This window comes from Colias eurytheme, chromosome 31, assembly GCF_061535395.1.
Source record: "Colias eurytheme isolate Ceu_HAF_F1 chromosome 31, ilColEury1 Martin Lab GWU primary, whole genome shotgun sequence".
Taxonomy (NCBI): Eukaryota; Metazoa; Arthropoda; class Insecta; order Lepidoptera; family Pieridae; genus Colias; species Colias eurytheme.
The window spans coordinates 3,807,503-3,912,031 of NC_143010.1; the positions used below are offsets into that span (position 1 = coordinate 3,807,503).

Here is a 104,529-nt window from a genome sequence, read left to right on the forward strand (position 1 = left end):
CAAAAGTACCATGTATGCCGCCATCTTGTTTTGCAAAATCGATGTATTTTTTTTCTCGAAACGCAAATTTGCGCGGGAATTCCTTGTAGTTCATTATATTGTCCAAAGATAATGGTTTTAATCCTCTATTTGTGTAAATATATTGGTTTATTGGATTTAAATTATTTACTATTAATGGTATTTGGATGATTAAGTCTGTTGATTCAATTATGGTAAAAATTAAAATATTATACAGTACAGAAATCAGAATTCTAGTGAGCATAAGCGACATTTTGTTTCTGTAAGCGTATTTTATTGCTGCAAAAGTTATTGCATTGTAATATTTATTTATACTACTACGATATCATGAATTCGTTTACACATAATACTGTTTTAGAAAAAAGTCACATTGTACAATCAATACTTACTAATATTATTAATATATAAATCTGTTTATCTGTTTATGTGCTACGCATTCACAACTAAAAGCATAGATTTGTATGACATTTTTAATGAAAATTATTTAAGACTCAGTCAATGACTCTATTATACCTACTAGTAGTCGCGGCATACGCCAACATCATTGCTCTAAAAGACGTAATTAATACATACCTACTTACTAACGCATTATCACCAATACAGTTGTTCTCTCTTTCACTCTCACGCACGAGACATAATACATGTCTCACTCATGTACTTCGTAATAACAACTGCCGATTAAAATATAAAAAGAACGTCCAGCCACGACGCTGATTGGTGCGTGACTAAGTGAAACTCGGGCACTTAGCTGAGTTTTTTCTTGCCAAAATAGAGAGCGGGTAACGTATCTAGCTTTTTTATATATCATAGGACCCAGTGGCATATGCTACTATTAACTAAGAGATCCCCTAAGGACGCTTTTCCATCAATAATATGTAGTTAGGAATGTGTTTGTAAATAACCAATCATATCGCTTCATTTAGTTTGAAGTTTGAAGCATTTAGCGTTTGAAGCGATACTATTGGTTCTTTACAAACACATCCTCGCACATTATTTTGACTGACCGGTTGGCTGGGTTGGTAGTGGCCCTGCCTTCCAAGCCAGAGCCAGAGGTCGTGGTTCGATTCCCACCCGGGGCAAATATTTGTGTGATGAACATAGATGTTTGCTCTGTGTCTGGGTGTTAATTATCTATATAAGTATTTATTTAAAAATTATATATGTATGTTTATCAGCCATCTGGTTTCCATAACACAAGCGAAAGCTTAGTATGGGATCAGATCGTGCCGTGTGTGAAAATTGTCCTGAATATTTATTTATTTATTTATTATTGGTGGAAAAGCAGCCTATAGATATAGATATAGTTATAAAATCACTACGTATGTGTTTGATTTTAGGCGCACGGATAAGCAGAGGGACTAACAGCATTTTTAATAATAAGTACTTTTATTTATTTATTTATTTGAAAACTTCACAGCTTACAGTTTTGACTTAATCTACTTATATCTATGATACAATACGCCAATTACGAGTTTTACAATTATTATCAATTATATATTTTAAACATTGTTTTAAACAGTAACTTATTTAACAGTGGTGAGTTGTGTGTGTGGGTAAGTGCGTGCGTGCGTATGGGCACATTATAAATATTTTATTGTAAGTTTGGGTATGTTTGTGTGTGTGTGTATGTGTGCGTGTGCATGATTAAAATCTGTTAGGTACGTTTGATAATATTTTAATTACATTGATTTAAAAACGATTGCAAGGACTGTTAAATATGTCAAGAGTAGAACATTTTTCATTGTATATCGAAGGTAGGCGATTAAAGAGAGAGTATAGATACTACTTTGCATGCCAACTAAGAATAGGACCGCGCTTGCTGCCAACTTCACACGAAAACTGTCAAATTAGTACTGCCAGCAAAAAATGTGCGAAAAAGAATTTTCATATAATTATTTTTTAATGTTCATGATTATATTTAATTATTGTATAATCGTTATATTCATTAAAAATACTATTTATTGAATTTCACTGATGGATTATGGATAAATTAATTATACAGGTATGGAAACAGTATTCATAAAAAGTTAACATTTTCATAGTTAATGCGGAGATAGCAGTGACAGCGACAGCAATGAAGATTCAGAATACGACGACGATGACGCTGTGTTAAGTGGTGTAGAGGAAATATTATCCGATTGATAAAAACTGAAATAATATATATGTTTTTTTATATACGTGCTTTTATTTTCAAATCCTACTCATTCATAATAAATTTGGCGTGAAATGTATTAGAAACTAGCGGTCCGCCCCGGCTTCGCCCGTGGTACATAATATTTACGTTTTCTCTACATAAGAACCATCCTCGTACTTCAAGGAATATAATAAAAAAAGAATTACCGAAATCGGTTAAGCCGTTCTCGAGTTATGCGCTTACCAACACATTTTGCGATTCATTTTTATATATAAGAGAAGATACCAACAAAGCGTACATTAAATATTTAAACTGAATATAATTTCTTTATTGATTTTTTTGCACACCATACGCTTTGGTAATGAAGTTAGCACGTATTACTGAACAATATGGCGTCTTGACAGTCCTATTCTTATTTGGCACGCATAGTATGTATGTATATTTTTAGAAGTATAATAAACGTAAGTAATCCACTACAATAGTATTTACTATTTAATTTTTATAAATCTTTATCAAGAATCACTCTATAAAAAAACTGCTTCAAAATCCGTGCGTAGTTTTAAAGATGTAAGCTTACATAGGGATATAGGGACAGAGAAAGCCACTTTGTTTTATACTATGTAGTGATAATACACACCGTGTAGGCATACTTTAAGAAGTAGTTCGCTATTGTATTTTTATAGTGTCTGTTTCATACAATAAGAAGTAGATACATAAATTTTATAGAACAATTAGCAGCGCTCCGCGGTTTCACCCGCGTGGCTCCGCTTCTGTTTGTCTTACCGTGATGATATATTATAGCCTATAGCGTAGTATATTATTATTAGTCTGTGCCTATAGCCTTCCTCGATAAATGGGCTATCCAGCACCGAAAGAATTTTTCAAATCGGACCAGTAGTTCTTGAGATTAGCGCGTTCAAACAAACAAACAAATTCATCAGTTTTATAATATTATCATAATATGTTAATCTTCTATTTTTTAAGACTTCGTTTATAAACAGGACAATAAAAAACAAAGTATTATAACCTAATCTTTTTATTTATCCTTGCTGGTGGGTTGCCAATATATTTAACGTTTTCTCTCTCTCTATCCCTTTCTGGCAAGGGCTCATTGAAATCATACCTTTCGGCTATAGTAGGTAAGCTAGCGTAATAATTAGGAGTTACAATTTTATATGTTTGTCTTGTTGGTACTCCTGTACCTTTAAATCTTTCATCGGATACTATTCTTGTGTCTTCATTATCATCATACCATAGTTTTTCTGTCCTTGCTTTGATTTCCTGCGAACCAACAGTGACGTCATCTACGTAGTCGTTCGATTCCGTTTGTGTTTTATAATCTGGGGATATTTTTAATCTGTTTCGTATTTTGTATCTATTATGAGCTGTAGTTTCTTTGCTAGCGTATATGTTTCTTTCTTTAGGAGGTGTAATGTAATCATAACTATCCTCTTTCATTGTAATCTTTTTAAAGGGTAAATCGTCTTGTTGATTATTTGTATGTTCTGTTTCATAATCGTATATGTTATCATAGTAAACCTTAGTTTTATTGTGTAGTAATTCATATTTGATGTTTATTTTTGGAGATTTAGTATCAGCTTCGTATAGCATTGCTTCTCCGTACATTGGTTCCCTTTTATTGTTCTTAGCTTCAATATTGACTTCAGTTCTTTCATGGCTTTCATCGTTTTGGGGCATTGCATCCTCATAATCATAATTATTGTCATCTATTACTGGTGAAGTTGCCGTAGTCCTTATAGTACTTTTAATATAAACATTATGTTTATACATTTTCTTTTTAGGTCGCATTTGGATATGTCCTTCTTTATATTCCTTTATTTTATTTGTTTTTACTATTTCTGTATTTTGCGCATTTTCTCGAACGACCTGACCCTTATATTTATTTTTAAATTCACTTTCCAATCTCTGTTTGACTCTTTCAACTAATTCTTCAAAATCAATTTTAGTTCCGTCTTCTTTTAAATTTAGACTGGATTTAGGTTCTCTCTGTCTTGCAATAGGTTTCTTGATATGTTTATCTCTTTCTTCTATATTATATTTACTATTATCTATCCTTTCTTTTCTTGCATTAACTTGTTTAAAGTTTTTGAAAGTTGAGTCAGGTGGTATCTGGAGTAATTGGTTTATTAGTTTTTCTGAGCCTAGTTTTTCAGCTATTCTTTTAAAATCTGCTACATTGGCGGCGAATAGAACGTAACATTTTATGTATGTGACACTACAACATAATATACCTGAAATGAATGAGTTCAAAAAGTTATTATGTAACTATTTAAATATTAAAACAGCAAAATTGTACCCTACTAATATTATAAATGCGAAAGTTTGTGAGGATGGATGTATGTGTATGTATGTTTGTTTGTTACTTTCACGCAAATACTACTGAACCGATTACAATAAAATTTAGCACACATATAGAGGGTAACTTGGATTAACACATAGGATAGGTTTTATCCAGGCTAAAAATGCAGGCGAAGCCGCGGGCGGAAAGTACTCACTTTGGTAATTATAATACGAGTATACAAGTGTAAGAGTCATTTTTAGTTTTTCTGGAATCTCTTTAATCAAAGATCATTATTATGAATATTAATTTAATAATATATTAGTACATAAGATATATCCATACTATTATATCCATACTAATATTATAAATGCGAAAGTAACTCTGTCTGTCTGTCTGTTACTCAATCACGCCTAAACTACTGAACCAATTTGCATGAAATTTGGTATTGCGATATTTTGATACCCGAGAAAGGACATAGGCTACCTTTTAATGCGAAATATGTACCACGGGCGAAGCCGGGGCGGACCTCTATTAATATTATAAATGCGAAAGTAACTCTGTCTGTCTGCCTGTTACTCAATCACGCCTTAACTAGTAACTACTGAACCAATTTGCATGAAATTTGGTATATAGATATTTTGATACCCGAGAAAGGACATAGGATAGATTTTATCCCGGAAATCCTACGGGAACGGGTTTTTCTTTGAAAACGCGGGCAGAGCCGCGGGCGGAAAGCTAGTTATTTATAAATTTACTAGCTTTCCACCCGCGGCATCGCCCGCGCAGTCAAAGAAAATCCGGCATAGTTCCCGTTCCCGTGGGATTTCCGGGATAAAACCTATCCTATGTCCTTTCTCGGGTATCAAAATATCTATATACCAAATTTCATGCAAATTGGTTCTGTAGTTAAGGCGTGATTGAGTAACACACAGACAGAATTACTTTCGCATTTATAATATTAGTATGGATATAAAAAGATCGATCACGACTCGAACCCGCATCCTTTCGCGCCAAACCGGTAAGGAAGCCTGACCAATTCAGCCAGTAGTAGTACATAGTATTGCAAATTAAATAAACGTTTTATATAAAATACGAGAAACACTCACAGATTTGTAATATGTACAATAAAAAATCCATTTTTGTTACAACTATAAAATCATTGTTTTGAAATCATAAAGATGTTGATATTGCAGTTTTAAAGTGTTTACATTTCAAATTGTTTTGTGAGGCTTTAATTCATTTTCTACGTGCTTTTTGAAGTGAAACTTCTATATCGGGGTTGGAAAAAAATTTAGTGTAACATTTTTTCGTTACGCTTGACATTTTTCCGTTACGCGCCATCTTTTTCTTAACCCTACCACTCGTGATTACGTATATCTGTGAAGTTGCATATAGTAAATTATTTTTTAAAAAATAAGGTCATGAAGAAGTATCACTTCTTACGTGTGAACACTAGTACAGTACGCACACATTTTTTGACATAAGGTTCTTTCATTTCGATTTAGAAAGAAAGAAAGACACATTTATTTGATTCCACCAGACACAATAAACACAATTCAATTAAAATCAATGAAATAAACACAGAAAACAAACAATTGAAAACAAATTAAATTGTAATCTTATATATAAAAATGATTCGCAAAATGTGTTGGTAAGCGCATAACTCGAGAACGGCTGAACCGATTTCGTTAATTCTTTTTTTATTATATTCCTTGAAGTACGAGGATGGTTCTTATGTAGAGAAAACGTAAACATGTACCACGGGCGAAGCCGGGGTGGACCGCTAGTTAGTAATTAAAATTTAAAATAAATTATTAATTTACTTGACGTGTTAGCTTTTTTCATAATAAATGTAGAAATTAAGACAAGGTATATGAATGGACACGAATATAATCTTAGTCTATCAATGTCGAGAACTGCATTCAATTCGATGCAGCAGTTTTCGGGAGATTCCTCTAAAATACTGACAAACAAACAGAAATAAATAATTTGCAAAGACAAGAAAAATTTATTCACAAAAGAAATAAAACACTTTATAATACTTCAATATAATTTTATTAATACTTAAACATATTTGTCCAAAACCTTACAAAAGAGGGTAGTTGTTAACAATTATTTATTTATTTTATTTTATTTAATTTGACTTTGTGTCGTTCGTGCTCCGTGCCACCCTGACGCTTGGATATAGATCTGAAAATAAAATAATGTTATTATAAGAAAATATGAAAAATCTTAGCCATTTCAGAGGTATATATACAAATAGACAGATATAAATTAAAGATTTTAACGGATTTTAAACGCAATTTATTCATTATATTATATTCCCGACGTTTCCAAATAATAAATCGCGTTTAAAATCCGTTAAAATCATTAATTTCCAAATGTATAATACTCGCGTAAAATTAAACACTAGAAATTACTAAATAAACAGATATTTTAGTACGAATTTTAAACCTATCAACTTTATTATAACTGCATGAAAACTATAGTTTAAAGTCCCTTTTTAATTAATATTAAAATATTAAACTTAACAAAATCAACAATACATACAAGATTATATATTAATACTAGCGGTCCGCCCCGGCTTCGCCCGTAAATAGATGTTGGCCGATTCTCAGACTTACCCGATATGCACAGAAAATTTCATGAGAATCGGTCCACCCGTTTTGGAGGAGTATGCAGACTAACATTGTGACACGAGAATTTTATATATAAGATTCATACTGTTTCGTTTAGTTAACAAAAAAAAATATAAGTAGGAATGTGACAGTCTTAAAATTAAGAAGGAATTTTTGAAATCAGTCCTGAGGCCGTATTATGACCTCTTATTCCCAGTAATCTGTCTGGAAATAAGAGGTCATACTGCGGCCCCTGTAGTTCCTGAGGTTAGCACGACCAAACAAACAAACTCTTCAACTTTATAGTACTTATTAGTTATGATATCAATAAATCTCACCATATGATAATTCTCGACCTAATCGTGGGGAGAAATTGTAATTTCTCCCGAGTCGTGGGGAAAAATGATTACTTCGCGGATCCGTCATCATAGGCTCCTGTCTGTACCTGCAACAATTATTTAATATTATTTTTTTAATTTATAGATTATTTAATAAATAGTAGTACTTTAATACTTCAATCTGAATAAAAAAACGTCTCGGTCTGGCAGGACACAGAAGGCTGGTCACCTACTTGTCCCTAAAGAAAATCGATCAGTGAAACAGATGTATAATGCATCTGCCCCTTACACGGACATGGGACTTCACTTTTAAAAACCTAAGATAATAAAGAAAATTAGGACGTTTGTTTATTTAAAAAAAAAATACTTTTATAAATAAACTAAGATGACTGTTATCATCCTTGGACGAACCAGCGGGCAAAAGTAATAATTCTTGCTTTGTGTTACTGATAAATGAACTACATAATTGCGAAGTATTATTAAAATCCGTTCAGTTGTTTTCGCTTGAGAGTAACAAACATACTTACAAAAATCAATCGCCAAATGTGTTGCTAAGTGTAAAGACTCGAGATCGACTCGATTGATTCGGTTAAATTTTTTAACGTTTTTGTTAAGGCACAAGGAAAATTCTTATGGAAGGAAAACACGAAAAAGTGGCAATAGGGCAGAACAGCGCCTTCCAGGTAAGATAAAAGTACTTACATATCATAATCGCTATTTGTTGATGGCATCTCTTGTTCATTTTGCCGTCTACCGAGACGAGGGGTAAATTCCACGTTGTCCTTTGTAGAACGGCCTAATTTTGGTGTGAATATTGTGTTATCTGTAAAATAAACAGTTTTACCTATTACTAGATCTAAAAAGATCGTATTTTATTTCACTTATAGAGCAACTATATGGAGTTTCTTGCCGGTTCTTCTCCATAGATACTGCTTTCGGAATCGGTGGTTAATGTAAAAAAATGTAACGACGGTTCAAAAGTAAAATAAGAAGTCTAATTGAATAAATAAATGTATGAGTTCGAGTTAGAAAAAAATATGCTAATGCTACACTATTACATACCGTCATTTTGTAATTCATATGGCAGTTGATCATAGTAGTACCTCAAAAGGTCAGCTGCTTCAATCAAACGCAGGAGAGAAACTCTGAAAATTAATGATTTAGTTACTCTTTCAAATGTGTGAATTCGGCATATCTAATATGTAGTTATGCCGAATTCACACATTTGAATGGCGAAGCGAATAACGAAAGCGATTCTGTAAAATATGGTAAAGTTTATACATATTAGGTATACTAGAGGTCCGCCCCGGCTTCGCCCGTGGAACATATTTCGCAATAAAAGGTAGCCTATGTCCTTTCTCGGGTATCAAAATATCTCTATAATATCTCTATAAATATACCAAATTTCATGCAAATTGGTTCAGTAGTTAAGGCGTGATTGAGTAACAGAGAGACAGACAGAATTACTTTCGCATTTATAATATTAGTATGGATATAAAGAATCGTTATTCGGCTCGCTATTCACATAAGTGTGTAATTGCGGCATTAGATTTATATACATAATACATGTATAGCATTTTTGATCGGGAATAATATATTATTACCAAATTCATATTAAACTAGCGGTCCACCCCGGCTTCGCCCGTGGTACATAATATTGACGTTTTCTCTACATAAGAACCATCTTCGTACTTCAAGGAATATAATAAAAAAAGAATTATCGAAATCGGTTCAGCCGTTCTCGAGTTATGCGCTTACCAACACATTTTGCGATTCATTTTTATATATAAGAAGAAGATAATTCTTTATAGCAAAGAAAAGAATATAGCTTTGAAATGATGAAAGTATTTTAAATATTGGTAATTAGTACACAGGGTGTCCCACCGTTGGTAGAGATAAACTACGATAACATGGCGCGCCCCTCCAAATTACTGTTTCAATGTGTGTAGTGAAATACAAATATTTAAATATTATATTATTATTATTTATAATAATATAATAATTAAATTATTAATTTTTATTATTATATTATTTATTATGAATTTCACAAATACTTTCAAACGTTTTGAATTTTGGAGGGGCGCGCCATGTTATCGTAGTTTATCTCTATACTAAGCTCACAGGAGGTTATAGTTTTGCATACGTTAAAATACTTAAAAAATTCCAGACGCATTTTTTTTTCAAATATATGAATTCTTAAAACTCTATGTGTACACTCCTAACAAGCAACCCGCCTAACTTTGCCATACGCAGGTGAACTTTCTTGGAAAATTATGTTTTCATAGACAAAATGCCCACATTAGCCAAGCGGTATATGCCGGCTGCGCGAAGCTAGAGAAGAATACATGGATTTTAAGGAAAAATTTAGCAATAAATTCTTGACGTAATTTTGTTGTTTAAGTATTATTTACGTGATCAGTGTATACAAAACTAAGTCCCTTCGCGCTTAGTATACCAATAGTGGGACACCCTGTATAACTGTATCCAATCCATACTAATATTATAAATGCGAAAGTAACTCATCTGTCTGTCTGTCTGTGACTCAATCACGCCTCAACTACTGAACCAATTTGCATGAAATTTGGTATAGAGATATTTTGATACCCGAGAAAGGACATAGGATAGGTTTTATCCCGGAAATCCCACGGGAACGGGAACTATGCGGGTATTTCTTTGACTGCGCGGGCGGAAAGCTAGTACAAAATATAGCTTGATCTAACAAAATTACAAACAGTAATTTTCTTTTAACATTAAAATAGTCAATACAATAATTTCATTTCTCTATAGAATATTTGTGTGTGTAGAATGTCTCTGTAGACATCTCGCAGAAACCACTGAACCGATTTTGATGATACTTGGCAGAGCTTATGGACCAGAATAACATATAACTTACTAGCGGTCCGTCCCGGCTTCATCCGTGGTACCTACATGTTTAAACTATCCTATCTCTCAAGTTGGATCGAACTACACATGGTGTGCGAATTTTATTATAATCGGTTAAGTGGCTTAGGAGTCCATTGAGGACAAACATTGTGACACGAGATTTATATATATTGAGATGAGACAGAACTAGCTTTTGCTTTCGCGGATTCATCTGCAGATAAAGCCGCACAGATAGTAAGAAAATAATTACCTTGAGTCACCATTCCGTTGTGATCTCTTACCAAGACGTGGTCCGAACCACACACCGGCGCGCGCACCATGTGCTCCCCTGTCTTGACCTTCATCCTGTGAAGAATCATCATCACTATTACAATCCATACCTATAATAAACCGGCCAAGTGCGTTCAATCATAAGGCTAAGACTTTCTTTTCAAAAATGGAGTGGATACACAGGTATTTTTCAAATCGGACCAGTAGTTCTTGAGATTAGCGCGTTCAAACAAATAAACTCTTCAGCTTTATAAGTATAGATAGATTATTCTAGTCTAGTTGTGCCTCGCGGTTTTACCCAAATTGCTCCGCTCCTGTTGGTCTTAGCGTGATGATATATAGCCTATAGCCTTCCTCTATAAATGGACTATCTAACAGTGAAATAATATTTCAACTCGGACCTGTGGTTCCTGAGATAAGCGCGTTCAAACAAACACACTCTTCAGCTTTATAATATTTTGGTATAGAGTATATATAGATATATATTTAATAATTACAATTGAATTATATTTACCTTAGTATCATCAGCATGTACCATAAAACTATATGCAATTACAAGTAATAAAGAAAAAAGGATTCTACGAAGAACAGCGGCCATCTTGGATGTATGGATGGATGGTTACTGATGTTTTCTTCCACTGGAGATGTCTTATATACCAGCAGTGATTGAAAATCTATGGTAATAGATAGGGGAGGTTGGGCAAAGTAGGGTAAGCTTAGTACAGAAAAGAACCTTTTTTTGAATTATAATTTGGCTAATGTTGAATTACAAACGCTAAATTGTAGAGGATGAAGCTTGGTTCACATAAAGAGAATGTTTTGTTTATTTGTACTCGTTACAAACAAAAAATGCCCTTACGTATCAAAATCAAAAACAACTTAGCTGGTTTTGAAAATATTCTATCAGTATAGTAAGGATATTCAAAAGCTGTTGGTTTTGGAAAAATATTTTATATAAATATGGATAGAGGTTAATTCAATTCAATTCAATTCAAATGGCAGTGCTGCGTTGCCACAATTTTGCCAATGTCACGTTGTGGATAGTTTTACATCTCATAGATTTATAAGAAACTGAAATGTATCAGTCAAGCGCAGATATCTACAACAAAAAAATGACACACACAATATATAGAAATTCCCAACACCAGGTTAATTTAATTGTTATAAAGGACGAACATTAAACTATGTACAAAGTATAAGATAGAGGTTATATTTAAGTTTTTATTCCGTTTAAACGGGGTGACAGGATGACGAGCGGAGATAATGGGTAAGTATACATTTTCTTTAGATTATTATTTACCTACTTTACAAAACAAAACTTATGACAACTAAACGAGATAATGCCTTATTAAATTTGTACTTATAAACAACTAGAGGTCCGCCCCGGCTTCGCCCGTGGTACATATTTCGCAATAAAAGGTAGCCTATGTCCTTTCTCGGGTATCAAAATATCTCCATACCAAATTTCATGCAAATTGGTTCAGTAGTTTAGGCGTGATTGAGTAACAGACAGACAGACAGAGTTACTTTCGCATTTATAATATTAGTATGGATTGTTGGTATGTGAAATGAAGAGAGAGCTTTTCAAATATGTATTAGATAAATAAACTTAACAAGCTTTGCTTTTTAATGATAGTAGTCATAACTTCTTATAGATTAGAAAATAAAACAACATAAAGGTAACCTTCATACGCTACGTTATATTGTGAAAGAATAAATAAATATTTCAGGGCAAATTCCCACACGGTACGATCGGATCCCATACTAAGTTTTCGATTGTGTTATGGAAACCAGATGGCTGATAATCATGCATATATAATTTTTAATAAATACTTATATAGATAATTAACACCCAGACCTAGAGCAAACATATATATTCATTACACAAATATTATATCTGATATCGGAATCGAACCCACGACCACTGGCTTGAAAGGCAGGGTCACTACCATACAAGTCAACCGTCAAGAAAAAAAGAAAACCTGATTTTTATACTCTAAATAAAATTGTACGAAAAAGTTCCATTCCACCCCAACCTCCCCTAAAGCTTAAACCGTCTCCCAAATTGATATAAATGCTACCAGGGGACGATTATACGACTTGTATTGACATTCCTAATAATAGTATTTGTAAATAAAGAAAAAACAATTTAATTAATAGAATTAATCCGCCATTTTGTAAATGTTTAGATTTTTATGGCCAAAATGTTTGTTTTATACAAACACAAACTCAATTATTTATTTATTCAATTAGAATTCTTCTAGAAGCACTTTTGAATCGTCATTACATATTTTTAACATTTACCACCGATTCGGAAAGCAGTATCTACGGAGAAGAACAGACAAGAAACTCCATAGTTGCTCTTTTAAATCATGCCAGTATTACAATTTACAAAATATGTAACTGCATATTATATCATCATAATATGCCAAAGAACTGTAGGTATATAAAATAATGAAATTATTAATTACTAGAGGTCCGCCCCGGCTTCGCCCGTGGTACATATTTCGCAATAAAAGGTAGCCTATGTCCTTTCTCGGGTATCAAAATATCTCCATACCAAATTTCATGCAAATTGGTTCAATAGTTTAGGCGTGATTGAGTAACAGACAGACAGACAGAGTTACTTTCGCATTTATAATATTATTAGTATGGATTCAATAACGCATCAAAAAAAAAATAATATTGATTTTTTTATTTCATTTTATTCTTAAAAGGTTTACGGCTGCTTACAAGACACACCTATAACACAGTATATTACCATATTTCCTAGGAAATAATATTGTAATTTAGTGTATAAATTATTTATTAGATTATTATTTTAAAACGTTTTTCGTAAACGTATAAAACGTCAACAAAGGTCCATTTGTTAGTTACAATATTCTTAAATAACTGGGCTATATAACGCCGAAATAATTTTTCTAATCGAACCAGTAGTTTTCGAGATTAGCGCTCTCTTGATTATAGAATAGATTTATTTTTATTATTTCCATAATTTACATATAACAAAGATCCATTTGTTACTACATAATATATAATAACTACCTACTACTATATAATAATGTTAGTAAATTAGGTTAACACCATCAAAAGACACTACGCGTACACGTTTTGACGCAACAAGTGTTCCATGATGGGTGCACTGATATAATAATGTATCTACGTGATGACCACATGATAAAATTATTTGGCCATCACGAAGACGGTAAAGACAGATGAAGACACAGACAACAGATGAAGGAAACTTTAGAGCCCTTTTAAATTCCGTATATATTCTGGCGATACAGCATTGCAAGTTGCAACAACTGTTGTCATGTGTCTCTGAAAATCAGCGTTATGCCGACACGACCATGTCGGCATGACATAATATGTCTTGCATTTATGCTGCAAGCATATTATGCTGAGGGCCTCGCCGTTTAGGTTTTATTTTGGTTTAGGTTAGGTTTTTTTATATATTATAGATATAAGTAGATTAAGTCGAAAAACTGTTAGCTGTGAAGTTTCGTACACAGTTTGTTAGTATAAATAAAGCTTTGGATTGGTTCTTTAAAACCACAACCCTCGATATGCATCATCGCATATTCCTGGTGGAAAGGCTATGTATTTCATATCTCTTGTCAGTCAATTGACAACATTTCATTTTTTATAAGGCCATGAAAGAAAAAAACCGTTTCTTTATTTCGCTCTTGCGATTACAGAAAAAAAATTATTTCATTTTTTTATCGCATATTTTAAGAGAAATTAAATAAAAACGATAAATGTGATGATGACGTCATACATACGGAGGAATAAAAATGCGCCTTAGCCTAATTTAAAAAAAAGCTAAAAAAAAACTATCACTGACATTTACAGGGTATGGCATGTGTCAAATTTCATATTAATGTCATTTTTGTGAATTATTCATGTAAACAAACTTTTAAATCCTGTTATTGTGTTTTGGTTTTATAATTTAATCTCATGAGCGTGATGTTTGTTTGATTGGAGTTGGACCAATTCATTTATATTATACAAATAGTGCCTATAATGTTCATAATTTTCTTGAAATAAAAGACTTTGTTTACTTACTAAAAGTTGTATTTATTTAACACTTTCCAACGTTTTTGGGATAGTATATTTGTTTCCCAGAAATTTTCAGTACCCCTTAACAAATCCTGCATAAAGTCATCATCATCAGTACTTGTGAATAAGTTTCTTTTGTTTAAAATTTGGATCAGCAAATAATAAATAACAATATTTACAAAGCTTGACGAATCAAAGTGACAAATGTGCCAAAATGTCAACTGCCAAGATTTTTTTTAAATTTAAACTAGGTATGTGGCAAAGGAAAAAATGTATTCCTCCGTATGTATGACGTCATTTGGCGCTTACGACATTTTAGAATGAGATGATTTTAAAACTCAAAAAGATGAATGAAAACTTCCATATTTAGAAAAAGCAAAAAATACATGTATCATAATTTTTGATCTAGTTTTCATTAAAATAAAAAAATAAGTAGCTTAAAATTTTGAAATGTTGTCAATTTTATTGCATAGGTTCCTTAAGAGATGGTTTCTAATTAGCGGTTTTAGAGTCTTGCCATGTTGAAATGATCTCTTTTTTTTTTCTTAAAATACACCTGCAATCATACAGGTCTTGTGGGTGATTATGGGTGTCGCCAATCATCGCATTAGTCCGGTGACGCGCTCGTTTGCCCGATTTTACATAAAAAAGCGCTACAAATCTTAACTAAGTTATCTCCTTGAAATTGCAGATGTCCATCGCATGACTCTCCACCCAACGTTTCTCACAGAAACGTAAGGCAACACCAAGTTCTTTTTTAAAAATATCATGCCTCTTAAGATGCATGTGCGAATGCCACAACTTTTTTCATTGTGCCAGATGTATTACGAGACATCTTTGGATGATCTAGCCAAGGAGTTATTAGGAACATGGTTGATGCATGGACATAATTTGGCGCGAATAATAAATAAATAATAATAATAATAAACTCTTAGCAATTTACAATTAAAAATTTATCTACTTACAATCTACTTAACCTACATGCTATAACCTCCTCCTTTTTTTGAAGTTGGTTAAAAAGGATTGCCGCTCAGCATTTTACAATAAAAAGCAGAGGCTTATACTGCAGAGCAGATTTTCAGTGACACTTATGAATGGCTATTTTCTTTCTTTCACGGCACCTTTCGTATCTGATGCCATAACCGAGCTGTAATTTCCAATACCCACACAATAATTCAAATCTATAATATTAAATTTGGCACAAAGATTTTCAACAATTTTCGCCAAAGCTAAGGTCTATCTAGGTTGCGTAGTTTTAAAGATTTAAGCATACAAACTACAAAGGGACATAGGGACAGTTTTATACTATGTAGTGATAGGTAATTTTGATTATTATAATAACTGTATTTATATGTTAACGGTACAAATAAATGTATTTTCTTTCTTTATAACTTGCATCATGTGAAACCGCGCGGCACAGCTAGTTATAGAAAAACATTATATAGGTTTTTCATTTTCACCAATTATTCCATTAAGTAGTTTACACAAGTGGCTACTAACGTAATCCGAAGTACACATGAACAATTATTTTGCGCATTCTTATGTCAATATTTGTGTTAAATACTATGTAATAAGTATCTTTTTACGTATTTCTAGAATCTATATAACTAAGTTGATTAATTAAAAAAAACATAAATGTAAGAAAACACGATTAATTTGCAAAGATAAAATACTAAGCAGCTAATGTTTTTTTCCCTTCCAAGCCAGAGTGTGGGTTCGATTCCCACCCAGGGCATACATTTGTGTGATGAACATAGATGTTTGATCTGTGTCTGGGTGTTAATAATCTATGTTGTATAATGTTATAAGTATTAATTTAAAAATTATATATGTATGTCTATCAGCCATCTGATTTCCATAACACAAGCGAAAGCTTAGTAGGTCAGATCGTGCCGTGTTTGAAAATTGTCCAGAAATATCTATTCATTTTTATTTTATATTTAAAACTATTCATCGTGTGATACTCTATTTGGTAGAATTTTTAAGCAATTACACATCAAATATCTCTTAGGGCCGATTTTTCAATGCTTGGATAAAACTTATCCGTCCAATAAAGTATTACGCGATAATATTAAAATGTCACGTAAACTGTCAAATACGGGCAATTAGAATACGTTTTTAAAATGGTAGTTTTATACATTATTCGACGAATAAGTTTTATCCAAGCATTGAAAAATCATCCCTAAATATAATAATCACGAAAATTTGTAATAAGCTATTGATGTGTCTATGTATGTATGATGGAATGGATGTAAGTATGCTTGTTCTTTTATGGAAGAAACATGATGTCTTTTTTTTTTCTTTTAACCAGAATTTAACAATGTATCTCTTATTTTAACCCCTCTTAAATACAGATTTAAATAATTATTTGTTACTAGAGGTCCGCCCCGGCTTCGCCCGTGGTACATATTTCGCAATAAAAGGTAGCCTATGTCCTTTCTCGGGTATCAAAATATCTCCATACCAAATTTCATGCAAATTGGTTCAGTAGTTTAGGCGTGATTGAGTAACAGACAGACAGACAGAGTTACTTTCGCATTTATAATATTAGTATGGATTACGCTGCATTTACATCAAACGACAGAATGCTCTTCTAAACCCAATGTCAAATTATTTTAGTGTAAAGTTTCGTTGTTCTTAGTGCGTTCGAAAAGATTCTATGCAATGTTCTAATCAGTATTAGAACATTGCATAATGCAACTAAAACTATTGTGATTATATTTTATGTTTAATAAATATTGATTTAACCGATAATTAATGTTGATTTAAAAAAAAATCCCTTTTTATTAATACGTTTCACCAGAAATCAAAGTTCAAATTTTATAATTAAAAAAAGTCTCGAAGTCCCGGGAAGTCCCGGGACTTTGATCGTAGCCTGTCTCGTGTCCCGGGACGTTGAAATTGTGGAGAATTCCCAAACCCTAATTGCATTGTTCAGTAACAACACTGTATACGATGTTTCGTTTACACTAAGATCACAAAAGATTGCTCTTGCTCTAGCTATATGTTCGTTTGATGTAAATGCACAGGTACTCGTATAATTTAAATAAAATAAAATAAAAAAATAAAAAAGCCTTTTATTTACACACACTTTGGATAGTTTTACAATATTAATTTGTGTTAGTTACAATTTGCAAAAAAAAATTTAAAAATTTAAATTTAAATTAGACAGTTATACACAAATTGTGTTAGTAATGTGTTAGTATTAATTGTTGTGTTGGATCCCACATTGGGTGAAGGCCTCCTCCATCTTCCTCCACTTGTGCCGGTCTTTACCGCAGGAAGCCCAGCCCTTCCCAGCTATATCGATAATGTCATCAGACCACCGTCTGATTGGTCTACCTACATTCCTCAATTCTTCTGGTCCTTTCCACAATGAATAAATAAGAGAACAGAATTAATAAATACAAAGAATTAGGACAAAGCTATGAAGAGGCAACTCGTATAATTTATTCGTAAGTATTTAATAACTGCTTCTATTGTAAATTTCTTAAATCCTTTGAGCATTTAGATAAAGTCAATATATTGTAGTTGAATAGTTTTTAAGTACACAATTTGTTAAAATGTATTGTTGCCTACAAGTTAATAAATATTTTTATTGATATTATTGTTTCTTGTTATCTTCCTGTTCCTTCCTGGTTCTAAATACTGTAAATTACATTTATCCTAATCTTACTAATATTATAAATGCGAAAGTTTGCATTAATCGCATCGAGGATGGATGTGTATGTGTTTGTTTGTTACTCTTTCACGCAAATACTATCGAACCGATTACAATGAAATTTAGCACACATATAGATGGTAACTTGAATTAACACATAAGATAAATTTTATCCCGGAAATCCCATGGGAAAGGGAACTATGCGGGTTTTTCTTTGAAAACGGGGGCCAAGACGCGAGCGGAAAGCTAGTAATATCTATACTATATATATTATAAAGAGGAAAGGTTTGTAATTATGTATGTAAGTATGTATGATTTTCACGCATAAACTACTGGACCGATTTCAAAAATTCTTTCACCATTAGAAAGCTGCATCTTTACTGAGCAACATAGGCTATATTGCATTTTCAAAAAAAATTGAGATCCTTACCAAAAATGCAATAATGTAACCCAAGGTGTAAAAAATTCCTCAATAAAACTTCTGTCATCGCGTGCGCTGCGGAATCTATTGAAGATAGAACAAAAAATGTTCTACGGTATTATAGAATGGATCAATATCTACAAGAAAGTCCGCGATACCATAATAATTATGTCCATCTTCAGTAGTTATGTTACTACAACAACTTTTTTACGTTTTCAAAGTAAATAGAAGTGCCGACAGTAATCAAACCATGTTATCCATGCACATATATTAATCCTTATCCCATTAAATGATGTTTTATTATAGACTGTTTCAATACCAGCAAAATACTTTTTAAATGAAAAAATTGGATATTCCATTCAAAAGATATAACGAATTTTTAAAAGTGTCAATCTACAGAAAATAGTAGGTAGGTATACTGTTTAATACAATGAGCAGGCGTCGGGGTAAAGGTGATTTTCATGTGATTAAAAATTAAACCTATAGTCAGACCTATAGTAGACTTTTCATTGTCACGATTAACGATATCGATATCTATGCGGGTGAAACCGCAGTGCATTGCTAGTCTAATATAAATACAAAAGTTTGCGAAGATGGATGGATGTTTGTTACTCTTTCACACAAAAGCTACTGAACCGATTACAATTAAATTTGGTGTGTAGGTAACTGTAGACCCAGAATAAGACATAAGCTACTTTTTATCCCGGAAATCCCACAGGAACGGAAACTATGCGAGGTTTTCTTTGAAAACGCGGGCGGAAATATACTAAAGCATACTTTTTGAACGCAATCCTACTAATAATTGCGAAACTTTGTGAGGATGGATGTGTATGTGTTTGTTACTCTTTCACGCAAATACTACTGAAGCGATTACAGTCAAATTTAGCACCCATATAGATGATAACTTGGATTAACACATAGGATAGGTTTTATCCCGGAAATCCAACGGGAACGGGAACTATGGTCTATGCGAGTTTTCCTTTGAAAGCGCGGGCAAAGCCGCGGGCGGAAAGCTAGTAAATAATATTATTAATTTTATAGCAATAAATGCAATTCGTAAATATTTGAAAAATTTAAAGACATCTTATTCGCTCAGGTCAATTGAAAGACGCGGTATATTTCCATTCTTTCCAAAAATTGTCACATAAATATTTTCTTCTTATCTTAATATTATATATATAAATCTCGTGTCACAATGTTTGTCCTCAATGGACTCCTAAACCACTTAACCGATTATAATAAAATACGCACACCATGTGCAGTTCGATCCAACTTGAGAGATAGGATAGTTCAAACATGTAGGTACCACGGGCGAAGCCGGGGCGGACCGCTAGTTTTATTATATACAAGAATGTTAGTGAGAATGGAAGGAAGTATTTTTCGATTACGCAAAAACGACTGGTTCGATCTATATGAAATTTAACACAAAGATAGATTATATTCGGAATTAGCATATAGGCTACTAGCTTTCCACCCGCGGCATCGCCCGCGCAGTCAAAGAAAAACCCGCATAGTTCCCGTTCCCGTGGGATTTCCGGGATAAAACCTATCCTATGTCCTTTCTCGGGTATCAAAATATCTCTATACCAAATTTCATGAAAATTGGTTCAGTAGTTTAGGCGTGATTGAGTAACAGACAGACAGACAGAGTTACTTTCACATTTATCATCTTCTCTTATATATAAAAATGAATCGCAAAATGTTTTGGTAAGCGCATAACTCGAGAACGGCTGAACCGATTTCGATAATTATTTTTTTATTATATTTCTTGAAGTACGAGGACGGTTCCTATGTAGAGAAAACATAAACATGTACCACGTGCGAAGCCGGGGCGGACCGCTAGTATATATTATAAAGGCGAAAGTTTGTAAGGATGTATGGATGTATGGATGTTTGTTACTCTTTCACGTAAAAACTACTGAACCGATTACAATGAAATTTAGCACACATATAGAAGGTAACTTGGATTAACACATAGGATAGTTTTTATCCCGGAAATCCCACGGGAACGGGAACTATGCGGGTTTTCCTTTGCAAACGCGGGCGAAGCCGCGGGCGGAAATCTAGTTTGATATACTTTTGGTTTTATGACATTCAAATGCTTTGTAAATGTTGATGAGCTGGTCAAGCATCCGCCCCGGAATGGCGTGAAAGGATGCGGGTTCGAGTCCCGCCTCGTGGTCGAATTTATTCTATTCCTACTAATATTATAAATGCGAAAGTAGCTCTGTCTGTCTGTCTGTTACGCTTTCCCGCTTAAACCTCTCAACCGATTTTGATGAAATTTGGCACAGACAATCTTGAGACCCTGAGAAAGAACATAGGCTACCTTTTATCAAAACACGCAGGCAAGCAGCGAGAGGAAGCTAGTTCTTTATAAAATATGATCTGTATATTTCAAATTATTTTTTCTTCCTTTATTTTTAGTACTAAAGTAAATACCTATTTAAAACTCGGTAAATTAAAGGAAAATACAATAAATTAAATAAACAATTATTTAAACAGGTGTAATTGATAATTTATTACCCATTATTGTAAATTAAATTTATTATGTTTGTTCAGTCGCTCTTGTAAGTATATGTATAAAAGGTGAGCCGAAAATGATGCGGTTATAGTTTGAGTTAGGTCTTCGAAGGATCCTAAGGTCCTAAGGCCAAAATGTTAACTTTTACTATAGTTGTGTTAAGCGTAAGTATTTTTTTAATTTTTTTTTAGTTAGTAGGTAATAATTTTAGTATGTAAGATTATAAGTTTTAATTTTACACTGCTCTTAGCATATAACACTTTTAGTTCCAGTTTATATAAAAAGTTCCATTTCTTAGAAAACTACTTAATATTATACAATTGAAAAATATGTATTTTATTTGTATCTTGAGATTTAACTCAAAAACTACTAGACCGATTTTTATAATAATTTTACCACTTACCTATCAGTTACTTTATCACGTCCTTATCGACTAACATATTATGCTGTTTTTATTTTTTATCCCAATCAACCTGAACAAAGTCGGAGCAAGGGCCTTGTATCTCGTATCCCCTAGTGGGGTAAGGGGCAGATGCATAATGCATCTGTTTCACTGATCGATTTTCTTTAGGGACAAGTAGGTGATCAGCCTTCTGTGTCCTGCCAGACAGAGGCATTTTTTTTTATTATTTTTATGATGATATAGTAGCTGCCCGAGCAGAGGATTTTCTGCCCTATTGCCCCTTTTTCTATTTTTATCTCCTTAAAAACCTTCGTAGAGCATTTACAAAAACGATAAAAAGTTTTAACTTTAAATAAAAAAATAAATAAAATAAAATATCCTTTATTGAATTATTATGTACATTAATGGACGACTAAGATCCGTTAGGCAAAAAAAACTTAAAAGCGCGTCACACACGGTGAAGATACTATAATATTTTATCTTAAGATACTGTAATATTTTATATTACAGTATAAAACGCGACAGACGCGAAATTTTGTGGGTCATTTGTAACAGGATGGGGGTTCTACAGGAGTCTTAGTACGCAATGACAAAAAGAAAAATGATGGTCCGAACGCTGATACCGGATGCGTTAAGATACTGTAATATAAAATATAACAGTATCTTAAGATAAAATATTATAGTATCTTCACCGTGTGTGACGCGCTTAACGGTCGTCACTGAAAACTGTTGAAACTTTCCCTGTAACTTTTGCTTACAGTGCATTTACATCAAACGAACATAGAGCTAGAGCAAGAGCACTCTTTCGTGATCTTTTATTGTAAACATAAACTCGTATTCAGTGTCGAAGTTGTCCATTTATTATTACAGAAAAATCCATACTAATATTATAAATGCGAAAGTAACTCTGTCTGTCTGTCTGTTACTCAATCACGCCTTAACTACTGAACCAATTTCCATGAAATTTGGTATAGAGATATTTTGATACCCGAGAAAGGACATAGGATAGGTTTTATCCTACGGGAACGGGTTTTTCTTTGAAAACGCGGGCGAAGCTGCGGGCGGAAAGCTAGTTAAAAAATAAATTTGACATGATTAAAAAGCAACAGAGTTTCTTGCCGCCTCTTCTTTGTAGAAAAATATATATGAAGAAAGTCTAATTGAATAAATAAATTGTAAAAAAGGGAATCGAACCCAAGTTCACTTGGTACTCAGGATCTACTCTACAAAGGGGATTAGAAAAATTAAATATTTTTTTTAACTATATTAGGAGCCTGGGTCTTTATCATATGTATACTTACTTACTAGAGTGAGTCTTGGAATCTGACAATAACAGCCTCCATTTGACTCTATCCTGCGCCATCTCTTACCAGTTTTCAATCTGGCAAGAGATGGTGCAGATCGATTGATTGAAATTAATTGAAATGTAACAGATTATGGTTAACGATTTATTTATTGAAGTGAAACTTCTTTATCGGGGTTGGAAAAAAATTTAGTGTAACATTTTTCCGTTACGCGCCATCTTTTTCTTATCCCTACCACGCGCGATTCGACACATTTCTGTAAAGTTGCATATAGTAAATTATTTTTTGAAAAATAAGGTCATAAAGAAGTTTACTTCTTACGTGTGTACACAAGTACTTACACGCAAACATTTTTTGAAGTGAAACTTCTTTATTGGGGTCGGACAATAATTTAGTGTAACATTTTTGCGTTACGCCGTACGCGTGACATTTTTGCGTTACGCCATACTCGTGACATTTTTAAGGTCATAAAGAAGTTTCACTTCTTACGTGTGTACACTAGTAGGTACTTACACGCACACATTTTTTTTATTATAAGTAATTATGTATTAATCAAGTTTAACTTTCTTACAGATCCTTCATGCCCATGCGGCACCGCAAGGTATTATTGATATTTTGGACACAATAATAATGCTATAAAAATGAAATTAATATAAATTTCTTATTAAGAGAATAATTTTCAAAATTGTAGCATTTACTTTAATGTTTTTCTTTTTCAATTTGATATTTTATTCCTGGCTGAATGGTAGTTTTCCAAAGCCTTCAAAATTTATAATTTTCTATCTGTAATTTTGATTTTGACCTAATATTCTAAATAAATAATAATTATTATGTTCTAATACTATATATAAATGTCGATTTATTCAAAACTGTATGTTAACGACACCATTTTTTTACAGAACCTGTTAATTTAGGCTATCAATTGCCTGGTAAGTTTACAATTTTATTAATTTCGTATTAAGAACAAAGGTTTTGGTAGCACTTCTACTCGTAATAAAAAAAAAAAGGTTGTCTATAGATAAAAAACGAAACAAAACAAATGACAGAAAAATAGGCGGGAAAACTGTTTTGACATCAAATGACATGCCCATAATTGCAGATGATGACGTAAAATACGAAGTGGTCTCCTCTAAGTCGGTGGATAGATTCGGTCGACCAATTTATACTGTGAACATGATCCCCATAGGTAAGTAATGGGTCGGGAGGTCAGCGTATGATGGTAGCCATAGATGACGTCAATGCTTTTTTAATTTTGGGGAGCACAGATAAAAAAGTATTGACGTTTTTTATTTTGATATGGCAACATGGAACTTATACTATCGAAATAGAGATTTTTATATCTATTTCGGAAAATGGTACCCTTTTAAATAAAACTACCTTGACATTTTTAAAAGAATTAATTTTATTGGTAGAGAAAAAAGCAAAACAATACAGGAACATTCAGTTGTTTTGTTTTTTATTAAAACCACATGCGCTGATATCTCGCTGGCAAAAAAAAGGTTTATAGGGATTATATTATGATTATTTCACTGTTGATAATAATGATGTTGATGGGAACGTAGAAAATTTTTCAATATCATGCGATTTATTCTCGATGAAATGGTATTAGTTATATCAAGGATAACCCTATAGGTCATTATTTATTTAGTGGCAGCTCGAAAACATAAATCTAATATTATTTATGATGGTCTTTTTTGTTGTTTAACTTCCAAAAAGCGTCGTATACACTCCAATCTTCTAAAACAGAAATGTGACAATAAAAACAGATTAAATATAAGTTTTAAAACTGCTTCTTTGTTCAACATACCCTTAAATACTAAATAAATACGTTCAATACCATTGAAACGGATTTTTTTCTTTGTTTCTTACTATACTTATAAGAATTTTATCTATACTATGGTTTTACTTTCTCCCAGTTTGTGTGTGACGTGATATTTTCTTCTCCTCTTCGTGTATTACCTAACCAATCATTCTATAACTTCTTTACAGATTATCCAGTCTCTCAAGGATTCTCGCAAGCGAATTCTCAAGCCCAAGCATCGAACTACAACAACAATCAAGCTGCTAGTTACCGAAATGGTAATTCTGGCTACGACGCGTATGACCAGAACCAAGGCCAGAATGCTAATGCCCAAGCCAGTCAGAAACAGTACTTGACAAACTATGGAGCGGGAGGCAGTTACGTGAATTCGTATGATGCCAATTCCAAGGCGAATAGTGATGCCAAGTCGAGTCAGAATGGCTTCCGAAGTTTTAACGGTGGTAAGTTAAATGAATTCATGTCCATGAATTTCCATCACTTTGTAAAATATGATGTTATGATAAGGAGTACCTTAGTACGTCAGAAGTTTCTTGTCCATATATAGATAGATAAGAAATAGATAGATAGAAATCCATACTAATATTATAAATGCGAAAGTAACTCTGTCTGTCTGTCTGTTACTCAATCACGCCTAAACTACTGAACCAATTTGCATGAAATTTGGTATGGATATATTTTGATACCCGAGAAAGGACATAGGCTACCTTTTATTGCGAAATATGTATCACGGGCGAAGCCGGGGCGGACCTCTAGTATAATATAAATATATATAGATAGAAAAAATAACTGGATAAGAAAATGCGTATAGCTTTTTCACCTAAAATTTTTCCTTACCTCGATGATATGCTATATTGACAAATAAATGAACAAATATGAACTTTGTTACAAAATTTGATATCACCAAATACAAAAGAATACCTCTGAATCTATCCTTTTATTATTTACAGGATCGCCAGTAGTCCCACTATCTCCAAATTATTACAATCCATCTATGTTCCTTCCCCCTGGTTATATTGGCCAAGGTTATCCACCAGCACCAGCTTACCCTCAAACTTACCCACTTCTTTATCCTAACCATCCTGTATACCCTGGATATAAGAATTACCCAACGTATGCGGTTCCCCTTGCTAATTCTCAAAGTCAGTCGAGTGGTCAGGCTCCAGGAGCTCCGAATGCAGCTAATCCTCTCGCTAATTATTTAGCCAATTACGGTGTGAACAGCATTGTGAAGTCTAACTCGCATGCCGATTCGAAGGGTACGGCGTCATCCAATCAAAATGCTTTCCAATCGTACAATGGTGGTAAGTTATGTGTTATTTGCTAGTGTTTATGTTAGGGTTGAATGGAAGTGATTGGTTTTAAGCAATGAAAGTGCGTTCGTGTTTAATCTAACCTAACCTAACCTAAACCTAACTCAAACTCAAACATTTATTTATTCAATTAGTCTTCTTCAAGAAGAACTTTTGAAACGTCATTAGGTACATATTTTTAACATTTACCACCGATTCGGAAAGCAGTATCTACGGAGAAGAATCGGCAAGAAACTCCATAGTTGCTCTTTCTAACCTAACCTAACCTAACCTAACCTAACCTAATGTTTGTAACACACATTTTTAACGTTAATTAATGAGAAAGTAAATAGTAAAGTAAATCCGGAAAATAGTAAGATGAAATGGTGATTCAATCCACAGAAAAAAAATGTTATAAATATTTTTTTTTTTCTTTTACAGGTTCGCCGATCATTCCTGTCGCTCCAGTCCCCCCAACATACTACAATCAACCACCGTATTACCCAGGATTTGTAGGTCCAGTGTTTCCAGGTGCTCCGGCCCCTGGATATCCTCCATCTGTAATTCCAATTGCCACCAACCCTAATAGTCAGAACCCTTCAGGCCAAAGTCCTAGCACCCCTACTCCTATCTCTAAGCCTGACTTTGAACCTATTAGACCCTACACCTTCTCTGACTACAACCAATACAGTTCTAACAATGAAGAAAGCGCCTCATCTGAAGAAAGTCAGAGCGAATATTTTGCCAATTATAACAAAGATACTACCAGTGTGGAGGCTTCCGAATCAAACTCGAGCTCGAACAGTGATTCAAAATTATCACAAAACGGTGTCTATATATATAATGGTGCTGGCGGTAAGCATTTTGAGATATTTCTGTATTATTATTGTGTTTGTTTGGTTAAATGCACTAATATGAAGAAATAGCAATAAATTATTTCTGTGCTGGTTAAAACATGCACCGAAATAAGTTATTCTCATACGACACGACAGTAAATCTTTCCATAATTCTTGCATAAGGCAGCTATAATTGAATAATAGATCTGTACCTTTGTTGATTCCATAGCAACCCGTTTTACTTAATAGAACTTACAGATTTAGATTTTTGAAAAATTAATGAAATTAGATTATGGCCAAAAACAGAAATAATATTTACCTACTTTACAGACCTTAGCCAGTTTTGCAACATTTTTATTTGTTGTGTTAATCTTATCTGTCACTTATGGCACATAATGCATGAAACTATATGGTATTAGGTGTTAAAGAGAATAAATCGGGTATAAACAACTAGCGCAAAAACTGCCTTTAATATTATGAAGATATAACTGTAACCTGTATAACTGTGAATAGTACCAAACGCTAAAATCTAATTTGAAATATTTGCAACATATTTCAGGCTATCCACAAAGTATATCAGGTGGTTCAAACCCAAGCGGACAATCACCTTCTAACCCAGATGGTTCAAGCCCTAACGGACAAAAACCATCAACTCCAGGAGGTTCTAATCCCAATGAACAATCACCTTCTAACCCAGATGGTTCAAGCCCTAACGGACAAGAACCACCAACTCCAGGAGGTTCTAATCCCAAAGGACAATCACCTTCTAACCCAGATGGTTCAAGCCCTAACGGACAAAAACCATTAACTACAGGAGGATCTAATCCCAACGGACAATCAACTTCTAACCCAGATGGTTCAAGCCCTAACGGACAAAAACCATCAACTACAGGAGGTTCTAATTCCAACGGACAATCACCTTCTAACCCAGATGGTTCAAGCCCTAACGGACAAAAACCATCAACTACAGGAGGTTCTAATCCCAAAGGACAATCACCTTCTAACCCAGATGGTTCAAGCCCTAACGGACAAAAACCATTAACTACAGGAGGTTCTAATCCCAACGGACAATCAACTTCTAACCCAGATGGTTCAAGCCCTAACGGACAAAAACCATCAACTACAGGAGGTTCTAATCCCAACGGGCAATCACCTACTTACCCAGATGGTTCAAGCCCTAACGGACAAAAACCATCAACTCCAGAAGGTTCTAAACCCAACGGACAGTCACCTTCTAGCCCTGATGGTACGCAAATACCCTACTCCATCTATGAGTATGATCAATACAGTTCTAACGATCAAAAGAACAGTCAATCCCAATCAAGTCAAAGCGAATATCTGGCAAAATTGGAGAAAGAGAGGAGCATTGTGAAGGCGACCAACTCAAATTCAAACTCAAAGAATGATTCATCAACATCACAAAACAATGTTCATGTATATCACGGTGTTGGTAAGTTTGTCTTTTATTATTTATCTCTATTCTATATTTGAGAAAAAGAAGAGAAAAAGTAGGTTCAAGGCAACAGTTTTTTTTTTTTTTTTATTTTATTAATTTACCATTTAGTAACACTATATAACCTTTACAAATTTTCGCCAAACTGTAAAACAGTTTGTTGGCGTTGCGCTCCTACTTATTATAGATTAACCTAGGTTATACATTGCCAAATTAGTTAGTTGATAAACAAACACTTAAATACCGCTATAAATGACATACATAGTATAAAACAAAGTTTACATAGTATAAAACAAAGTCACATTTCTCTGTACCTATGTATGCTTAAATCTACAAAACTAAGTAACTGATTTTGATGCAGTTTTTTAAATAATCTATATTATGTTAAGTTTCAGCCAACGACGCGGGCGAAGCCGCGGGCGGAAAGCTAATACTAGATATTTGACAAAATGTATTTTTTTAATTTACTCTTTACAGATCCTATTTTTAATTTATTATCGTCTAGTAAAATCGGGTACATGTTACAAATTTTTGGTATATAATATTTTCTAGATCGCTGGTCATAACAATTTTTTGTTATTGGTACATAAAATTTTCTTACTTTTGACGCTCTTGTATTAAATCTAAACTGTTTAACAATCTTAAATTCATTACTATAGTACGTGTCTATTGCATTTAAATATATAGCCTTATAATTTACAGGTAAGATGTTACAATGGGGAAATAATTTGTCATAATTATTTTTAAATTTCTTTCGAACTTTCTTATGAACTAAATACTTAAGTAATCTTACTTGTAGGTTCTTTATTTGATCTAAGTATGTTTTAAAAGTTAGGCCATAACAACTCAGTCCATAACTTATTATTGAGTCAGCAAGTGCATAGTAAACAACGTACAGAGTATGTTTATTTAAAATCCGACTTAGGTAGTAAAACTGTCCCAAGACTGATCTCAAACGATTACACACATAATTTACATGTAATTTCCAATTAAAGTGTTTATCAATTGTCAACCCCAAATATTTAATATTGTCAACGACATCCAACTTACTACATACACAGTTAGTTTTATTATTATGAAAACATTCATATGTGTGGCCTATTAAATTAATTTGAAAAGCTGAATTTTTAGCATTTTTATTGTGTGGTGAATAAATATATAGACATTTTGTTTTTTGTATATTGAGAATTATACCATTGTCATATGCCCACTTACACACGTTCTCGAAATCCCTCTGTACTCTGTCCACCATGACTGCTGTGTCGTTGCCGGCGAGCAGCAGGCACATGTCATCTGCATACATACAAACCCTACAGTTCTTGACCACATTCGACACGCTGTTCACGTGCATAATATAACCAACCGGGCCGAAAACGGAGCCGGTCGGGACTCCTAACTCCACAGGTATCTCAGCTCCAGTCGTTCCATTGATGACGGTACGTAAAGTTCTATTCGCCAAATATTCTCGGAACCATTGGTTAATTGGTCCCCTTACCCCACATTCGTCCATAGCCTGTAAAAGCTGCTCGTGGCCCAGCGTGTCGAATGCTTTTTTATAATCTATAAACAGTGCCAGGACCCGCTGCCCACCGCCAAGCCCTGTGTTTACATAATCTGAAAAGTCAGTTAAAGCCGACGCAGTACTACGACCCTTCCGGAAACCATGCTGTGTTTGAGACAATACATTATTACTTTCCAAAAAAGAACTTATTTGTTGAATAATTATTTTTTCTACAATTTTATTAATTACGCACAAGATGGCTATAGGTCTGTAATTAGAATAATCCAAATGACTACCATGTTTATATATTGGCCTAATTAGAGATTTCTTTAATTCTGTTGGGTATTTTCCATTTGATATACACATATTTATAAAATTTGCCAAAACGGGACTGACTTTTTCTTTAACATATTTTAAATCTTGAACCCTAATTTTGTGAACCCTATGCCTGGGGCTTTATCACAGCTTAATTTGTCAATAACCTTCTCAACCTTCTCTTTGCTCACTTTTAAAAATCTAAAAGAAACATTACTCGTTTTAACATATTCATTACGATCTAAAAATTTTTGATTACATTTATGTTTTATACTTACAATTTCTTGTGTAAATGTTTTTGAAAAATTATTACATATACTCTCAATGTTCTCATTCTCGCCCAAATATTTCATTATTGTCGCATCTACATTATTTTTGCTACGTCCCAGCCATTCATTAATTTTACACCATATTTTTCTAAAATCCCCTTCACATTTTTGTAGTTCCCCCTGCTTATATTTATTTGTGGAGTGGATCACTTTTTTCACTAAAATAGAAGCAGTAGTCAGAAATTTTAATAATATCAGTTATAGTGTAACTAATGTGTGTAGTTTCATTATTTAAATCGGTTTAGGTAAATAAAAATAAAATAATATTTTAAGACAGAAATAAATATTTTACAAGACAACTTATATGAGACACTGTGTACTGGGGGTAGGAAAAATAAATAGGACCTTAGGATACAAGGAATATTTCACTTATTTGCTTTAAATTTAACTTTATTGATTAACAAATCAGCGCTGATAGTTTTTATAATAATATGCTTTGTACTGAAGTAGTCATTTTGTAAATAATCAACAAAATGACTACTTCAGTGTTTATAAACAAAATTTCATACTTTAATTAAAAAAAATTAAACAGTGATGGTTTAAACTTAACTGTGTCAACATTTCTTTTAATTATTATTAAATAAATAAGTTTTCCTTTGGTCCGGTCTTAGCCACTGACCACTGTGGACTCGTGATTTGAGCCGCTGTGTTCTACACCACCATTAAATAAATTATTTATTGCATTTCGAATTTAAGCTTTACCACACACAGTGGCTGTGCATTAACTAATGATGTCTCAACTGAGACACGAAATTGCACAAAATAACCTCAACGGAACATATTTAAGAAAGAAAGAAATAAATTTATTGTCATTTAAAACAAACACACGATATACCACACATAAATTATAACAATAAAAAAGTACTTTAGAACTAATTGGAAAAAAAAAAGAACATGAAAAAACGTATGAGCATACTCCGCGGCTCATTGCTTGTTGCATATTTCCACCTCACTGATATGATAAAAGGTTAGTCAACAAATAAATGTTGATTGAAACATGCATTTTCAGTTGTAAAAACAAAAAACTACTTATAACTAATAACTTTTTCAGTAAATACCGCCGACGCAAGTGAATTAGTTGTAAAACGAACCTAACTCAGGATCGTCTGAGGAGTAAAATAAATCCATACTAATATTATAAATGCGAAAGTAACTCTGTCTGTCTGTCTGTTACTCAATCACGCCTAAACTACTGAACCAATTTGCATGAAATTTGGTATGGAGATATTTTGATACCCGAGAAAGGACATATGCTACCTTTTAATGCGAAATATGTACCACGGGCGAAGCCGGGGCGGACCTCTAGTCTTTAATATTTTCTGAAAAACGATCACTGCGTCACAGATCGTTGTCGCTACAGCCACTGTTGTCGCCTTTATCATACTTCAAATATTGAAGATAGTAAATTTTGCTGTAAAGAAACATTTCTTCTTCATTTTTAAAATAAATTATAATTGCATTTAAAGATTTTCAAAAATTCAATTTTTACGACCGGCAATGGAAATAATTTCAATCACGCGATACTTATTTTTTTGTTTCTCACCTTAAAACCTTTTCTGGACTACCAAAAACATTACTAAACCAAAATCAGGCTAGTCGTACGCGAGTCGAAGCATACTAACGAACAGTGATTATAAACTATGAATTAACCCACTTGTTAAAACATTAGGGGTTTATTATTAAATAATAATGGTTTTATATTATTTGTAACGAATAATTATTTAATTTCAGGCTATCCACAAAATAAACCTGGAAATTCAAACCCTAACGGCCAATCACCGTCATCTACAGGAGGTTCAAATCCCAACGGACAATCATCTTCTAACCCAGATGGTTCAAGCCCTAACGGACAAAAACCATCAACTACAGGAGGTTCTAATCCCAAAGGACAATCACCTTCTAACCCAGATGGTTCAAGCCCTAACGGACAAAAACCATCAACTACAGGAGGTTCTAATTCCAACGGACAATCACCTTCTAACCCAGATGGTTCAAGCCCTAACGGACAAAAACCATCAACTACAGGAGGTTCTAATCCCAAAGGACAATCACCTTCTAACCCAGATGGTTCAAGCCCTAACGGACAAAAACCATTAACTACAGGAGGTTCTAATCCCAACGGACAATCAACTTCTAACCCAGATGGTTCAAGCCCTAACGGACAAAAACCATCAACTACAGGAGGTTCTAATCCCAACGGACAATCAACTTCTAACCCAGATGGTTCAAGCCCTAACGGACAAAAACCATCAACTACAGGAGGTTCTAATCCCAAAGGACAATCACCTTCTAACCCAGATGGTTCAAGCCCTAACGGACAAAAACCATTAACTACAGGAGGTTCTAATCCCAACGGACAATCAACTTCTAACCCAGATGGTTCAAGCCCTAACGGACAAAAACCATTAACTACAGGAGGTTCTAATCCCAACGGACAATCAACTTCTAACCCAGATGGTTCAAGCCCTAACGGACAAAAACCATCAACTACAGGAGGTTCTAATTCCAACGGACAATCACCTTCTAACCCAGATGGTTCAAGCCCTAACGGACAAAAACCATCAACTACAGGAGGTTCTAATCCCAAAGGACAATCACCTTCTAACCCAGATGGTTCAAGCCCTAACGGACAAAAACCATTAACTACAGGAGGTTCTAATCCCAACGGACAATCAACTTCTAACCCAGATGGTTCAAGCCCTAACGGACAAAAACCATCAACTACAGGAGGTTCTAATCCCAACGGGCAATCACCTACTTACCCAGATGGTTCAAGCCCTAACGGACAAAAACCATCAACTCCAGAAGGTTCTAAACCCAACGGACAGTCACCTTCTAGCCCTGATGGTACGCAAATACCCTACTCCATCTATGAGTATGATCAATACAGTTCTAACGATCAAAAGAACAGTCAATCCCAATCAAGTCAAAGCGAATATCTGGCAAAATTGGAGAAAGAGAGGAGCATTGTGAAGGCGACCAACTCAAATTCAAACTCAAAGAATGATTCATCAACATCACAAAACAATGTTCATATATATCACGGTGTTGGTAAGTTTGTCTTTTATTATTTATCTCTATTCTATATTTGAGAAAAAGAAGAGAAAAAGTAGGTTCAAGGCAACAGTGGATCACTTTTTTCACTAAAATAGAAGCAGTAGTCAGAAATTTTAATAATATCAGTTATAGTGTAACTAATGTGTGTAGTTTCATTATTTAAATCGGTTTAGGTAAATAAAAATAAAATAATATTTTAAGATAGAAATAAATATTTTACAAGACAACTTTTATGAGACACTGTGTACTGGGGGTAGGGACCTTAGGATACAAGGAATATTTCACTTATTTGCTTTAAATTCAACTTTATTGAGTAATAAATCAATGCTGATATTATTTGTAACGAATAATTATTTAATTTCAGGCTATCCACAAAATAAACCTGGAAATTCAAACCCTAACGGCCAATCACCGTCATCTACAGGAGGTTCAAATCCCAACGGACAATCATCTTCTAACCCAGATGGTTCAAGCCCTAACGGACAAAAACCATCAACTACAGGAGGTTCTAATCCCAAAGGACAATCACCTTCTAACCCAGATGGTTCAAGCCCTAACGGACAAAAACCATCAACTACAGGAGGTTCTAATTCCAACGGACAATCACCTTCTAACCCAGATGGTTCAAGCCCTACCGGACAAAAACCATCAACTACAGGAGGTTCTAATCCCAAAGGACAATCACCTTCTAACCCAGATGGTTCAAGCCCTAACGGACCAAAACCTTCAACTACAGGAGGTTCTAATCCCAACGGACAATCAACTTCTAACCCAGATGGTTCAAGCCCTAACGGACCAAAACCTTCAACTACAGGAGGTTCTAATCCCAACGGACAATCAACTTCTAACCCAGATGGTTCAAGCCCTAACGGACCAAAACCTTCAACTACAGGAGGTTCTAATCCCAACGGACAATCAACTTCTAACCCAGATGGTTCAAGCCCTAACGGACAAAAACCATCAACTACAGGAGGTTCTAATCCCAAAGGACAATCACCTTCTAACCCAGATGGTTCAAGCCCTAACGGACAAAAACCATTAACTACAGGAGGTTCTAATCCCAACGGACAATCAACTTCTAACCCAGATGGTTCAAGCCCTAACGGACAAAAACCATTAACTACAGGAGGTTCTAATCCCAACGGACAATCAACTTCTAACCCAGATGGTTCAAGCCCTAACGGACAAAAACCATCAACTACAGGAGGTTCTAATTCCAACGGACAATCACCTTCTAACCCAGATGGTTCAAGCCCTAACGGACAAAAACCATCAACTACAGGAGGTTCTAATCCCAAAGGACAATCACCTTCTAACCCAGATGGTTCAAGCCCTAACGGACAAAAACCATTAACTACAGGAGGTTCTAATCCCAACGGACAATCAACTTCTAACCCAGATGGTTCAAGCCCTAACGGACAAAAACCATCAACTACAGGAGGTTCTAATCCCAACGGGCAATCACCTACTTACCCAGATGGTTCAAGCCCTAACGGACAAAAACCATCAACTCCAGAAGGTTCTAAACCCAACGGACAGTCACCTTCTAGCCCTGATGGTACGCAAATACCCTACTCCATCTATGAGTATGATCAATACAGTTCTAACGATCAAAAGAACAGTCAATCCCAATCAAGTCAAAGCGAATATCTGGCAAAATTGGAGAAAGAGAGGAGCATTGTGAAGGCGACCAACTCAAATTCAAACTCAAAGAATGATTCATCAACATCACAAAACAATGTTCATATATATCACGGTGTTGGTAAGTTTGTCTTTTATTATTTATCTCTATTCTATATTTGAGAAAAAGAAGAGAAAAAGTAGGTTCAAGGCAACAGTGGATCACTTTTTTCACTAAAATAGAAGCAGTAGTCAGAAATTTTAATAATATCAGTTATAGTGTAACTAATGTGTGTAGTTTCATTATTTAAATCGGTTTAGGTAAATAAAAATAAAATAATATTTTAAGATAGAAATAAATATTTTACAAGACAACTTTTATGAGACACTGTGTACTGGGGGTAGGGACCTTAGGATACAAGGAATATTTCACTTATTTGCTTTAAATTAAACTTTATTGAGTAATAAATCAATGCTGATATTATTTGTAACGAATAATTATTTAATTTCAGGCTATCCACAAAATAAACCTGGAAATTCAAACCCTAACGGCCAATCACCGTCATCTACAGGAGGTTCAAATCCCAACGGACAATCATCTTCTAACCCAGATGGTTCAAGCCCTAACGGACAAAAACCATCAACTACAGGAGGTTCTAATCCCAAAGGACAATCACCTTCTAACCCAGATGGTTCAAGCCCTAACGGACAAAAACCATCAACTACAGGAGGTTCTAATCCCAAAGGACAATCACCTTCTAACCCAGATGGTTCAAGCCCTAACGGACAAAAACCATCAACTACAGGAGGTTCTAATTCCAACGGACAATCACCTTCTAACCCAGATGGTTCAAGCCCTACCGGACAAAAACCATCAACTACAGGAGGTTCTAATCCCAAAGGACAATCACCTTCTAACCCAGATGGTTCAAGCCCTAACGGACCAAAACCTTCAACTACAGGAGGTTCTAATCCCAACGGACAATCAACTTCTAACCCAGATGGTTCAAGCCCTAACGGACCAAAACCTTCAACTACAGGAGGTTCTAATCCCAACGGACAATCAACTTCTAACCCAGATGGTTCAAGCCCTAACGGACCAAAACCTTCAACTACAGGAGGTTCTAATCCCAACGGACAATCAACTTCTAACCCAGATGGTTCAAGCCCTAACGGACAAAAACCATCAACTACAGGAGGTTCTAATCCCAAAGGACAATCACCTTCTAACCCAGATGGTTCAAGCCCTAACGGACAAAAACCATTAACTACAGGAGGTTCTAATCCCAACGGACAATCAACTTCTAACCCAGATGGTTCAAGCCCTAACGGACAAAAACCATTAACTACAGGAGGTTCTAATCCCAACGGACAATCAACTTCTAACCCAGATGGTTCAAGCCCTAACGGACAAAAACCATCAACTACAGGAGGTTCTAATTCCAACGGACAATCACCTTCTAGCCCAGATGGTTCAAGCCCTAACGGACAAAAACCATCAACTACAGGAGGTTCTAATCCCAAAGGACAATCACCTTCTAACCCAGATGGTTCAAGCCCTAACGGACAAAAACCATTAACTACAGGAGGTTCTAATCCCAACGGACAATCAACTTCTAACCCAGATGGTTCAAGCCCTAACGGACAAAAACCATCAACTACAGGAGGTTCTAATCCCAACGGGCAATCACCTACTTACCCAGATGGTTCAAGCCCTAACGGACAAAAACCATCAACTCCAGAAGGTTCTAAACCCAACGGACAGTCACCTTCTAGCCCTGATGGTACGCAAATACCCTACTCCATCTATGAGTATGATCAATACAGTTCTAACGATCAAAAGAACAGTCAATCCCAATCAAGTCAAAGCGAATATCTGGCAAAATTGGAGAAAGAGAGGAGCATTGTGAAGGCGACCAACTCAAATTCAAACTCAAAGAATGATTCATCAACATCACAAAACAATGTTCATATATATCACGGTGTTGGTAAGTTTGTCTTTTATTATTTATCTCTATTCTATATTTGAGAAAAAGAAGAGAAAAAGTAGGTTCAAGGCAACAGTGGATCACTTTTTTCACTAAAATAGAAGCAGTAGTCAGAAATTTTAATAATATCAGTTATAGTGTAACTAATGTGTGTAGTTTCATTATTTAAATCGGTTTAGGTAAATAAAAATAAAATAATATTTTAAGATAGAAATAAATATTTTACAAGACAACTTTTATGAGACACTGTGTACTGGGGGTAGGGACCTTAGGATACAAGGAATATTTCACTTATTTGCTTTAAATTAAACTTTATTGAGTAATAAATCAATGCTGATATTATTTGTAACGAATAATTATTTAATTTCAGGCTATCCACAAAATAAACCTGGAAATTCAAACCCTAACGGCCAATCACCGTCATCTACAGGAGGTTCAAATCCCAACGGACAATCATCTTCTAACCCAGATGGTTCAAGCCCTAACGGACAAAAACCATCAACTACAGGAGGTTCTAATCCCAACGGACAATCAACTTCTAACCCAGATGGTTCAAGCCCTAACGGACAAAAACCATCAACTACAGGAGGTTCTAATCCCAAAGGACAATCACCTTCTAACCCAGATGGTTCAAGCCCTAACGGACAAAAACCATCAACTACAGGAGGTTCTAATCCCAACGGACAATCAACTTCTAACCCAGATGGTTCAAGCCCTAACGGACAAAAACCATTAACTACAGGAGGTTCTAATCCCAACGGACAATCAACTTCTAACCCAGATGGTTCAAGCCCTAACGGACAAAAACCATCAACTACAGGAGGTTCTAATCCCAAAGGACAATCACCTTCTCACCCAGATGGTTCAAGCCCTAACGGACAAAAACCATTAACTACAGGAGGTTCTAATCCCAACGGACAATCAACTTCTAACCCAGATGGTTCAAGCCCTAACGGACAAAAACCATTAACTACAGGAGGTTCTAATCCCAACGGACAATCAACTTCTAACCCAGATGGTTCAAGCCCTAACGGACAAAAACCATTAACTACAGGAGGTTCTAATCCCAACGGACAATCAACTTCTAACCCAGATGGTTCAAGCCCTAACGGACAAAAACCCTCAACTACAGGAGGTTCTAATCCCAACGGACAATCAACTTCTAACCCAGATGGTTCAAGCCCTAACGGACAAAAACCATCAACTACAGGAGGTTCTAATTCCAACGGACAATCACCTTCTAACCCAGATGGTTCAAGCCCTAACGGACAAAAACCATCAACTACAGGAGGTTCTAATCCCAAAGGACAATCAACTTCTAACCCAGATGGTTCAAGCCCTAACGGACAAAAACCATCAACTACAGGAGGTTCTAATTCCAACGGACAATCACCTTCTAACCCAGATGGTTCAAGTCCTAACGGACAAAAACCATCAACTACAGGAGGTTCTAATCCCAAAGGACAATCACCTTCTAACCCAGATGGTTCAAGCCCTAACGGACAAAAACCATCAACTACAGGAGGTTCTAATCCCAACGGGCAATCACCTACTTACCCAGATGGTTCAAGCCCTAACGGACAAAAACCATCAACTCCAGAAGGTTCTAAACCCAACGGACAGTCACCTTCTAGCCCTGATGGTACGCAAATACCCTACTCCATCTATGAGTATGATCAATACAGTTCTAACGATCAAAAGAACAGTCAATCCCAATCAAGTCAAAGCGAATATCTGGCAAAATTGGAGAAAGAGAGGAGCATTGTGAAGGCGACCAACTCAAATTCAAACTCAAAGAATGATTCATCAACATCACAAAACAATGTTCATATATATCACGGTGTTGGTAAGTTTGTCTTTTATTATTTATCTCTATTCTATATTTGAGAAAAAGAAGAGAAAAAGTAGGTTCAAGGCAACAGTGGATCACTTTTTTCACTAAAATAGAAGCAGTAGTCAGAAATTTTAATAATATCAGTTATAGTGTAACTAATGTGTGTAGTTTCATTATTTAAATCGGTTTAGGTAAATAAAAATAAAATAATATTTTAAGATAGAAATAAATATTTTACAAGACAACTTTTATGAGACACTGTGTACTGGGGGTAGGGACCTTAGGATACAAGGAATATTTCACTTATTTGCTTTAAATTAAACTTTATTGAGTAATAAATCAATGCTGATATTATTTATAACGAATAATTATTTAATTTCAGGCTATCCACAAAATAAACCTGGAAATTCAAACCCTAACGGCCAATCACCGTCATCTACAGGAGGTTCAAATCCCAACGGACAATCATCTTCTAACCCAGATGGTTCAAGCCCTAACGGACAAAAACCATCAACTACAGGAGGTTCTAATTCCAACGGACAATCACCTTCTAACCCAGATGGTTCAAGCCCTAACGGACAAAAACCATCAACTACAGGAGGTTCTAATCCCAAAGGACAATCACCTTCTAACCCAGATGGTTCAAGCCCTAACGGACAAAAACCATCAACTACAGGAGGTTCTAATTCCAACGGACAATCACCTTCTAACCCAGATGGTTCAAGCCCTACCGGACAAAAACCATCAACTACAGGAGGTTCTAATCCCAAAGGACAATCACCTTCTCACCCAGATGGTTCAAGCCCTAACGGACAAAAACCATTAACTACAGGAGGTTCTAATCCCAACGGACAATCAACTTCTAACCCAGATGGTTCAATCCCTAACGGACAAAAACCATTAACTACAGGAGGTTCTAATCCCAACGGACAATCAACTTCTAACCCAGATGGTTCAAGCCCTAACGGACAAAAACCATCAACTACAGGAGGTTCTAATCCCAAAGGACAATCACCTTCTCACCCAGATGGTTCAAGCCCTAACGGACAAAAACCATCAACTACAGGAGGTTCTAATCCCAAAGGACAATCACCTTCTAACCCAGATGGTTCAAGCCCTAACGGACAAAAACCATCAACTACAGGAGGTTCTAATTCCAACGGACAATCACCTTCTAACCCAGATGGTTCAAGCCCTAACGGACAAACACCATCAACTCCAGGAGGTTCAAATCCCAACGGACAGTCACCATCAACTCCAGGAGGTTCTTATCCCAACGGACAAACGAGTTCATGCCCCGAAAACCCTGATGACACTGACGCTACGGATACTTCAGGTAGGTCTTTAAAAAATTGAATTGACAGAAAAGTAAGTAGATTAATCAAATAGAAAATTTCATAATGGTTATCAAGCATCGCCCTGGAATGGCGGAAAGACGCGGGTTCGAATCCCGCCTGGTGATCGAATTTTTTCTTTTCTTAAAAATTTATAATACATTTTAATTTATTAATGTTTTTTACTTTTTGCAGTTGACTACGCGCTTCCCAGTAGTGGAAAAATCTGCATCTGCTTTAGCAGCCATCTTGAAATCCCATCAGGCATACGAGACCAATTTAGATTTTACTAGATCATCTCATTTCCGAAAATATTGTAGTACTAGTGTAGTTGTAAGCGAGCATTGTAAAAATCAATCTTTGTATTGAACCAAAAATATTAATAAATAAATTGTGCATATTTGTGTTTATTTTATTTTTCCGTAATTGAACCCAATCTGGAGAAAATGTTATAAATAAATAAATCCTTTATTTGCATTTAAAATCATAGTATTATAACTTGCAATACATAACAGCATGTGTAGCTGTTATTAAACAGCATGCAAATTATTTTATTACATATCAGCAAATAAGTTGCACTTGTGATTTGTTATATTTACTAAGTATTTACTATATCATTTACATATAATACAAAACCAATGGGACCAAGGACACTGCCTTGCGGTACACCATATTTTATTATTTCGTAGTTATAAAAGTAATGCATATTTATTTACTTTAGAAACTACTACACACTGCTGCCTATTTTGAAGATAAGATGTTATCCAGTGTAGCGTTTGCCCTTTTATACCGTACGATTCTATTTTTTTAACAGTTTAAAGTGTGACACGAAGTCGAAGGCTTTGGAAAGATCAAGGAAAAAAGATGTAGGTAGTTTGTTTTGATTTATGCTACTTATAACTTTATCCATCAGGGAGTATATAGCTAAAGTATTTGTTTTTTTTTTCTGAAACGCATACTGATCCTTAACAATAATACTGAATTTATTGCAAAAATTAACCGATATTTAATGCATACACTTTTCAAAGATTTTTGATAGAATGGGTATCAAAGTAATAGGTGGATAGTTATTTACGTCACGTTTGTTGCCTTTTTTAAAAAACGGCTTTACTATCGACTTTTTTAATGCTTCTGGAAAAATCTCCAAAGAAAAGGAGGCGTTTATAAGATAGGTGAAAACATCTACAGCGATACTACTACTACTTTATCACTTTCGTATTCAATCCATCGTAACCCACAGAGCCAATCAATTTCAACGAATTTCAATTTCTTTACTTGACAGCCGTCATGGGATTAAGAAACATAGTATTCGTATTTAAACTAATATTACTTTTAACTACACTTATATTATAAAGAGGAAAACTTTGTTTGTTTGTTTGATTGTAATGAATAGGCTCATAAACTACGGGACCGATTTTAAAAATCCTTTCACCATTCGAAAGCTACATTATCCACGAGTGATATAGGCTATATCATCATGCGACCAACAGAAGCGGAGTAATGCGGGTGAAACCGCGCGGCACAGCTAGTACCTCATACAATTACCATTTGTAATAGTTGTATCTGAATTTATATAATGTCTATTAAAAGTATATATTGTTAAATGATTATAATGAGGTTAAAGTGGTTCTTTTATTTATTTCTTTAGTTTGTTTCACTTAGCTTACATTCATATAAAACGATTCTATAAATTATAAATAAATAGTTAAAAAGAAAACTACAAAACAACAACAAAATATTGTAATTACATAAAAATTTTGGTTTTGGAATACTCAAAATTTTAAGTGACTTTTTACTATCAAAGGAAAAGATTGACCCAGGATATAGGTAGTTAATAAAACACGCTTATACCCTTATACTCATAAAATTATTGTATTGTCACCGATCCTTGATTAAAGTGACAAAGTTTGAATTAAATCTGTCCACTTAAAGTGGGTCAATATAGAGTACAAAGAAGTCGGATACATACATACAGGCGAAGCTAATATAAGCGTGTAAAGTTAGGTTTTTCAAATATAATATTGAATATGTCATAGTTATAAATGAGATTGCGTTTATCTATTCCTATATTTAACTTAAAATACAGACAACAATGCAACGCGTTTTCTAAGAAAAACCCGTATAGTTCCCGTTTCTGTGGGATTTCAGGGATAAAAAGCCTATCTTTTCATTCTGGGTCTTCAGCTATTACTTTTCATTATAATCAGTTCAATAGTATTTGCGTGAAAGAGTAACAAATATCCATCCTCACAAACTTTCGCATTTATAATATTGAAATTGATAGGAAATTGTTGTCATTAGGTCCTTTTACAATCTGAGTCATTTCAATGTGGACGCAAAGGCGCGTTTCATACGTTTGATATTTCGCGCCCGCCGTCGCAACCGCGCTAGGCTCGCAGTGTGGACCTGCACTAATAAGAACAGGATAATCGATTAACACTTTTGTATATAAAAATTATCGTATGTCCAAATTATCAGTATTTATTATCCAATACATAAAAATTCTCTTGCCACGGTGTTTGGCTGTTAGCGGGTAGGTCAGACCATCGCATCGGACATCTTTTCATACCCCTAAGTGATAAGAGTAAGGCAGAACAACGTTTGCCGGGACAGACCTATAATATTTCCCCTTCAGGTTTAAGTATTAACAGTTACAAATAATCCGATCCAGCTTCTTGCGTGTGCTGTACAAATTCTTCCTCAACTTATAAACTATCTGGTCTGCTATTTCATCACTTGCGTCAGATAGTTCAGTTTTAATCCCTCGCTTAATTTCATCAAACGTCGCATCAGGAATACCATCTTCTATGACTTCTTTCTCTTCTATATTCTTATTAACCAATATATCGTGAAGGTCTTTAGCAAAGTCTTGTAAGAACACTTCTAAAGTTGCTTTGACAGTTTCCATGTCGTCTGATGTAAGGTTATTATGTTGTAGTTTCACATATTCTGCCATCATGTTTTTGAAGTTAGTCGTGTAAGTTAGGACGTTGGCATCTCTGTCGTTGTCTTCAACACTGGGTGTTATCTCTGTTGTTCCTTCATCTTGATCTGTGACTGGGAGCCCTGTTGTAGTTAATAGTGTTGCTAGTAGGATTATTAGCCCTGTAATAAAATATATTTGTATTTAATTACTAGCGGTCCGCCCCGGCTTCGCCCGTGGTACATATTAAGTTTTCTCTACATAAAAACCATCCTCGTACTTCAAGGAATATAATAAAAAAAGAATTATCGAAATCGGTTCAGCCGTTCTCGAGTTATGCGCTTACCAACACATTTTGCGATTCATTTTTATATATAAGACTAGCGGTCCGCCCCGGCTTCGCCCGTGGTACATATTTACGTTTTCTCTACATAAGCACCATCCTCGTACTTCAAGGAATATAATAAAAAAAGAATTATCGAAATCGGTCCACCAGTTCTCGAGTTATGCGCTTACCAACACATTTTGCGATTCATTTTTATATATAAGAAGATTATTATCGTAAGAGACTGCGAATTTTTATTTGTTTTTACATTAAAAAAAGAACAATGTACTAAAAACGAAATCGAACTACATATTACTTAAATGCTTTATTTGTTTTATAGACTGTCAATAATGAGCTTTTACTAAATGTTTGTCGAACTGAAATGTTTTTACCGAAATCATTTTGTTTTTGAATACACTGCAAAATTTTGCTCTTATATCGTTACTTTGGACAGATACATTTTCTGAGAACATTTACTATGGTAATGTATATTTTTTTACACCAAAGTAGAGACTTCAACGAACAAAAGGCCCCCGACTTTTTGCAAAAAGCTGATACTTTGATGATTGAAAATTAGGTGATTTTTTATATTAATTTAACGAAAATTTAAGTTTTAGATTTTAATTGTGATAGTAAATTCAAGAACTTCTGCACCGATTTTCATTCTGTTTTCACTTATGAATAGCGTGGTTTAAAAGATTTAGTATCTATAAGGTAAAGGCTCCTAATACGGCGGTAGTCAAAATCGCTTCCTAATACGGTGGTATTTCTATTTTCGACTTTTATTCCTGTTTTATTAATTTTAAATACACCAAAACGTAAACTATTCATTCCAAATTTATTACTCCATGACTTAACTAACGTTTGCAAGTATAGCACATAGACAACACAACAAGATCAATCAATCTGTGTAACGGCATCGACATGAGAGGTGTTTCCATACAAACGCGAAACAACAAAAGTAAGTACACTAATATTTATAAACTAAGTTTTTCGTATTAAGAAGCCGTTCAAGTTTGTATATGTATTGTTTATTGCATTTTCCTACTATTACACTCACTATTTAAATAGCTTGTTTCATATTTGTAAGTCATTTTCTACCCAAAAAATAAGAAATAAAATACCGCCGTAATACGATCCAAATTTTATAGATTAATCCTAATACGGTGGCATAACTCCGAAATAGGAAAAATACTGGGCATGTTTAATCTATACAAATATTATAAAGAGGAAAGGTTTGATTTTTTGTTTGTTTGTTTGTTTGTATGAATTGAATAGGCTCCGAAACTACTTTGCAGATTTGAAAAATTCTTTCACTGTTGGAAAGCTACATCATTTCTGAGTGACATAGGCTAGGTTTTATCCCGGAAATCCCGCGGGAACGGGAACTATGCGGGTTTTTTTTTGAAAACGCGGGCGAAGCCGCAGGCGGAAAGCTAGTTGTTTATAACTTTCATTTTATTTACTTATTGAATTAATTCCAAGATTAGTTGAAATAATTATTAATCTGATAAATTAGAAACCATATTCTGCGGTATGTGTTCTTAATTAGAAATCCAGTTAAATATGAAAACGGTTGAGTACAAAATGTTTGTTTCTTAGAAGGGGTAAAAATAGGAAGGTGTATTTTAATGTATCACAAATCATTTATTTTGTATAACTGTTGATTTGAGTTTTACACATCTGAGCCAAAAAACTGTTATCATTTGATTAAGCATTTACATTCTCTTGTTTATCGAATTTTTGATGGGTCAGAATTAGGATTATTAAAAACACGAGTAGTTTTCCTATTACGGTGGTAGATATTTCCAGGTAACTCTGTATTAGGTTATATGATCTCCTATTACGGCCCTAATATAATAATAGAACTTAAAATTACCAGATTTAGGGTTGCGTAAATAAATAAGAAGTTTTGTGTCTTTTTTTGTGGATTCTTATTTGATATGCGTGGTTTTTTTTTTCGATAAAACTAAAAGCATAAATGAAACACATTAAAAGTGAATCAACGTAATCAAACCAATGGTCAATGAATAAAAAACTTACAATTTACTTTACTAACACATTCCTATTATTTAACAAATATTATTTGTACGGAACTTCAATGAATATAATTTCTGACCCTCCGTATTAGGAGCCGCCTACCGCAGTATTAGGCTCTGACCAAAATCATACCTCCGTATTAGGGAAAATCGACCTGACTATTTAAATATTTTTTTAAAATAAGAAATATCATGAAAATAAACATAGACTCAACAGCAATACAAAATTTAAGTTCCACTTTTAACGATAAAGTGGTTTGGCACCTTTAGAAAGACTTACAAATGCTTATTTTTGATACTTACTTTCAAATGTTGCGAAATACCTCCGTATTAGGTGCTTTTACCTTATCATTTGTTTAGTTTTAGAAAACATGGGCTGAAAGTATTAATAATTTAGGAACAGCTGATATTAAATACAAATAACTTACACATTGTAACCACACAACGTGATGAAGAGACGCTTCAAGGAGCCACAATGAGGCAATTTTATAATTCAGACACTTTGCTAAAGAATCGCGGTATGCAAGAGTGAGATATTTTTGTTTATAGCTGGACAGTAAAATAGTGAACTCTATGCAATAAAAACATCTACCTACATTTATGAATTTTTCAAAAAATAAAATGTAAAACATATGTCTAATCATAGACAAAAGAATAGAAATTTTTTATAATTAATATAAATAGTGCATTTTTTTAAAAAGACGTAGGTACTAAACATTTTTGAAAATTTTTTTTTTTCAATTTTTTTTTCTTTATTGTCAATTCTAGCCTATTATTTATATCAATATACAAAAGAAAAAGATAAATAAAGCTGTTTCATTTTCATGTTATACTATTTTATTGCTTCAAAAATTAAAGTGTCACATTATTGCATAATACGATCCTTTCAATTTGTGTTCTTAAGCAACTAACAACTAACTGCGCATTGCGACTAAATATGTTATATTTATAATACCGGAAATGTATAATGTCTATACCTTAATAGGTCTACACAGAACAAGCAGCCTCGCCGCTCGCGAAGCAATTGCTCAATGCTTGCAGCCTCGCGAAGAATCTACCCTAGATTCTACCAATAGATTTTACCAATAATGCGCGAGGATGTCTAGCGAGGATCGTTTTTGTAAATCTTATACATATATATAAAAATGAATCGCAAAATGTGTTGGTAAGCGCATAACATGAGAACGGCTGAACCGATTTCGATAATTCTTTTTTTATTATATTCCTTGAAGTACGAGGATGGTTTTTATGTAGAGAAAACGTAAATATGTACCACGGGCGAAGCCGGGGCGGACCGCTAGTAACCAATAGTATTGTTACTGCAAACTTCAAATTATATGAAGGGATATGATTGGCGGTAAAGCATCCTTATAGGGGTGCAAAAATTTGTAATTTTTCGATTAGAATCGACACTCGACACATCGATATCAATAATTATTGTGGAAATAAAACCCAAACCAATGTTCTTATAAATCTTATCCTACTTTATACTCACTACCTATTATTATAAACGTCAAATTGAGCAAAAAAATTCATCTTAGTTTCCAGGCACTTCGAGGCCGAGATTCATAGATCGCATTTTAACTTTACTTTGATGGAAAGATCTACTTTCACACAAAAATATATTTCTTAGTCGTGTCAAGCTCATCTTTACTTTCCAGAAACTATACTTTACTTAGTAAAGGCTAAGGAGTCGATAATCATGACTTTGGTCTCAAAGTAAACTTTACATGACTATGCGTATAAATCATGTAGGCCTTCATTTTAAACCAATTTCCTAGAACAGAAACACATTTTATTATGGTTGGGTTATAGATCGAAACGTCTTGTCGATTTGAGTGACATTTTTTTTTTGTTGATGTGTTGATCGTTGCATCGTTTCGTTTGTCTTATAACATTATTATTTATTATATTTTTCTGACGAATTTTGCTGTGTCTACCGGTTTTTGATATTTCTACTATAATCTTCCTACATAATGTTTTTTTTTTCTAAACATTTAATTTTTGATATAAAATAATAATGTTATTATTATACATATATTTTTATGGAAATATAACTTAATTTAATAATATTATGTTCTCAAAAACATAAATTATACGTATAACGTAACAGTTACACGTCTTACCCTGTACCTACTTTACTTTGGGGCCGTACTTTTCTAAGGAAAGTCAAGCAATTGTCTCTGAAATTAAATATGTTGAAAGTAAACTTCGTTCATACAAAGTTTACTTTGTGAAGACTCTTTTGCTCTAAAGTAAAGTCACGATTGTGAATCTGGGCCTCGGAAAGCTAGTACAGAATATAACAGACGAAGCTAGGTGGATCACTAGTATATACCCTAATAGTTAATTCTACATCATACTAATAAATAAGCGTGAAAGTAAGAATGTATGAATGTTAATTTGTTAATCTGTCTATTTAATTGTTACACGAAAACTACTGAAAGGGTTTTGATGATGCTTGTCTGTGATAATATAGCTTATGTACCTTAATAACACATAAGTTATAGAAATACTTGCAAGCCCGCGAGTGAAACCGCGCGGCACAGCTAGCTAGCTGCTATTATAACTTTTACCAAAGACATTGAAGAAACAATACATTTCATTACACTTTTATTTTAATGTTTGAACCCGGGTCGCCTAACTAGTTATATATCATTAGGTACCTACGTCCTACCTACATAGACCTATATGGCCCTGAATCTATTTGCTAGGAATTTAGTCCTAGCAAATAGATTCAGAGCCATACTTATTAACTCCATAAAGTAAACCATTGTTAGAATATCAATCATTCTATTAGCATATAATTGCTGTTATATGAAAAACATAAAATATCTACAAGTTCGTATTTTTACCGTTTCTAAGAATTTTTATTACGCATGGCAATAGAATATTGCGACGGTGTTATTTTCGATAGCAATCCTTGAAAAGCTGTTTACATAATACGATTTTGTAAACAATTACGTTAAAATTTACCAAAAAGGAAAAAAAACATATTGAAAGGGAGTAGATACGGCTAGATTTTTACATCGTGCTCCCAGAATTTCGTTGTTTTAAGGTGTTGACAGCTGGTAGACTATTCAGGCTGCTTTTTTTTCGCTTCGAAATGCGTAATTTTTGTGAAAACGGCCAATTTTTATTGTCCGTGTTACAAGCTTTGACTGCAACATAGAAAATTAAAAAAAATGGCTTAAAATTTTGATGCGCATTACGCTTCTCTAGTGAGTGGTCTGTTTTCTGTTTTTCTTAGTTTTCCTACGACGACCGTGGCTATTCTTTTGAACTTTTGATACTTTCTTACGATCGGCCTTTGCTTTTATTTTGGACCCTTTGGACGCTTTGCGATAATTTTTTACTGGTGCACTATGACCACGAACTACAAGTGCTGGATCTGGTAGGATCCTCATGATTTTAGTTCGGATGAGAAGCAATATATAAAACGGTCACTACATTCCTGCGAAGTGGCTCACATGTGGAATTTACCAAGACTTGTGCGTGAGTTTGGCACGCGAGAGTAGGTAATATGTGGCATTTGCTGTGAAGCAAGGGCTCATTCAAAAGGAAAAACTTTGCGGAATCCACCATGAAAATTGAATACACACCAAACTTAACTGTTGGCTCTTTTGTTCATTACAAGGGAAAGTGTAAGGATTCTCGATAGATTAGATAGATTATAGATTTTTGCATAGGTCAAGTCAATTGAGATTTGTTTGAAAATACAAAAATAGGATTGCCCACAATCTTACGCAATGTTACGCGAATAAATGGCCTGTTGAGAAAGTTATTTGGGAAGATGGGACAAGATATGGAAACCAATGCTTGTCCGGAGTTAGCGTCGTTGACTGGTACAGAGACTGCCGAGATGTGGTGCTCTATTTGTTATCTAAACAAGAGAAGAAAGGTGGCCCAGGCAAGATAATGCAGATAGACCAACGCAAATTTGGAAAGATAAAGCACACTGAAGCTAAAATGTGGTTTAGATTACGCTTTTTTACAAGTAAATAAAGTTGACTAAGTACGTTTTAAAATCATTGAATTCCTCATCCATTAAGACAAAACGTTTGGTACAAGAGTCCACAAACAAAACAAAATTTATATCAAATATCAACGGTTCCCTTAACATTAATTGCACGAAATCCTGTAACTCCGCATATATAGCCCTCCTTGCTGCGTCCGCGAAAACTGTCTCTATTCGAGCCACTAACACTTGTAACCCTTTAATCATTGCTATCACTTCGATTGTGGCGAATTTCTCTTCAGAACTATAGTTGTAACGAGTCGCCTGGAGAAAAACAAATATTTTTAAAGTGAAACTTTTATTACATCGTCTCAAACTTTTTGGTCTGTGTAACGCATGTCGCATGACGGTCGAACCATACGATAATTATCGTACAAATACGATAATTTTGTGCCTAAGTTTCACTTTTACCGTGGTTTCATAAAACCACACAACATTTTTTTATTTTGAATTTCAGTAGCATAATTTTGAATAATTTCATCACAAATTCTATTAAAATCCAATAATTTAAATTTTGAAGTTTTAGATTTTCGAACTTTGGGGTGAAAAGACTTTGAAGTGATAAAAGAAGCCAGTTTTATAACTTTGTGAATTTATTTGTGTGCTACACTAGTAGTATCTGCCACTCCCCATCCTCCCCACTTCCATCCTCCCCTCTCCCCACCCATCCTCCCCTCTACAAGCCCATCCTCCGCTCAACCCGCCCATCCTCCGCTCAACCCGCCCATCCTCCCCGCACCCCACTCATCCTCCCCTCTCCCCACCCATCCTCCCACATCCTCCCCATCCTCCCCTCTCCCCACTCATCCTCCCCTCTCCCCACCCATCCTCCCCTCTACAAGCCCATCCTCCGCTCTACCCGCCCATCCTCCCCGCACCCCACTCATCCTCCCCTCTCCCCACCCATCCTCCCACATCCTCCCCTCTCCCCAACCATCCTCCCTCTCCCCACCTCATCCTCCCCTCTCCCCACCCATCCTCCCCTCTACAAGCCCCGCACCCCACTCATCCTCCCCTCTCCCCACCCATCCTCCCACATCCTCCCCTCTCCCCAACCATCCTCCCTCTCCCCACCTCATCCTCCCCTCTCCCCACCTCATCCTCCCCTCTCCCCACCCATCCTCCCCGTCCTCCCCTCCCCCACTCATCCTCCCCTCTACCCACCCATCCTCCCCTCTTCCCACCCATCCTCCCCTATCCCCACTCATCCTCTCATACTCCTCAGCGTCAGGCGGACACCTCGGGTTAGTAGCATGATCTGTAGGATGCAATAACTTCCAAGAACAAAGTTCAGTTAATACTGAACACCAAGATGAGAGGAGTTGTAAGCCGCGCAAGCACAAATCGGCGACTGCACGGTTTTCCGTGTCCGAACCGGCCTCTTTGAATGTTGTTGTCACCTGGAGGAGAAAAATATATAATTAACTAGCGGTCCGCCCCGGCTTCACCCTACCTACATGTTTAAACTATCCTATCTCTCAAGTTGGATCTAACTGCACATGGTGTGCGAATTTTATTATAATCGGTTAAGTGGTATAGGAGTCCATTGAGGACAAACATTGTGACACGAGATTTATATATATTAATTAAGATAGTAGAGCCATTTTAATAGGCAACATTTGACAGTTCAACAAAATTCAACAACGTAACCTAGTAACGACGACATAGAATAATATTTTATTTCGTTTTGTTAGAACTGCACATTTGCTTAGCTTTTTTCAATTACGATTACATATTTATAATAATAATGACGATACAAGTAATTTTAAGATATTTTGATTGTATTGATAAAACCATTCTAAACATAATAAACAATTTCTGATTGGAAGAAATGACGTCGCTACAATCCAACTACAATCTGTGCTACAATTTTGTATCAATAAACCTTTTTTTCTTTTTAACTAACAGAGACGTTACTCTAAAAATCGAAATCTGACATCTAGAATCGAATACATTAATTTCTTGTGAATAAAAATCATCATAAATTAATAAATGCGTTGTGTTTTTTTTTAATTATGTAGATACTAATAATTGTCTTAATTTGATCCTTAAATTTACGAAAGAAAGTATATTACTGGGACAGGGGTTCGCCTGATGAATTTTAAAATTGACATGTGTTTCAAGTTCGATTGACAAATGTTTCTAGTCCGTATCGATTAATTCACTTTAATCGATGTTTTTAAGCAGGTTACCTCTCTTCGAAGATAAAATTGATAGACGTCAAATGTTGTCTATTGTGCGCGAGACATACTGAAGGCCACTGGGCCTTACAGAAGATGGCAGTGAAGATTTACGTCTGGAAATGAGTCCCGATAACATAAGGTCTACAGAAGTCTTGGTGCCCCTGATAAAAAACATTTTGAAGAATATACATACAGACTTTTGTAGGGTATATTATGATTGTTTGGGTGACCATGGATTTATCCATAAAAAGGTAAACCATAGCGACCCAGACAATCCCTTCATAGCTCCAGATGGGACACACAACCAGAGAATAGAAGCCCAGCGGCCTCGGCGTCTCGTTTAAAGATTTTGCAGAGACCATTTACATAACAAAGATTTTAGTGGCACAAGTGTGATGCCGGCTGTACACACTCGCCGAGACACACCGAGACAGGCCGAGAACGAGTATGTACATGGTGCATTCGTCTTGTCTCGCTCTCTCGTGTCTCGCCTCGGTTGTCTCGGTTACTGGTCGGTTTTTTGCGCCCGAGTCAAAGGGTCTCGTTGAGTCTCGCGAGGAAAACGAGAGCGAGCATGTACACACTTGTTCAGTTAGTTGCTCGCTGACGTTATTTATGAACGCACGTGTTTCACTATGTGGTCTAATGAACGAGAATTACAGTTTTTGGAGTGTTATCAAACAGAACCTTTTTTATGGAACTTATTTTTTATGGATTTATTTTAAATTGGCCAGAAGGTTCTGCCACCAACTCAGCCAATTGATTTTCCATTGTACTTCTGAAACAAAGAAGCGTTTCTATTGATTCCTTAAAAATACAATAAAATACATTAACTATTCAGGAAGTTTTTATATTTATTTCCCTGTTTCTACTGCGGTGCATGGTAATCATCCACCATCTTCTTTTTCTAAGAATAATCGAGAATTTTTTTTTACAGTAAATGTTTAAAAAATTATAATAGCTCACGGCACAAAGACAAATAGCAGCAGCTATTTCTACGTCCATTCTCGTGTAAGTCTTCAGTTCAAATGTTAGAACGAGTGTGTACAGGCATGCTCTCGACGAGAGTCTTTTCGGCCGAGGCTCTCGACGAGAGGCTCTCGACGAGTGTGTACAGCCGCGGTCAAATATTTGTGGCGCAGATCTGTAATTAAAAATATAGAAGATCCGTTTTTTGAAATGATAAAATGTATTAAATATACATATAAAATTTTAAATAAATGATTTAATGATAATTTATTTATTTATATATTATAATCAAAACCACAAATTGTGTGAGTTGTACCTAAATGTTTTTCTTTTTCAAAAACTAGTTTTCCTCACAAAAAAAGGTACTTACCTCCCCACTTCGCGCACGGCGCTTCATTCAGGGCGCACGATTCAAATATTTCTCTTCATTTTTCATTGTTAAGAATTACAAAAACAATTATTCATGTCCGCAGAGAAACAAAAGCAGTTATGAAAAGTCACTACCCGCTAACTATTCGACACCTCATAACACTTGAAATTCCGGAATCACGTCATTGAGTTACTATATTATAGTAGGTACTATCTTCCGCCCGCGGCTTCGCCCGCGTTTTCAAAGAAAAACCCGCATAGTTCCCGTTCCCGTGGGATTTCCGGGATAAAACCTATCCTATGTGTTAATCCAAGTTACCCTCTTTATGTGTGCTAAATTTCATTGTAATCGGTTCAGTAGTATTTGCGTGAAAGAGTAACAAACATTCATACATCCATACATCCATACTTACAAACTTTCGCCTTTTAGTACCTAATAATAGGATTACATAGTAACTCAATGGATCACGTTATAAAATTTAACCAAACCTACTGTATACATATTATTATGTAGTTAAAAGGTATCATTAAATAAACTAATCAAAACAACGTCATCCTTCGAAAATAAAATAATGTACAAAGAAAGCTTGTATAATTTTACTTTGGAATTTTCATTCAAAGGATATAATATACAAACAACAAATTGCAGTACGAATAAAGAATAAATTAGTAAAAGAAATCAAATACCTGAATACAGTCAATGCGTTTTACATTTTGGTTCTTATTAAATGCAACAATGGCAAAAAAATTTCATTGTTCAAGACCTCCAAAGGACGACAAAACAAATTCCAATTTGTGTTCAGCGTAAAAAGCGAAATCTCAGAGATAAGACTTATCGTTGTTGTTTTTGTTACGAACAGCCTAATTTAGACATATTTTATAGACTTGTATTCTCACTATATCACAATACGTTAATTCATAACTAGACATCGGATTATATGCATTTGCATATTTGCATATGCAAATGCATAAAACTCTCTATTTACGGCGTTAGTGCATATTTTAGCCTTTTTCCCCCAATCGTGCATATTTCGTTAAGTAGCGGGAGTTTTGATTGGTTGACTAACCTTTATTAGCCAATCAGAACGCTCAGCGAGTAAACAAACCCTATTCTGGCATGGTAAAATGGCAAAAAATTACAAATTGGGCTCCATTTTAAGTAAATTTTTAGCCTTTCAAAATAGGGCTAGATTACCCTTTTGGGGCTAAAAACTTAAAACACGGGTTGAATTCCAGAAAAGGGCTAGATTTAGCCCGAAAAGGTCTAAGGTGGCAAAACTGGTCTCGCGGGTGACAAATGTCACAAATTTGCGCTCGAAAATTGTATATTGCCACAAAAACTATATATTAATTTTAAGAAAATTTCACTTTTTTTGTACAATCAATGATTAAAATAATTATACTTATAAAAATAAAAAATAATAAAGGTTTTTGATTATGTATTGTGCATATTTTAGGCATATCAGTCGTTTTTAGTGCATATTTCGGCATTTTTTAGTGCATATTTGCATGCATATTTTGGCATTTTGTTAGTGCATATAATCCGATGTCTATTCATAACTAATCATTTGCCATCACAGTTTACCATTTTCTATAATTTTATTTAACTTTTTTTACACTTCCTTTTTATTCTTTTTAATTTTTATCTTACCAGCCAGCTTACCTAATAAGGTATTCGATGAACTTTAAAAATAATTCATTTAAAAACGCTTTAATTAATTTTTTATAAAACCAAAAATATTTTCTAAATAAATATTTAAAAATAGGTATAACGAATTATATGCTTGCTAAAAGAATTAAAACTAAAATTATGTAACATAATAATTTTATATCGCATAGTAAAACGTCGTATAACGTAAAAATCTTGTCGTATCAACTGTCACTGTCAAACTGTAGGCCATTTTGTTTTGTTGATGGATCGTAGTTCGTACATGAGACAATTACTTGTCGAGATCGTGTGATGGTGGATGTTGTGCTTGCGCAGCATATCATGAGCCCATAGTTTAGCGATAAAAGTTTTTAAAGTATTTGTACTTTTACATGTAAATAACTCGCACGTGAACAGTGTAGTGTACAAGTGAAAGTGCAAAACTTGGTGTGGTGTGTTTGCAAAAAATATCTGCATAATCCGACGTCAGGCGGCCCATATTATTTGTACTTGGTAAATATTTTCCTTGTGTTTTATTCATGTATAGTATGAGTATAATATATGATATCTGTGTTCCATAAAACCGTACTGTACCGTAAATTGTACTGGTTCGAAATTAAAAAAATAATAAAGGCGCTAATTTCGCATGAATCGGAATGTTACTGACATACGTAAGCGATAAAATTAGTACATACATAGAACATGTGAGAATTGTTATTTAATGTACACATAAATGCTAATTGCATATATAATAACTGTTTATTTGTTTGTCTCAGCAAATTATGTCAAACTATGCCACAATAACATAATTTCCATATTTAAAAAACACCAAATTAATGTATTTTAAAAATAGAACGTCAATTTGTTTTTAATTAAAGAAGTGCAACTCTTTTGGACAGTTTTTTTAGTAAAATTATATTGCAATAGACTAGTAATTGTCTACAATTTCGTCTAAAATATTTGTGGAATATTGTTAAGAACTAAATAACTATATTATAAGCCTCTTACACTTTTAAAATATTACCAGGACAAGTTTTATAAGAATTTAATGAACAATATGGAAAGATATGATGCAAAAATCAAGAACCAACCACTTCATGATAGAGAAGGTACCATTCATATTTTTATATACCTACTTCATATTATATAAGATAATGAACTGTACTCTGACATTCTTTTCTGTAGAGCATTATGGTTACATCAATAAAAAAACATACAATCTATGAAGCATGATTGAGCTGTTAAGGTTTCAACACTCAATCAAAAAAATTGCGCCCACATTTTCAAAGAAAAACCTGCATAGTTCCCGTTCCCGTGGGATTTCTGGGATAAAACCTACATTTTATTCCTAGTTACCATCTATATTTGTGCTAAATTTCATTGTAATCGGTTCAGTTGTATTTGTGTGAAAGAGTAACAAACATAAACAACATAACTACATCCATATTCACAAACTTTTGCATTTATGATATTAGTAGGATAATATGGTATTTTATGTATTACTTGCAAACCAGTTAACAGCTTCCTAATATAATAATAATCTTTTAAATATATCTTTTATCTACATATTAAATATCAACAAAAATGACTTGCAAAATATATGTAGACTAGCTTTCCGCTCGCGGCTTCGCCCGCGTTTTCAAAGAAAAACCCGTTCCCGTAGGATTTCCGGGATAAAACCTACCCTATGCCCTTTCTCGGGTATCAAAATATCTCCATACCAAATTTCATGCAAATTGGTGCAGTAGTTAAGGCGTGATTGAGTAACAGACAGACAGACAGAGTTACTTTCGCATTTATAATATTAGTATGGATAACTTTAGATAGATGGTTAATAAATTTTTTAATGTATGTTTTATCTGAATTTCTATATCTTATGTGATACTCTGGTACATAAGCTACAAGTATCATTAGGAACTGCTCAGTAGTTTTCACATGACAGAGTGGCGAACACACATCCTATATGTATTTTCCTCCCTTTAAATTGTATCATTGCTATCGACAATAGCGGTACATAGAAAGGAGCCTGTATGCTACCCAGTAAGCTATTTGCTTAACAGATTTGAGTTAAATCGAACAAGGATTTTCATTTACATGAGGACAACACACTTTACGCTACCTTTAAACATTTTTCGATTTTCGAATAATTTCTAGCTATTTTGTTCAAAATAAAATCCTCCAGTGTCGAATATAATACTTAATCTTCTCCATAGATACTGCTTTCCGAATCGGTGGTAAATGTTAAATATATGTATTGACGTTTCAAAAGTGCTTCTCGAAGAAGTCTAATTGAATAAATAAATGTTTGAGTTTGAATAGCATGAAAACAATTATTTCCCTAAGTTATAGGTGTGGTTCTTATAATGTAGTATTTTTTGTATTTATGTGTTAAAAACATTGACATAAATAAAATCCTCCAGTGTCGAATATAATACTTAATCTTCTCCATAGATACTGCTTTCCGAATCGGTGGTAAATGTTAAATATATGTATTGACGTTTCAAAAGTGCTTCTCGAAGAAGTCTAATTGAATAAATAAATGTTTGAGTTTGAATAGCATGAAAACAATTATTTCCCTAAGTTATAGGTGTGGTTCTTATAATGTAGTATTTTTTGTATTTATGTGTTAAAAACATTGACATACTACTGCTCATAATCGCCTATTAAAAGGTCATCAAAAATATATTCAGAGCAGCCTTAATACTTAAAATATTAAACTTCAAATAAGCACCTTATTTCATGGCAGTAATGTTAAAAGTCCATTGTATTGCTTATTAGAAAACTCTGCTTTCTAGATTGAGTGAAGGCAGAGTTTTGCTTCGGACAATTATCGAGTGTCAGTCTTAGTTGGTAATTGTACTTATAATAAAAAATATTGAAATCTTTTCCTCTTTCAGTATGTATATTTATATAATTTAAAGCCCAAATAACAAAAACAGGAAGCTCTATGATGATAAAAGTATGACACATTTTAAAACTACATATATATATGTACATATGTGTATTTTTAAATACATACTGTATGAATTAACTTACAAATTAATCCTACTTATACTATAAATGCCAAAGTTTGTGAGGATGTGTGCCGATTCTAAGACCTACCCGATATGCACACAATTTCATGAGAATCGGTCCAGCCGTTTTGGAAGAGTATGGTAACTAACATTGTGACAGAGGAATTTTATATATTAGAAAAAGAAGATTTTTTATCATCATTGTCTTTGTTTTCCTTGATATTTTTTTGTAATTATAATTATTATATATATATAGTAATGATGTAATTAATATGAGCAGACAATAATAACTCGTTCCAGTTTTCTTATCTATACAATGTCACAGATTTACATAATTTTTATTTCAAAACAGGACAAAATCTGTTTAACAACAGCTATTTTTGTAACTGATAAGTGATATAACCATTTTTGAAGTGAAACTTCTTTAGGCGCGTTGGGAGTAAAATTTCACGGTCGCGTCATGGCAACACCGTCACGTTATGGAGTAAGGCGACGATTTTGGTATCTTGTGCCAAAGAAGTTTTACTTCTGACACGTGTGCTCGACACGCTCTTTTTTTTAAATCAACCCTTTTAAGTTTGAAATAGGGGATGGAATTTTATCTCCAGCTGTCATAAATAAATTTGGAAATAATTCGTTTATTATAATACTTTTATTTATTAAAATAATTAAATTAGATCAATAAAATAATTTCCTAAGCACCAAGGAAGCAATAGGCTTCATAACTTCATTGATATTATTGATATATATTCAGATTGATAGTAACTAAAACTAATCAATAAATAATTACTAAATAATTAATTACTCAAGGACCAGAGAATATGCTTCATTGGTATTGTTTTATTTTAATAACATTTGAGTACTGATCTGTAGAAGTACTGTACTTACCAATTATACCAATTTACAAATAAAGTTTACAAATAAAAGTTACAATATGGAAATAAAACTATTTTAGCACGTTATATTAACATAAACATTATAAGTGTGTAACCCCGTGACCCCGAACTCAATAATATTATGTCTATTCGCCTTGAGAACCGCGTATTCGTGCTAAAACCCGTTTTTCGTACGTAATAAAAAGGAAAACGAATGTGGGAACAGTGGTTCGACGAATGTGTAAATGCACCATTAAAATTTTGTTTTCTATATTTGTGTGAGCATTTAAGAACGTGTAGGAGTCTGTACTATGTATATTTATATTGTGATATTGATGCTACAGTACAGTATATCGTGTTTCATGTGTACGTTTGTGTGAGTGAGCCGATTCCAACATTTGAAGGGAGTTTCCATACTGTTCGATATTTATACTGTGCTATTGATGCTACAAAAAATATCGTGTTCCCGTATGTTGATGCGTATGTTCGTGTGAGTGAGTCATGTCGAACGTTTTGTACTGTTCATTATTTATACTGTGGTGTTGATGTTACATTAAATATCATGTTCCAATATCACAATGCAGGTGTCGAATGTATCATAGTGATAACAACACGGATGAAGACAATGAGTCGGCAGAATTTGGAATAAGATAAAAAAAAACAGATGACTTAAATTCGATCTTATAGTTTGTCATTAATCGTATTAAATTATGATCAATAACTTTTGATCTTTTTATGAGTCATTTTATGACTGCCACACGCTATAGTACACCTGATAGGTCCACCTGTATAATTGTATATGTACACACATCAACAAAGTCTAGGATATCTGGTATTTCATTAAATATAACAATATCTATAGAGAATTTTGTGATATTGTAAATGGAAGAATTATAGCTCAACTAGATTTCCGCCCGCGGCTTCGCCCGCGTTTGCAAAGGATAATCCGCATAGTTCCCGTTCCCGTGGGATTTCCGGGATAAAAACTATCCTATGTGTTAATCCAAGTTACCCTCTATATGTGTGCTAAATTTCATTGTAATCGGTTCAGTAGTTTTTACGTGAAAGAGTAACAAACATCCATACATCCATACATCCTTACAAACTTTCGCCTTTATAATATATATTAGATATTAGATATAGGGTCTTTAATAAAGAAAAAAGCAATTCATGACTTTTTAATTTTCATCGAAAATATTAATTTTTCCCACCAAGGTGGAAACTTGGCCAGTAAAGATCTTCATTTCTTGTCAGCAAACTATACAGTTTGACTACAATTAGCCATTTTTAGGGCTCCGTAGTCCGACAAGGAACCCTTTTAAGATCGTTCAGTCCGTCCGTCCTAGTCTGTCACAGCACAATATATTCTACGTTTATGGATCGATTTGCATGAATCTTGGTTCAAGGATACTTTGAATATGGATCTCAATTTTATTTTCCAAAAATTGTACAACAAATCCCTGGACCTATATACCTATACCTACGACAGACCTTGGGTATACCATAACATATTATTTGGCTTACATGATATTTCTACGAATGTTTTGTTATTTGTTGTAGGCATAATTACTAAAAAATAGTTGAGGTACACCTTGGGTAGACCATCCTACTTAATATTATAAATGCCAAAGTTTGAGGATGTGTATGTGTGTGTTTGTTACTCTTTCACGCAAATACTACTGACCCGATAACAATGAAATTAAGCACATATATAGAGGGTAACTTGCCAGGCAACCACGGGGAGAAGGCAAAGAAGCGAGATATTAAATTGAGAAACAGAAGAAAAAACAATTATTAGATTAAGTAGAAGTAATTATATAATACAAATAATTTGGAAAATCCAAAAGTGCACGCCTCATAATTTTTTTTTTAATAAATATTTATTAATTATTATTTTTGTTTATTTAATAACAATTAAACCACATCGAATCAGACCCTGAAAAATGAAAGGGTTCTATACCTGAGCATACTCAAGCGTAAGAGAAAAAAAAAGACTCGATTAGTAAAGTATTTCGGTCGCTATCGTGTTAACAAGAAAAAGGATCCGCACATACAGACACGGACGTCCAAGACAGAACTTTTTTAAACTGTTTTTTAACTAGTTTAAATAACAAAAATGACATCAAAAATATCATAAACGTTAAAAATATAAAAGTTAATAGTGTTTTTTCTTAATATGTGTGTGTATGTATTATCTTACAAGTGCAATGATACATAAAGACATTTTAAGTTTGAAAATTCAGATGTTTTGCGCGAAGTGACAGTAGTACCTACCCACCTCAACGCTTCGCTTATGAGGCGTGCAATATAGTAACACATAAATGAAGTTTTTAATTTGTGTTTGATAAACAATCGTATTGGAATCGGTAGAAATTATATTTTGATTTGTTAATTTAATATTTTCCTCGTAATATTTTAATCTATCTGTTTATCAAAATAGCGTCCGGATGTCTGATGATTTTTGGTTGTTTGTATTTCACAACCTTTTCTCAATCTTGACCTGATGATTTATTTTTTAAATACTATATTTTATATTTTATGTATAATAAAATTTTAGAGGCACGTGTGCCATAGGTGTACAAAATTTGAATTAAAGTAAAAGGGGCAATGGGACAAAAATGCAGCTTATTTACATGTTATTACATAATACTATTTTGGACATATTTTCAACGATAATTAATCACTAGGTAGGTAATCCCCGCGCGAGATTTTTTATCTCAATTAACATTATTACCAACTAGCCGCTCCGCGCCGTTTCACCCCCGTGGCTCCTCTCCTGTTGGTCGTAGCGTGATGGTATATAGCCTATAGCCTTCCTCGATAAATGAGCTATCTAACACCGAAAGAATTTTTCAAATCGGACCAGTAGTTCCCGAGATTAGCGCGTTCAAACAAACAAACTCTTCAGCTTTATAATATTAGTATAGATTAAGAGTTAGGCGGTCAGCGAAAATTCAGCTATTCTCGCCTTAGGTAAGGGGTGAGGGGTCTGCGTTTAGTATGGAATCAACGTGCTCGAAAATAAAAATCGTAAGCGCCATTCATTTTTATCAAAAAGTGAATGAAAATATTTAGTATTTTCTAAATCTAAAACAGTCACGAAATCGAGAAGGTAAATACTTATACAGTATTTGTGATTTAATACGAATTATTATCATATCGTAAAATACGGTTGTAATGAGCATTTATATATACCTACAGGGTGTCCCACTGTTGGTATACTAAGCTGAAAGGAGGTTATAGTTTTGCATACGCTAAGTACGTAAAAAATACTTATAAAATTCCAGACGCATTTTTTTTTCAATTAGATGAATAATTAAAACTCTATGTGTACACCCATAACAAGCAACCCGCCCAGATTTGCTACCAGCTCGTGACCTATCGTTTAAGATTATGTTTTCATAGACAAAATGCTCACATTAGCGAAGCGGTTTATGCCGGCTGCGCGTAGTTAGAGAAGAAAACATGGATTTTCAGGAAAAATTTAGCAAAAATTTTTTGGTGTAATTTTGTTGTTTAAGTATTTTTTACGTGATCAGTATATGCAAAACTACAAGTCCCTTCGCGCTTAGTATACCAATAGTGGGGCACCCTGTATATGATATTTTAGAGGTAACTTCAGGATTTTTTATTATCGAGCAAAATTTCTCCAATCGTGTTTTGGAAACAGTCATCCCATCACACATACGTTCTGTAATATACAGTGTGTCCGGACATGACATGACAATTCAACCCCTCTACTGTCCCCTACCTCACCCCCCTCAAAATGGCAAACCTATCAATTCGGATAGTGAATTTATGAAAATTGTAATAGCGGCAGTACACATGGGGCCAAGGCGTTGGGCTAACGTGTTGGGAAAAAATGAAGGATATCAAGATTCCTGTTCACACATTGGCGTACTGATCATTCTGCATTGGCGCTTCAAAGATGGACGTAGTCCGTAGAAGTTCTTGCAGCCGCGGCAATTTATTTATATACCTACAGTGCGTTTAATTATTACGTACATGTGCATCAATAACAATGAGTGTACTCTGCCGTCTGCGATGATACCATTTTCCAATCTCTATTGTCCTTTTTTTATAACTGTACTAGATTTCCGCCCGCGGCTTCGCCCGCGTTTTCAAAGGAAAACCCGCATAGTTCCCGTTCCCGTGGGATTTCCGGGATAAAACCTATCCTATGTGTTAATCCAAGTTACCCTCTATATGTGTGCTAAATTTCATTGTAATCGGTTCAGTAGTTTTTACGTGAAAGAGTAACAAACATCCATACATCCATACATCCATACATCCTTACAAACTTTCACCTTTATAATATGTATTAGATAAATAAAACATTATTATGTTTAGATTTTTTCAAATGTTTAAAATGTGTACATTTTACATTTAATTTAATTTTAACTACCTATAAAACGAAACTTTAAAGATTAGATTTTAGATATTATTTTATTAAATGATAATATTATTTATGTAATAAAGCACAATTTGATCAAAATCATCCTCATTGTATATTGTTATTTAATTTTTAAGAACAAATAACTTTTTAATGCTATTTTACTCATTTTATAAATATATTCATTTTTTATCGCATTGTATGAAAGTTAGATAAGAAAAACATCTAGAATAATATAATAAATAGAAAATAGAACATCTAATTTATTGAGTCATATGGTTTTATTTTTGTGTAGTTCATGCCGCGATTCCAAATTATTCCTTCATGTCGATACAAATCTACGAATTGTAAAACCTCGGCGCCGCCATCGCTATCGGAACATGGTTAAACGTAAATTTCATTGACGCGCAACGATACTGTCTCCGCTGACGAGTAACAACAAACTGAACAAGACACCAACGTGTGAACGCTGTTTGTGGAGCGCGCCAAGATCCTTTGATGTGTGCACAAAAAACCGACAACATTCGGTTGGCCTGCCAATATTGGCGCCAACTAGGCTAATGAAGCCAACATACCGCCAAGTAGCTCTCTACACGTTGGCCCAACCCGTTGGCCCAACACGTTGGCCCAATGTGTACTGCCACCATAATAACTTCGAAAGTGAGTGTCACAAAATACTAAATTTGGTTTTATTTGAACAATAACAAGTTATTCTACCACTAAACAAATTTAATTGATAAGAGTGATGAAACATACTTTAAAAAATTCGAAAACCATTTTGAGGGGTGAGGTAGGGGACTGTAGAGGGGTTGAATTGTCGATAAAAATGCCTGGAGAATAGCCCCTTCAAATATCGGTATGTCATGTCCGGACACACTGTATATTAGAAATTTCAGGGCGAAAAAACTCAATTATAGCTCATAGATAACAGTCCATTTTGCCGTTTTCACCTATTATGGGCCCATAAGAAGAAAAGTTGTAACGACACGTTGCTATAGTTGTGTGGCGTGCGCGTGTTTATCTATCCATCTCTCTCTAACTTAAAACTGAATCTTTTTTTGTTTTTATTCCGGGCAAGAGATGTTTATATAATAATCAATTAGGTACCTAATTAAATAAATAAATAAAACACATTTATTGTCAGAATCACTCAAAGATCATTTACAAAGGAAAAACAAAGGAAATAAAAGAAAAATTCTAAAAATAAAAGAATCTTATTCCTGAGAACACAGTTGGTAATGTGGCAGCGAGTGACCTGACAAATGGAGCCAGCTCAGTTTATGATGGCAAGGTGATTAATACCTTACCACCACTGATTTTCAGTGACCCCAAGTGACTATTGGAGTTTCAGTCTAGAGTTGTATATAGTTGTATATTAAATACATACTTATTACTTACAAGCTAATCAGGCAAAACAAGGAAAATAGCATAGTATTGATATATTATAAACAAATTTATAATCAAGTAAAACGTTTTCCTCAACTTAAATATAACTTAGAATCATTCGAATTAATTTATGATCATGTTTTTTTTTTCATTTATTAAGGACTTGCTTTCCGCCCGCGGCTTCGCCCGCGTTTTCAGAGAAAAACCCGTTCCCGTAGGATTTCCGGGATAAAACCTATCCTATGTCCTTTCTCGGGTATCAAAATATATCTATACCAAATTTCATGCAAATTGGTTCAGTAGTTTAGGCGTGATTGTGTAACAGACAGACAGACAGAGTTACTTTCGCATTTATAATATTAGTATGGATTGACGCAAAATATTTTTTATAATACATTTTTTATGTTTTCTATTTACTAATACATATTATAAAGCAGAAGAGTTTGTTTGTTTCTATGAACGCGCTAATCTTAGGAACCACGGGTCCGATTTGAACAAGTATTTATTTCACTGTCAGATAGTATAGTAGTTCCTGAGATTAGCACGTTCACACAAACAAACTCTTCAGTAATATATGTATGTATTCCTATGTGTTTGTCTAATAACATAAGAATTCTATAAAAATTATTTTACGTCAATCCTTATAACATTAAAGATATGACGTCAAGCAGTGTATGTATGTCTCTTTCTATCTCGTATTGTTTTGTATAGGAAAGAAAGAGACAACTAGTAATCACTATTTCTTACGTTGAAAGTTGTGTTAAAAGTCAAGGATTTTAAGTAATGTTGTAATTTGCCATCAAAAATTTACCATGTTTATATTTAGCGTGCTAATTGCAAAATAAAAACATTAAATTTCGATTTTACCTACTATAGAAAATCCATACTAATATTATAAATGCGAAAGTAACTCTGTCTGTCTGTCTGTTACTCAATCACGCCATAACTACTGAACCAATTTGCATGAAATTTGCCAATTTGGTATAGAGATATTTTGATACCCGAGAAAGGACATAAGTACCTATATCGAATATCAATTGGTACACTCGAAAATAACTCCCCGATCGCCCCTTCTCTGTTCGCGATAAACTCAAAAACTACTGCACCGATTTTCATTCTGTTTTCAATAATGGACAGCGTAGTAGCTTAAAAATAAAATTTTAGGTTTAAGACAACGCGGGCAAAGCCGTGGGTGGAAAGATAGTTTATAATATTAGTAAGGATAAACTTGATAATTTAGTTTTATCGCATTCAAATGCTTTATAAAATAAAATAAAGAATAGAAAAAAATCGATCATGGCGGGAATTGAACCCGCGTCTTTCGCCTTGCAGGGGCGGAATATTTTTTAACAATCTTTTGTTTATTTTTTAATCATTATTATTAGTCACAGATATTATAGTAGGGGAGGCCAAGAGGGGGATTTTGGGATTTACTCGAGCGCGTCAGATTACTATAAGGGACGGTACCTTAGCTATTCATTAGTACCTCTAGTCAATATGAGCAGTTATGGTTGGTGGGTGCGCTCAGGGGCCCCGCTGGAAAATTTGAATAATCCATTATTCCCTAAGGTTGAGCTCGAATCGTCGAAATGGGGACTTCTTATATTGTAATTAACCCGCCCATATATTAATCTGACGCGCTCGAATAATATTACTTTAATTTTTTACCCTTTCTTCATAGCGATTAAATCGCCACTTAAATCGTCAGATTAACGTATACTTTTTTCAGTGACGTCCTGGAGCATGCAAAATATCAATATCTAACGCGCTTGAGTATTTCCAAGCCAATTTTTTTCTTTTTTAAATTAAAAAAAAATCAAATAACCCTTCCCCACCGCTAAAAGTGAAAACATTATAGGACCTTTTTTTCTCACTATGGTCTAATCTACCAATTCTAATAGGTTCCCGTGACGCTCGAGTAAATCCACATTTTAGCATCCTGGGCTCCCCTACTATTAGTCATCATAGATTATACAGTGATAAAAACTGTATTTTGTACTCTGTGCAAAAATCATTACCTATCTGTGATACGTATTACGATTTACGCGCTTATCTCAGGAACTGTTCCGATTTGAAAAATTCTTTCAGTGTTAGATAGCCCGTTTATCGAGGAAGGCTATATATTATCATCACGCAGACCAACAGGAGCGGAGCAATGCGGGTGAAACCGCGGGGCACAGCTAGTCATACCTACCATAAATATGTATAATCCTTCTGTTGTAGCGTGAAAGACAAATAAACGAACAAAATGTTTCCTCTTTATAATTTGAAGATACGAAAACATAACCCGTTGCATCTTGGTTATAAAAACCACAGTGACACTAAAAACATATAGCGGCTATAAGTTGATGACGTCATAGGCTACCTAGCCAGTCCTAACCGGTCTACTCTGCGTCAGTCTTTAAAATTCATGTTTTTATCGAGAATATTTACTTTTTGCAAAACCTGCTGAACACTTGTGAAAGCTTGAGTTTCTTAACGCATGGTGATCTATATTTTAAACTAGCGGTCCGCCCCGGCTTCGCCCGTGGTACATAATATAATTTACGTTTTCTCTACATAAGAACCATCCTCGTACTTAAGGAATATAATAAAAAAAGAATTATCGAAATCGGTTCAGCCGTTCTCGAGTTATGCGCTTACCAACACATTTTGCGATTCATTTTTATATATGTACTAGCAGTCCGCCCCGGCTTCGCCCGTGGTACATGTTTACGTTTTCTCTACATAAGAACCATCCTCGTACTTCAAGGAATATAATAAAAAAAGAATTATCGAAATCGGTTCAGCCGTTCTCGAGTTATGCGCTTACCAACACATTTTGCGATTCATTTTTATATATAAGAAGAAGATAAGATTATATTTATTTGCAAGAATGTGAAACAAATTACTGACTCCTATTTACTCGAATTTTGACCCACTAACGGACATATTATTTAATTCAAACTTTGTACACTTGTCAAATGTTTATCTATACTAATATTATAAAGAGGAAAAGTTTGTAATTATGTATGTATGTATGGTTTTCACGCATAAACCTCTCAACCGATTTTGATGAAATTTGGCACAGACAATCTTTAGACCCTGAGAAAGAACATAGGCTACCTTTTATTGCGAAATATGTACCACGGGCGAAGCCGGGGCGGACCGCTAGTGTTTAACAATTTCATGAGTTTAAACTTTTAACGCGGTTTTTAGATTTCTTTGACTACCTGTATTAAATATTATAGTTAACATACAAGTGACGAGTGTCGACCAGTTTTCCAGCTTGTAATTTATTTAATTGAAAAAGTAATTTAAAAAGTCGATAGTGTCATAGCTAGACTACGATACACCAAGCCACAGACTAAAAAAGACAACAAATTAAGAACAGTTACACTAGCTCATCGCCGAGTCATGGTGACTATCACTTTAATAATATGTCCTTGGAATGCTGTGATCCTAGTACTTTTAGGCGAATGATTTTGATGATGTTTGCATGTTTGTTACTTTTTACGCAAGAACGGATGGATAATTACAATTAGTATCTATATTATAGTATACTAATCTTTACATAGTATAAAAAAATGTGTGCGTGTACTAGTAGTGTACACACGTAAGAAGTGAAACTTCTTTATGACCTTATTTTTCAAAAAATAATTTACTTTAAGCAACTTTACAGAAATACGTCAATCACGCGTGGTAGGGATAAAAACAAGATGGCGCGTAACGGAAAAATGTTACACTAAATTTTTTTCCAACCCCGATAAAGAAGTTTCACTTCAATAAAGGCGCTCTCTGCCGTCTGTGTGTCTGTATGCTTTAAAACTACGCAACGGATTTTTATGCGTTTTTTTGAGAGCAGTTCTTGAGAAAAGTTAAAAAACTCGATACTCCTATAGGTATGGGCAAGTCTAGGTAGACCACGATACTCCAAGCCACAGACTAAAAAACACAACAAAATAAGACCAGTTACACTAGTGACTAGATCATCGCTTAAGGAAACCCGCCGAGTCATGGTGACTGTGGCTTTTATACGTCCTTAGAATCCTGTGATCCTAGTACTTTTAGGTGAATGATTTTGTTGTTTGCATGTTTGTTAGTCTATTACGTAAGAACGGGTGATATCTATATTACTTATATGCTTTAATAATAAAATATTTTTTGTACTATATTTATACATATTATATATTTTTATATGTACATATAAATCTGAAGAGTTTGTTTGTTTGAACGCGCTAATCGCAGGAACTACTGCACCGATATAAAAAAAAATTCGAGCTAATCTCAGGAACTACTAGTCCGATTTGAAAAATTCTTTCGGTGTTAGATAGCCCATTTATCGAGGAAGGTTATAGGCTATATATCATCACGCTAAGACCAACAGGAGTGAAACCGCGGGGAACAGCTAGTAGCTTTTTTAATGGTAAAAGAATTTTCCAAATCGGTTGAGCAGTTTTTTTAACAGTTTTGTAACCTGTGTTTTATTTTTTGATTTACTACTTTGAGCGACTGTAGTCTATACCTAATATGTAGTTTATTTTTCCTTGTTTTTAAATATGTATAATTAAGTGTAGGCGAAGCGATTCAATTGATTTACGTCAATACAATAATTGCTTATAAATATTGTGAGGAAAAAATATTAACTAAAAACTAACATATATATGTATATTTGTAACTGTTTACGTCCACGGCTTTGTCATAAAATTACACTCAACAAATGAGTCACCTAAATCACGAGCTATTCGATAATTAAATTCTCATCGAAATCGGTCCAGCCGTTATGACATTATCTGGGTCTTATGCATTCATAGTCCGGGATACATCGCCCATTTTTGCAAGTGAAAAATTTTTATCCTTGTTACCTCTGTAAGCTACCACAATCGAGAGTTTCGTACATGAAATTATTGGGCATCTCATCAAAATAAAGCTACTCACGAAAAATTAGCTTGATAGTAATCACTTGCAAAAATGGGCGATGTATCCCGGACTATCAGTTGTAACTTGCAACTAAAAAAATATTGCGTATGCCTCTCACTTCTCAGGAAAAATAAAAAGATAGTAGAAGTAAAATACACTAAGATTTCTGAACTTTTTGCAGGTATGTAAAAACAAACAAACAAAAACATCAAAATTACCAACTTACCTTCGAGACCAAATGTCTAGAATAAAATGCAGGTTTTATTTTAATAAAACAACGCTAAAACCTGTTTCACACGTTCTCAGAATTTACAATTTAAGGCTATTATGCACTGAGCTTTAAAAACGCGTATTTGTAAACATCTATATGCCCCGGCTCCGCTTTGTCTAAATCCTAATTAAGTATGTATACCTTCTATATACCCTCAACTAGCGGTTCGCCCAGGCTTCGCCCGTGGTACATATTTCGCAATAAAAAATGTCCTTTCTCGGGTATCAAAATATCTCTATACCAAATTTCATGCAAATTGGTTCAGTAGTTAAGGCGTGATTGAGTAACAGACAGACAGATAGAGTTACTTTCGCATTTATAATATTAGTATGGATTCTAAAACCTTCCTCGAGTATCAAAGTATTACAAAAAAGAGCGTGTGTGTCGAGCACACGTGTCAGAAGTGAAACTTCTTTCGCATTTGACAAAATCGTCGCCTTACTCCATGACGTGACGGTATTGCCATGACGTGACCTTAAAATTTTCTCTCAACGCGCCTAAAAAAGTTTCACTTCACACTTCAATGTACAAAGTTTGAATTAAATCTGGGTCCAAATCTAGTCTAAATGAGACGGTTACATGTGCATTGTGCATACAAACATACAGGTGAAGCTAATATAAGCATGTTATGAAGCCTAATATCACACCACTAGCTGTGCCCTGCGGTTTTACCCGCAGTGCTCCACTCCTGTTGGTCTTAGCGTGATGATATATAGCCTATAGCCTTCCTCGATGAATGGGCTAACACCGAAATAATTTTTCAAATCGGACCAGTAGTTCCCGATATTAGCGCATTCAACCAAACAAACTCTTCAGCTTTATAATATTAGTATAGATTACTAGCGGTCCGCCCCGGCTTCGCCCGTGGTACATGTTTACGTTTTCTCTACATAAGAACCATCCTCGTACTTCAAGGAATATAATAAACAAAGAATTATCGAAATCGGTTCAGCCGTTCTCGAGTTATGCGCTTACCAACACATTTTGGGATTCATTTTTATATTATAGAAGATAATAAGCCCTAATGAATAACTTAGTATTATTAATGCTCTTGCCTCTCTAAACATGAAAAATATGGGTTTTTATAACGATCTAAGTCATATGTGGGTTTTTTGATGTAACAATTGTTTAATATTATTTGATGTAATAAGACCTATAAATACGTAATATGTACCAGATGATTCGGAAATCGGAATATGAATATAGAAATAAAAAACATGATTTATTTAAAATAAACTATTGTTACAAAGATATAAAGCTCTTCAACTAATTTATATTTAAAACGTCTGGGATCGCATTAAGCAGCCATAGGTATAATATGAATTTGCCAGTCATTTCAGTTCACGGCGTAAACTGACTGGAAATATGAGGTCATACGGCCCCTGGTCAAATAAATTTATCAATGAATTTTTTTTAATCCTCGATAACGGCACAATATTACAATATTATTTCCTAATTGTAATACTGTGATAACGGCTTGCATAAATATTAAATGACTGCCTCCAAGTTATGAATGAAGGAATGAAAAATTAATTATTAACACATTTAACAATATACAGAGGGCGGGCTTAACGCAGACAGCGATCTCTGCCAGGCATCCCAAACGACAAGGACAAATTCTAAATATGGTTAGATAGTTATGATTATTAGAAGTAATAAAAGTATACTTGTAAAAAAATTTAACTTGGTGTGGTACATTTAATTTTCAAATAAATAAATTACAATCCACAATATTAATATGAACGTACTGTAGACAACTAGACTCAATCGCCTATTAAAAGTTCGTCAAAAATGCCCGAGCGTTGTATTGCAGTGGAAAACATGCATTGGAATTAACACCTTATTCCGTGGCAGTAATGTTCAAAATCTATTGTATCGCTTCTAACAAAACTCTGCCGAATATGCGTAGGTAGTTTTGCTTCGGACACTTTGTAATTGTGTGTCTAGACTATACGTATACAATTATATTATACTAGCTTTCCGCCCGCGGCTTCGCCCGCTTTGTCTAAAACCTAATAAATTATATACTTAAGCCTTCCTCTTGAATCACTCTATCTATTAAAAAAAAACCGCATCAAAATCCGTTGCGTAGTTTTAAAGATTTAAGCATACAAAGAATAGGGACAGAGAAAGCGACTTTGTTTTATACTATGTAGTGATGTGAAGCTTCTATGAGCATGCTAAGAAGCTTTTGACCCTGGTTCCTGAATTATTTTACAAAGAACTTTCCTCTAAATAGGTACTGTGGTTAAGCCGTGAAAGTATAACAAACAGACAATTCGTTTTTATGATTTATATCATAAAAACGAATTTATCTGCGCAGTTATCTGCGTGGTACCCGGATAAATATTAGCCTATTTACTAATCTATATCTGTGTAAAATTTCATACACATCAGATCAGCAGTTTTTGCGTGAAAGAGAAACAAACAACCATCCATCCTTACAAACATACCTTGATCACCTGATATCTAGTAACTAGCTGTGCCCCGCGGTTTTACCCGCATTGCTCCGCTCCTGTTAGTCTTAGCGTGATGATATATAGCCTAATAGCCTTCCTCGATAAATGGGCTATCTAACACCGAAAGAATTTTTCAAATCGGACCAATAGTTCCTGAGATTATCGCGATCAAACAAACTCTTCAGCTTTATAATATTAGTATAGATTGGCCGTTTGACCAAGCTCAGCTAAGTCATGATAATTCTAAGTAAATTGATAAAACGTAAAGAAAATTACAATGAATTGATAAACCTTGATAAATTTAATCTCTAATCATGTCATAGAGGTAAAGATAGTGAGTTTGTAAGTTAGTGGGGCGTAATCTCTGGATATACTGAACCGATTTTAAATATAATTTTACCGAGTTAGTGAGTGTCATAGGCTGTATTTTATTTTGTTTTTCATTTTCATGAAAGAGAGACTAGAGAGTTTCGGAAGCAAAAATATTTATTCATTAAAAAAAATACAACAAAAGCAAACGGTAGATAGATATTTAATCTATTATCTAAGGGATTAACTTAATGTACTGTAAAATTTTTTTTTCCTATGTTTCGTACTCGTATCGAAAATCGTATTAATTTGAAATAATTTGGAAAATCCAAAAGTGCACGCCTCATAATTTTTTTTTAATAAATATTTATTAATTATTATTTTTGTTTATTTAATAACAATTAAACCACATCGAATCAGACCCTGAAAAATGAAAGGGTTCTATTCCTGAGCATACTCAAGCGTAAGAGAAAAAGAAAGACTCGATTAGTAAAGTATTTCGGTCGCTATCGTGTTAACAAGAAAATCCTCCGCACATACAGACACACGGACGTCCAAGACAGAACTTTTTTAAACTGTTTTTTAACTACATGGTTTAAATAACAAAAATGACATCAAAAATATCATGAATGTTAAAAATAGTGTTTTTTCTTAATATGTGTGTGTATGTATTATCTTACAAGTGCAATGTATGATACATAAAGACATTTTAAGTTTGAAAAATCAGATGTTTTGCGCGAAGTGACAGTAGTACCCACCTCAACGCTTCGCTTATGAGGCGTGCAAAAGACGTGTGGCACTCGTGGACTGCCGCGGTAAAGCTATTGCATGCTATGCCTTCAAGCCACACCTCCGCGCCCGTCGGAGTAGGGAGCGTGAGGTTGGTTTCGTTACGGAACTTCTCGATTTGGTCCCCGCGCTCCAGACCCGCGATAGAAGCTATGCTATAGCTAATAGCTTAAAAATACCCACCAAAACTTGTTTAAATCTTTAAAAATGCATCTAGTTTAAAAAAAAATATGTCCGCGATTTTCAAATATCATAGCTACAATCTAACTTAACCGGTTTAAAGTTATGTAAGCTAAGCACGAACCACATAAATGTCGAATATATTAATCGTAGGTAAATCCCCTGTACGAATATTTAAATAAAAACATTAATTTCCTTTTTATTACTACTACTAGCTTACCGCCCGCGGCTTCGCCCGCTTTGTCTAAAACCTAATAAATTATATACTAAAACCTTCCCCTTGAATCACTGTATCTATTAAAAAAAACCGCATCAAAATCAGTTGCGTAGTTTTAAAGATTGAAGCATACAAAGGGACATAGAAAGCGACTTTGTTTTATACTATGTAGTGAAACCCTTGATATTTTTGAATGTATAAAACAAAGCCTATTAATTATTGAGGAAGGCTACATATTATCCGATTTTAGATAGTCCATTCATCGGAGAAGCCTATCCATACTAATATTATAAATGCGAAAGTAACTCTGTCTGTCTGTCTGTTACTCAATCACGCCTGAACTACTGAACCAATTTGCATGAAATTTGGTATGGAGATACTTTGATACCCGAGAAAGGACATAGGCTACCTTTTATTGCGAAATATGTACCATGGGCGAAGCCGGGGCGGACCACTAGTAGGCTATATATCGTCTCCCTAAGACCAACAGGAGCAGAGCACTCTGGGTAAAACCGCGGAGCACAGCGAGTTTATAATATTAGTAGGATCGACAGAAATTCATAGATTGAATATTTGTTTTGTTTTCATAGCTTATTTGTTATAAACAAATTCCTTTGATGACTAAATACAAGTACGGAAAATGACTGACAAAAAGCAGAGTTTCGCTGATAAGAGTGACTCAGAAGCCATTTATCAAACCACGTAATTTTAGATTGAAATCATAGACACAAGCGAAGCGGGTAGCGAAGCGAACAGCGAAGCGAACAGCGAAGCGGGTAGCGAATTTATTTAGTAGATATTATTATTGTTTTATAAACATTTATTTATTCGTCCAATTTGCCTAAAACCTTATAAATTATATACCTACTAAAAAGGTAAAACCTTGCTCGAGAAACAATATGTATTAAAAAATCGTATCATAGTCCATTGCGTAGTTTTGAAGATTTAAGGATACATAGGGTCATAGGGAGAGAGAAAGCGACGTTGTTTTATACTATGTAGTGATTAATCGAGTTGTAAATTGTAATATTTTATCCTAGTAGGTACTTTTGCAAACGCGATAATTGGTGAGTAAATACTTTCGGCTGTATGAATTTTGATGAAATTTTATAGAAAAATAAATTAATAGTGTGAAATTAACACCACAACTTGGTTATTTAGTTGGCAGTGACCCTGTCTTCCAAGCCAGAGGTCGTGGGTTCGATTTCCACCCAGGCCAAATCTTAGTGTGATGAACATAGATGTATGCTCTGTGTTTGGGTGTTAATTATCCATATAGGAATTTATTTAAAATTATATACATATATGTATGTTTATCAGCCATCTGGTTTCCATGACACAAGCGAAAGCTTAGTATGGGATCAGATCGTGCCGTGTGTGAAAATTGTCCTGAAATATTTATTTACTTTATTTTTTACATAGAAATAGGTATACAAATCTTTCCTCCTTATAATATCAAGTACTTATAGATTAGAAGATTACATAATATTATATATCAAATGCTAATAAAAATAATAGTTAAAAAAAACTAAAAAACACGCTTTTAGTTCGGTTTTCTATAAAACGGTTGTTTTTATTTTTTTTAACTATTATTTATTTTATCAAATTAGTGTATTGTCATCGGTCCTCAATAAATCTACAAAGTTTGAACGAAATCTGGCCGTTTAAAGTGGGTCAAAATCGCGCCCAAAGAAATCGGTTACAAACATACAGGTGAAGCTAATATAAAGCGTGTAACATAGATCTTAATACAAGTAGTTCTTACAAGTACTTAAGATTATGTATATATATTTCTGCTTAAATACAATCCTACATGCTTACTTATTATAAACTAGCTGTGCCCCGCGGTTTTACCTCCAGTGCTCCGCTCCTTTTGGTCTTAGCCTGATGATGTAGCCTTCCTCGATAAATGGGCTATGTAACATCGAAAGAATTTTTCAAATCGGACCAGTAGTTCCCGAGATTAGCGCGTTCAAACAAACAAACAAACAAACTCTAAACTTTATAATATTACTAGCGGTCCGCCCCGGCTTCGCCCGTGGTACATATTTCGCAATAAAAGGTAGCCTATGTTCTTTCTTAGGGTCTAAAGATTATCTGTGCCAAATTTCATTAAAATGAAAACCATACATACATACATACAAACCTTTCCTCTTTATATTAGTATAATATTATAATATAGATTTAATCTGGATATATATATTTAATATACATATACATATATAAAATGACTTCTTTACATATATTACAAAACTAGCTTTCCGCCCGCGGCTTCGCCCGCTTTGTCTAAAATATAATAAATTATATATACTAAAACCTTCTTGAATCACTAAAAACCGCATCAAAATCCGTTGCGTAGTTTTAAAGATTTAAGCATACATAGGGACATAGGGAAATAGGGACAGAGAAAGCGACTTTGTTTTATACTATGTAGTGATAGTGAAGCAGCTTTCTTTGTTTATAATATTATCAGTGAATATAATTTCTATAAACATAATTTATAAATGTAAACAAACGGTCATGTTGACCTTTAACTATATAATATGTATAATTATATCATAACCATATCTATATAATACCTATATAATATTATATTATTTATGTGAAGTACAATGATGGAGAAAAATAAAGAAACATGCCAATTAGGGCTGATTTTTCAATCCTTGGTTAAAACTTATTCATCGAATAACGTATTAAACTACCATTTCAAAAATGTATTCTAATTGTCCGTATTTGACAGTTTACAGGTGACATTTTAAAATGTTCGTGTAATACTTTATTGGACGGATAAATTTATAGAAATTGACATAATGCCAAAGAAATAAATAATTAGTAGGTAAAAAAAATATTATATAAGAGAAAATTTGTGAAGATAGATGTGTGTTTAGTTTATTTGCTAATCTCAGGAACCAAGGGTCGGATTTGAAAAATTGACACCCTGTATATAATATTCTAATATATATGTACATTATAAAGGCGAAAGTTTGTAAGGATGTATGGATGTTTGTTACTCTTTCACGTAAAAACTACTGAACCGATTACAATGAAATTTAGCACACATATAGAGGGTAACTTGGATTAACACATAGGATAGTTTTTATCCCGGAAATCCCACGGGAACGGGAGCATAGTTTCCTTTGCAAACGCGGGCGAAGCCGCGGGCGGAAATCTAGTATATTATACTATACTTCTATACTAATTAATGCTGAAGCTGAAGAATAAATTTCGTAATTATACACAAATAGGTGGTGAAGATAACTGTTCCCATGAACATGGCCGCTACTATATGCGCACGCGCCTATCGCGTGTGTGAACTTCCTCATATTATTGCAATATGTAAAGCCCAGTTTAATTGTTGTTATGCTGTTGCGTGGGTGCGGACGGACGGATTAAATTAATTCTGTGTTTGGCAGTTTTAATGTTAAATAAAAATTTTGTTTGATGGAATTGGTGTGTTCACACATGGATGGAGTGTTTTTGATGGATTTTTGTGTAGTGATAGATTTTGATAGATGGTTAATTGGATGAATATAAATTATAAAGGTACGGTATTTATGTGTATTTTTGTTTTCTGTCGGTTAAAAAGTTTTTAATTTGTATACCTATGCTAAATTTGTATCCGATGTTAACCCAATAAATATTATATGTACCTGTTAAAAATACATTTTTAAAGGTTATTTCATTCACTATTCAAAAAATGTGTTTTTTTTTATTGTAAAATGCCATGACATATAAAATAACTAGCTTTCCGCCCGCGGCTTCGCCCGCTTTGTCCAAAACCTAATAAATTATATACTAAAACCTTCCTTTTGAATCACTACTATTAAAGAAACCGCATCAAAATCCGTTGCGTAGTTTTAAAGATTTTAGCATACAAAGGGACATAGGGACAGAGAAAGCGACTTTGTTTTATACTATGTAGTGATACGACTTACAAATAACCTAAAAAGAAAGATTACAAGATACCTCGTTTAGTATGTTTCTAAGAAAACATAAATAAATTCGCGATTCTTAGTATTGCCTACGAAAATTGGCACGCTTTTGCATTTGAAGTGTATAAATTATAGTCGTAGTTAATACTATTGCTTCCTGCTACTTCTCTTGAATAATCTTATATATAAAAATGAATCGCAAAATGTGTTGGTAAGCGCATAACTCGAGAACGGCTGAAACGATTTCGATAATTCTTTTTTTATTATATTCCTTGAAGTACGAGGATGGTTCTTATGTAGAGAAAACGTAAATATGTACCACGGGCGAAGCCGGGGCGGACCGCTAGTACTGAATAAGAACATCAAGGTCACATTAATAACACCGCCTATACAGTTTTATTAGCTAAATGAACTCAAACTCACATTAAATTTATTCAACTAGACTTCTTTTGAAAGCGTTTCGTAAAGCGCGTCACACACGGTGAAGATACTATAATATTTTATCTTAAGATACTGTAATATTTTAAATTACAGTATCTTAAGGTATCCGGTATCAGCGTTCTGACCATCATTTTTCTTTTTGTCATTGCGTACTAAGACCCCTGTAGAACTGCCATCCTGTTACAAATGACCCGAAATTTTGTGGGTAATCGTCAAATCATAGTACTATCCTACTATACCTACCTAATCACTACATAGTATAAAACAAAGTCGCTTTCCCTGTCCCTATGTCCCTTTGTATGCTTAAATCTTTAAAACTACGCAACGGATTTCGATGCGTTTTTTTTTAATAGATAGAGTGATTCAAGAGGAAGGTTTTAGTATATAATTTATTATGTTTTAGACAAAGCGGGCGGAAAGCTAGTAGGTATTATAAATGCGAATGTTTAAACTCAAACTCAAACTCAAACATTTATTTATTCAATTAGACTTCATGGAGAAGCGCTTTTGAAACGTCAATACATATTTTTTACATTTACCACCGATTCGGAAAGCAGTATCTATGGAGAAGAACCGGCAAGAAACTCCATAGTTGCTCTTTTAAATCATATCAGTATTACAATTTAATTTAACAAAATATGTAACTGTATATTATCATAATATGCCAGAGAACTGTCCTATGGTTTTTACGCGATAACCCTCCATGGGTTTTTATCTTCCATATATTCCTTAATGCTGTAATAGACAAAGGATGGATGTATGAACGTTTGTTACTCTTTCACGCAAATACTTATTTACTGATTACAAACAATCACTCGCAAGTAGGCTTTAGCAATACAAATTAATCCAGATAATCAGCTCAGCTATACTAAAGCCCCATCAGAGTGAAAGTCTTATCAATCTGGGTCCAGCTGTTACGGAGATTAGCTGGAACATTAACGATTAATTTTTTAATCTGTTACTTATATTGTTCAAAATTTTCTTAAAAAACTGTATATTTAACCCACGCGCCAATAAAGTCAATGACCGTTACGGCTGATCACATTTTGATTCGCCAATTATGAGACCGTTTGATAGATTGCGTAATATTTTTTCTTCAATAGGCTAGTTGCTTCAATTTAAAAACTTTATATGGAATAAGATTTAATTTGTTTTTGAATCAGCACACGTGTCAGAAATAAAACTTCTTTGGCAATATTCAAAGATACCAAAAACGTCGCCTTATTCCATGACGTGACGGTGAATAGGTCAAAACGCATGAAATCACCTCTCACTCCAAGGCACGTATCGTGTTGGAACACATTCGAAAAATCCGCATTGTGATAGTAAAAGTACATATTATTTTTGCAAAAAAATCATACGCCTACATTCTTTCTCACACTCCACTCTATCTGTGTTGCAAATTTTATCAAAATCGGTTAAGTGGTTTTACGTGAAAGCGTAAAGCATATTAATCTGATGATGATGTAGATGATATTAGCCTCGATAAATGGGCTATCTTATCTAATACTGAAATAATTTTTCGAACACGTAGGAGACGAACCCGCGGGTTAAAGCAAGTATTTCTATAGTTCATGTGTTATTCTGGCAACGATGTAGCTTAGGTAGCTACATCGTTGCAAAGTTACATCAAAATCCGTTCAGTAATTATCGGGCGAGTAACTAAGAATACTTTGTTAAAAATTTTCGCGTTTATCCTACTACTATTATAAAGGCGAAAGTTTGTGAGTATGGATGTATGGATGTTTGTTACTCTTTCACGTAAAAGCTACTGAACCGATTATAATGAAATTAAGCACACATATATATAGGGTATCTTGGATTAACACATAGGATAGGTAATATCCCGGAAAGCCCACGGGAACGGGAACTATGCGGGTTTTTCTTAGAAAACGCGGGCGAAGCCGCGGGCGGAAAGCTAGTAATACATAGTTTTCTGCCCGCGGCTTTGCCAGCGTCGTTAAAAGATAGTTCCCGTGGAATTTTCGATATATACCCTAATTATGTCTTTACTCAGGTATCAAAATTATTTCACTGTTCGATAGTCCATTTATCGCGGAAGGCTATAGGCTATATATCATCACGCTAAGACCAACAGGAGTGGAGTAATGCGGGTAAAACCGCGGGACACAGTATACAATAATCATAGTTACGCCCGGTTAGCCACTTCTCTGATAAGTACTGTGCTATAAATAAAGTATGACTACATTAGTGTCCTTGATCGAGACCATACTTAATGAGGCCAGCAGTTTATATTATAGGAAGACATACATATATTTTATATGCTAATATAAGGGAGAGACGTTTCGTTCGTTTGTTTGGACAAATTATTGAATTACTAGCTTACCGCCCGCGGCTTCGCCCGCTTTGTCTAAAACCAAATACAATTATATACTAAAACCTTCCTCTTGAATTAATCTATCTATTTAAAAAAACCGCATCAAAATCCGTTGCGTAGTTTTAAAGATTTAAGCATACAAAGGGACATAGGAACAGAGAAAGCGAGTTTGTTTTATACTTTGTAGTGATTAGACAGGTGGAAAGAAATAATTCCTGAGTAATAATTACATAACAAAAATCCGGTAGTTTATTTTTTTTATTACGATACGTATAAAGTACCTACCTATCCAGTATCAGCCTCTCAAAATAAAAAAAACGCCATATAGCTACATAATAAAATAAAAATTATATACGCAGACAAAGACCGCCTCTTTGGTAACGCATGAGCGTAGAACCGAGTGTCCTGGGTTCCATTCCCGATGGAGACGAAGAACAAAAAATTTCTCGGTCTGGCAGGACACAAGAGGCTGATCACCTACTTGCCTCTAAAGAAATTCGATCAGTGAAACAGATGTATAATACATCTTACACTCAATATTTCACATCAATATTTCACACCTGACCAACTCCTCAGACTGTACCATGCTCAAGTGCGGTCCTGTGTGGAATATTGCAGCCATGGGCTGGCGCTGCAAAAACCCATCTTCAAGCTCTAGATTCAATGGAAAAACGCGCAAAAAGACTTATAGCCGAACCTAAACTAATTACCAAAAGTTTTGGATCTCTAGAACACCGTAGAAGAATAGCCTGCCTTTCTATCTTTTACCGGTTGCACTTTGGTGAGTGTGCATCCGAGCTGCATAATCTTATTCCGCCATCTCCATTCCACTATAGAACCTCGCGAAGAGCGGCCGGCTTTCACCCGTTCGTAGTACATATACCTCGATTACGCACTAAACGCTTTGAAAGATCTTTTTTAATTCAAACTGCGAAGGAGTGGAACTCCCTCCCACCTTCTGTGTTCCCTGAGAACTATAATTTGGAATTGTTTAAAACCAGAGTGAATAGGCTTTTTCAGGACAGGCATCATTTGCGATTGACCGCATCCACGCTTACCACCAGGCGGGATCGCGGTCAAATGCCTGCTCTGTTATGAATAAAAAAAAAAAAAAAATCTGCCCCTTACCCCACCAGGGGACATGGGACATCCAATCATATTGTAATTAATTATGAAATTGCACTGTTTCTGTCGCTGTCGGTTAAAAAAAAACCAACAGAAATTGTAATACATTCTTTCACTTTATAACACCAACTAATAAATATATCAAAGGAAAGAAGATTAACTTACTTGGTTGGATGCCATGAGTATTTTCATCACCTTTATACAGGGTGTCCCATTGTTGGTATACTAAGCTCAAAGGAGGTTATAGTTTTGCATACGCTGAGTACGTAAAAAATACTTATAAAATTCCAGACGTATTTATTTTTTCAAATAGATGAATTCTTAAAACTCTATGTGTACACGGTACACCCATAACAAGCAACCCGCCCAACTTTGCCACCAGCACGTGAGCTATCGTTTAAGATTATGTTTTCATAGAGAAAATGCTCACATTAGAGAAGCAGTATATGCCGACTGCGCGAAGCTAGAGAAGAAAATATGAATTTTCAGGAAAAATTTATCAAAATTTTTTTAACTTAATTTTGTTGTTTAAGTATTTTTTACATGATCAGTGTGTGCAAGACTACAAGTCCCTTCGCGCTTAGTATACCAATAGTGGGACACCCTGTATAAATACTTTTGTTTTGGAGACAATGCAAGTAATATTAATTGCATTAAAGGTACAAGAAAACATTTTTCGATACGTAGGTACATGAAATATGAATTTTTTTAAATCCTTATTACCGTATACCGATTATTTTTAACTAAAAAATAAATATATGATTTTTATCTACCTAATTTAATAATAGAACAACATTTTTATCTATTCAAATTTTATTAGAATTTGGTTTTACAAACGTATTATTTTTAAAGGCCTTTTCAAACTACAGCGGTATCCGCTACCGCCGTGGGTAGCGGTATCATGATGGCACGCGATTAAATCTCTTACGTAGTATGTTATAGAGACTCTAATGGCGTACCGATCCGAGTACGGTAGCGAACAGCCCATCGGGATACCGGCTACCCACGGCGGTAGTCGATACCGCTGTAGTTTCAATATCCCCTTTCACTCACAAAATAACCTTTTCAATAAGTTCCCCGATGAGTACAATATGGAGGTCTTCAAGAGGAGAGGTACATTCTAGGGAAGCGCGCTTCCTTAGGCCACATCTCAGCTTACCATCAGGCGAGATCGTGGCCAAGCGCTCCCCTATTGCATCATAAAAAAAATTCTAATTTCACTTCATCTATCAGTTCATAAAAATACATGAACAAAGTCGCGCGCAGCAACTAGTTAAACTAAAATGTTGGTTCGTATGTCATTTTCTATTCAATTACTCAGCTAATGGTGAAAGCTGTCGATCACATGATGGCCTTTAGAGTAATTGAATTTTTAGTTTTGTTTTTTTTTTTTATCTGTATACCATTTTGTAACCGTTTTAAGTGCATTGTGTCTTATTTCCTTGTTGTTATCTAAATGTATAGGAAAACTGATTTTATTGACTTACGAAGAAACGAAACTAGGGTCAAAAACTTGACTAAATGATTCCTTTTACAGTATAAAATATTTAACTTTCTCGATAAAAACACGCTTAAATATACTCATGAAATGATTGTATTGTCACCGATCCGTGATAATCGTACAAAGTTTGAATTAAATCTGTCCGAATCCTCACATCCTATAGGCATCCGCCCCGGAATGGCGCGAAGGATGCGGGTTCGAGTCCCGCCTCGTGATCGAATTTTTTCTATTCTTTATAAATTTACTAGATTTCCGCCCGCGGCTTCGCCTGCGTTTTCAAAGGAAAACCCGCATAGTTCCCGTTCCCGTGGGATTTCCGGGATAAAACCTATCCTATGTGTTAATCCAAGTTACCCTCTATATGTGTGCTAAATTTCATTGTAATCGGTTCAGTAGTTTTTACGTGAAAGAGTAACAAACATCCATACATCCATACATCCTTACAAACTTTCGCCTTTATAATATGTATAAGGGTGCACTCACACACATCAGTCACCGTCAAGTCACCGATGACTGATCGGTGACGGTTTGTGTACGTATCCACAAACACCAGTCACCGTCATGTTGTCCGTCAGTCACGTCGCCGGTTTGACTGAATCATTGAACACATACATCAGGTTAGTCAGTGATTAGACGTGTGTCACGCTAGAGAACATGTAGCAATTATTGACGGTAGCACGACGCTGACTGAACTGAGACGTGACGGCACCGGGTGAGTGGGGATAAAAGTATGATACATGTATGGAAAGATTATTTGACGTGCCTGACCGGTGACGTCACTGATAGATTTCGTGCCGGCGACTGTCGTGTGGGAACAGAGTCATACTAGAACTATTGATACATATTTTTTTTTAATCCTGTCCGGTGACGTGCCGTGACGGTGACTGATGTGTGTGAGTGCACCCTTAGATATAAATCTGTCCGTTTAAAGTGGGTCAAATCGAGTCTAAAGTCAATAAGTTAATTACTGTTCTAACTTCTTACCCCTATACAAATATTATAGTAAAACGCAAAAATCATTATGTGTATTTTACTATTCAATTTGGTGCATTAACCGTGAGGTAAATCGTGTGGCAACTAATCTCAGGAACTACTGTTCCGATTTGAAAAATTCTTTCGGTGTTACATAGTCCCTTTAGGAAGGCTAAATGCTATATATCACCACGCTAAGACCAACAGGAGCGGAGCAAGGCGGGTATAACCGCGGGGCACAGCTAGTGTATTATACAATACTAGCTTCCGCCCGGAGCTTCGCCAGCGTGGTGTTTTGATAAAAGGCAAGGAAAGGCCTATGTTCTTTCTCAGGGTCTAAAGATTGTCTGTGCCAAATTTCATCAAAATCAGTTGAGAGGTTTAAGCGGGAAAGCGTAACAGACAGACAGACAGACAGAGTTACTTTCGCATTTATAATATTAGTAGGATAGGATAAATAAATTATATATTGTACAAGTAACATTAAGTAGATATGATATAAATGAGGATATGTTTGTTCAATTAATTGGTCCTTATAAGTATTATTTTGAATTCTTGATACTGGCTCTAAATATATCTATTAAAATGATTAACCATTATCCTCTTTGTTTTTAATGATGAGTCATCATAATCCTTAGCGCCTCCCAAACATGTTCAAATCTATAGTTTTCCTTAATTAATTTTCCTCGTTTCAGATGTGATGGAGTCGTGACATCAAAACTATGGGAAGTGCTAAACATACTGCGATCAAACAAGCAACCATGGGTGAAGAGAAGAAATCCATAAAAGACATCCTCAAAAAACCGTTCCAAGCGATATTCAACAGAAAAGACAAGAGAAAGAACAAAGCAACAGATAAAGATCCGGAAAGAGATAAAAAAGAGCCAGAAAGAGATAAAAAGGAACCAGAGAAAGTAAAAGAAATAGTTGTTACACCGGTTTCTGAACTGTTAAATAAATTATCACTAAAAGATGATGAGCTAGACTTAAGCAAACTTTCTATAAAAGATGACGATGAAGACGAATTCAAAAACTTTTCTTGCAAAGTAATTGATGATGTTAGGTGTACTAGATTAGATTCACACAAATCTGACGATAGTGGGTATTCAGAAAAGACAGAGTCAGATGATGAAAAAGATTCAAAGGTAGATGATAAAAAGAAGAAGAAAGTACAGACTGTTGCTATATCGAGGGCTCCGATACAGAATAAACATCAATTTGTGACGCCTGCGCATCCGTATTCAAGAGAGGCTGATTTTAGACAGGTAAGAATTATTGTACTTTATCTTCTCTATATATAAAAATTAAACCCGTTTTCCTTGGTCACGGCATCACGCGTGAACAGGTGGACCGATTTCGATAATTATTTTTTTTATTATATTCCTTGAAGTACGAAGATGGTCCTTATGTAGAGAAAACGTAAATATGTACCACGGGCGAAGGCGGACGGACCGCTAGTATTATATAAAATTCTCATGTCACAATGTTAGTGCCATTACCATACTCCTCCGAAACTGCTTTACCAATTCTCATGGAGCTTATTTTGTACTAGCAAACAAACATGAATTTTAAACTCTTTATGTGCCATATTTGGTACACTTAATGCTTTCTTAATATGAAAAGGCTAGCACAAAAAAGGAACTAATAAAAAAACTAATGAGAATATTATAACAATCTATTAAAGATCGCCATTTGAAAACATTAATATATCAACCAGACGTTAAATTATAACTAGCTTTCCGCCCGCGGCTTTTTTCAAAGAAAAACTCGCATAGTTCCCGTTCCCGTGGGATTTCCGGGATAAAACCTATCCTATGTGTTAATCCAAATTAGCCTCTACATGTGTGCTAAATTTAATTGTAATCGGTTAAGTGGTATTTGTGTGAAAGAGTAACAAACATACATCCATCCTCACAAACTTTCGCATTTATAATATTAGTAGGAAACATAATTGATTGAATAACAATTGACCCTGATATAAGACCGATGATAGTCTAACACTTACAATCTAAATAACTAAGTGAACTTTCTAAGCACTTTCATTTTAAAGCTTCTTGAACGATTGCTAACGTCATTTTAATAGATAGGTGTTGGTTACTATGACGTCATATAGCAGTACTAATTCAAGTATAGGAAAAAGACAGAGCTATGTACATAATCTTCTTCTATAATATAAAAATGAATCGCAAAATGTGTTGGTAAGCGCATAACTCGAGAACGGCTGAACCGATTTCGATAATTCTTTTTTTATTATATTCCTTGAAGTACGAGGATGGTTCTTATGTAGAGAAAACGTAAACATGTACCACGGGCGAAGCCGGGGAGGACCGCTAGTTGTATAATATGTATAGGTCGTTCCGCATCCTCCTCCTTCAGATGTGTGGAATGCATCTGCCCCTTACCCCATCACACAAGACTTTTTATATAGGTTGTCTAGTGCCATCACAGTTCAACACTAGAATTAGTACTGCTTCGTCACAGTAACCCCCATTGTATGATTTAATAAAACTTTTTTTAAGTAAAATATTTTTTTACAGATCAGCCAAATAAACAAACAAACATTTTCCGGAGGCCAAGTGCTCGTGAACGACACCACAAGAGCAGACAATTCCTTCTTGAACCAAGCGCTACAACTCGTCGACACAAATGTACGGGAATTCAACAAAAACACGCAAGAAGAACAGGTCAAATACTGGCAAATGGCTGAAGAGTTCATTAACGAAAAGACCACGGAAGAGGACATCATCGCAGAGCTACTTCAAGCCAACCCTGACATCTGTCAGCTGTCAAATTTCCCGCCGAAAGCCACAGATAATATAATGGCCACTTTTGACACCTGTCAAGTGTCAATTATCCCGCCGGAAGAGAATCCGATCGAGGAGTTTGAAAACGCGAACCTCATTGGAGAATACGATTCTTCGGAAATATTTACGCAGTGCATTCGAAACGAAATGGATACATTGAACGTATTTCCGACTCCGCCTAGATCGGAAAACGTACCAAGTCCCATGTCGGATTCACAGTCCTACTATCCAAGCCATTCTCCAAGCAATTACACCCTTTCTCCTGAAACTTCTTCACCAATGTATAACAGTGATTACGAAAGATACCAAGACGTTCAGTACGAGTATCCGAGCGTGCTTGACAGTTTAGAAACAGAAAATGACATTGAGAGCACAGATAAAAAAGCGCGGGAAAAAGCGTCTATGACGTTAAAACAATATAAAGACATGCAAAAAGATATAGCCGCGGAATTCTTGAAAATGGAGTGTTGCCAGGCGAATAGGAAAACTTGTAAAGAATTGTTTCAAGGGCACTTGAATAAGTTGAAGCTAGAACATAGGAAGATGATTTGTCAAAAGGTTGCGTGTTTGGATCTCGGCAAAGCATACGGGTAAGTTCTATCTATACTAATATTATAAAGCTGAGTTTGTTTGATCGCGCTAGTCTCAGGAACTACTGGTCCGATTTGTAAAATTATTTCGGTGTTAGATAGCCCGTTTATCGAGGGAGGCTATAGGTTATGTATCATCACGCTAAGACCAACAGGAGCGGAGCAATGCGGGTGAAACCGCGGGGCACAGCTAGACTGTAGTTAGTTTTCAAACGAGTGTGTTGTGGTTACGAACAGATGTCAATTTTTGAACGAATGAATCATAATGGGTATAGACCTTGGTATAGACAAATGATTTGCATAGATAAGAAAAGATGCAATATTAAACTGTATAGTATGTAATATTGCATCTTTTCTGTGTGTGTGACTGTACACTTATGTGTGTGTTCAATGTTCATTCTGGAATACATTTTAAAAGAAAGAGATGGTAGTAAGAAAATTCACACTTTCTAAAAGAAAAATAATATTGAAAAATGTTCTTATTGGAGGGTAGATGTAGTTTCTTTTGTCACTTTGTATCATTTTCAACATTATAAACAGACACTCCAGTATTATTGTTTCATATACATTTAGACTATAGAAGGAAAAATTATAAGATTATAAGGATATGCATACTGACTGCCACAGACATGTATCAAGAATACATACATACATATACATGTCTGTGCTGACTGCCGACTATATAGAGATCTCGTTAAAATGCAAATTACTTCTAGATGCTTGAGATAAGGAAAATATTGACTTTTAACATGCTTTTTTTCCTTTATTTTTTGTATCACAGTAACACACACAATACATATTATATGTATTGCAAATGATCATCACCATCATCATTATTACTGTTATTTTATTATATATATACAAGTTGTGTCCCGCGGTTTTACCCGCAGTGCTCCGCTCCTGTTGGTCTTGGGGTGATGAAATATAGCATATAGCCTCCCTCGATAAATGGGCTAACTAACACTGAAATAATTTTTCAAATCGGACCAGTAGTTCCTGAAAATAGCGCGTTCAAAAAAACTCTTCAGCTTTATAAAATTACAAAATTGAAAATACTTATTACTAAATAAATTAATTTCTAACACACAAAACTACTGAACCGATTTTACAATAACCTTGCCTGCTAATAGATTATAACATGGTGCATAATTAAAAGTGCCGTCTTATACTTTTTACTTTTAACCCTGGTTGCCTGAAAGGGGTTTGACGCATTTGGTGCACTTCTCAACTTGTACACCATGCTCAAATGGTGAACTTAGCAACTGGTGCACTTCTCAAATGGTACACTTCGCAACTGGTGCTCTTCTCAATTGGTGCACTTCGCAAAATGTGCACTTTTTATCATGAGTGGAGATTTGGAAAAATTGTTTAAAAATGAAAGAATCTTTTGTTTTGCGTAGGTTATTTTCTTAAAAAATACAATCAACCTTTTAATTAGGTACACTCTTACTCAAACAATTTTCAATGATCATATAAAAGTCACCCGAAAGTTATTAAAAAAATTGTGAGAAAGATTTACCTACTGCAAAATCATTATAATAAAATATATAAATAATTTTAATTAAACTCTGCATAAACACTACAACATTTTTATTTTTTACAAATATAAAAAAGTCCCTCGAAATCATATTCATTATCATTAAATAAAAAAAAAAAATATTTTTAGCAAAAAGTTCATAATAAAGATATGATAGGTAGGTATATTGTAATCTTTCTTACAATTTTTTTTAACTTTCGTGTGAATTTTTATAAAATTGAATTTTTAAAAAAACCATCGAAAATTGTTTAAGTAAGAGTGTACCTAATTAAAAGGTTGATTGTATTTTTTAAGAATATCATCTAAAATTGAAAAAAAAACCTTCGAAAATTGTTTGAGTAAGAGTGTACCTAATTAAAAGGTTGATTGTATTTTTTAAGAAAATAACCTACGCAAAACAAAAGATTCTTTCATTTTTAAACAATTTTTCCAAATCTCCACTCATGATAAACCCCGTTTTCCAATTACAGCACTAGAGCGCATTATGCGGCATAATGCTTAACGTTGAATGTTCCAACTACAGCAACGCTTCGCACAATCGAGCACTAGAAAAAGTAATGCGCGTGAATTGATGCGTGCAATCGATTTATCGTTAGTAATTATTAATTGTTGGAAAAAATTTTAAAGCTTTCGTTTCATTGTAGTTTTTTCGAAATAATCAAAGTTAATTCAAATTGTGCTAAAAAAATAAATATAAGTATGGATGAAGGTACAAACATTGAAAAAAATGTTAATGAAATAATCAAAATCCAAATTACTTAAAATAACCGTAAATATTTTTCAACCAATTATTATGTATACCACTTTATTTACACATTAATGAGGTTTTTGCTAACTCTATGAATATTTTTTTTTCAACACTGAAATTAGCGCAACCTGCTGGTGCGTTTCATGTTCCAATTAAGCATCAGCATAATTCGGCATTGTGCGGCACTGAGTCGCATTATGCTCTGTAATTGGAAAACAGTCAAAAAGTGCACATTTTGCGAAGTGCACCAATTGAGAAGAGCACCAGTTGCGAAGTGTACCATTTGAGAAGTGCACCAGTTGCTAAGTTCACCATTTGAGCATGGTGTACAAGTTGAGAAGTGCACCAAATGCGTCAAACCCCCTGAAAGAGATCACTACTAAGTTATAAGGCCGCCCAATTAATTTTATTTTTTCAAACGAGATTTCTCTATATGTAACTTTATTTTTATTTCAGAGTATTGCAACACATAATAGCAAGTCTATCAAACGACAACACAGATGAAAATTTACAGTTGGCTCTGTTCAGCCTAATCTGTGAGAAAGTGCTGGCTCTGAAAAAGGAGTTGTTTATCGGAGAGTTTGGTAAGCTTTTTTATTTATTTTCATTCATACCTTGATCTTTCAGTCGTTATTTTATAAATAACTAGCGGTCCGCCCCGGCTTCGCCCGTGATACATAATATTTACGTTTTCTCTACATAAGAACCATCCTCGTACTTCAAGGAATATAATAAAAAAAGAATTATCGAAATCGGTTTAGACGTTCTCGAGTTATGCGCTTACCAACACATTTTGCGATTCATTTTTATATAAATAATATACACTTTTTTATTCGGTTAGTCATTTTGTTAGTTGCTTACGTCCATTCTTCAATATTAAAAATCATATAAATAAAAATAGGCTTTAAAACTTGTATTGTAAGTAAGTAATATCAAACTATGTGTTATAACATATAATTTGAATTTGAATAAATTAACTACCCTAAGGTAAATCGGTTTTTACGTATTCTTAGTGACCAACATAAATTCTCAGACATAAAAGACAAGTGTTCTTGCTTCTCGACTTGCTGGATCATCTTTTATACTTTTTAAAAGAGCAGATATAACTTTTTAAGTTCTATTTTACTTATTGTTAACTGTACATACTTTCATTCAATATCCTCATTCTACAAAAAATAACCAAAAAATATTAATTTTCAGGTCTAAACCTTCTAAAAGCAGCCGTACTACGTTGTCCCAGCAGACCGCTTATAACAAGATATTTGGTGCAATGCATACGAACCGTGACCAAGGAGGATACGTTCAAACCCGCGGGCGAATGCCTGTTTACTGAGGTTAGTTATATAATAATATGATATACTAGCTGTGCCCCGCAGTTTTGAACGCATTGCTCCGCTCCTGTTGGTCTAAGCGTGATGATATATATAGCCTATAGCCTGCTTCGATAAATGGGCTATCTAACACCGAAAGAATTTTTCAAATCATACCAGTAGTTCCTGAGATTAGCGCGTTCAAACAAACTCTTCAGCTTTATTTCACTGTTCGATAGTCCATTTATCGAGGACGGCTATAGACTATATATCATCACGTTAAGACCAACAGAAGAGGAGCAATGCGGGTGAAACCGCGGGGCGGGCTAGTCTTAAAAAAAATGCTATATTTTACATTTTCTAATTATCTTTTATTTTCCCACAGGTCGACGCTATTGGTGACAATCTAATAATCGCTTGCGCTCGTGGTGGGGACACATTTGGCCTGTGTCTATATGAGCTTGTGTCGAAGCACAGTGGGGACGTACCATTGTTCTCTTTGCATCATGCTAATGCTGATGGTGAGTGGGGAGTGGGGAGGATGGGTAGTGGGGAGGATGGGAGGGAAAGTGGGCAGTTGGGAGGATGAGAGAGGGGAGGACGGGAATGGGGAAAGGTATTTAGTTTTGAGGGGAATTATGATTGTGGTAGTGGGAAATAGTTTTGTAGAATTGTGAAAGATGGATTGATAGTTATTAATGAGTGTTTAATCGTGATGGGGACACATTTGGCCTGTGTCTATACGAGCTTGTGTCGAAGCACAGTGGGGATGTACCACTGTTCGCTTTGCACCATGCTAATGCTGATGGTGAGTGGGGAGGATGGGTAGTGGGTAGATGGGGAGGATGGGGGAGGGGAAGTGGGGAGGATGGGAGTGGGGAGATGGGCAGTGAGCATGGGATATGGGACGTGGGGAGGATGGTACAGGGGAGATTGGCAGTGGGGAGGATAGGATAGGGGAAATGTGTGATAGACTGGTTTGATTACGATAATATATATGTTTGGTTATGGAGAATGTTACTTGTTAATTTTTGGTGGGTCCGTTAAAGTCTAGATTTTCCATAAAAATAAATTTTGAAAAAACATGTATTACGTCTTATATGTTCATATAGCTGTGTTTATTTATCTGTCCTTTTAACTCCATTTCGACCCACTTTCTACCGACAAATTAAATTAAAACTTTGTACACTTATCAAGGATCGGTGACAATACAATAATTTCATAACTACATCATACTAAATAGTTTTTTATTTAAATTATATTCATCTTATTAAATAGTTTTTTTGAAGTGAAACCTTGTTTAGCGGCGTTCAGCACTTTTTCTGTAATGGGTATAAAATCTTAAACTCGCGTCAGGACACGTGACCTGATCGAAAAAGCGTAAGACGGATACCATTCCAAAATATCAAACATGCTCAACGTTAATAATCAAGTTTTCACTTCTGCCGGCACTCCCCCAGTGCAACCCGGCTTTTTTTATATAAATTATATATATTACAGGATACACAGCACTACACGTGGCTTGCAGCTTACATAGCGTGAAATCACCAAGAATTCACATCACACATGTGCTTTTAGAACACGCTGGCGTGGATTTGTGGCGTGAGGTAAATCCATACTAATATTATAAATGCGAAAGTAACTCTGTCTGTCTGTCTGTTACTCAATCACGCCTAAACCACTGAACCAATTTGCATGAAATTTGGTATAGAGATATTTTGATACCCGAGAAAGGACATAGGATAGATTTTATCCCGGAAATCCTATGGGAACGGGATTTTCTTTGAAAACGCGGGCGAAGCCGCGGGCGGAAAGCTAGTTAATATATAATTTTTTTTTGACGTGACAACGTCTTATAATTCGATAGAGCCCGAAAAAACATGACTCATGCGGCGTTACCTCGCTCTGAGGCGTTCCATGTAAGGCTTGAAGTGCGAGCGAGAGCGCGGAACGAGCGACAAAGAAGTACAATCGGACGTTGTCACGTTCAACTGTCGTCAGTAAACCGACTTTACAGACAACCAATTTTAACTTTAATTTTTCTAGTATTAAATAATATTTTATATTGTGTAATAAATGTAAATAGTTTGGGAACTTTCTGTGCCAAATGTCATATAAAATACTGTTTCCCGCGGTTTCACCCGCATCGCTCCGCTCCTGTTGGTCTTAGCGTGATGATATATAGCCTATAGCCTTCCTCGATACATGGGCTATCTAACACCGAAAGAATTTTTCAAATCGGACCAGTAGTTCCCGAGATTAGCGCGTTCAAACAAACAAACTCTTCAGCTTTATAGTATTAGTATAGATTAAATGTTTATAAAAATTATAAAAAAAGCCTATTTCTCGTTTCACAATATTCTGTAAAATTGTATGGATAAATTAACATAATTATTATTACACACAATATTTCGTTTACAATTATCATAAATTTTTTTTTTTCAGGATATTAAAGGGGGTGAAACAGCCCTACATTTGGCTGTTAATTCAGCGAATTGTGACCTTCGTCTCATTATGGTGATTTTTAAGAACATTGATCGAAAAATGTGGAAGAAACTTGCACATGCGCAAAATAGAAGGTAATATACATAATTAAATATATAAAGAAGTAGAAGCTAACTTCTAGCTTTCCGCCCGCGGCTTTGCCCGCGTTTTCAGAGTTCCATAGGACCCGTTCCCATAGGATTTCCGGGATAAAACCTATCCTATGTCCTTTCTCGGGTATCAAAATATATCTATACCAAATTTCATGCAAATTGGTTCAGTAGTTCAGGCGTGATTGAGTAACAGACAGACAGACAGAGTTACTTTCGCATTTATAATATTAGTATGGATATAAAAATTTCGTATCAAGTAAGGTCCTACGAAACGGCTGGACCGATTGTCATGAAATTTTGGCATACAATTTCGGTGCAGCAATCAATTTGACTTTATTACCTCATAACTTCCGACTGGTTGAACCGATTTAGATGATTCTTCTAACATTTGAATAGCTTTCAAATGTTAGAAATGTTAGTTAGTGCTTTCGCTTGATCCCATTTTAATTTGTTTCTGACAAATTTAAAACAGTTTAATGGTTATTAAAAAAATGACAGATTTAATTCAAACTTAGTACACTTATCAAGGATCGGTGACAATACAATAATTTCATGAGTAATTAATTTTATAAAAGCGTGTTTTTTGAAGTGAAACTTCTTTAAGGTTGATGTTCCGACCGTCCCTCCATACATTTTTGATTACCTCTAAACACTTAACACAGACACTATTTCTTTAAAACTAATCATTTTATCACTTCTCTATAATGAAATGTGTGCGCGTTCGACCTTTTTAATCAATAATTTACAATATTTACTTAGAAAAACAACAGTAAAATACCGGAAAAATTTGACACTTCTACAGTAGTGTGCGTGACTTTTGCCAAGCGAAACACGACATAAAGCACGACATCTAGCGCATAGACTATATACTTATTACAGATCTAGCGCGTCAATGTCTAAACGAAAGGCGATGTTTAGACATTGACGCGCTAGATGTCGTGCATTCGCGTTCGTTATCTTATGCATAATGAGCATAATTCTAATAAATCAAAGTTCTGTGTAAAAATTGAGTAATTTCATTTCCAATCGTTCAAAGAAAATAACAATAAAATAAAATAAAACTAATGACCTTAGAAACTATGTTTTTTTTTATTTATTACTCATTATTGTTCGTCCGTCGTAGGTCTGTAAACTGTATTGTACACTGAAGGTAAATGGTACTGTAGGTACTTTAGTTCGGCGTCGTCGCTCGTCGGCTTGATATAAAATTACATTCTTGATTTCATTGACACGCGCTATGATTTGCGCGCGGAATTTCTTGTGTTGTGAATTTATTTTTGTATGCTATGCATTTTAATTGATTCAAATTGCAATGTTTCTCTAGTATGCATTTGAGACTATATTGTAAATTGTAATAATTGATCGTGGGTATAGTAATTAATTATTCTAATAACGCAATTAGTAATATATGTATTTTCGGTGGGATTCAAAACAAAAAATTGGCCCGTGATTTTTATGAAATTTCACCACATTGCAAATCACATCAATCATAGTTCATACACATGTATGACGAAAGTGATTAGTATTGTGGCTAACATTGACTCATCAGTTCATCACTGAAACCAGTGATAAATCAGTACCTATATCATATTGTGTTTGAATATTTTTAAACAATGATATAAGTATACAATTATTATAAATCGGTAAACTATCAAAGTAATCACAAACTTGCAAACATTGGTAAAATGTCCAGTAGTTTATGAGCCTATTCATTACAATCAAACAAACAAACAAAGTTTTCCTCTTTATAATATTAGTGTAGACAAACACTATGAATACGATCACGAATGCAAATTCGGGGATTTTCTAATTATTGCTAAATAATAATTGAATTCGTTTTGAAATACTCTATAATTTTTAGTGTATAAATAGACATTTATAATGTGGTGCTAATTTTTTTTGTACTGCTAACGCTATTGTAGGTACCTATTTTCGTTGTTTTATTTCAAGTGAACACGGCCATACAATTTTGTCACGAGCCGCCTATGATTGTAGGTACTTTTGTTAGGCTCCTTCGTCGTCCGCGTCGGCTCGAAAGTTCTTGATTTCATTGTCACGCGCTATGATTTGCGCGCGGATTTTCTTGTGTTGTGAATTTATTTTTGTATTATTATTTTTTTTTATTTATTTTTTTATTTTATTGATTCAAATAAAATATTTCACTAGTATGCATTTGAGACTATATTGTATTATGTATAATTTATCGTAGGTATAGTTATTCTTATAACGCAGTTATATTTTCGGTGGGACAATTTGACCCGTGATTTTTCTGAAATATCACCACGTTGCAAATCACATCAATCATACACACGTATGACGAAAGTATAGTGGCTATAATTGACTCATCAGTTCATCACTGAAACCAGTGATAAATCAGTACATATATCATATTTTATTGTGTTTGAATATTTTTTAAACAACGATATATACAATATTATTATAAATCGGTAAACTACCAAAGTACTTCCGAATTTTCAGACAGACAAACAAGTAGTTTGAACACGCAGTTTTCTTATACTAGTAGCAAAAATCAAAACCATAATATTATGTTTACCTACTATATTTTACTAAAAGTCGAGTGCGTCGAAATCGTAAATAATAATATGTTTTTCACCTTCCTGGTTATTTTCCCATAGTAAATAGTGTTTTAGGTTTGTTGTTGTAGGTAGGAATAATAATAATTATTCTTACATGTTGGTTATGAAATGTATATTGAAATAATTTACTTTTACAAATCATTAGTGATATAAGTTTTGAGTGAAAATGCTTGGATCAGCATAATATTATATGGTACTTCAAATACATGTTTTGATAAAAAAAACAATAGTGTAATAAAATAAAACTGCGTTTTATTGTAATCAATGTTGACAATTTTAAATTCCAAAATTATTGATCAATAAAATAGTTTACACCAACAAATATAACTTTTATTTTTATAACAATCGTTCATAATATAAACCGTAGCAGGTGGCGTTTTGAAGTTCTGTCTACTCATACAGAAAAATGGAAAACTTGTTTTTTTTGTAAACAATTTATTACTCATGTTGTTTGGCAACTCGAAGCGTGGTCGTCCGTCGTAGGTACTTTTGTTCGGCGTCGCGTCGTCGTCCGCGTCGGCTTGATATAAAACATTCTTGATTTCATTGACACGCGCTATGATTTGCGCGCGGAATTTCTTGTGTTGTGAATTTATTTTTGTATGCTATGCATTTTAATTGAATCAAATTGCAATATTTCTCTAGTATGCATTTGAGACTATATTGTAATAATTGATCGTGGGTAGGTATAGTAATTAATTATTCTAATAACGCAATTATATTTTCGGTGGGATTCAAAACAAAAAATTGGCCCGTGATTTTTATGAAATTTCACCACATTGCAAATTATATATTATACAATTACAATTACAATTATTATAAATCGGTAAACTATCAAAGTAATTACAAACTTGCAAAATATGCTTTTCCGAATTTTCAGACAGACACACAATTTTATTAGTTTGTTTTAGCAAAGTAGGTACCTATACCTATACGCTTACGTCGCGCGTCGCGTCGTCGAAAACGGTGCGCCCAGAAACAAACATACCTAATTCAGTTACAATCCTTTTTTTGTTCCGTAATTTATTGTATTTATTCTAATACGATTTTTTTTATTCGTCGGCCAGTTCTACTAGGTATAAAAAGATAAAATTGAAATATAATTATTGTAGCGACAGCCATATTATGTTACTATGTTTTCGTAAATATGTTTTTCACCTTCCTGGTTATTTTCACATAATCTTATCTTCTTATATATAAAAATGAATCGCAAAATGTGTTGGTAAGCGCATAACTCGAGAACGGCTGAACCGATTTCGATCATTCTTTTTTTATTATATTCCTTGAAGTACGAGGATGGTTTTTATGTAGAGAAAACGTAAATATTATGTACCACGGGCGAAGCCGGGGCGGACCGCTAGTATATATATATAAATGAATCGCAAAATGTGTTGGTAAGCGCATAACTCGAGAACGGCTGAACCGATTTCGATAATTCTTTTTTTATTATATTCCTTGAAGTACGAGGATGGTTCTTATGTAGAGAAAACGTAAACATGTACCACGGGCGAAGCCGGGGCGGACCGCTAGTCTTATATATAAAAATGAATCGCAAAATGTGTTGGTAAGCGCATAACTCGAGAACGGCTGAACCGATTTCGATAATTCTTTTTTTATTATATCCCTTGAAGTACGAGGATGGTTCTTATAGCTAGAGAGCTAGTTAGTTTAGTTTTAGTGCAGTGGCAGTGTAAATGTTGTTGTTGAGGTTATGTAAATTTAACACTTTAGTTAACTACCAAGATATAAAGAAATGAGGATAGGACACAATAACTATTGGTTGAGGTATTTATAAACTCATAATATACTTTTAAAAAAATCACGTTTTAATAAATTTCTAGAATTAAATTAGAACAGCTGATTCAAAATAGCCTAAAAAATCTTAATAATAATAATTACGCTTCACAGCAAGAAGAAATGTACCATATGTACCCGCACAAAGTCGATATTGTGTTGCCTACCGTTCGACTCAATGGCTAGGGTTGTAACTACCTTTAATAATTATTACCAAACTAATAAACCGAGTGATGCGAAATAACCATAATTCTTTTAGAGTTTGATAAAATGATCAGGCAGGTATTTTCTTTAATCCTCTGAATTCTCGGTTACTAAATTGTATCGTTGAAATTATTCTTAATCGCGTAAATTTAATAAATAATCATATGGAAAACACTTTTCATTTGTTTTTTTACTTTCACGCCCAACTACTATACAATAATTACGTTGTTTCGGTATTTTGACGAGAAAACGCAGGAAACATCCGTTGTATCATTTTAGATAGATTGTATATTTTGTATCTGTAGAATTGAAATCAAAGCTATGTATATGTTGTCTCCATTCTTTTCTTATCGGATTGTTGATCCCAATGCGAATGCGTCACTTAAATTTTATAAAAGACAATTAAGAACATCAAAAATAAAGTGATACGTAAATATTTCACAGTGCAATATATTATGTAATTAATAATAATTATATATTTATGAAAAAATAATTACATCAGATTTAATAATAGCAATTGTTTTGAATGTACATAATATGAATAAATGATTACATCATAATAGTAATAATCACAATTGTTTTATTTCCCATTTGTTGCAACCCTAGCATATTTTCATGTAGCAGCAGAAGTACCTACACTGGCGGCGCGGCGGCATCGTGCGACATCAAAGGCATTGCCTTACTAGGTAAGTTTATAATGACTCATTTCTTTTATTATATAATTTACGTTTTACTTTTACAGAATCCGATTCAATGGATTATGAAGACGAGTCACACAACGCCATACGATAGTGATGATGAATGAACATTTCAATAAATGCATGCGTGTTTTTTTATGTTGTTTTGTAATTGTTAATTGTTTCTTAAATAAAGAAATAAACTAAATATTTAAATGATGATTTGTTATTTGCAACACAACTTTATATTTGAGATTCTTTACAAATGTATATTTAGTTTTGTATCATCAAATTTATAAATTTTATTCCATAGTTTTCAAAATTAAATGTAAATGACCATAAAAACATTAATAAAGTAAATCATTGATGTAAGGTCAGGGAACGTAATACATATATACATCTGACCATGTAGAAGCTAATAGTCTTGTTGACTGCTGAAGTCTGTAGTTGTCTGCTGAAGTCTGTACGCAATGAAAATGTCTGCCGTTTCGAAAATAAGTTTTTAAGACCCTAATAAATAAAATATATGAATGGCAGATCTGGTCAAATACTTTCAAAATTGTATTTTTTTCAGCACTTTCATAAGTGTCTGCCAGAATGTTATCCGCGTGATAATGGTCTGCCATTGTTATTTTCCGATAGAAATAATAATCTATTTTCAAATATCAAAATGGCAGACGTGGTCAAATGGTTTCAAAGTTCGCCAAAAATTTCCACCTGTCTTACCTAAGCGCGCGCCCCGTCCACCACTCTGGGCTTAGTGACTCCTCATCTCATGTATAGTAGGTATAGGGGAATCAACACACAAAAATCCAGGTCTGGTCAAATACATACAGGTAGCTTTGCACTAGCTCTCTAGCTATTACTTCTTATGGAGAGAAAACGTAAACATGTACCACGGGCGAAGCCGGGGCGGACCGCTAGTAAATAATAAAATAATAAATAGTGTATTAGATTTGTTATTGTATCTTGTATACCTACGAATAATTATTCTTACGTCTTGTTGGGAAATGTTCAAATACCTACCTATTGAAATAATTTACTGTTACAAATCATTAGTGTTATTAGTTTTGAGTGAATAGGCATGGATCAGAAATTCAGAATATAATATGCTACTAACTACTCAAATACATACATGTTTACACAACAAACACCACTGACCTCTATAACTATAAGTTATAGAGGTCAGTGACCGTCAGTGACAAACACTATGGATACCTACGCTCGCGAATGCAAATTCGGTGATTTACTAATTATTGATACCTAGTCATTGAATTCGTTTTGAAATAGCCTGTACTTTGTAATTTTTAGTGTTATAGACATTTATAAAATGTGGTGCTCATTTTTTTGTAATAAATCATCCCGAACGCTATTGTATTTTCGTTGTTTTATTTCAAGTGAACACCTATACAATTTTGTCACGAGCCGCCTCTGGCCTCTGGGTGAAATAAACAAGTCAAATGATTTTTGTTCTAATTGTATTTTGGTAGTAGTTTGTTTAGAATTTACATTACCATTGTTTAATTTTTATTTTGTATTTGCAGTAAAATAAAAAGATGAAAAACTTCATTAGGTATATTGTACGACACCTCACTCTGAATCGCGCTAGCGAAATTTTTTCGTTACAGAGCACATATACAACTTTCGGACAATCTTCATTGAGGCCGGCCGGCAAATCGAGTATGTCGAGAAACTTCACTTATTCGATGGAGGTATTCTACCTTCCTTCCTCCACAGTTGTGGGACCCCGACGTGCATTGAACACGCAGCTTTCTGATACTAGTAGCTAAAATCAAAACCACAGATATGTCTGTGATCAAAACCATAATAATATTTTTACCTATTATTTTACTAAAAGTCGAGTGCATCGAAATCGTAAATATGTTTTTCACCTTCCTGGTTTTTTTTCCATAGTAAATAGTGTTTTTGATTTGTTGTTGTATGAATAATTATTCTTTCTTGTTGGTTATGAAATGTATATTGAAATAATTTACTTTTACAAATCATTAGTGATATTAGTTTTGAGTGAAAATGCTTGGATCAGCATAATATCATATTTGCTACTTCAAATACATGTTTTGATAAAAAAAAAACAATAGTGTAATGTAGGTAATAAAATAAAACTGCGTTTTATTGTAGGTAATCAATTTTGACATTATTTATTTCCCAAAATTACAATAAAATAGTTTACGCCAACAAATATAACTTTTATTTTTATAACAATCCTACTTCCTACTAATGCGAAAGTTCATACATGTTTCAAAAGAAAAACTTTTACTTTTACTATTATTTCAATTTATCCGGTTTAATTAAGACTTAATATTGATACATATGATCATTATAAATACAAATAGGAATTAACAATATAACGAATACGTGGCACAACTAAAATTTTACCGATACCACCCGTGGTCATTCTCCTTTGTGGGTCATTTGTAACAGGATGGCGGTTCTACAGCGAAAAAAGAAAAATGATGGTCAGAACGCTGATACCGGATACCTTAAGATACTGTAATATAAAATATTACTAGATTAGATAAAATATTATAGGTAGTATCTTCACCGTGTGTGACGCGCTTTACATTCACGCCATCTAGAGTTAAATCTTTATCATTTTTGTATACGTCTGTGTGTGTAAACGACCCTGTATGCAATGACAGATGTTAAAACGCATAATTTTACCGAATTGGGTGGATTTTAAGGCAATGATATAACATATTTCAATAAAATATAATATTCAGTAACCGCCATGACTATTCCTAGGTTTGATGACTATTCCAATTACGCAAAAACTCAAATAAACTAGAAATGTAGAATTCAGCGCCATCTAGCGGGATATTGGCTGGGAACAGATCGTTGCAATCACCTTAAGCGCGTTGAGAGTAAAATCTCAAAGTCGCGTCATGGAAATACCGTCACGTCATGGAGTAAGGCGACAAATTTGGTACCTTTGAATCTTTTCAAAGTAGTTTCACTTCTGACACGTGTACACACTCTTTTCTTAATAATATTTATTATCGAATCTTATCAAAGAAGTTTCACTTCTGCCACGTGCGCTCTTTTGTTTAATTATTGAAGTGAAACTTCTTTATCGGGGTTGGAAAAAAATTCAGTGTAAAATTTTTTCGTTACGCGTGACATTTTTCCGTTAGGCGCCATCTTTTTCTTATCCCTACCACGCGTGGTTCGACGTATTTCTGTGAAAGTTGCATATAGTAAATTATTTTTTGAAAAATAAGGTCATAAAGAAGTTTCACTTCTTACGTGTGTACACTAGTACACGCACACATTTTTTTTAATTATGTTTATATTAAATTGTATTTATTTTTACAGCTCGGTAACTCCACTAGAATATGCCCGGTCTGCGAGCAAATCGTCGACACGACAAAACTTTCCGATCGAAGTGTTGGAATTCCTCAAGAAATGCCGTTAAAAGTGTTATAAATAAATGTTTGAACATGGAATGGAACTTTGAATTTCGAAGGGTTAAAGAACGCACCATTTTTGTGCAATTCGAAAGATGGTTGAATTTGGAATAGATTCGAAAGTTTCTTTTTTTGAATGTATAGAATTTGAAATATGGAATTCGAATGTAATTTTGAATTTGGAACGTAAAATATTAATGCATTATATTTTGAAATTGTATCAGTTTTTATTTTGGTGAAAATGAATAATATTGTATTTTTTATTTGTTTATCAAAAAAACAAATTGAATAAAGAGATTAATAAAAATATGAACGGAATATTTTTTATACTTGTGTATAAATAAGTTTTAGTTTTAAAATACGAAATTAAGTTAAAACTATTTTTATAATCCAAAGGGAAAATATGAATGTTTTTTTGCACAAATATATTTTTAATATGGACTTTTTTAATTGTTTATATTTAAGATAAGATGAAAAATCAAATCAATTTTGTTATTTTAAGGGGACATTACATTTAAATAAGTTTTAATAATTTTAAATTTAATCTATACTTAAAGCTGAAGAGTTTGTTTGTTTGAACGCGCTGATCTCGGGAACTACTGGTCCGATTTGAAAAATTCTTTCGGTAGATAGCCCATTTATCAAGGAAGGCTATAGGCTATACATCATCACGCTAAGACCAACAGGAACGGAGCACTGCGGGTGAAACCGCGGGCACAGCTTGTATTTAAATAAACTACATTCTTGTTGCACTTTGTACAACGTATCTATCTATTATTTTAGTTTCATCAAAATGTATTCAATGATTTTCGCCTAAAATTGTATTTTTTTTAATTTATCCTTGATATTTCTATAAAAATGAGATTTAGTCATATAAAAAAATACATTTTAATATGTTTGATGACATGATACCGTAAGTGCTCTTATTAAAAATATTTTTTAATATTTTTCATAAATAAAAATATTTTTAATATTTTTCATAAGTAAAAATATTTTTTAGTTAGTACTTAGTATGGTTAGTTTTTTAGCTATTTTAAAATTTAAGTATATTTAGGTACCTGCAATATTTTTTAAAAACTTTTACTAAAGTAAAAATTGAATTTTTTTTGCGCAGTTGGTTGTGTTTTTTTTAAACTATGATCTCTAGTTAGGTTTTTGATCTGAAATAATATTGGTTTTAAAGTTTTTGATGGATTTTTTAATAATTTTTTGTAAAAAATATAGTATTGGTAGCACAAAGAAAAACACATTTTTCTTATTACGTACTTTTTTTAGATGTTTTAAAACTAACTTTAAATTGGAAAACAATCTATTTCTTTTTAAAAAAAATCCATCATCTACTGTATTTAAACTAATGCATAATATTTTTATAGATATTGGCTTGCTTAACTTGCCTATAACTTGATATTAAGGTAATAACTTAGGGTTATATTAAGTTACATAACAATTTGATAAAAAACCGTTTTTATTCCCACTTTTTCTAAAAACTCCGTCACTCCGAAATGGCTTGACCGATATTTATGACACCTTGTGTATCTGATAGGTCGTGATTTGATAAGAATAATATCGTTTCGCCGCTGTATCCCACATTTTTATAATAAAATTTTCATATTATTTTACAATTAATTCTTAAGTTTGAGAAGATATTAGAGACACACAAAATATTATCTTCTATAAGATTAAAATATCAATCAATATTTTTTTTAATTTAAATAAGTTATTATTAAGTTGAAAGTCATAAAATTTTAATACATATAATACTTATGTATGTATATTAATATAGTATTTGGCATTTTTGTAAAAAAAATAATTCTTATGCCGGGTCTAATTATTGTATTCAATATAATATTGAGTTTTAAAGTTGTTTTTTATTTATAGATTTATTTACAGCATTAAACACATTTTTTATCTTTTTCATAGATTACATTACTGGATATAAATCAAAATAATCAATTTCAATATATCTTAATTAAAAAAAGGTAAATCAAAATAATAAAAAGGTATATATAATATTTAGCAAGATTATAATATGTATAGCATTTCCTCAAACACATTTATTTATGTAACTTATATAAATAGCAAAAATATTTATCAATATTATATTTAATTAGCAATAACAAATCAAATGGGGTCATACTGAAGTTAAATGTCAACAGATAAGCGAAGAAATATAAGCACAGACTATTAAATAATTAAACAAAATATAATCGATTTGAAATCTATATATAACTAGCGGTCCGCCCCGGCTTCGCCCGTTGTACATCTTTACGTTTTCTCTACATAAGAACCATCCTCGTACTTCAAGGAGTATAATAAAAAAATAATTAACGAAATCGGTTCACACGTGATACCGTGACA

At 34.2% G+C, this 104,529-nt stretch overlaps 5 protein-coding genes across 6 annotated transcripts; 2 read left to right on the forward strand and 3 right to left on the reverse strand.

Moving 5' to 3' along the window:
- Positions 1-3,172: 3,172 nt before the first annotated feature.
- Positions 3,173-4,708, reverse strand: LOC149895533 (uncharacterized). Its single transcript, XM_090118791.1, has 2 exons — positions 4,669-4,708; positions 3,173-4,404 (listed from the first exon to the last, which is right to left on the reverse strand). The coding sequence occupies exons 1-2, from the start codon at positions 4,706-4,708 to the stop codon at positions 3,173-3,175; spliced, it is 1,272 nt and encodes a 423-aa protein (XP_089974917.1).
- Positions 4,709-6,522: 1,814 nt separating this feature from the next.
- LOC149895534 (PBAN-type neuropeptides-like) lies at positions 6,523-11,248 on the reverse strand. The gene is made up of 7 exons (XM_090118817.1): positions 11,078-11,248; positions 10,544-10,638; positions 8,473-8,555; positions 8,113-8,233; positions 7,930-7,932; positions 7,411-7,517; positions 6,523-6,644 (listed from the first exon to the last, which is right to left on the reverse strand). The coding sequence occupies exons 1-7, from the start codon at positions 11,159-11,161 to the stop codon at positions 6,589-6,591; spliced, it is 549 nt and encodes a 182-aa protein (XP_089974943.1). The 5' UTR covers positions 11,162-11,248; the 3' UTR covers positions 6,523-6,588.
- Positions 11,249-24,018: 12,770 nt separating this feature from the next.
- Positions 24,019-40,713, forward strand: LOC149895535 (uncharacterized). The gene is made up of 12 exons (XM_090118793.1): positions 24,019-24,121; positions 24,925-25,197; positions 25,705-26,058; positions 26,488-26,901; positions 27,442-28,332; positions 32,212-33,531; positions 33,902-35,299; positions 35,670-37,145; positions 37,516-38,991; positions 39,362-39,502; positions 39,815-40,315; positions 40,509-40,713. Exons 1-12 carry the CDS (start codon positions 24,019-24,021, stop codon positions 40,604-40,606), a joined length of 8,445 nt encoding a protein of 2,814 aa, XP_089974919.1. The 3' UTR covers positions 40,607-40,713.
- Positions 40,714-42,865: 2,152 nt separating this feature from the next.
- On the reverse strand, positions 42,866-46,111 carry LOC149895536 (uncharacterized). The gene is made up of 2 exons (XM_090118987.1): positions 46,029-46,111; positions 42,866-43,418 (listed from the first exon to the last, which is right to left on the reverse strand). The coding sequence occupies exons 1-2, from the start codon at positions 46,030-46,032 to the stop codon at positions 42,958-42,960; spliced, it is 465 nt and encodes a 154-aa protein (XP_089975113.1). The 5' UTR covers positions 46,033-46,111; the 3' UTR covers positions 42,866-42,957.
- An 8,949-nt stretch (positions 46,112-55,060) lies between these two features.
- Positions 55,061-102,187, forward strand: LOC149895537 (uncharacterized). Of its 2 annotated transcripts, none has more exons than XM_090118811.1 (9): positions 55,061-55,300; positions 84,584-85,153; positions 86,426-87,282; positions 90,024-90,151; positions 90,768-90,901; positions 91,263-91,398; positions 92,378-92,484; positions 93,323-93,456; positions 102,080-102,187. In XM_090118811.1, the coding sequence occupies exons 2-9, from the start codon at positions 84,611-84,613 to the stop codon at positions 102,177-102,179; spliced, it is 2,139 nt and encodes a 712-aa protein (XP_089974937.1). In that variant the 5' UTR covers positions 55,061-55,300; positions 84,584-84,610; the 3' UTR covers positions 102,180-102,187. The 2 variants fall into 2 exon arrangements, with proteins under 2 accessions (XP_089974937.1, XP_089974938.1); XM_090118812.1 differs by lacking the exon at positions 55,061-55,300 and adding an exon at positions 76,956-77,122.
- Positions 102,188-104,529: the final 2,342 nt, after the last annotated feature.

Excerpts from the sequence above, each read along its gene's own strand:
- LOC149895533 (XM_090118791.1), bottom strand. The coding sequence starts at position 4,708 with ATGACTCTTACACTTGTATACTCGTATTATAATTACCAAA. Across the intron at positions 4,405-4,668 it reads CTCGTATTATAATTACCAAA|GTATATTATGTTGTAGTGTC; the intron begins GTGAGTACTTTC and ends CATTCATTTCAG.
- LOC149895534 (XM_090118817.1), bottom strand. The coding sequence starts at position 11,161 with ATGGCCGCTGTTCTTCGTAGAATCCTTTTTTCTTTATTACTTGTAATT. Across the intron at positions 10,639-11,077 it reads TACATGCTGATGATACTAAG|GATGAAGGTCAAGACAGGGG; the intron begins GTAAATATAATT and ends GATTCTTCACAG. Across the intron at positions 6,645-7,410 it reads AGGTCGAGAATTATCATATG|ATCTATATCCAAGCGTCAGG; the intron begins GTGAGATTTATT and ends TTTTATTTTCAG.
- LOC149895535 (XM_090118793.1), top strand. The coding sequence starts at position 24,019 with ATGCCCATAATTGCAGATGATGACGTAAAATACGAAGTGGTCTCCTCT. Across the intron at positions 33,532-33,901 it reads TCATATATATCACGGTGTTG|GCTATCCACAAAATAAACCT; the intron begins GTAAGTTTGTCT and ends ATTTAATTTCAG. Across the intron at positions 37,146-37,515 it reads TCATATATATCACGGTGTTG|GCTATCCACAAAATAAACCT; the intron begins GTAAGTTTGTCT and ends ATTTAATTTCAG.
- LOC149895537 (XM_090118811.1), top strand. The coding sequence starts at position 84,611 with ATGGGAAGTGCTAAACATACTGCGATCAAACAAGCAACCATGGGTGAA. Across the intron at positions 92,485-93,322 it reads GCGTGGATTTGTGGCGTGAG|GATATTAAAGGGGGTGAAAC; the intron begins GTAAATCCATAC and ends TTTTTTTTTCAG. Across the intron at positions 93,457-102,079 it reads GCACATGCGCAAAATAGAAG|CTCGGTAACTCCACTAGAAT; the intron begins GTAATATACATA and ends TTATTTTTACAG.